Source organism: Polyodon spathula, chromosome 17 (assembly GCF_017654505.1).
Source record: "Polyodon spathula isolate WHYD16114869_AA chromosome 17, ASM1765450v1, whole genome shotgun sequence".
In the NCBI taxonomy this organism is placed as follows: Eukaryota; Metazoa; Chordata; class Actinopteri; order Acipenseriformes; family Polyodontidae; genus Polyodon; species Polyodon spathula.
In genome coordinates this window covers 22,528,194-22,658,382 of record NC_054550.1, presented here as the reverse complement: position 1 = coordinate 22,658,382, position 130,189 = coordinate 22,528,194, and the positions used below count along the sequence as shown (strand labels likewise).

General features: G+C 38.4%; 3 protein-coding genes across 9 annotated transcripts; 1 reads left to right on the top strand and 2 right to left on the bottom strand.

Annotated features, from left to right (window-relative positions):
- The first annotated feature begins 23,714 nt into the window (after positions 1 to 23,714).
- Positions 23,715 to 116,891, top strand: LOC121329952 (dnaJ homolog subfamily C member 17-like). 6 transcript variants are annotated; one of them, XM_041276071.1, is made up of 13 exons: positions 23,715 to 23,893; positions 40,005 to 40,074; positions 43,503 to 43,561; positions 45,166 to 45,253; positions 45,887 to 45,969; positions 46,440 to 46,554; positions 48,025 to 48,074; positions 53,965 to 54,042; positions 61,764 to 61,844; positions 62,617 to 62,736; positions 89,286 to 89,353; positions 90,768 to 90,824; positions 116,527 to 116,660. In XM_041276071.1, exons 1-13 carry the CDS (start codon positions 23,816 to 23,818, stop codon positions 116,564 to 116,566), a joined length of 987 nt encoding a protein of 328 aa, XP_041132005.1. In that variant the 5' UTR covers positions 23,715 to 23,815; the 3' UTR covers positions 116,567 to 116,660. The 6 variants fall into 6 exon arrangements, with proteins under 6 accessions (XP_041132005.1, XP_041132007.1, XP_041132009.1 ...); XM_041276073.1 differs by lacking the exon at positions 116,527 to 116,660 and adding an exon at positions 108,546 to 108,634; XM_041276075.1 differs by lacking the exon at positions 90,768 to 90,824.
- LOC121329955 (cdc42 effector protein 3-like) lies at positions 83,576 to 89,259 on the bottom strand. 2 transcript variants are annotated; one of them, XM_041276078.1, is made up of 2 exons: positions 89,003 to 89,259; positions 83,576 to 86,716 (listed from the first exon to the last, which is right to left on the bottom strand). In XM_041276078.1, the coding sequence occupies exon 2, from the start codon at positions 86,606 to 86,608 to the stop codon at positions 85,988 to 85,990; it is 621 nt and encodes a 206-aa protein (XP_041132012.1). In that variant the 5' UTR covers positions 86,609 to 86,716; positions 89,003 to 89,259; the 3' UTR covers positions 83,576 to 85,987. The 2 variants fall into 2 exon arrangements, with proteins under 2 accessions (XP_041132012.1, XP_041132013.1); XM_041276079.1 differs by having other exon boundaries at positions 89,094 to 89,259.
- Positions 116,892 to 124,860: 7,969 nt separating the features above from the next.
- On the bottom strand, positions 124,861 to 127,639 carry LOC121329628 (GTP cyclohydrolase 1 feedback regulatory protein-like). Its single transcript, XM_041275315.1, has 3 exons — positions 127,453 to 127,639; positions 126,436 to 126,530; positions 124,861 to 125,459 (listed from the first exon to the last, which is right to left on the bottom strand). The coding sequence occupies exons 1-3, from the start codon at positions 127,486 to 127,488 to the stop codon at positions 125,330 to 125,332; spliced, it is 261 nt and encodes an 86-aa protein (XP_041131249.1). The 5' UTR covers positions 127,489 to 127,639; the 3' UTR covers positions 124,861 to 125,329.
- Positions 127,640 to 130,189: the final 2,550 nt, after the last annotated feature.

The following is a 130,189-nucleotide window of genomic DNA, read 5'->3' as shown; positions in this document are numbered from 1 at the left end:
GGTTATTTCTTCCTTGGTCTTTTTAACTAATGATTTGTTTTGTTTTATTTCTTTCATCCAGCCGTGCTCGGTCCGGCAGCAGAGCTTTCGCCAGCTGGCTAGTTTCGTCTCTGAGGGGGAGACCCGAGGGAACCCCAGAGCATCATTTTATCATGCAGCAACCCTCCAAAGCCCACCCCTCAGCCACTCAGAGAGGGAGAAAACCCACACACCCTCTTTCCCACCAATGCCGTGATTGACAGGTGGATTGCACTTAAATAACAAGGGGACCAGTCTACTTGGAGAAAAAATCCTCGAGCAGGTTCAGAAGCATTTAAACTAGAAAGGAAGGGGGGAGAAATCAACAAAAAAACAGAAGGGAGACCGCATCAAAACAAGAACAACAACTCAGGTAAAACAACCATTAAATGTATTTATCTAAATGCTAGAAGTATCAGAAACAAAATTCTAGAACTTGAAGCAACTGCACTAACAAGTAACTATGATGTGACAGGTGTTACAGAAACTTGGTTGTCTGAGAGTGATGGGGACGAATATAATATTTGTGGGTATACACTGTATAGGAAAGACAGGCAGGACAGAAGAAGAGGAGGGGTAGCGCTATACATAAGAAACAGTCTTGAAGCCCAGGTGTTAAACCTGGACAAAGAAAATAAAGCCGAATCAATATGGGTCAGAATAACGGACAAAAATTCAAAGGGCATAATAATAGGAGCATGCTATAGACCGCCAGATTCAGACGGTGAGCAAAATAATCTGTTATACAATGACAGTAGAAATGCGTGTAGCAAAGGAGAAGCCATACTAATGGGGGATTTCAACTTCCCCCATATAAAATGGGAAAACCCGGTGGGTAGCACGAAGGATGAAATTGAAATGGTGGAAATGACAAATGACTGCTTCCTAACACAATTTGTCAAGGCACCGACTAGAGGGGAGGCATGCCTTGATTTAGTCTTTTCAAATAATGAAGACAGAATAACTAAAACAGAGGTCAGAGAACCACTGGCAAACTCAGACCACAACATGGTCTCATTTGAAGTGTTTTTTAAAACCCCAAAAGTAATGACTAAAGCTAAGGTTTACAATCTTAGAAAAGCAAACTATGAAGGTATGAAACAGAGACTAACAGAAGTAGACTGGAGTAAAACAGAGAAAACACCCACAGAAGAAGGATGGTTGTTCTTCAAAAATGTAGTACTAGAGGCGCAAGACAATTAGATCCCTAAAGTAGACAAATCTAAATGTAAAACTAAATTGCCAAAATGGTTTAATAGATCAATTAAAAAAAAATTCAGCGAAAAAAGGCACTTTATAGAGCATTAAAAAAGGACCAAAAAGAAAGTACGCAGAAAGAGTACACGGAACTGCAAACGCAAGTCAAAAAGGAAGTTAGAAAGGCCAAGAGAGAAATAGAAATGAACATTGCTAAGGGTGCTAAAACCAATTCCAAAATGTTTTTCCAATATTACAACAGCAAGAGAACATTCAAAGAGGAGATTCAATGTTTAAGAGATACAAATGGCAAAATCGTAGATGAAGAAAAAAAAATAGCAAATATATTAAATGATTACTTTTCACAAGTTTTTACAAAGGAAGATACTGACAACATGCCCCACATGTCATCCAGTTCCTATCCAGTTTTAAATAACTTTAGCATAACTGAGGCAGAAGTGTTAAAGGGACTAGGAGCTCTTAAAATAAACAAATCCCCTGGGCCAGATGAGATCCTCCCAGTAGTACTCAAAGAAATTAAAGAAGTAATTTACAAACCGCTAACCAAGATCATGAAGCAGTCTCTAGACACAGGGGTTGTACCGACAGACTGGAAAATTGCAAATGTAATACCGATCCACAAAAAGGGAAACAAAACTGAACCAGGTAACTACAGACCAGTAAGCCTGACTTCTATTATATGCAAACTTATGGAAACTATAATAAGATCCAAAATGGAAAATTACCTATATGGTAACAGGGTCCTGGGAGACAGTCAACATGGTTTTAGGAAAGGGAGATCGTGTCTAACTAACTTGCTTGATTTTTTTGAGGATGCAACATCGATAATGGATAATTGCAAAGCATATGACATGGTTTATTTAGATTTCCAGAAAGCTTTTGACAAAGTCCCGCACAAAAGATTAATTCTCAAACTGAACGCAGTTGGGATTCAAGGAAACACATGTACATGGATTAGGGAGTGGTTAACATGTAGAAAACAGAAAGTACTGATTACAGGAAAAACCTCAGAATGGAGTGTGGTAACCAGTGGTGTACCACAGGGATCAGTATTAGGTCCTCTGCTATTCCTAATCTACATTAATGATTTAGATTCTGGTACAGTAAGCAAACTTGTTAAATTTGCAGACGACACAAAAGTAGGAGGAGTGGCAAACACTGTTGTAGCAGCAAAGGTCATTCAAAATGATCTAGACAAGATTCAGAACTGGGCAGACACATGGCAAATGGCATTTAATAGAGAAAAGTGTAAGGTACTGCACGCAGGAAATAAAAATGTACATTATAAATATCATATGGGAGATACTGAAATTGGAGAAGGAATCTATGAAAAAGACCTAGGAGTTTTTGTTGACTCAGAAATCTCTTCATCTAGACAATGTGGGGAAGCTATAAAAAAGGCTAACAGGATGCTCGGATGCTCGGAAAAGTGTTGAATTTAAATCAAGGGAAGTAATGTTAAAACTGTACAATGCACTAGTAAGACCTCATCTTGAATACTGTGTGCAGTTCTGGTCATCTCGCTATAAAAAAGATATTGCTGCTCTAGAAAGAGTGCAAAGAAGAGCGACCAGAATTATTCCGGGCTTAAAAGGCATGTCATATGCAGACAGGCTAAAAGAATTGAATCTGTTCAGTCTTGAACAAAGAAGACTTCGTGGCGACCTAATTCAAGCATTCAAAATTCTAAAAGGTATTGACAGTGTCGACCCAAGGGACTTTTTCAGCCTGAAAAAAGAAACGAGGACCAGGGGTCACAAATGGAGATTAGACAAAGGGGCATTCAGAACAGAAAATAGGAGGCACTTTTTTACACAGAGAATTGTGAGGGTCTGGAATCAACTCCCCAGTAATGTTGTTGAAGCTGACACCATGGGATCCTTCAAGAAGCTGCTTGATGAGATTCTGGGATCAATAAGCTACTAACAGCCAAACGAGCAAGAGGAGCCGAATGGCCTCCTCTCGTTTGTAAACTTTCTTATGTTCTTATGTTCCCGCAGCACTATGAATGCGCCCAGAGAGTCAGCGCAGGTCTCCCGTTACACTGTGTTATCTACCTGTAACGCGCATCCTGTTCACTGGTGTAAAATGACCTTTCTGCTCTCCCACAAGCAGAATAATCCTAATTTAGCAGAAGTGCTGACTAAGTAGAAATTGTGATGCATTCTTGGCATTCTTCACATTTTTTACACAAATTTTTGAAAATGTAAACACAAGGGACTATAAGATGGGAATGTTGCCAGCAAGTGACAGCCAAAAATGGAGCATTTACTATTTGAAATTGTTTCGCCTTTAACAATAGTGCATATTTGCAGAAATTAACCTTCACCACGTTCTTATTTTTTCTTTGTGTAGGCCCACTTGTGCAATTTTGCTCTTTTCTATTTTTCTTGAAGATCCTTTGTTGGGCTATGTACATGAGGTTTGATGTTCATGTCGAAGCTGAATAGTGCATTTTAAAGATCTTGTTAGAAATGAGAACCAAAATCCAAATCAGAGACTCTGATAAGCTTTAATGACACTAACTTCTACCATGTAGTGCAAACAGAGGTTTTAACAAAAGCTCATAGAGGTGGACTTTGTGTGGGCACTGAAGATCAACTACGCCCCACTGAATGAAGCTACAGCAGATGCATATCAAATTGATTAGGTCCTGTGAGAGCTTCTCAAACTATATTGGATCTTGTTGTTTTAGTCTTGTTGTTTTTAGAAGTGAGTGGTGTGTGTGAATTGCTAAGATCCCTGGATGAATCACACAAAGCAATGATTAAAAAGAACCTCCTGAGATAGAGTATAATTTACAGCAACTAAACAAGCAGGAGAATACAGAGAGAGACATAAACAGGCTTATTAAAATGGTTCTGTTAGAGTTGCTGAGGGGAAATACACCAGTTTTATATGCGTACTCTATTTTTTTTAAAAACTGAAAGGAAGAATTGCAGTGTCAAAGGATTATGTCAATCTCTCTTTCCTACTTTTACCCGAAGAAGATACCTTTGAGATCTTGAAAGCTTGTGACTAATTATTGTTTAGTTGGTCCAATAAAAGGTATCACTTCTTCTCTTTGTTTAGTGTCTATAAAATAGCAAGTGATTTCATATGAAATACATGCAAAAAAAATCAGTAAAGCTAACAGGATGTCCTGCTATACAACAATTATTGATTGCAATATTGTCCATACAATCAAATACAATTGCAATGCACAGTATTTTACACTGTAGTTAAACAACACATTGTAACAGTTAAAAACATAAGAATGCTGTATATATTCCAGCGTTTTCGATCCTACCACTGAAATTCTCCTGGAAGGGTATTCCATGCTTCCTTAACTCTCTGTAAAAAAGTGCTTTCTAACTTCAGTTCTAAACTTTTATTCTGCTTCCATTGAGGCCCTCTTGTTCTATTTTCTGTGCTAAATTTGAATTAATGTCTTGGGTTTATCAATACTAGTTAGGATTATGTAACCTTCAATCGAGTCCCTTCTTCCAGGCTAAAGAGATTGAATTATTGTAACATTTCCTTACTGCTCAATAAGTCCTGGGATCAGCCTCGTCCCTCTTCATCTGAGAGATCCTTCTATAATCTGAATATATACTTTAGCATATATATATATATATATATATATATATATATATATATATATATATATATATATATATATATAGGATTAAACTGTGCCAAGGTGCTCTTGTAACACAGCTAGAGATTTTTAACACAAGGCACACTTGACTATGCAGTACAGATTAGAATGTGCTGTAACTAAGGGGCTGCTAAATATTTTCGTAATATACGTTCTTTTACATAAACTCAGTAGATGTTTGTTCTGTGCTTGAGTATTATGAAGCTGTTCTATGCAGGTTTTTTTTTTTCCCCCTAAAAGTAAAGGTTTCCAAAAAATTACCCAAAAATACATTTTAATTCCTGTGGTGGACTGGCTATGTTTATCATTTTCCACTGTTCTTCAGTCAGAGAGGCAGGTGCCTGAGCCAATGACAAAGCTGAATTCCACAGTAAGACCAATCAGTGCTAATCAGAGGAGGGCACAACAAATTGAATGGGTATTTCTTACTTAATTTACACTGTAAATTGCAATGTGTTTAATACCTTGGCTTTTGTTTCACTTGCTGTTTTGTTTTTTTTAGTATGTTGGACATGTAATGATGTCTTTTTTATTAACATTGAGATTAAAATGTTTCACAAGGGAGGCAAGAAGGACAAAGACAAACAAATGAAATGCCTACCAAGTTGCTGTTTACTTAATTATGTTACCAATTGAACCATGATATCGTGCCATACCCACAAAACAATCAGGTCTATCAACAAATAATATGAAGTTGCAAATATTTAATGTATAATATGGTAGCTGTATAATATAGTATTTTCTTTTTAAGTATCAAAAAGTTGACCACATAACTTACAGAGTAGACATATTAAAACGAGGAATGCCCTTTGAAAATAACAGAGAAAACAGAATGACAGCTTATATCTTTAAAATGCCATTTTAAACAACCACTATACTAAAGCACACAAGGACTTGGAATGACAGCTATTTCCCACAAAATTACAGCTATTTACCACAGAAGCCTGGAAAACCATAAAAACTGTTACTAATGGTGTAAAGGGTTTTAAAATGACTTTGGGCATTTTAAAGATATTAGCTGTCTTCTCCATTATTTTCAATGGGCATGCCTTATTTTGCCATTTGTTTTAGCATACCTCCTTATGGTGTCTTGCAAGCTCTATTTCCACATAAGAACATAAGAAAGTTTACAAACGAGAGGAGGCCATTCGGCCCATCTTGCTCGTTTGGTTGTTAGTAGCTTATTGATCCCAAAATCTCATCAAGCAGCTTCTTGAAGGATCCCAGGGTGTCAGCTTCAACAACATTACTGGGGAGTTGATTTCAGACCCTCACAATTCTCTGTGTAAAAAAGTGCCTCCTATTTTCTGTTCTGAATGCCCCTTTGTCTAAACTCCATTTGTGACCCCTGGTCCTTGTTTCTTTTTTCAGGCTGAAAAAGTCCCTTGGGTCGACACTGTCAATACCTTTTAGAATTTTGAATGCTTGAATTAGGTCGCCACGTAGTCTTCTTTGTTCCAGACTGAACAGATTCAATTCTTTTAGCCTGTCTGCATATGACATGCCTTTTAAGCCCGGAATAATTCTGGTCGCTCTTCTTTGCACTCTTTCTAGAGCAGCAATATCTTTTTTATAGCGAGGTGACCAGAACTGCACACAGTATTCAAGATGAGGTCTTACTAGTGCATTGTACAGTGAATTTCTGTAGCTTACAACAACCAGCAACTTACTTGTCCAAATCTATGCTTTCATTGATATGAAGTCAGGTGGAACTCAGCTGTATTGACTGATGAATTCTATATGAAGGCTTCCTGTGCAGCAAACTAAACTACTGTTTACACTTAAGACACGTGTGCCATAATCACAGAGAAGCATAATCTAGTGACCAACTAATGCAATAAAAAGTAAGCTCTAGATTGCTAAAACTGTCTTCCCTATTTAGTAAACATAACATAGTATACTTAAAAGCCACAAATTGACTCCTGCATCGACTCCTATTATATCCTAGCCAAGATGTTTCAATGTGCTATTAAGCAGAGGGTGATGTTAATAGTAATAAGCAGGTTTGATGTTATTGTACATGGCATTTCAGATGTAATAAACAATTGTATTTCTTCCTATAAAGTATGTTCCAAAAATGTTAGAAAAATTAACTGTGCCAAAATATCTGCATGTAGTCTGGAAACCATCCTGATATCCTGCCTCTAAACGGTGCAGAATTGAGAATGTGACAGGTGTGTGATAATACTGTGAATGCCTGGTGTGATTACACTGTGGATTTACAGTATTAAGAACATTACTTTTTGTTTATGAGCAAAAAAATCTCTATTTTTATGAATTTATAAGATCAGTGTTGAATGTTATTCATGTGTAACTTCAAACACTCAATCCTGTTTTTATTTACAGTGCCCAATTATTTTAGAATGTCCAGTTATGTTCCCTCACTGCAGCAATTCCTCACACCAGCTCAGGAGGCCTGAAGGTCAGTGGGCATTGCTGCAATCCCACGACCAAGCCAATCTCCTCTTTGCATCCAGTCAGCGAGCTACCGACCTCTGGAGGACCAGCCCTGTAGGCGTCGTCTTGAGCTCACCTGGAGCCTGGTCAATGAGGAGAAAAAGTCCCTGCTGGTTTTGCAAATGTTCAGGAGCGCTTGAGTCAATGCAATGCTCCCTTTCGAATCCCCAGTGAAGACTAGCGACTTTGCACAGCCGAGACATGAACCTGCACTCCCCTGACTATATGATTTGCCCATATTGCATGAATATCAGCTGTCTCCTACAGTGACTATCATTAGGAGTCTACTTAAATCGTAGTAAATTTCTGTATTTTTCGTGAGGTTATTGAATAAAATTAGGATTTCGCTGACATTTCGCGGACCTGTTTAAACATTAAATAAACCTAAGAAGACAGTATTTCAGAGCACTATAAAAGCCAAAAAATAATGGTACTTGCTTCCTTACTAAAACAGAGTGCTGTCATTTGTTAAAGGCAAGCAGGCAACATCCCCCTGCAGTTGCTGCCAACATTCTCTGTCTAGTGTAGACTTGCCTAGACATTGAGACGTTGCATGTTCCACTGAATTATTTGGAAGTGTAAGGCAAAGCTTTGCCAAGATGTGGAAATCAATTAGAAACATTCCCAAAACTCGGTTATTCAAGGGCATCTGACATACTTTAATAAAGGCAATGTATGCAGCATGTTCGTTGTCATGTAAGTAATGTTATTTGTCCCATCCAATAATTTATTTATTAGTACTGAGTCAAAACAAAGAAAACGTGTTTAGTCAGGTCTAAAATATAACTGCATTTAAAAAGTAAGCAGCAGGCTGTTTGAAGCGAGGTAGCTGTGCTAGATTGTACCTGTAGTACTGATTTAACTTGGCTACAACCAACAGCAATACTTTTTGTCTGCGCTGACTTCCAGTTTGTTATTTGAAAACTGTTTATTTTACATTCTGTTCAGCAGCTTCTGTAGTAGCCTTTCGTTTAATGTGTGATTCTGAAGTTAAATAGCGATCGATCATATTTTCTCCAAAGGCACGTTACAAGATGTGCAAAACAATTACCTCCATCTGCATATACAGTTTCTTTAGAAAATATCGAAATATACTTTGTTTTTTTTGCTTTGTCGTCCATTTCTGGTAAAAAAGCCTATCTACAGAAGGAAGACACGGTGTAAAATGTGACTGAATAAAAAAGGTTTTGTTTCCAGAATCGATGCACCACTCTTATATGACATGTTTGACATTTATAGCTAGAGAACCACTTATGTAATTGTGATGAAATTTGGCTTGTACATTCTTTAGCACATATTATTAAGTATCACAATCTGGGGATATAATGTGCCTGTCCATCAGTCCTCTGTCTGTCCACCACTCTCTTTTCCCTATATATACAGTGGATATACCGTAGATGGTGATCCACTTGTTTATCATACTGATAGCCCCCCTGAAGTCTTAACTAGAGACAGTACCTGATACTCTTGTTCAGACAATGCTATGTTTTATTCCTGGTTTCTCTCCATTCCCAGTACTGTGAATCATAATTAAATGTCATCTGTTTTCTGGAAAGCTCACAGGAAAACTATTCAAGCATTGCTGTATTTGGCAGTTTAATTAGGAGCAGAGGAAAGCAAGTTTAATAATGATTAAAACTGATGCTATAGCAATGTGGCAAAGTGCCCACCCCTTATATCTATTATTATTATTATTATTATTATTATTATTGTGTTTATGTGCGGGCGGTCGAGGACCGTCTGTCTTTTATTGTTTACTGTTTGAGACCGGCGAAAAAGCTGTTCTTCTCATATTTAGTTGGTAGGGATTGGGTTAAAACCCCTTCCCTAGAACTCTCGTGGGAATGTGACTGGAGCCTTAATAAGGTAATTTATTATTAGGTAATTAAGGCTCCAGCTACGAATATAAAAGGACCCACTCTCGGCTCAGAAGGCGGAAAGTGTCTGACAAGAGAAGACAAGAAGACAAGACAAGACATAGCGCTTCAGTTTCAGCCCATACTTGACTAATGCTTCCTGAACTTGATGTCACCACCCACACGCCACACAAAGCCATCCGTGACAAGCAACAACACCCTTTTCATGGGAAAATATAAACATAGATTTTTTTTTCTTGTTTTTTTTTTGTGGGTTTTTAAAATAAATCTAGCAAGAACAGCCATTTCACCTCCTGATTTTCTTCCCTATTTAGAATGTCCATTCCGTCACTACAGCAATTCCTCACAACAGCACAGGAGAATTGAAGGTCAGAGGGCGTCCTCTGATCCCACAACCACGACAATTGCCTCTTAAAGAAACCATTACAGTGGGTATATGGTTAAAACCCATATCCCTGAATAAAAAAAGACTCCCTGGTTCCTTTCCCATCATGTGAGAATGTTGGTGAAAAGGATGAAACCAGGGGGATTATTATTCAATGTAAATATTTTAGGACCACCTCTATAGTCAGGTGGATATAAAAGGGCTGCAGATAGCAGTTTGTGCAGTAAGCTGTTCTGGCCATGTGTGAAAATGATAAAGGAAGCTGAGATTTGTTTTGTTTAGTTTGTGTCAGCAAACGATACATGGATGAAAAAGAGCTAAACTGTATTGTTTGTATGATTGCTTGGCTGGCCATCAAATGTAAATTTTTCTCTTTAAAGACCCTTAACGTCATGCATCCTTTTAACTGTTTCTAGCTTAAATTAAGGTGCTTTTTCAAAACAGCTTGTGAAGTATTTCAGTAAGTTTCATCCCCTACATGGATATGCTTCCCTGTAGGGAACAATAAGAGGATGTGGAGAATTCAGCTAAATTCATGTAGAACATTCAAAACACCTTGAGAAGACAAAGGTTAATATGACCTTGAGCAAGGTGAAAAAACTCATAAAATGTTTGAATTGGTCCTTGTAACAGGGAGAGATCTGTGCTGACTCTGCTGGCGTGTTCACGGGCTGCAGGAAGAGGGCGGCAGTCGCCCAACAACCGCCTGTGAGTCATGGCAGTGACACGGGGAGGTGGGAAAGTGGGTGTGTGGACTTTCCCCCTCTCTGAATGGCTGAGAGGCGGGTCTTGGGTGATTGTTGGTCCTATAAAATAACGCTCTGTTGTTTCCTCAGGTCTGCCCACTTAGACGCGCCAAGAGTGCGGAAGCTGTGATTCAGGACCGGGAATCAGCCGGGAGAAAAATAAAGATTCACAGCGAGACAGAGAGAGAGAGCGGGGAATCCTTGGGCAGACCCCGGCGTATTGTAAAAGAGCAGGCTAGATAGCCGATAGAATAGGACGGTGATCCGGGTCGTGCAGGTAACGGCGACCGGGATAACGCTGCCGAGTGCAGCACCTTTTATTTGTAGTTTTATTACTGTTTTATTTTCCCTTGTTCTTTTCGCCTTCTGTTTTCATTATTATTTCTTTGAGCACCTGCGAGTGCACTTGCTGTTCGTGTACCAGCTGTGTTATTTCCGTGGTGCTGTCTATCATCGTTGATAGGCAGCCCACGGTCAACAGTGCCCTCTGCCGGGGAAAAATAAGAACTGGTCCAAAATAAAACTGGGCACCTGTGTGGTGTTTCCAAGTACACCTGTCTGTCTCCTGGTCAGTGAATTACCCACACCCCTTCCACAGTCGTATATTACAGTCAATAAATCTGGAGTAAAATGGAACTGGTACCACATCAAATTACCTTATAAACAACACTGATTAGCAACAGTATTGGATAATTCATAGTATGTAAAATCAGAAAATCCCCTAGCCTCCAAATTATAAAAAAGGATGTATGTACTCGACCTTTATTAACTTGTTTATATGTTTCTAAGTGCTCGTGGCTACCTCAAATCAAGCTGAGGGTGTACTTCTCGCATACTCTTTGCTGTGTCAGGCAGGCTGTCATACAGAGTGCAAGAGAAAGTACACTCTCAAATTGATTAGAGGTAGCCACTGATTACTTAAAAACATTTTATCCTTAATTCTAAATAAAAAAAAACATGATATCAATGTACTTCATCTGTTTATATAGAACCTGGTAAGACTGAATAAACCACATGGCTCTGCCCTCTTCTTGTTCTCAAACTTTTCTTATGTTCTTATGATGAATCAAGCTTGTGTGTGCAATGAATTGTCACAGATGTAATGCAGTGCCTCAAATCACAGGAAAGCTCAAAATTGGACACTCAGACTGTGTGCCAGGGGAATTCAGCTCTATGATTGTGTCTACACTGCCACCCAGGACACTCTCTCCCAGGACCATCCTAATGAAATATTCTTAAATAGACAAGCATTTCAAGCAATGAATATGCATACCAACTTCCATTACAATTAGATTAACGGCTCTGAAGATTTACAAAAATATATCTTCTTGTTGCATGTGCATGCCAAATTTCACCAAACAAAAATGGTTTCAAACACAGACTTCATTAGTCCCAACTCAAAAATAAGAGGTTACGATGTCTCTCAATAACGTAATCCAGTAAGCACCTTCAAAACGGTATCCTTCCAATGTGAGGATAATAATATAACTGAGAAGCATCTATGATCCAAAGCAATTGGGAGTTGGGGCTGTTGATAAAATCTATTTGATTGTATAATGGAATTCTTACTGTAAATTGTTTTACTTGACATTCCATTTCCTACAACTATACAATAGCCTACTGATAGTTTCAGAGATAGAGGGTTGGCTAGCAAATTTTCTATGGCAACAGAGCTGAAGAGTGTGACAGGTTACCAGGGAGCTGTTCGGATAGCAGTAGTGTTTGTGAAATTGAATACAGGTTTTGATAGATTGTATGTATGTTATAAACACAAAGATGTGCTGGACTGCTAGCTAGCAGACAATCCCGCTCATCATTTCACTGTAATCCACAAATTTCTGGGACTTGAAGGGTAGGACATGGAGGGAATTCATTGCATCCCTTCTAGGGGTTGAATGGCAACACATTAGCAAACATTGCATGGATTGTTTTAAAGTGCTACTTTACTAAACATTGTTGCTCTTTTTGTGTTAGCTTTATAGTTGTTTCCAGTTAAAAGCAAGCTGGGATTTATATTGTCTAGGCCTTAGGTAAATCAGTCTAGGTAAATCAGTCCTTGTGATGAAAATTAGCACATTCATTATTGATCTTTCTTATACACTCAAGGCCCTTTATTTTCATTCTCACAAAAGCTTTTCACCCGAAAAGGTTCTAGAAGATAGAATTGTTGCCTAGTGATGGCCAAAATTAATTATTTTTTTCCATGTGAATTGAATCCTCTGTAGGCCTACTTATACATTTTTTGATAATTTGAATGTAGTACTTAGTGTTACTTTAAGGGTGCGCCATATTTGAACAACTTCAGTCTTCAGTATGTTGTTTATGATATAATGTGAATAGATAATGTTGTTTAAAGATGGTGCTCACAAAAAATGGATACAAAGTAGGAAACCTTAATGAGAAGAACTGCACAAGTGAGACACATTCATTTGTGCAAATACGCACTCTGGTAATGCCATTAAATTTGAATAAAATTCCATAGTAAAGATTTTATTTTTGTCCATCAGTTGTAGGCTAAATTCCTTTTTCCTTTGGCCCTTGTAAATATTATGTAAATAAAAGATCCTTATTTTGTGCATTAACAGGCTGTGTGTGTAATGTACTGTGCACTGAATGAATGGCATTCACAAAAAATAGAAGCAAGTGAATTGCTTTTTCATCTGTTCTCCAATGTTATCCTGGGGAATTAATTGCACCTATTTCCATCCAGTTTTTATTTATTTATAAACACTGATAATTTCCTGGCCTGTTTTTATATAATATAAAAAAAAAACAATAACAAGGATCTTATTAGAGTAAAACATTGTTGTTATTATTGTTGTGTCCTTGGGGATAGCCTTTAATTTACTTACAGTACAGTTAGCCAGCTGTACAAACACTCAGTTTCAGGACAGGCATTATTCCAATCTAAACAAGGGGTCAATAAATATCTGTTTGCATATCTTGACCTTTGAAAGCTGTGTCATGGCTTGTGTCGACCTCAGTGAACAGTTGACTATTAGGAGTAAAACAAGAAAAGTTGATATCATGTAGTAACAGCAGTCAAACAGATCTACATCCATGCATTACAGCACTGGGGACCTATTTTATACTGTGCTGCTATGATGTCTAAGTTATTTAATTTAGAACGTTCCATTGTGCTACTGTATAAATACACTTAACATAATTGCAACTGTTTTGTGTTATTTATTTTGCTCTTCATTCATTTTCATGTTTCATGTAACTTTATGTTTAGCTTGATGACCCCACCCTAACCTTCCTCCTGGGGCTATCATACCCAACACCAAAGGCCAACAGAACCTCTGCCAAATGCAAAAGAGCATTTAGATTTCATTAAATCAGTATCCTCCATCAAAGAAAACATTAGACAGAGAATTAGCATGTTGACAAAAAGAAGAACGTCTCCCACCTTGACAGGGGAGAATGTACTTTTGAATGTATGTCCCCTGTGAATGTATAAAGTCTTCAGCTGCCACTACCATTGTAACTGAAACCAGTTTGTAATAGGGAGATACAACACAATCCACGTCAAGGATTCCATTTGCTGAGCAAATTAATAAGCTTGGGACAGCCCACTCATACAGAAGCACATTGGCGCCACAAAGCACAATATTTATTGCGTTATTGTGAGACCTGTATATAATGCAAATTAAAGCAACAGAGATTCCGGAATGAATGGTTTTGGTAATTCACACCGCTCGGGTCACTATTCCCATTCAGTCTCTTCATTTTGCTTTATGTGTTGTATGGTTGTATTTCATGATAAACTACAAAAAACGGCTTTTCTGGTCGGTATTGGGTAAAAAAGCGCACACACTGTTGATTATAGTTTCACTGTGCAGTGCAGAACAATGTAGACGGTCCCTTCGTACAGTATTTATACGTGAACCTTCTGCACTCATAATTATTTCATCTTCTCTTCACTGCAGAGATTCAAAAATTCCTACACCATTTCTCATATTCCTGACCAAATTCTAACTTTCCCCATCACAGCTGCTGTACAGCAGCGCTTCTGTTTTCAAGAAACGGTGCTTATCAAATGGACCACCGTCTTTTATTTATTTATTTATTTATGTATTTATGTATTTATTTGAGAACAAGTAAACAAAATCACGGTAAAGTGGGAGTGTTGCAACATCTCCGTGACAGAGACTACAATTAACAGCTATTGATTACGATTACGGGAATCGATCCTTCGATTAACACATTTCAATAAAAGGTAAAATACACTGTAATGAGAGTTTTCATTAAAAAAGAACACAAAAAAAGATTTTGAAATCAATGAAAAAGAAAATACCAACACTATGCACATCGAAATTATCAGCAGATAATTGAAAACAGGCCAGGTTTCCGTATCATCTACGGTACTGTATCAATTTCTCTTAAAACGTCTCTGGATAATATGCCATTATCTGTGACCAACGCAATATTAAACACTACAGAGCAATAGAACGTTTACAAAAAATGATGAATGCGCTTCAGCTTACCTTACTTTGTAGGTTTATACCATACAGTGCAGTATACCGATAAAAGCAGTTTCTTCTGAAGCGTCTATTAAGATCTACTCAGAGCGTTATTGGCTTGAAATGTAAATGTCCTGTATTTTACATTCACAAATGCCCTCCACATCTGTGCAGGAAACACTAAACAGAGAACACTACTGGAACTACTCGCATTTCTATAGGGGTGTGACTGCGACCGATCCCAAAGCAAACTTAACTCCTCACCAGACTCGGACGTGATAGATAAGCACTGCAGTTTTGTTGACTTTTCTACAGAGGTGCTTTTGTCTGACTGTTAAAAAACTGTCCTGTCGTCTCTATCCAATGTCCATCACATTTTAAAATCATACCCTGAATAAAGACTCAAAATCTTTCCAATGATTATGAATAATGTTAAAACCAGATTTCATGGCAATTGGTTCTAATTGTGACTTACAGTACTGACGTACATATCACTGCATCCACTATATACATCAGAGGATTTTACCAGCAGGGGATAATAAAACGAATGAGATGAGGACAGCTCTTTCTAGGCATGTGAAGGCTGAAGGCCGTGTTTCGTATGACACAGTATCGGTGTAGAATATCTTCATATAGTTTACAATACAAGTTACTTTCCATCTAGTTCCAAACAAACCGTGAAGTCTGATTACCTGTCTTATTCTATCGAATTAAATGGATCTAAGTTCTAAAATCACGAATAATCCTAGAGAAGCAAATTATCAGCATATCTTTTAGACAAAACTCTATGAGATCAAAGTTGTACCAAGGGAATATACATTATCCCTCGCTCTTGCTAAATATACCTGAGCTGAATGGATCTATTCTGAACAAATGGCTATTTAATACTGTTCAGTCATTTTATGCTGAATTATAGTCCACAGTGGTCCGAGGACTGCTGTATAACTATCAATACCCAAAGGTTAGAAAGCAAAGTATTTTCTTACCTGCTTGATATATTTTGCATGTGTCTGCGCTGTCATTCTCTATTGTCAGTGTTGCTTAGATCATTATGTATTTTAGCTTTATTTTGTTGCAATTAATAAACGTGTGCTTCCAAGCGTTTAACCTGAAGTTCTGTTTGAGGGCATTTTACTGATAGGAAGTATACCCTCACCAGCGCCCTCACTCAGTGCCGTTTTTTTCCAAACCAGCATTTTGTAAAATCAGTATACTGTATGCAAGGCGGCAGCCAGCTATAAGGCACCCGAGGCACGGGCCTCGATTAAAATCATACAAATAATTATTTATTTACGCTCTCTTACACGTTGCTTAGCGGCAGTGCATGGGCAAGTGCCTCTGTGATTTTTCCTGGATGGCTGCTGCTCTGGTATGGTATAATAGCAGTACAATATATGGTAATGCTTCATTTAAGAGGGCACTAATAAACTAATAAAAAGCTATGATTAAATGTCTACTTCATTACTACAGTAACATATTTTGGAACAAATGTAACCCGATGTCAATGATATGTGTAAAGTGGACTTGAGAATCTCTAAGATCTGATATTTAATCTTTAACTTATAGAAATACTAAATGTCAATGTCTTCATTGAGTTGAATCAATAAACAGTGGGTTTGTATTAGCTGAACTGCAGAACGAATGCTACTTTTGATAACTGAAAGCAGAAGATTTTCAATAAAATGAGGTTTAAAATAAGCGTTCTACTTGTTCCAGGCATTTTTATCAAGGGACACAGCTCCAGGGCTCATCGTTCTGTCAGTATACAGTTAGCATTGGTTCCAAGAAGAACAATATCATGAATATGAGGCTTGTAAATGGTGTCAAAACAGTGACCATTGGGTGTGACATATGTCAGTGATATCAACTGGAAGTATTAAGTATATATATATATATATATATATATATATATATATATATATATATATATATATATATATATAAATTCTAAACATATTAAAGTCTGTTATCTAGTTTAGGTACAATATTATCAAAGAAGAACAAAAAGAATTACATTGCACAGACCTTCCATATAAAATACTCTAGTTGCACACTATTGTGCTGATAGCAAAGTGCTTGCAATAGCTCTGCCATTACATTGTTCTACACCACCTTGTCATGGTGGCTGGTTGTTCTTGGAATTAAAGCAGCTATGTAGGAATACTGTTTCACTCAACAGTGAGCTTTGCTTCAACAGCATCTCTAGGCTCCAGGTTTCTACTCACCACAAAATCACCAGAACCTCAATACAAATAATAACCTTGTAATCATTTTCACTATTTTCATTATATTTGCATTTGTATTTGTGCAGTGCAATTCATGAGGAAGTGTTTTACACTCAGTGTTGGGATAAGTTACTTTTAAAAAGTAATCCGTTACAGTTACTTAAACACTATTGTTAGTTAGAAAAACTTGGTACAGTTACAAATAGCTACTTCTCAGGTACAGTTTACATTTTAAAGAGATTTTTGTATTCTTTGCAGATCTAGCTATCGAAATCCCTTGCTCCCTCCGCTGATGACATTTTCTAACAAGTTCATATAAAAAAGCATTTTTTAAATGATACGTTTTGGATTGAATATTTGAAATGTTGAAATGTTGGGTCCTGTTTGCTGAAATATTTCAGGTACTGGGGGGAGACATCTCTTGTGAATGGGATATAATGCTATATTATTCTCTACATACTGCTGAGATACTCTAATTCTGAATTCATGTCAGGGGATGCATGCTATCTAAAAGGTAAACCCTGTGCTCAGGGGAGTGTTTTCCGTATTGTTCAGTAAATTGATTGAGGTCATACATATTTATAAGCACTTTGTTAAACATTTTACACATTACCATTATAAAGTGAAGATCTTTTCTCCCACATTCACCCACTGATATCTGAGGCCCACGTCAGGATAATTCGCACTGCTGCCTGCTGTAAGATTCAGTAAAAGGACTTTGGCAGTGACACAGCGATGACACCAATGTGGATTCAACAGCACTCTGTGCATGAATGTAATAAAAACAGCACACTACTATTAACACCCACACAGACATAATATTCAATATGCAGAGGCTGGCCGTAGTGTGTAGGGCCAGCAAGGGCAACCAAGCCTGCCTGTTGTTATACTGTAATTGTTGTGGGGGATACTGTATGTAACCTCAATAATTGCAGGGGTGAAAATGTGCAGTGAAGTGTGTTCTCCCTGAAGATCCACTGTCAGCACTTCTGTGACGACTCCTTTTGTTACATCAGGAATTCGTCCAGTCATGCATGTGGAAGCACCTACCAACCAAGCGCCTGTCAGCCTGCTTTCAGATTGTATTTGTTTTTGTAATAGAACTAAATGAGTTAAAAATCTATTTCAAAGTATGTTCCATAACAATTAATATGATATACACAGTATCTCCAACTCTGCGTGGGTTGATTTATTGGAACTACCCCACAAGCAATGCATGTCTTTGTGAACTATACCCCATGCATACAGTATACTGTATACTGTATGCAGTATTAAATTATTTCTCATTTATATAGGGCAGGCACGAGTCAAGACTGAATTATAGAGCAAGCACTTAATTGACCAACCCAGTTGCTGAAGTACTCCTGTAAACCACACTACAGCTTCATTATTCATTTACTCTATTTGTTCTTCCAGAATTGACTTTTTCTTTTACTGATTTGTGCATTGGATTTTATGACAAATGCATTAAAGAGAACTGCATGTTCGAATCTGTGAAAGTATTTGCCTTAATGACTCATTTGCAACAGCGTAGGCGGTTTAAAACAAAAACTTATTCAGTCCATCTCACAGCCAGTTCCTTCTCTGAATTTGCTAGCAGTTTGGCTGTTACTCATATTATTGTGTTGTGGAGTATTAAAAATGGATGCATTACAAATGTTGACTCCTTTTAATACACAACACATGATTTAATTATTTAATTACCTATATCAGGTTTTGGAGGCTTGGAGGTATTCTAGGGGTGATAATCAGCCTACTTTGCTAAATCCTATTGGTTAATCTTATAAAGACCAAGCTCATAATTTCCAAATTGTTCTGGTCCACCTCCTCCACGCCTCCTTTCTAACACATGGGTCATACTTTTCAAAGAGTGTACTCCAGTCTTTAATTAACTCCTAATTGTTGAAATGAGAAAGAACACCTGTTGAGTAATATAATTGAAGACCACTTAAGCACTCTCAAGTGGTTTCTTTCTCAATTTTGCACATTCTTGTTGAATTTTCATTTTTCAAAAAATAGGAGTTAATTAAAGACTGAAAATATGGCTCCCTTTCATGGGGACAGTGGTCCTACATCACCCACCATTGAATGACCTCTTAGAGATGTAAGGACAGCTCCTTCTTCACCAGTGATAACTGTACTACTTTAAATGTACAGTGGAAATCCAGTTGATATTGGCAATATTTCCTATATCATGAGTTACTAGAGGACTGTCATTCATTTTCATTGGGATTGCAAATCCTGTTATCCTGCTTTAACAGGGCACGTTATAAAATCAAAAGGCACCTCAGAGCACAGCCTGTCAGACTCACAGGAGAAGCAGAGCACAACTGACTCTTCACTACAATACAGCACGAGGAAAGTAGAAAAAAATTCCAAAGCATTTTGCACAAAACAGAAAGCGCTTCAACATTACAAGTCAGACCTTACATGTAGTAATTTACTGTAACGGGTTACAGTTTTGTTCAAGTAACTTGTAACTGTTATAGATTACTTTTTAAAAGTAACTTCCCAAACACTGTCCACAGTGAGCTTACAGTACCAGTTGAGAAATACTGAATATGCTTTCTGTGTATTTCATTTCTATTGTTTTTTTTTTTTTAAATCACTAATATGTTATAATAAATAAATAAATAAATAATATTGTTTCATTGATCAAATGTAAAGTTTCCCTTTTGTTTTTCTGTGCTGGTTATAGATTTATTTAATACCTAAATACGATATATATATTTCTTATTAAAGGCAATTATGATGACAAGCATCAGCAAACCCCAATTGAAGTGGTGTGTATTGCTTATGCATGCTATTGTTGTGTATCTTATGCATGCTATTGTTGTGAATAAGCCAATGGAAGGCATTACTGTATCGGAAAAACAGATTATGTGTAATCAATTAAAAACAACAGTGCCAGTGACTTCCTTGCCTTAGCTAAGAAAGCTTGATACTCTGAATTGTTCCATAACAATGCTTGTTTTATCCATTTCATTGTTTCTCTCTATGCTTGTCTATTTTAAGTTGGCTATGTTTGTCAAATGCAATGAAAATCGGTGGGTCTATTGCCTTACAATGGGTCCATTGCTCTTTAGTCACCTCATTCATAACTTCAAAAACAGTCAACCATAAAGTCATTTCAACAAAGCTGCACATGTTGTATTGTTGTTTAGCTCTCTGTTTTTTGTCATAATGAGATATTTCATGGGCAGAAGGAACTTGCAGTTTCCTCTAACCCTTTAATCCATTTTAAAATGGCATTGTGTTCCTTGCAAATAGTTAAGAATCTTTCATGTGGGCCCACCTGGTAAAGGTCTGGCTGTGTGGTGTTCAGGGAGAGTCTTACAGTCAGGGGAGCGCATGCTCCCGTCCTGGCTGTGTAGTATTGAGGGGGAGTCTTACAGTTAGGGGAGCGCGTGCTCCCGTCCTGGCTGTGTGGTGTTGGGGGGGGGTCTTACAGTCAGGGGAGCGCGTTCTCCTGTCATGGCTGTGTGGTGTTGAGGGGGAGTCTTACAGTTAGGGGAGCGCATGCTCCCGTCCTGGCTGTGTGAAGTTGCTGGTCTTCACTGGAGCACCATGGATAAGGATGCAAAATCTTCTGGGGCTGTTCCTCCTCTTTGTGCTACAGCTCACCCTACTGGCTAGGCAACCTGTGAGCTCAAAGTGGACACAATACTGCATGTGAGAGGTATGGTAAGTATCCATAACTTCAACTGCACTCAGATTAAACCATCAGAGTAAAATTTATAAATTAAGTCAAGTAGATAAATGTCAGAACATGTGTTTACTTGAGTTTTACCTCATATTCTTTGTGCATCGGCATGCATCTTTATTAAACCCCAACTCAAAATGGATGAAAATCTCACCCACAAATTGTGAATACAATAATACAATATCTTAACAAACCTACCCTTTAAGATTATTATACCGTGTTAATCAAAATACAAGCTGCACCCACTTATAAGGCCATTTGACAGGCTTTATTATGAAAAGAGCTTTGAAATGATCGAGATAATTACAGGCTAGGATTATATGACTAAGGTCTGGAGAAATGTCATGAATTTTCAGACAAACATACAGTGAGATAAGATCACAAAAACATGTTGTAAATTGTGAAACATGGCGCTGACGCAATGCAAAATTATTTTAAAAAATATTGTTTCAAAGACAAATAGGCTACTAGACAAATAATTCTAAGAATCTGCACGCATTGCCTCTCTTTAGACAGGAAACGGGATGTGATAAAAAAAAAATGGGACCATCCTACATAGCAAACATCAGTGGTATGTGAAGTATAGGTGCTAAACAACAGGAAGTACCTGGCACACCCTCACTTTATTTTTGTAAGCCACATTGCAATGTGCCTCATAAAAGCAATCTGTAAAACTCATCTCATTCCAGTATAACTGGAGAGGTTGAAGCATTTTGATGTGTGTGTGGGTCTGATACAGTAGTCTGAGTTGCCATTGGATACAGCTACGGATGGAAATTGACAAAAAAGTTTTTAAACTATATTTAGGCATCTTATCGTTATCCTTGGTTTTACTTCAAAACCTTGGTTACTATATTCTGTTGCCAATCCTTCTAAAAATTAACTACATACGTGTTTGCATTTTTCCCATGTATTTCCCATGGTTAAACTATGCTAAGCTAGTTAAACTGTGCATTTGCCATAGTTTACCATGGTTTGCCAGTATTTTTAATACAATACAACTTAATTAATGCCCTTCATGCCCTGGCATCCAGGAGTGCTGTACAAAGTTAAAGACAAAACAAAATATCTCATGTGTACAACACACTCCAGTTACAACTATGGTATACAACTATGGAAACTGAGTGGTCACCTTGTTATGGCTTAAACAAACCACTTCAAGGGCAGCAACAGAGATACATCCTTGGAACTCTCTTCAACAGAAAGCCAGTGTTAGTGACTATTACCTGAACAAAAGGATCGAAAAATGTTGCAGAACACTTAAAGAAATGGTAGCAGACTAAATAATTTCCTATGCCACGCATGTATATTCATTATAGAGGTCTCAATTGTGTAGTTTTGAAAGAAATCTATGTTTTAGTAAACATTTATTTTGTGTAGGTACTAAACTCGGTTCAATAAATCTCTGTTTGCAGGCCTTGTTTTCAGTTAGTCTTGCACTTCAGGCAATTCTTTCCTGTCAGAAATCAACCAGCTGCTTCCCCATATGACTGACGTGCTTTGCAGCCAATAAAATGTGAAACCCCAAAGACACTGCTTAGGTGAAATATCCTGGGATAGTGCAAGTTTAACAGATTTTCCAGACGGCAAGGCAAGCAAACTGAGAAGTTTCTTTTACCTATTGTAGTGCCATGTTTTAAAATGAAAATACAAGAAACTGCAGCTTTGAGACCCACATAGTGAATGGAAGTGTGTACAATAGGAATTTATGAACATATTTTGTTTGCTGCAGACGTTATCAAGATCTACACGTCTATAACTGTAGTAGGTAGCTGTGTAGTATCATCATAAACGTTGTGCCAGGTCTATATAATGGCCTTTCTTGAGTATCATTCACTTTTGTTTTACTTCTTTAAACATACTGTGTAAGGCATGCCTTTCTGGGATTGGCAAACACTGAGTCAAAACGTTATGTCGAAACAGTCTATGAAGTGACAATGCATGAATGGTAGTTGTTTTGTATTGGGTAATGTATCCTTTGATCTGTTTTATGTATTTTAAGCACATTAGTGAACGTAGCCCTTAACCTTTTGGTAACAAAACAATCATACATCAATGCATCTTCATATATATATATATATATATATATATATATATATATATATATATATATATATATATATATATATATATATATACGATATATATATATATAGATATATATCGGTCAGTGGAAGTGCAAAATGGCAAAGATTTATGGAATTATATTAGCTACAATTACTCTGAACTCTTCTATCTCTGCCATGTAAAAGCATTTGTACTGACACCTGAATGGGCTCTTGGGCCCTGCACGGCAAATTACTGACCTATTATTTTTTCCTCCAGCATTTCAGGAGAGTGCTGCCACCTTGAGGTAATCCTCAAAAATATCAAGGAGCTTTTTCTTTTTTGTGTGTGCCAGGCAGCAGCAACCTAACTACGTGCATTGCACATAAGGTGGTTCAGATAGCACATTTGATCAGATAAGATCACTCGCACGATTAGATTGTATTTAATGGTTCCAGCGGCTGCGGTACAGATCCGACACTTTAGATGTAGAACTTTTTGTTAGGGAAGACGTGGAAAATATTCACGCTACGCCCAAAAGGCAATGATGGTCAGGGTTTTTATTTTATCCATTCACCTTTAAGCAAGATTTGTATAAACATGTTTGATATAAACGCTTTCATTATTACAAGATTAAACCAAAATACACTTATTTGGGTGTGTTTTTTATTTTTATTATTTATTTATTTTTTATTTTTAAGTTAACAGAAAACTATAAATGTTGCTGAATACATCTTCGCTGATTTATACTGTCATTTCAGACAAAACACTACAAATACCGGAATGCAGTGCTTAGTGCGTGCGCCTGTGCTGCCCGCAGTACATTCTGGGATTTGAAGTCCAACGTTGCCCAACCCGCAATCTGGCGTAAAGCATGATCTGTGTTATTAACAACTACAGCATCCAGCTTGCACTGCTTTTGGTATTTCCTGCGAGGTTGTAGTTGATGGTTGTGTGTGTTGAAGTTCCAACCCGGGAGAGCAAGGAACAGATGTTTATAATTCATTTTTAAAATAAAGACAGACCGGAGAGCGAATATGTCTGCTTCTCAAGAAGTGCTGCAGCTCGATCTGTATGCTCTGCTCGGGGTGGACGACGGAGCAGCTCCAAAAAAGGTACGGTAACATACATATAACTCACGTTTCTTTACATAATGGGTATTGAGCAACTTTACTGCCTCGCTGTAGTCAGCGGCAAGTGAATTAACGTCCTTTTAACCGTCACTATACATATACATGCATGTGGTGTAGAGTGGCCTTCCCAGCCCCTCTTTGCTACTCCCTAGTTCACAGATCTGCTGTTAATCTCAGAATTTACAGTACAGTGTCAACTTTAGTGCATGTGCATGCACATGTCGTCGACAGTGTTATGCAGGTATAGAACAAATACCTTCTGTCGTGTGATAGTTTAAACCACCCACATTCCTTCAAAAGGCTTTCCTGAATTCACTGTTGTCTGCTTTTTTTGTAAAAAAGGACCTCAACTAATAATATCCTGCTGCCATTGTAACTAAAAACCGCCGCAAACCTTGTTATGCTGCCTTTTGTGTTACCATGAATAATCTTTAGTGCTGTACTAGAGACAGCGAAGGAAATCTAAGCATGATGATGTTATTACATTTTTATCACGTCCATTAGAGCCAAATGAAACCTTGCAGTTCAAATGTGATGCTGAAGATGACTTTTCCATTAATAGCCTCAGTACTACATATTGACCAGCAGAGAGCACCAACACCCTAGCTTTATACTCCAAGAACAATTTACAAACGATATACTGTCTTATACCGGAAACCATTTTTGAAAATGTTTATCTTTATTAGAAATCAGGTTACAGGGCTTTGCGGACAACTCGGTATTGTGGTTTAGTACTATTTAGATTCCACCAGATGGCACTATTGCACTACAGATACAAGGCATACATACATGCATGCATGTTGCTGATGTACCTTTACAGTGATCTCTGGTATTCCTACACCAGGATTTATTTATTTATTTATTTGGCAGATGCCTTTATCCAGGGTGACTTACAGGTGTTTCAGGACAGTACAGGGTTACAATGCAAGAGTAATATTTAAATACAGTATAGCTTACAGCAAAGGCAAAACACTACTAAAATACAATATGAACTAGGATGCAACAAGTAAGGATTACAAGAAGTAAAATCTACAATGACATATTAGTGGTGCAATAACGCAAGGATAGTGCATTAGCTGAAGATCCAGGAATGTGATGCTTAGGTCAGGCAAGTCCAGTGCATAGTAGGGGTAGATCAAGAGATCTGCAAATGCAGTCGAAACAGGTGGATCTTAAGGAGGCGGTGGAAGACTGAGAGATGGAACAGTCCTGAAGTTTTCTGGTAGCTGGTTCCACCACAGAGGGGCTAGGAAGAGAACGGAAGGGAAGTGTAGTGGTAGTCCCAAGCATGTAAGGTGAGCTTGTATGTGTTTGCAAATGCACCGTTTACCAGTGTTGTAAAACTTAGCATTTTCAATGCCCAAATCGCTTTAACCTCTGGCAATAACAATGATACAAATCACATGCTTTTTCATAGGGTCTGTATACTTGGTTCACAGTTGCAGTCTCTCAATAAAGTTCAGTTACATGTGGTGTGCAGTGAAAAAGCGTTTTCACATTCTTTTGACCTTTAACTGTATTACTGATATTGAGCACTTCATTTCAAACAACTTTGTTACAAGCCGTTTTATAAAGTTCCACTACAGGTGGTATCCAGTAGAAATGAACCTTTTCGCTGACATACTGTTTTTTTTTTTTCTTTAGTCAATGGATTGTTTTTTAATATTTTTAAAATATAATTGTCATGAATCTAAAAAAGCAGATTGTCCCTGCATTACATTTGAATGTTGATTGTGATGTATCTTTTTTTCTTGTTAGACTTCCCGTTGTGGGATTGTGTTACACAGATTGCATCATGAGAGTTCGGATACAGCATGAGATGAAAATATACAGACGCCAGCTGAATTGGCATAAGTATACAGGTCATTCAATTGAGACAACAAGTATTTTTGTAAACAGATTCTACAAGAACAAACACTGCAAAACATTACAACATATTGTAATATAGAAATCCTGTGTGACACTTTTTACTTGCAGAATTTTAGGAGACCAGTGGTTATCTATCGGTCTGTTAACTTATAAAAGGTTCAAGCTTCAAACTTTAAAGTTCCAAGACCCGCGTGGCTCAAAAACAGCCCCAAATGTAGAAGGTTTTGGACACCTTTATCTCTATCGAACAGAAACAAACATTAAGAAATTCATCCTGGTAGTAACCCTAATACTGTACATTTCTGTTCATTTTCTTTTAGCGTTATAAACAGCAGCCGCACTGGTGACTAAACAGAACGTTCTGTCATTCCAGTTCAAAGTATGCAAGTCGAGCAGTAATGCTGTATTTCCATAAAGGGTATCCCATGTTGGGAACCACTCGCCCTCAATTAAATGGAACTTGCAAGTGGGAAATTTGTTACTGGAAGGTATTTCCCATTACTGGGGCCGATGCAGGATCTCCTGTCTTTCAGACTGACCACATGGAACCTCAGTGTGGTTTAAGGGTTGAATACTAAACAGGGGTGTGCTGCATATCTCCAGAGCTAACAGAATAGTCAGGCTGAAGCCAGGGTCTGCTTCAAATTGTGGTAAGGTTAAGGAAGGAGGGTAATTCCTTTTACTTTAAAGACATACGCTGTGTGGTCCATGGACAGGGAAAAGAACTAGAAATGTGCACAGTATGACCAGATCTGTGAAGTCATTGACGATCATCAAGGACAGGTGTTGGGCAGTAATTCAAATACTTACAGTAAGAACTTGTCTATTCAATAACAAGCAATACCCTGTTGAAGAGGAGCTTGGAATTACCAAACAGTCTTTTTTATGAATGTCCTTTGTTCTTGCTCCAAGGTAATTGCTGTTCTTATAAATTAAACATCCTGACATCTAAACATAAGCTTTGTCAAAATGCATACGGACAAGTTAGACTCATTTTATGGGGGTAAAGTCCCCTGCACGGGGATATGTGTGGAGGTTTTAAAATCTATTTGACCGCATTGATCACTTGTTCTTATGTTGAAGACAGTGGTTCTTTGCTTGGTTTATGTCACAAAGACGGCTGTAGTGGGTGATGTCAGACCAGAAACCAGGAAATAAACAACAGAGATGGAGTTTGGTGAAGCTGAGCGAATGGTCTCGCTCAGCATTTAATAATGCACAGACAGACAGAAAATAAAAGGTTGCAAGATAAACAAAACACAGGACACGGCAGTGGTAGCCAAAACAAAACAGACTAACACTAAACAAACATGGTGAGCTGATATTTGAACTACTATTATTACTATTATTATTATTATTATTACTATTACCTCTGTCTCCAATCCCGTTCTCCACTCACCGAACACACAACCCCGAGTGAGTGAAAACATGCTGCTTTTATGCAGCTGTACCGAAACTCGATTGCTAATCAATCATTCAGTTGGAGTCGCGGTACAACTGCACGTGAATTAATAAAGTGCAATTCCTTGTGCTCACATATTACTTTTTACGTGCACATGAAGTGCTGTGCAATCCTCGTGCCTAAATACAAATATACATTTTAAACACAGACCCATTTATATCCCGTGTACCAGTGACTATACGCCAACATTAACACACAACATACAACACAAAATACAGACAGGGGCGGGCACTTTACCACATATACTCCCCCTTGTGCAAAGCACACATGGTCTCAATGGCCACCTCCCCCCTTAAAATCTCCAAAGTCTTGCTCATAGTCCTGGGCCAAGAACAGGCACTTTAAGGGATTGATGGGCGGCAATGTTGCCAGTAACCAGGCTGTTACTGGCCATGCTGTCAGCAGTCATGCTGAAAGTGGGGCGAATCTCTCCTCCTGCTGTACCACTGGCAGCGGAAATGCTGACAGCTCCCAGACTGACACCTTCAGCCGGGGCAAGTCCAGCAGCGGAAACTGGCAGCGAAACTGCTGCGGGGGAAGGTGGTCTCCTGACCTCTCCCCCTTTTTTGCCGGCAGCTCCCTCTGGGGGGACTCCAGCCCCCAGAACTCCTGCTGCGAAATTGCTGTGGGGAAAGGTGGTCTCCTGAGAGCTGAGCTGAGCAGAGCTGACTGCGACTCCAGGTGATGCAAGGCAGCCATCATTGAGCGAAGCGAGACAGGGAGTCAGGACAAGCTGGGGTGCGGGTGTTGGCCCTCTTCTCGACCACTGCGGCCGGGTGGTTCTTCCCCATGCTTCCCTCAGCAGCCTAAGCAAGGGCTGCTGAGGACCGCCAGCATCTATTCCTGGTCCTTCTGGTAAAGGAAGAGGCAGCTCTTGCTTCTCTGCACGTGATGGTGGGGGAAGTGATACCAGCAGGCATTCATCCTCTGCTGGTGGGGGAAGTGATACCAGCAGGTATTCATCCTCTGCTGGTGGATGGGGACCCAGCAGGCATTCACCCTCTGCTGGTGGACGGGGACCCAGCAGGCATTCACCTTCTGCTGGTGGAGGTGGCAGAGGCAGAGCCAGCTCCTGCTGCTCTGCTCCTGCCGGTGGAGGAGGCAGTAGTCTCCTGGCGGTGGAGGTGGGAGCGGCTTGTAGTCTCCTGGCGGTGGAAGTGGGAGCGGCGTGTAGTCTACCCTTATTACAGGGGACTGGTGCGGCTCTCCCTCACTTGCAGGGGACTGGTGCGGCTCTCCCTCACTTGCAGGGGACTGGTGCGGCTCTCCCTCACTTGCAGGGGACTGGTGCGGCTCTCCCTCACTTGCAGGGGACTGGTGCGGTTCTCCCTCACTTGCAGGGGAAGGTGAGGGAGGAGTTGGAGACAGCAGGCATTCTTCCTCTGTTGGTGGAGATGGGGTCAGCAGGTATTCTTCCTCTGCTGGCGGAGGTGGCAACAGCAGTCCCTCGGGCTTTGGTTTCCCGCAGTCCACCCGTCTGGGCGTTGGACGCTAACGGTCCCCATGTCTGGGTGCTGGACGCATGGGCTCCTCCCACACCGGCATTACTTCTGCCTCTGTATATTGCGTGGGGCAGATGGCCAACGTGTGCCCATATGCCCCACAGCCGGGGCATAGCTCCGCTGCAAGGTTCTTTAAAAAAACCGTCATCCCCGACCTCCTCCTGCTGTTGCTGCGGCTGCTGCTGCAGATTTTTTCTGCCCCTCCTTCTCCTCACCTTCCTCTCCTGGGCCGGTTCCTCCTCCTCCTCTTGGAAAGGGCAGAAAGCCACCACGTGCTCATACACCCCGCAGGCAAGGCACCAGCCTTGGTCATCCAGACCACTGAGGAGCTCCTCCAGCTCCGTGCAGCCATCTCGACTGACTGAGCTCCTCCAGCTCCGTCGTCTGTCAGTCCTTCTACAGATTTGTGGTGGTGTGTTTTTTTTTTTTTTTTTTTTTTGAAAAAAAAAAAAAAAAAAACAAAACACTGCGGTTCCCGCTCTGGTCTGCGTCTAGGAGGCGCTGGTAATCCCACGATGACACCACGTGTCACAAAGACGACTGTAGTGGGTGACGTCAGACCAGAAATCAGGAAATAAACAACAGAGATGGAGTTTGGTGAAGCTGAGCGAATGGTCTCGCTTAGCATTTAATAGTGCACAGACAAACAGAAAATAAAAGGTTGCAAGACAGACAAAACTGACACTAAACAAACACGTTGAGCTGGTATTTTAACTACTATTTATTACGCACACAAACTATACATGCAGGGGTGGGCATTGTGCTACAGCTTAATACTTTTATACTTGAAAACTTTAAGTGGAGAGAGACTAAGCTGGTAGCAGACACTGTACACAGAGATTGGTAAGGGTATGGAATAGGTTACCTAGCCATGTTATTGATGTTGAATCACTGACCCAACTTGACAATGTTTTAAGATCAATCAGCTACTATGAACTGGAAGCGCATTGATGAGCCAAATGTGTTACTTTATATGTTTTGGTGATGTGCTGTATTGTGATGCATGATTTAAAACAGATACAGTACATATAGTCTGCAAAATGTTTTTTTAATGATGGACACATTTATTATTAGTGTACACAAATACATGTTTTACAGTAAGGTAGTTAGATGTTAAACATCCTGTAGTGCATTAATGTTTTGAGGTCTGGTAAAGTGATTTTTCCAACATAAACAAACATGTATACTTAGCAACAGATGTACAGTAAAGTTACCAAGGGAGGTCCCCGAGTGGCTTCCTTGTTAAAAGCACAGCCAATGGGGAGCACAGGTTTGCGTCCTGGCTGTGCAAAGCCAGTGGTCTTCGCTGGGGATTCCAGAGGGAGCGTTGCAATGGCTCTGATGCTCCTGCGGGTTTAAGGAGGCAAAACCTGCCGGCACTGTTTCTCATTGCACACCAACGGACTCTACTGGCCAGGCGCCTAGTGAACTTGGGTGGACACCTACAGGGCTGGCCTTTGTCCTGCAGAGGCCTGTGGCTCGTTGACATCGGCTCTTCAGTTACTGAGTATAAAATAGGAAACAGGCTTTGTCGTGGTATCAGCCCACTTGGCCTTCAGTTCTCCTGAGCTGTGTGGGGAATTGCTGCGATGAGGGGAAAAATAATTGGGCACTCTAAATTAAAAAAAAAAAAGAACAAACAACAAAACAAGTAAGTTACCAGAAGTGCTGCAGGCCTCTTTTGGGAATTAATGTAATACATTTGTTAGCTGTCAGTTAAAATAAAGCTCGCCGCCTTGAATTTGGCACATCAGTTGTCCATTGACAGGAATCTGCACAAGATTTGCTGAGCATGATTTTACGTCAGTCTTCATCAAGGTTTCAAGACTGGCTGTTTGAAACTGAAAACCTCAGTCATCTCGGAGAAAATGATCTCCTGCCTCACCGTGCGTTTGCAGTGTTCACAACTTGGCTGTCCCACTGCAGCTGTGTTAATGACTGCAGAATAATGTATTTCTCCATGTTAAACGCCAATGACAATCATTCATAATCCCCTGTGCTACCATCCCATATCACTGTCCTGATTGCAGAAGATGAGCTCCCTGAGGGCCACCCAGCCACCCGTGTGTGTAATTTTCACTAAGTAGTCAGCAGTAATAATGGAAGCAGACTGTTGTAATTAGAATAAGATGTAGAAAAGCAATAAAGTATGTCCTGTGGCCAAGAATTTCAGATTTTGTTAAGCAGAACAGCTACAGTAAGTTACTGATCTTTTGAAGGAAGAGTCAGTGAAATCAGATTTTAAAGCTGGGGGAATTGTGTGGAGATGGTTCATGATGGAGTGGTCATAAGTTGAAGCCGCTATTTCCCTAGACAAGGCCCCCTATACTTTACTTTTTAGACTGCTTAGGATGTTTTCGGCTGCTGTATTCCACACATCACCGAGGAACATCAGCTGCACCATATTGGGTTTTTACAGTGCTGCATTTTCAATATCGGTACAAACCGGTCACCTCTCAGGATTCCTTTCAACTGCAAAGTGAGCTTAAAATTGTGACATCACAATTGGCCACTTAACAGTATTCACTTAGGTATTGTTTAATAAAAATCACAATGGACGAAATAAAGGTTGGTCATGAACAGACCACCAATATAGCTGTATTTTTTAGTTGTATGTTAACAAATAAGCAGCAGGTGATAATTATTGGAATATGAGCACTGTTATATTGACACTCTCGCCACACAAACAGACCTCGACTTCTAGCCTCGCTCCATTCCTATAGTAACCCTATAGTATTTGATCTCCCAAAACTCGTTGGAAGTCTTCTGTTTTTGCATTGAATACCACTGGGAGAAGCTGGCTGTACCCATTGCTTCTTTGATTGAAACGATGAAAAATAAATGTGCTTAACTTTTTTAGTTCCTAAATATATTTGGTTGGGTAAAATGATGTGTTCTAAGGCAGTTTTGAAAGGGGCATTCGTCACAATGAGATAAACTGATGGTTATCAATCTGTATCAAACAATTAGCCTACTCTATCTCTATAGATTATGAAGAATGAATGTATGGAGACTGTAATTTACAGTATAGGTCTATAACTGCTTTTTAAATCTATTTCAACTTAATAATTAAAAAAAAAAAAAAAAAAAAAAAAAAAAACTTCCTGGCATTGGATACAAACTAGTGGAAACTCTCCAGGTCATGGAAGGGTTACATTTTTGGGAGTTAATAAGTTGAGTGTCTGAATGAATCTGGTGTGAACTTGCCGACAAAATGCTTTCAAAATGATGTTTGTAGTTGTCAAGAATATCTGTGTTCTTTTGTTAGCATAATGCTGTCGGAGAAAAGACACCTCTAGTGATTCTATTGTGAGTTGCTTCAGAACAGTAATGTACTGTAAAGACAGTTAATGAAGTACCACAATATGAACAAACTTCTTCGACTCTGTCGATTCATGCAATTTTGCGTCAGGACTTGGTCACTGTTATTATCCTGTTGCCTTTTACCTCATTGGAATTCCAGTCTGCAATGAGAGATGTGCGACTGCATACTAAAAATGAGCTCAAATTATGAGGCAGTGACTTCTGCCGTTTTTGCTGTCACATTCTTGGAATCAAGTCAGAAGTATTGATTCCTTTCTAACTTGAGAAAACACCACCTTCAACCTCACCGCACGATTGTTTTCAATCTTGTTATTTCCGTATTTTTATGTTTGCTGCTGTTGTCAACAAAGTTCCCATAGTATCTGGACAAAAGACTTAAACGTATTATTACATGATGTATGGTAGGTAAAACTGCCATTATATTTGACTAATTATTATAATTAGCTGAATTGTATATAAAACAAAGCTGAGAATAGTGGTGCTTATGAGATTCTGTGATAGCATTTCGTAACTGTTAGCTTAAGCACTGAGTCAGGTTCTAGAACAATAGTTTCATTATATACTATCATGCTAATCTGGGTCAACCTAAATCACTGTTTCTAGTTGGGGTTTAGGTAATGTCTTATTGCTGGAAGTAATAAGACATTATCTAAAGTTGCAGTGGCATTATCAGGGCAGAAGAGGCTAATGGAACAGGCACATTTAGTAAACACGCTGCTCGGCACGGCCGCTGAGGTAATTTACTGTAGCCCCTCGTTGGGATTGTGTCTGAGAATTCCCAGCAGGTTGTGTGCTTGGACAATTAGAGCAAGTAGCACAGCAAGACTCCGTACCACAAATAAATATTTGTGTGGGCTTGCCTGCAGTTTCATTCCTCCTTTATTGGTCACAGTCACTGGTACAGAACGATGGTTATCAACCTGGCTCAAGCCCAATTTTGCATCCGTGCCCAAAAAGACGTAATTACAAAGCAGCAACTTCCAGGTCAACTCCTGGTCAGAAAAATACATGACATCATGTAAAACATTTTGGCTGTAGTTTCAAAGCACCTCTGCATTAAAGGTGGCAGTCTGTAATTGTGACGCAGGTTAAATTTGAAGCTTTAGCAAAATTAAAAAAAAAAAAAAAAAAAAAGATTAACAACATATTGTATATGATCCTTTTGATTTTATTTTTTTTTCATTGTATGGTTCTCATAGTTTATGGGTCAAGTTAGTTACAAGTAAAAGAAAGAATAGCTTGACCTGTCTTGGTTTTGACAACAGGAGAAGCCTCCCACTTCCAGTTATCCAGTGGACCTTTCCAGCAAAGTTTAAAGTTTCCAGAGATTGATAATGATGAGTCCCAGCTTTCTTCTGTTGCACAAAGTAGTTCTTCAGAAAAAAACATGTACTCATTTCTCCCTTTTAAGATGTTTGTGTTGCTGTTGTCCAAAGAATTAAACCAGTATTTTTCCTTTCACCATGAATGCCTTCCTGCATCACATATAGGGCCTAACCCAAGTAAAACTAAGTGACAATTATGTGGATTTACAGACAGTACATTAAAGTTATTTAATTACCTTCATCCAACATTGGAAAGTAAGTCTAAAAACAACTTTATGTACTTAAGCTCTTGTATACATTTGAACAATTACAGAATGCTATTGAATATACGTTAAACTCTTGCTATGCTTCAACATGTTGAAGGTTGTTAGCCGAAGTCCAAATAAGTACTCGCTATGATGTTTTAAAATACGTTTTTGTATTTGTTTTTTATATCTACTACATGGCTAAATAATTTGGTAGCAAAACTACATCCAGGGGCAGGATTAGTTACTGAAAGAGATAGAGGAACTTGATACCCACTATCTGTCCAAAGATTATATTATAACTGACCCCGAAAACCATTATCTTTCAGGCCTTATTGGAAGGTGTATGGGGTTGCTTAGACAGTTTTAAAGTCCAGAGCAACAGGGTCTTGCTTGTTGGTTCCCTGGCCAGGCTCCAGCCCTCTGCGTGTCAGCTCAGCCTCTGGAGGAAGTGCCTGAGTGCTAGTCAGTGGTTCTGGAGAGCTTTAACAATGTTTTTATTTCAGAAAGCCCTGGAACTGAACTGTGTTGAAACTGATTAGAAGGATAAAGGCACACGTCGTTGTTAACCATTAGCATACCTCACCAAAATCAACCCTCCAGTCACTTTACAATCCACACAGCCTCTGCTGATTGCACGGCAGGGCTTGTTTATTGGGGTGGTGGGGGGGTGGGGTGGTATTTTGCTGTACCAGGGGATGAAATTATCCCGTCTATGGGGTGGAGTGTTGTACATTCCACAGATACAATAGCATAGAATAATACACACATACATGTTTTAGAAACCTACCACAGCTTCCAGGAATGTAGACATTTTGATTTGGAAATTACTTTACTTTAGAGGTGACTTTACACAGGCTTTATAGCAAAAACCAGGCCTACTGCATCTCCTTTAAGCAAAATAACAGGCCTTCCATAGCAGATATTAACCTTTTTTAAAAAATTGTTGTAGTAATTTTGCAGTTTTCCCATGCTTTAATTCATAGTTTTAAAGTGGTTTTCAATGTTTTGTTTTTAAATATGATTTACCATACCTCTCTGTGTTTTATAATGCTTACTTATACTTTATCATGCTTTCAAAATTCTTGCTTTCAGAAACATTTATAACAGAAGTGGCAGGCACTTCATCAGACCAGTAAGGTAAATATGGATTTACGTGAAGGGAGAACCTCCGGGATGCTCATTTCCAGGGATAAAATGTTCCATCAGATTAGGGGAATTAAATAATCCTTTGAAAGTTAGGGGAATCTAGCCAGGTCAAACTGACAGTTGCCTTGGTCTGCTTTGGAAGACCCCTCGGACAGCACTGTGATCTGTAATTGAATGTTAGGGCACTGGTTTGGTGAAGAGCCACCAATGCAACTTCATTGCAGGTTTTTTGTGTTTTGATGCAATAAAGATCTCTGTTGGCAATCCTTATATGTGAATTATCAACCAAATACCAGCAAGTTGTCCTCTTTGCACTTACATGGGTAGAGTCTGTGCATTGAATGCTTTATATTCTCAGGGTAAACTGAGTCAGTCTTTATTTCACTCTTTCATTTTAGCATATGTCTAAAGAATCACTTGTTCAAGTGTTATGAAAAGTTAACCTGTGGATCTGTGGAAGCAGCCTGTCTATCTCTGTCTGTATGGCTGTAAGTTATTACATACTGTACATGTACAAGTAAAATGGTCTGGACGTGCTTCAGCATCATTTTTTGAGAGCGTCTGGGGGTATGTAAAGATATCTTTCATTTTGAGTGTACAGCAGACGTGGAGGGTGAATTTCACCAGTATGCTTGTTCATAATGAAAACATTTTATTCTACTGTCAACAGTTTCTTAAACAACAGTCTAAAATCATTGCTGTAAAGAGTGTGACTATAGCCCAGTATCTCTTGCCTTAAGGAAAATGTATAAATTGGGCTGAAAAGACAAGGGGTTTACAAAGCTTTTACACAGGGGGAGACTATTCAGAAGTGATAATGAAAAGTTAGTTTATGAGTCAGTAACATAAGGTAGCTCCCTACAGTGAGCACAGTGTAGAAAGGTTTTATGGGCGCTAATGTGGAGTGTGCTTTCTTGTGTTTTTTTTGCTTTGTTTTTTGTACGCGGGTGTTAAAGCACAGGTGCCTTTAGGTACATTTTGAGAAACCCTAACCTAATCGTGATGAAATTTAGTTTGAGTATTTCTTATCAGAAATGTCGTGCTGTGGATGGAATGTACCTTAGCATGATTCTGACTGACCTCTGTTATGTAACAGTCAGTATTGTGTGATGTGCTGCCATTACAGATTCTGTTCCCTGTCGGTGAGGTGACATTTAAAGTTAAATAACCGTGAATGAAGCCTGGCTCTCTTCCATAGCCGTTAAGATGCTTGTTTGCACTGTGCATCGTTGCTGGTTCACCCCCGGCCTCCTCCGTGTTACACATGCACATTAGGGGTGCAAATCAGTTATGGTCTGTTTGAGCAGCAAAGGGAATGGGACATACCATTATTACACACAGGTGTGCAAATTTTATTTATTTTTTTATTACTGTGACAGAAGCTCAATACAGTGTGATTTCATCACTTATACCAATGTATTACACAATGTACAAAGATTAAAATAATGTATCGAGACATTACATTTTTTTTTTTTATTTATGATTTTTCTAGTATCCCCAATGTTGCGCGATTAGTTGTACGTGGCAAATGATGTCCGAGTAGAACTGCAGCTTGTGGTTTTTTAAATTGATGTTAGCTAATCAGCATGTTGACTCAAAGTGACTGAGATGTGTGGCAGCTTCTAATTTAAAGTGTCACCTAGATTTATGTCAGCAAAAAATGAAAGCTAGAACTCAGGCCTGCCGTCAGCATTCTAAAAAGAAAAAAGAACGGCTATACTGAATTATTATAAGAAGTATTAACAGTGGGATTTGAAGCTATGACCTTATGAACTGTAAAAGCTTAGGGTTTCTTGATTGATATTATCAGAGAGGTCAGCTTGTTACTGAGATTTCAGTGATTTATCAGCCGCAGTATGTATGTATGTATGTATGTTAACTTGTATACTATATAATATATAAAATTTAGTTTGAACCCCAACTCGAAATACGCCCCCATCTAGATTGGGTCGACCCCATCGGGTTGGGGTTAATTAACATTTTTAGATCCCCGAAAGCTTTTCGTATTCGGGGTGGGGTTTGTCTTGCGAATGACCCCATTGCGATGCGTACAATTCAGTTAACTTGAATCCCATCTAAGGAAGATCTGAAAACACTCAAGCAGCTAGCAGCAATGTCGCAGTGCGTGTATGTCTTCTAATTAAAGCTACCGTACCACATTAGCTGAACAGTACACAACAGAGTACCATCATTTTTGCTGTATTCAAAATCAAATAACACATCAAATAGGAACCTATTTATTTTACATTTGTATAGTGTGTGTGTGTGTGTGTGTGTGTGTGTGTGTGTGTGTGTGTGTATATATATATATATATATATATATATATATAATATATATATATATATATATATATATATATATATAGATATATATAAAAATACAGTATAAACAGATTAACCTATTTTGACTATTCAAAGACATATGTTTTGAAACTCAATGAATTTCTTAACACATCAGGATTAGGGAAGATACGAAAGTGTATTTCCATCTTGGTAAGATGATGATTCTTCAATGTGTCTTTTAAATCTGATGCATTTTGACCCATGGAATGATATTAATCACACCAAAATGGCACTGGTATACCCCCTCCACATTTGGAATGCTCCACATTTCCAAAAACTGTAGTTGGATGACGGTATGGTGAAAAAGAACATTCCATTCTGGGTGCCAAAAGTCATTGTAAACCTTTCAACTCTGCCAGCCCCAAATACTTTACTTTTGTAAATCGGAGAGTTCTGCAAATTTTTTTAGCTGCGATTATCAAAATTAGCCTTGTCCATTGCTGTCATTGTCAGGCTTCCATACACATAAGCAGGAATTAGACCCGGATAATTCACTACATTTTACAGCAAAATGTATCACGGCCCCAGACAGAAGGGGTATTTTCAGAAATCTGGGCTCACTTTTTAAGAAGTTTGTGGTCAAAAAAACAAACATTGGAGGTCCTGTTGCCAAAAGGCTGTACAAAAAATAAATTGTTGATATGGAATACCATTGAAAGCTACTGCCAGTAGCCTGGCGGCATGTTCTTTGGTTCAAGTGTGGTTGAAAACATGCCGGGAGGAGAATTCTAATCTGACTGATCGCGCTGTTTGAGAGCTCCGGTTTCCACAGACCAAAACCACAATTACAACCAGCCTTGCCTACAGCCATCATTTCATTCTGTGGTGGCAAAATTTCATTATTTGTTAATACCACGAGCTTCAGATGAATCCGTTTGAAACAGTCAGTAGTTTATAAAGGCTTTTTTTTTTTTTTTTTTTTTTTTTTTTTTTATTATTATTATTATTTTTGTTTCAAATTAGAAATGAAAGCCATTGGAAATAAAGTGTGTCACTTCACAGTTGAAATGCTGCCCGGTTATAAAGCTGAGTGTACTGTATGTTATTGTTATGAAGATTTAACAGAATATTTCTTGCTTAGATAAGGCACAGTATACCACAAACTGTCATTCAGTAGAGTCTATGAATGGCGTCAAATGAGTGAAATAACACAGGCACCATGTTTTTTTTTTATTGAATCTCCTTAATACAGTAGGCTGAAAGGTTTTTGTCGTTGGTTAAGAAGTCTTTGTTAGCGGTGTGTTTCTTAAATGATTCAAGCTAGATGGTGTGATTGGGACAGGAATACATTGCAGCTGAACAAGTTCACATATGAGTGACGTTGACTTATTGTAGTTTCAGGTAATCCTTATTAGCAGGATATCTTTGACCTGTTTCTCTAGGTCACAGGTCCACTGGCTTTATGGAAATAAAATACTCAAGGATTACATGACATCCAGCTTAAATAAATCCGTCTCATATACATCTTGTAAATCCCAGCTGAGGAGTTGGTCGTTTTAGAACTAAAGAACCCAAAGATCTCCAAATGTAAGAAAGAGTCCAGTGGTAATATTGCAATTTTTTTTAAATTGGTTTCAAAATGCAAGTTAGCACAGAATGCGAGAGGCTCCAATGGAGGAGGATTTTGTTGCTGTAAGGGAATGTAAACAATCTGGAAAGGCAACAAGGTGCTACTGTATATAGCACAAATGGTTAATTGTTTTGCATTTCCATTCAGTATATATGTCTGTCATGTGCAGTTTTGAAAGAAACACACATTGCAGCAAATATGTGTGTTTATTTTAAAACCTAATATCCGTTACTAGACTAGGTTAAAGAATGTTCTTAGGTTCCATAGCTCAGTCTCAGGAAATCTGTTACACCTGCACTTCCTAGTTCATTTCACCTCAGCAAGGTCTTCTGGGTCAAAGCATGTTACTGGCTAAAAGCATGTAAATCAGTAAGGAAAGCAGCTGGTTGGTTAATGACAGGAAAGAAGCTGTTGGAGGAATGGTGACAATTTAGGTGAAATGACCAAGGAAGTGTAACACTATCTGAAAGTGTGGCTTGCAAACCGAGATTTATTTAATTTATTTATTTTAGTGCCAGATATTGAGAAATCTTATTCACTGTAAAACATTGCATGACTGTGCGACACTGTTTCTTAAGATTAATTGAAAGGTAAATTCTAGCACACGCAACATTTTCTTGCGCGTCTTTACATTACATATGTAAAACCCTGACTGCTAGATCTGTACTCAAGCATCCAAAATCTCTATAATCACACTACTAGTCAGTAATAATACACCTTTATTCTTGTGCTGTAAAAATACTGAACAAAAAAAAAATTAAATGTTTTTATTGGAATTTTGCCCTCGACAACAAGTTTGTTTTGTCATTTTAACCCATTAAGCTAAAACTGCCATAAGAAGAATAATAAAAAAAGCTATTGAAAGTTGTGTTATGATTTTGCTTAAGGACGCCCAGTTACTGTGGTTACTTGAGATTTACCTTGCTTCTGTACTTTCCAGTACTGTCAAGTGTTCCTTTTCATGAGCAGTACATTTATAACCGTAAAACCAGAGAAGACAGAATCCAACCAACAACAGGGTTCAATACTTAGTTCAGTGGTAATCTTTAAACAACCTGCTGTCATTTTAAATCAGAATCGGGATAATCATGTCATGTATGCATAGTTCCATCTTGCCTTTGTTATGCAAGACTAAGTAGAATGTATTAATTTGATGACATTTTCCATTGGATGTTTTTGATGAAATCCTGTTCTCCAGTCTGCAATGATTCTCGCTCCTCCCTTGTTGTTGTCACACTTGTCGGAAGACATGTATCATCTGGACATATCTTAACCATGTATTGTTTTTCTTACTCCCCCTCAAGATTAAGAAAGCCTACAGACAGAAAGCGCTGACGTGCCACCCTGACAAGAACCCAGACAATCCCAAAGCAGGTGAGCATGTCTGAAACAGAAAGTAAAACGTCATGTTGTAAGAAAAGAGGAAACAATTGTACTTGCTATTTGCTACAGTATATTTGTTATATTTTGCTTTTTGTTAAAGGCAGTGGGCCTTGTTTATTAAGATTATTTTCAGAGAGGAATACAACGTTAACTGTATAAAACAAGCAAGAATCTACTGAGAACAATTGAAAATCCTATCCTTCACACTTTTCTATTGAGAATTCTGCCCTTCATACTTTTCTATTGATAAACCCCTCTCTGTCACATTCTTTTTGGTCCTTTTGTGTATTTCTGTTTAGTAGTTCCTGTATTTTAATCTATTTACCTAAAAATAATGCAAGTTTTGCGTTTTGAAAGTCAGATGCAGGAAGAAACACAGGCAAGTACTGCAGGGCAAAAGGCACAGCGTGCGCTGTTTACTAAAACAAAAATAAAATAAATATTTAAACACAAAAAAACTCTTGCTCACAGAGCGAAAGTCAAAGTTTAAACCAAAACAAAATCACAAATCACAATACAACAAACCCCAGGTCAGTCTGGGCAATCGCCTTCACTGATCCTATATGTTTTTGTTTTTCAGCTGCTGTCTCCTCTCGCTCTCCCGTACTCTCCTCTGGACACCCCACCCAGAGTGCAGAGAGCTGCAGGTTTATATGCAGGTGACCGTCTTCCGATTTAGCAACAAATTAATCACTTAATTAATTCGGGAGATGGCCACCTTCTGCACAAGATTTATTAATTACTCCTGGCAGAGGACGAGCTACCTGCCATGTCTCTGCTAGATTTTAAATAAAAACAAAACAATAACAAACCAACACTGCTAGGCCGTCATAAATACAATAAATAAATCATAATACAAACACAAATTATCACACAGGCAGAGGGGGAGATCCCGTTCTAAAAATAAATAAACAAATACATGTACAGGGCATCTCGCCCTGTTACACTGGTCATAAAACATATTCAAGTAATACTATTTTGATTTGATGGGGTTATTCATTTATATATATGGCAACCTTCAAACAAAATCAGGCAATTTTTGCCAAGCAACTGTTTAGATATTGTTTAGTTTAGTTATTGTGAGCAGTTGTTTTATCACATTTAAAAGCTGCATTGTGTGTAAACCCTGATAAAAGTGTAGAAGCATGGGTAAAGCATAGATACCATGAATACAACATGCTTTATCAGTTCTGAATCTAGTTACAAAGCATTAAAATGTCACTGAGGTTTTTGTGTGTGCTTTGTGTTTTTCTGTTGAACCAATCACAGCAAATCTCTGACATGGGCCTCTTCCCTCAGGAACCTCAAAACCAGAAACACTGGGAAGTAATAGTCTACATGGGCGCTCGGAGGTGAAATATGTTTTTCCGACTTTTAAATCCTTCAGAAGCGGAGAGCCAACAAATGTGTAGCCATAATTGAAATGCAAAAAATGCACCTTGACATTAAGAAGAATGTTATTCATTGAGGTTTGTGGTTCCTGGATGTCTGTTTTGATTATCAGATTGGGTCAGCTAATGGTGACACAGGGGCCTGAGGTACAATAAGATAAATGTAAAAGCAACCTTAAGAACTGCATCTGAATACAGTGCCACCCACGGTGCACACAATGGGGAACACAAGACATGAGGCTGGTCAGGGAGCGGGCTTGATTCAATACAGTCATGGCCTGAAATATTTTCTTCTTTTCCATTCTATGTTTTTCTAGAACGCAGCAGTAAATTCAGAGATTGTGGCTAGTCCTTTTGTGTCTGTGTCTTTCTGTTCCTGTCTGCATGTATGTGTGTGTGTCTGTATAATCCCTGTAGGTGTTCTGCAATGTATTTGTTATTGTGCACTAAACATTTGAATCTTGCTGGGCTCTTGTGTTGTTTCCCATAAAGATCCTGGGCTTGTTTTAAGAGTTTGACTCTTTCCAGGGGCTGCTGTTCCTGTAGCTCTTCTCCCAGCTCTGCGCACTAACACTTCCAGTGTTTAATCTGGATTTGCTTGAGCCAAGAGAGCCGAGAAACCTGAGAAAACTCTTGCGTGCTCCTGATCTCAGCAGCTTGTTAAAATAAAGCAAGTTTGATTGCGTCATTAAACCCAGGCGACGCTGTTGGGGGAGATCTGGTTCTGGGTTCGCTCTGACTGGTACAAATTGTCCCTGAGAGATCCCTGGTATTTGACAGAGAAAAATGGAGATTCATGTGAGAAAATATACAGTATATCAATCGAGGAAACTGTCGTCCATGAGATTCCGTGCCTGTTTTATGTAGGAGATGCCTCAATTATTTTGAGCACAGTTTTGTTAAGAGACGAACTGTGCCATTTTCTACCTTTTATTTTTGTTGTGGCTGTTTTTCCTTCTTTCTTCTCTGTGCATCTTCTGTGTTTTCTTTTTTTCTTATATTTCTTTCCTTTCTCCACGCACAACTTAAAACTGTCCCCCTCAGTGTGGTTGCGTGCCCCTGGCAATGCTTGGGGGAGTAGCTGATACGCCTTCAGTCACCCAGGAAGTCCAAAAGGATTAGGGCACCATACCGAACTGGGCAGAAACATGGCATATTAAATGTAAAGTTAACAACTATAAATTGCTACACGCTGCTCACAAAAATGTAGGATCCAGCTACCAAATGGGTGGTATAGAACTAGACCAGGCCCCCAAGAGATAGACGTTGACGTTTAGAGACTCATCGCAGTCAGCAACCAGACAGTGTGGGGAAGCAATTACAAAAGCAAGCAGAATGCTTGGGTATATAGTCTAAAGTGAGGCTGTATAATGCACTGGTGAGACCGCACTTAGAGTACTGGGTTCCATTCATGTCAGAACTTTACCAAAATGACATTGTGGACTTGGAGAGAGTCCAGCAATGGGCAACCAAACTAATTAAAGTGATGAGCTACAAAGATAGGTTGAAGGAACTGAATTTATTTAACTTAGATCAAAGAAGAATTCGTGACAGCAGTCATTTGCTTATGGAGCACCTAATAAATTTGAATGGTCTAGCAGAAAGGATAAGCAATGAGCACAACCAACATTTATTGAATTTATTTAAATAACGGACTGTGTTTTGTAATATCAAAGTGTGAGTGAGTGCTGCTTTTATACTGTGGGTGTAAATGTGTATGTAATCTTTAGTAGGCAAGGTGTAACTGTTGTACCCCAGGATAGTAGATGGTTCTAGATGCAGAGTAAAAGTTTTAAATAAAGAAAGAAAAACTAAAATACTGTGGTTGGTAGTTAATGAATTTGAAAGTCCTGATGAGAAAAGCACACACATTCCATAACCCTCTTGGAGTGACTACTAAAATAGAGGCATCTCCTTTAGGGTTTTTAAGGTTTTTTTTATGGACCCAGAATGAATAAGCACACTCCTCAGTGTTTTGAGAGCTGTGTGGTCCCTGACCCTCCACTCTGCCCTCTTGTCTTCCTCTAGCTGAACTCTTCCACCAGCTCTCCCAGGCTCTAGAGGTTCTGACTGACACAGCTGCCAGGGTAAGGTTACATCAAAGATCTGCTCTGCTTTTACGAATCAACAAACAGTGAGACTCCTCTGGCCAGGTAATCTGTCCCAGACACGCATTATATGGACACTACTAAGATATTATATTATTAGAAATGTAAACTTCAGTCAAGAAATATTATCTGCCACTGAAGATTTACTATTTCAAGATGCTAGTTTAACATGCCTAATGTGCATTTATTAGAAATTAATTGCATCTGCATTTAATTAAGTTACTGTATTGTTCTTGTATTTGCAAACAAACACAAGCATGCAATCCCTCGTATTAAGAAGCTATTTTTAAAGGTGATTGCTGCTGACCAAAAGAATTCCCCAAATTTGACTTGTTTTCCACTAATATTAGTGACACAGATCTCAATGTGCAGTTTTGAAGCGAAAAACAATTTTACTTAAAATACTTGTTCTACTTTTAGGTTAAGGAAAGTCCTCAGTTTCCATGCTTCACTCTGCAAAGGTTATGTTACTGGCTGAAAATGTCAGTCAGTGTGGGAAGCAGCTAATTGGCTAATGACAGGAAGGCAGCTGTTGAAGGGGTGGGGTCAAATTCACTCTCCAAGTGAAATGACCAAGAAAGTGCAACATTTTTTAAAAGCACGGCTTGCAAGCAGATAATTATTTAACCTAGTGTTGTATTAGATCTCATGTTTTCAAATACAAATAAAATTGAGAAGATGTATTTCTTTCAATGTACAGTTGATACCTACAAGAATGTGTAGTATTATTATTGGATTGGTATATTAACCCTTAGCCGTCCATTCATTCAGCACTTGTCAGGTGCGTCAGGTCCAATTTATTTTCACATGTGCAGTTTATTTTACACGCGCTGTTTAATTAATTTTTTTTCAGAGTAAAACCGGTTTCAAAGGCACTGCATGGCAAAAGGACATCAGTACAGCATTTCCAGCGAAGCCCCACCCCTTGTTCGCTGTATTTCACATACCTCTTTATAGACGTGCATACTGATAAATCCTCTCCTGATCACTCGTTTTATCACCAAACTCCTAAATAATGTGATCCAAGTCATTGTTTTATTACTATAACATCTCAAAAAGCTCTGCAAATGTCTGTGATATTCTCTGAGCACTGGATCAGCTATCTTGTTTGTGTCCGTGTTATCTCAATGGTGCAGGAGCTGTCTGTATTGCTCAGATATGTCCCTTTTTTCAGCTTCACTTGGCTCCTTACTCGGCCATTGAAAGGTTTTCTCTGCTGTTTCCGGAGAAACCTGTTCTTTACGTATTTTTGATGACGTCGGACAGGGTCTGACATCGGACTGGAAAAGGAAAATCGTAATGTCATACCTGGTCCGACATAGGACCGCAAGAGTTTAATAGTATTACTTATTTGCACCTTCGTACATTTTGGTGTGCAATATTTTAAGAATGTGTGAGGTATGTGTAAGGAGGTATTAATTCTAAAGTCTATTTTTTTTTTTGTTAAATGTTTAGTAAATCAGCATTAATCCCAGTACCACAGTGCTAAGTACATCTATTCAACTATTCAGTTCTTATTATTCTCTGGGCATGTTCTGAGCCTTCATCACTGTGATGTGACTGTGAGTTTCTCTTCTCTACAGGCAGCCTATGATCAAGTAAGAAAAGCCAAAAAGCTAGCAGAGGAGAGAACCAGGAAACTCGACGACAAGAGGAAAAAGATTAAGCTAGGTAATTTTTGTTAACAAGTTAATAATATAGTACAAATAAATCTAACTTTCATAATTAATACAAAAAATAAGAGTTTCCTTGGCTAACCACTGCAGCCTGGAGATACCAGAATATATGTTTAGCTAATGATTTTGGGCCTCTGCTAGTGTAAACAGATTGAACTGGTTACTGAAACATGGTGTTGCTGAGTCAATGGGATCCTTAAAAAGCAGACTGGACAGTTTTGGGTTCATCAGCTGCTAGAAACTAGACCAGCATTCATGGGCCAAGCAGCCTCTTCTTGTTCGTCACTTTTCTTCTGTTATCTAAATAGCACCGCTGTTTAGTTAATAAACATATAACTCATTTTGTACCAAGGATATAGATATCAAAAAGTATACAGTATTTTCTGAATGTCTTTCTATCTGTACTGCTGTCTGATTAAAGAGTTTAGGTGTGTACGATTCCATGCTGTTGCACTAGGAAACTATGGAACCAACCATTCAGGCAAGGAAATGGTCTTGCATTATGCTTCCTGCTGTCAGCATATAACATGTGATGCAGTTTTGTCCAACCTATTCTGTTGGGGACACGAGGGTGGTAACAAAACAGCCCCCTACTCTGAGCTGACTTGTTAACTTTGTGCTGTTACAGATTTAGAGGCCCGGGAAAGGCAGGCACAAGCCCAAAATCTCGAAGAGGAGGAAATAAAAGTAACACGGACCTTAGAAGAAGAGGTGAATGGCGTGTTATTGCTCATCAGCTTTATTGGCAGCAGTAATTTAATTTTCAATTCAAGTTATGCTATTGATAAACAAAATGTTGTTTTTCTTTCAGAATCGTTATTTAGATAAGTGTGCCCCTCTGTTGTTTTGTGAATAGGGTGATTTCAGCTGGTCATTTCTGCTGTGGAAAAAAGACAGGGAACATTATAGGGAAGATTCTTGATCTACCACCACTGCTTATAAAGAGCCGTGGAGTGTATCTGAAGCCTGAGACCCTATCCACACTACCTCAATAATGTGCAGTCAACACGCTTTGAAACCACATTACCGAATCTGGGCTAGAATGGCCCTTGTTGTGCACCACTGCTTGTACCAGGACCAGAGGACACAGTTTTTTGGGACAGAGGGTAGAAAACACATCTTTATACAGAGAGTGGTGAGGGTATGGAATGACATGTTGATGCTGAATCATTGTCTTGCAGATAATCCGTTTGCGAGAGGAAGGCTCCAAGCAGCTCCAAGAAGAACAGAGGCTGATAAAAGAACAGATCCAAAGAGAGAGGGAAATTGGGGCAGACAGAGGGCACAGACCACTAGGTACACAGGAACACGAACTTGCATTGCCTCTGTTATCCACCTCAACACAATTGGCGGTGAGGTCCATTCAGTTCATCTAAATAGCACCACTGGCATAATTAAAGTTTGTGGGCTAATGTTCTGAAAATCAAACATTTAACAGTGCATGCTTGTCTCAAAGCTGTGTCCATTATGAGTCTTTTAAAATATATTTCTGAGCGTAAAGATATGTAAAACAGCATTGTAAAAGGACAATGATCGGGTGCTATTAAACACTATACAAGGTTTGGGTTTGAAGCACACCTACATGGACACACCGTTATGGGGCAGCTTCATGTTTGGCCACCAGCTGTGAGAGAGTTACTTATTTACCTTTGCCACAGTATAACAATCTACTGCATGGATGAGAAGACAAGGTGACTTTAAATACCCTTTGAAGAGCGGTGCACTACAGTATTAAGACTGTACGTACTTCAGACATGATTTAAAAGGGCCAGCTGTCGATTGTAATATATCCTTGTAATATGCTGATATTTTTAATATCATCCCATCACTAGAAATGACCGAATTTATTTAATGTATAATAGTCTGTATACTTCAGACCATGTTCATTTAAAATAAAACTAATACAAATAATTGTAAACGTCACGGATTGTCTTAGACACAGTTAGATGCCCTCTACAAGCTAACATGTCTTCAGAGTCTTGAAACTCACTTTAAACCGCTGCATCATTTTCAGCCTAAGCAATCCTGTTCAAAATATAACCTAAATAAACACATTTATAAAATGTCTTCCTACAACTACAGTAATTGTCTCCACTGTCAGTTATCCAACAGGTAATGGTTGTCATAACGGGCACTAAAACTAAAAATATATCAGCTTTTATTGCATGAATAAATCATCTGAATTAATCATCTTGAATGATCCTTAAAACACACTAATTTTGAATGCGGTGATTTATTTTGAGTCTGATTTGTGGTTAGCCAATAACGCACTGTGCGACCCTGGCCAGGTCATTTGACCTCGTTGTTCCTCAGTCCTGTGCAGCTGTGAAACTAGGTTGGAAACAGCACAGCACCTGAATAGAAAAAAAGCTGCTTGTTGGTTTAATACAAAATGTGAATTTTGCGAAACCCCCTGTGCGGTCTTAAAGTCACGAGGACAGCTATTTAAATCTGCTCCATTCACACGCTAAAGAGGCATTGCAGTTCCCTGCTTTTTGGAAGGACGATCGCGGTCGGTTCCAGAGGTGCTGGCTAGGCCAGCTATCCTGCTCCTGGAGCCAGAACGAGAGTATTATAACTTTATTAGAACGTGGTTGACAGCAGTCCAGTGCTTGGTTCCCAGAGCTCTGGTGTGGTTACCCTCTCACTCACACTTGGCCGCTGACTGTGCACTGACATGTCCTTGTTATTGATGTTCCTATATTTAATTTTGGGAAAATAAAAATGTTCCCTCTCCTCCTGTTTCATTCTCCCTGTCTCCCACAGGCATGCAGCATGGAATGAAATCCGACAGCAACGTGACCCCCAAATTAAAAGTAAGACATTCAAATATTGCCTTTAGATGGTGTGTGTTTGGGAGAAGAGGGGATAGCGTGATTAAGTGCACAGATGGACATCTCCCTTGTTTTTATATTGCGCAGTACATTTATTTCCCACCGAGACGTTCGGACGAGGGAAACTGAGCAAAAGAAAACATCTTAGAAAAGCATTCAGGTATTTGAGTTGGCACTCGGAGGATTCAGAACGCAGCAGTTTATCTGTTTTCTTTTCTAATATGTCTAATTTTTGAAAAAAACTAAGCAAAGAATAAGTGTACTTCACATAACCCCAATTTATGTCTTTTGTCTATTAGCCGACATATTTGTAATTTAAATTTGAAAAAACGATTTCCTCACGTTTTCTATTGTAAATAGACGGGCCCTGTGTGACGCTGATATAATAAATATGTTTTATTATTTATAACACTGTCGACAGGGCTTTGCAGATAGCTGACATTTTTCTGCTGTTCGTGATTTTGGAAAAACAAGTACGTGAAACGACTGAAGGGTTAAAGTGAACGACTAAATCTCTGGTGTTTATTTTTGCAGGGGCACCATTGCACTTCAACAAGAGTTATTCACCGTCAGTTTTTTTTTCTGGTTGTTCAAAATTTGATACTTTATTTGCCATACTAATATAAGAGCTGTATATGCACTATAAGCATAGTTGTACTAATGGTTGTAATAATTTTCAAGAGAATTCTGTTAACTATTGTTTTCTTCACTGTATATTCAAACGATACAAATCTCTTTAAACAATACACACACCTTACGTAAGCAGCTGTAGCAAAACATGGGAACATGTAACACAATAAAATAAAAAGGTCTTTATGTACCCTTTAAGACTCCCATTGCAGATTCCAGGTCTTCTTTTGACACAGCTGAACTTGTAACCTGTATACTTTGGCTAATAAGGATCATAGTAAAACCTGAGACTGCAGTGCAATTTCCAGTCCTGAATTTACAACACCATTAACCAAGTTATTGTTAGGGTTGGACTTTTCAGTGTGTGTTTGAGGAGTTCACAGAATACTAATAAATCATTGACATTGTATTTGTTTTGAGTTGGCTTATCGTTGTGAAACCTGTTGTCAGTTTTGCATTAACAAGCAGATATATTCAAGTAAACAGTAGAATGTAACCCTTGCAAATTCCTTTAATTTAATTATATGTTATCTTTGGTGTAGAATTTTTTGAAAGCTCATAATTTCAGTGAAGTCCTCCCTTGTTATAATCCCGCTCGCATGATCCTAAAAATATCCCCTCTGAACCAATATAACCCAGTTCTGTTTGTCCTGTTATACCGCCACACTCGCTCTCCACCATCTCCCAGTGCATCAAGCCAAGCCAATGTAGACACATGTATTGGTCTTCCTCACTTTAACAACACCAGCAACATACTGTACAGCTAACCAATTAAAAATGCAGAAAATAACTGCTTAAACTTTGACAAGTTGACTTTTTATGTGTTTATAGTACAGAAAAAAATAAACCTTTGAATTCTCAACATACTTTTTGTCCCGTATACTCCACTGAGATAAGTCACAGATGGATTTTTAGGTCATTTAAAGTACTAAGGAATCCACCTGAATTGCACAGACCTCTTATTTATAGCGGTAATCCAAGGATAGTCACTGATAGGTGGTGAATGCAATCCATGGTGATTTGCCAGTGCAGTAAAATTCTATAACGAAAATCCAGCTGTGACTTATGCTGATGGCATACAGGTTGATTTATATCCACTCATTTGCAGCTTTTACCTTACCCACTATTACAATAAAGAGTCATCTGTTCCAATGTGAAACCTGTATTTGAAACATAATCTTTCTGGTGCGTGACCATGTCTTAATTAATTTTCCCAATGAGGTACAGTAAAACTCAGGGGTTCTCAAACGTTTTTTTGATGGGGGGCCCCCTGTATGAAATTATTGTTTTCTGGTTACTTTCCAAAATGCTTGGCTGTTTTTTTCTGTCACAATATTAGTAACTCTATAGACAGTACGCACATTTAGTTATATCTTTCATGTACTGTCTTCCACCACAAAACCCTTATGATCACAGGGACATTCTTCTGGTGTTTGTGTGTCCAGGCATTTTTTACATTTTGCCACAATTTGCAATTCTATTTGAAGTTATCTTTATTTTAATCTTTCATCTTGTTTTAATCTCGTGGGTTTAAAGTATTCAGAACGAATGAACGATACTGTATTTACGAGTCAGGAAGGAGGGACATTGTCCAGCTGCACTGGGAAAGGTGGTTTTGTTTCAGTTTTGTTGTACAGTAGCTGGTTTTTTTTCTTTTTTTTTTTTTTTTTTTTTTTAATGGGAAAGGGGTGAAGAAGTCCATGTGAATTGAGTAATCATTTCCAGTGTTTTTATTTTTGTAACAGGTGTTTTATTGGTTAAACTATCAGAAGCATTAATCTTAAGGATGTCAGTGACATCCAACACCTGCTTTGTCCTTATTGTTTTATATGGAGGTAAGCTGTTCTGTTATTAATGGAAGAGATGACCCAAATTATACACCTGTTCTAAAACTACTGCTCACTGTTGAAGCACTCAAGCCCTACTCTTAGAACTCTTTTTTTTTAGTGGACTATGAAATAAATCACTTTAAAACGGTGTAGTATAGTAGCTATACTAGCATTGCTGTTGCATGTTCTTCTTTAAAGAATAGAACTCCCTCACTCAAATATTTACCTGGGAGTTCCATTATTACCTCGTAACATGTCACAACAGTGCGATTATCTCTTAAATGAAACAGGTCGTAACAAAGAAAACATTGAAAACAGGACTTGAAGGAGCTGCCTGTTATCACACTCAATGTTGCAATATTAACAATATTCACAATGTTTGAATGAATAACCCAGTCTTCTCAAAATAAATCTTGTAAGAAGAATATGGTTAGACTGTGGAAAGCTGGCTTGTGCGGTGACATCAGACCCTGAAGAAACACAGCACTGAGTGAAATGAATGTGCTGCTTACATCTTAATAAATAAACAAATAAAACACTGCACACCGACGCAACATTGCACACCAAACACATCGGCACGTTGGTCAAGATTAATAGGCAAAACACGGCAAACATTAAACACGCAAGTATTGTGCTGATCTATGTCGGCACGAGTAGCCGTTGCTTTTTAGTTTTAATTTGCTGTCCTTCTCTCTCCTGTTCTTTCACCCTGAACACGCCAACCCTGAGTGAGTGATTCTTGCATCTATATGTGCTGGGATTCAATTACTAATTAATCATTCACTTGAACCCCAGCAGGTGAACTAATTTGTGCAATTCCGTGCTCACATACCAATACACATTTTATCTGCACACGAAGTGATTGTGCAATCCCTGTGCCTAATACAAATGAACATTTTAATCATTGATGCTACACAGCTGCCATTGTACCCCGTGCACCAATACATACAGACCCCAGGAGGTGCCAGCTTAAACAGAGCTTGTACTTTTTTTTTTTCGTAACCAGTTTGAATCAGATAATATGTAACATCTTGTTATTTTTCATCTGTACTTAATTTGTTTAGTCTCCTACTTGTTCTTAACAACAATGCTTGCCAGTCTTTCTGAATGACAGCTAGATTAGCTAGATTAAGTTTCCTTTTGGCTTTACTAGCTACAGTACGTATGTCCAGATGTGAAACATTACCCCTTGGCAACTTGAGAATTTGGTGTGAATGCTACATTTTGACAACCTGATTTGTACAAGACATACTAGATTTGTATTTGTACCGTAGCTTTTTCAGTTTTAGTTTATTCAGGACCACATTCCTAATCACATATTGGGAGGGAGGTAATTGACAACACCAAGCAAGAAACAATGTAGATTTTTCACAGCAGCCTTCAAATACACCCGTTTTATATATACGTGCATATTATTATACATAGCAGTATATTATATGAATTGATGCAAAAAGATTATGCTGTATTTTTCAGGATCTGCACATATTTCAAGTACAGTGCTATAGATAAACTACTGCATGTTTCACCCTATTCTGGGAATTGGAAAGAGTTTTAATTCAAATACATGTTGGGCAGGTAGTGATCGACAGCATGTGATTAGGTCACGGAAAGCAGCAATGTTTAATCTCTATTGGAACAAAGAACAGTAATGTTCTCTGCAATTAGACTAAAGCATAAGTGAGTACTTTGTTTTCCATCTTGAAATACAATTGCTGATGTGTATTTCACTAGATTTTTAAGTAATGTTTTACAGTACTTTAAACGTTTGTGTTATTGCAGATTTTTTTAATCGGTCATGCGGAGCGCAGGCAGTTGGATTAGGACTGACTGGACAGTGATGTCGGTCAATGTAATATAATGTGACTGAATGTAATCACTCATTTCAAAGGAGTCTGGGGACAGTTTATTGGAAGGAGCTGGAACCAGGCTGCAATATTAATAATGTGCATTACGTAAACGTCACACACTCATTTGTATTTATTGTATGTGTATCTTCAGGCGTTAGAATTGTCCAAGAATGGTTCTGGCATGCACCAATTAAGTTTCCATAAAAAATTATAGTAATCTTGATGAAATGCAAGATTTATTGTATAGGTTTGCAGCGGTATTATTCCAAACATTACATTTCTTTTTTAAAACATGTCTGACTGTTGTACAAATATCCAAACCCCTGATCTGTGAATGGGGACTGGATCTCGCTGGCTTTATCTTTAGTGAATCATCTTCAGCCTTTTGTATTATGTGGTGTAAACAGATCTAATGTACAGTATGTCACTTTTATACATTCAATTGTAATGTAGTGTATTAGCACCTGTTCTTGAGAGTATCATAATTAGATTTGCTTCTTTTTATCTATATTCTTCTGCAGCTTCCATAATATCATATTAAATCACACACCTTTTAGAGTAGCATTTGGGGCTGACTTGCTACTTTAATGTGACCATTTTCAATTTTTTCCTTGCTTCTGACCAGCAGCTGAGCAAAAGCAGCCAGGGTAGAGATATCCCAGCTAAAGAAGCAAATGAAACCGGTGTCTACCATATCTGACTTCCCTCAATCACAGTGTGATGTCAGCAAAGCTGGTCAGAAATTATTAAACTGAAAATGTATGCAAAACCTGATGTATAAATAACAGTTTTCATGGTGTTCCAATGAAGAACCCCAGTCCACTAGACGCTCTAAAAGATAAGTGATTTTTTTACGGTATGTTGTGAGCCCCAAAAAAATAAACATTGACCAGGTGCAAGCCTAATCATATTCTAAGTCATGGTTACCTAGTTTTGCCTTGATAGCTTGGGCAAGAGAAGGTTATATTATGTATACAGGTCATCTTGTTGTGCTACATTTATCCTTATTTTATTTTTTTGTAATATATTGAGAATCACTCATCAAATTAGTTTGAAACTTAATGGAGACTTTTCTTTACCACAAATTGTTGAGATTCACAGAGTACAGTTTCTGGTGACCTACTTCTGCAGGATTTCTAGAGTGTGATGGGTTCCATGAAGACTATATCTTGGGAACAGTTGGCCTGAATCTGATCAAAATGTGGTGTTTAATACTTTTAAACCTTTTGTCCATGTAAATTAAACCACAGTAGGACAGCCATTGGAGTTACTTCAATAAGCATGGTTGGGTGACAAAGTTTTCGGATTTCTGTCGTCTTTCTCTGGTATTAAGACAGGATCTAATGGTCTGCCCCTGAATGATTTGTCCTGAATAATTTCAAACAGTAAATACGATGGAATGGGGTCTCAGTCAACTGGGAACTGTACTAAGACCAACAAAACTCATGACTGACATTTAATCAAGAAAAGTGAAAAGCTTCATATCTTCCATGTCCCTTAAAGTAAGAAGCTTTCTGTGACCTGCTGGAGCATTCAGTAATCATCTTGCTTCTTCTTTCTTCTCAGTTAAAATGGAAGAGTAAGAAAGATGATGAGACAAACGGTGGATACTCCCATGATTTTCTCCTTGGGCTTCTCCATAAGGTGAGTTTACAGTTTACACACGACCTCATGAACTGCACTAGCAGTGGTTGTGTTTGTAGCAGCCTGAAGGTCATAGCTGTACCCCAGCAATGACACTGCAGAGAATATTACAGCAAACATTGCTGCACATGAATTTGAAGGCAAAAGTCTATGTCTGTGTCCTCCATAAAAGAATAAGCCTTTGTAAAAGAATAACGTTATTGGGCTTATGACAGTACTGTGGTTAAACCCCCTTTAGTCACATCCTAGCTGGTAGTGTTTTGGAATTATTTCACCTACTTCTTGATTTCAGTGGTGACTGGGGATTCAAAGAGCAGCCTTCACAGTTCACAGTAGCAGGCAGTGCTAATTGCACACAGGAACACTTACAGTTACAGCACTGCCCTCTCGTAAACCTGGGCAGTCCACTGTTTTTGCCCCTTTTGTTTTGTTTAGTTTTTTTTATAAGTGGATTGGGAACAAGTAGAAAATGTTCTCTTCTCATGCGGTCTTGATGAGCACTTCAACACTAAGTAAATTCAAGCTACATTAGCACAGTGAGAGTTTGTAGGAATTAAATAGTCCAAGATCGTCTGGCATTCTTATCAAAAAAGGCACAGTTACAATCCCCCCTCCATGTGCAGTTTTATAAAGATACTGACACGTGAAAAACTGGATAGAGGGTGTGGGAAAAGCACACTGGGTTTATTGTTTAGTATAAAGGGAGGGAAAATTAAAAAAGCCATGTTTTTAAAGCACAAGGGTTTAGCCAAGAAAAATGGCAGGTACGTAGAAATAAAAATAATGACTGCACTAGTGGGAAAGAGACATTGTGTACTTTGGACTTGCACGCAGACCCTGCAAAACAAAATAAAGCCGAATGCAGGAAAAATGCGGTCTTAGAATTTCTGAAATAGTGGTCCGTGGAGTCCTGTGTCACTTTTGGCAAGTTTTAGAATCCTTAGCGAACACTCTCATTCCAGCTCTGCCGTTTTCCCAAGGATTAGGTTTGAAAATCCTTGGCTTTAGAGATTGCTGGGCATCCTTGTTGGGTACTGAACTCCAAGAATGAACTTGCCAGCTGATAACTTCTAGAATATACTGTAGAGCAACATAGTCATAAAAACCTGTGCAGTGTTTACAAGAAACGCATGATTTTAACGCCTGCTCTGTTAACTGTACAGTATGTGGGCTTGGCAGAGTTGAAAGGTCGTATTGTCACATGATTTGAATGGAATGAAGAAGGTTGTTCAGTCTCAGCACTTAGGATTCTCCAGACAAGTTTAAAGTAGCTCAAGACCAGGTAAAGGCAGATTTAGAGAAAAACTGCTGAAATTTGGAGCAATCGAGTGGTTACATAAACCCTTAAAACAGTAAAGAAAATGTAAAAAGAGCAACGTATATTAAATTACTTGTGAAGTTTACTATCTTGGCAGCTGAAGAGGCTCAGCTTTTGTAGCCTCAACTGAATCTAAGTTACAGTGTGTATTTAAAATACCCCTGTGGCAGAGCAAAGCTCTGCCCTTTTTAAATTGGCAGGGATGGGGTTAACTTCCCCTACCTGCCTGGGTTTATTATGTTCAGGTGGCTGGGGTTGATTAGTTGATTAGGTTAATTAACGATCAATCAGCGCCCAGCCACCTGACATAAGGAGGCCTCTGCTTCTCATTTGGGAGAGGGAGCTGAGGAAGCAGGTTGGTTTTTTTTGGTTGTTTGGAAAGTTTGAATCCAGTGAAGGCATTGCCCAGCCTGGAAATTGTTATTTTTGTAAGTTTTGCTTTTTGTCTTTCTTTGTGTTTAAATTGCTTTGTTTTGGCCCTTGTGCCCTTTCATTTTTGTGTTTATTTATAATAAAAGTTATTTTTTTGAACTGCAGTCTGTCTCTGGGCCTCTATCCACTCGCCAGCCTGCCACAACCCCATTTACAGTTTGTATCGAAAGTGTTCTGGTGCTCTAAAATGCACTGCTTTTTTTTTTTTTACTTTCTTTGAGGTGATTATCATACAGGTTTTTAAAATGATCCAGGTCCATCGGCACATAATTGTTTTACCTTGCTCTACACCTGCCTAACTGTTAACTATGGGGGCAGTTCAAGTACACAGAGTTAACAAAATCATTCCAGTAAATCTGATCTGATATGTAGTGCTATCACTTCGTAGATCTCACATTTTCCTATATGAAAGAGGCAAAGAGTTTTTTTTTAAGACGGTGACTCTTCCTGAGCACATTTATTTAACATGTGTATATCTCCAGAAAAAAAAAAAAAAAACCTTAAAGAAATTGCATACCAATCACTGCTTTTCATATGACTGACTATGTATTGTTTTCAGTGGTGACTTCATGCAACTATAGAAAGTTGGCTGGAAGTATAGTACAGCATTAAACTTCAGCAAGGAGTGTTCAATAAATGTTCTTCTTCAACAGCTTCAATTAAATTACCATTAGTACAAATAAAACAGTAAATCAATTTTGCAGTTAGGCTTTGTGTTTTACATGCAGCCACATGTATATTGTACGTTTAAAACTGTTTTTCTTTGGTAAAGTGTGCGCAGTATATGTAAGGTACTCTGTACTATCAAAGTTTTAATGGGGCCCCATGATTGATTTTGTGGTAATTGTGTGAGCCAAAAAAAAAAAAAAAAATGCACTCAAATCATTTAGTTTCAATTTTGAGTAATTTTTTAAAATGTTTTCCACATTGTGCAGTAATGTGTACAGAGAATGCAGCAGCATGATTCATTTTGTGTTACAGGTAGCCTACAGGCTAAAGTAACAAAGTGCACTAGGTATTCATTAGATTTTCCTACTGTGTTATATACTGTGCAGATTTATATTTCTAGATAATGTAATGAGTACAGAGAACACAGTAATGTTATTTCAGCGCAATGATTTATACATTTAAAATAAACTGAGTACTATAAATGTGTGTGTGTGTGTAATTTGTATGCATTTTTCTAAACCGGACAGCTTGTTATTTTAGACAACCGGTCTGTCTCCAGTCTAGCGAGGGACTACTGTAATAATGAAGAAAACATACTCTTCCAGTCATGCATCCTACATGCACATCTTTCAGAACACACCCCAATTATGATAAACTCATCTGTAGTTGATGCTTGGTATGTTACAGCTGCAGCCAAACTTCAAGATTGCCTTTAAAAATGATCTTCATTACAATCAATTCTCATAATCCAAAGCACGTGTTGTGCTGCCTAATAGTCATGTCTCCCAGACCTCCGATATTCTGGTTTCATATTTTTATAATAATACTATACAAATAGTCCTATATTTCCTATATTTAATTGTTTATTTTATAGTTTTCTTAATATGATTATAAATATGCACTGTAAGGAACTGATTATTGAAGCATTTCCTCTGCAGGCTGTAGTCATCAATATAAAGAAGTATCCCCAGCATTCTCACTGATTCAGTTCTTTTAGTTCCTTTTTGGGTTATTTGCTCTTGTAATAATCCCTTTTAAGTATAATGGACACCTCTATATTGTACTTACACAAAATGGAATATGTGATTTCCTCAATACTTTTCCAGGATATGCATATTTTGATAGTATTCTGACTATTAAGCACCAGTACTTTGGGTAAAATATGTTACTGTGATTGTATGTAAGTTTAAACATTTATTTTTAAATGTTCGTAAAATAAATAAATAAACTTTAATGTTAATTGAGTTACCTTAAAGGGTAAGTAGCGTGATCCCTACATGTTCATCCAGTCCCACTGGGGATTCACAACTGTTTAAATAATGTACCTGTCATTTTTCTTTTCATTGTTAACATCCTGATCACGTTTTACACTTATAACATTAAAGTGTGTTTCAAAGCGCTTTTCAAAATGTCAGTTCTCGTGCACTGGGGTTTGAGATCTGTCCTCTGAATCATGCAGGAAGAGCTATTTAAAAAAACAAATAAATAAAAACATAACAAACACGCTAGCTTTTTCTGTTCAGTACCACATCAGGGATTGTTATTGCTGCGTTACAATGTGGGCAATAATCCATACAGTATTGGTGCACTAGAGTGGACATTTTTAAAACAGACTTTAAATTTATAAGTGTAAAAAGTTGTCAGGATATTTAATTAAAAAGTCTAATTGAGCACATTATTAGTTCAGTTAATGGTTTGATTAAGTAATTGAAAACTGAACTTGAAAACCAGCAGACGGCAACATGTGGGCACGTGTAATGCTATATGTTTTGGAACCCTGCTACTTATTCTTTTAATGAATACATAAATATTCATGACCATCTGTTAATAATAATAATAATCATGACCCTCGCTATGAGCTCATATCAATATCAAGGTCTCATTTGTGTGTGTGTGTGTAATATATATATATATATAAATTACCAGTCAAAAGTTTGAGTACACTTGCTGGAAACTAGTTTTTTTTTTCATAATTGACAATGTTTCTGTAAATACTTGAAAATGAAAACACATGTTACAATATACAAAACAAAACATAAGGAGTATCAAAGCACTGTTCAAGAAAATTGAAAATTGTCTCTAAATCTTGGATTCCTCAAAATAGCCACCCTTTGCCTTAATAACAGCCTCACAAACACGAGGCATTCGGTTAACAAGTTTCAGCAGGAAATCACCCGACTTGTCTTCCCAGCTCTTCTGCAGCAATTCCCAGAGATGTAGGGCACTTGTGGGTAGCTTTGCTTTGACTCTTCTGTCCAGTTCGTCCCATACAAGTTCTATGGGATTGAAGTCCGGAGACTGGGCAGGCCAGGTCATTAGATTGAGTTGTCCTTCACTTTCCTTCTTTGCCAGATAGTTCTTGCACAACTGTGAGGTGTGTTTCGGGTCATTATCTTGCTGAAGAATGAAGGACTGCCCAACTAGCCGTAATCCTGATGGAATGGCATGCCTCTGAAGTATGCTATGATAGCCATGCTGGTTGAGCTTGCCATGGACTTGGTAAAGATCACCAACTCTGTCACCAGCAAAGCAACCCCAGACCTTGACACTGCCTCCTCCATGCTTGACAGTACGAACCACACTTGCAGAACTCATGCGCGCAACCTCTCTGCGTCTTACAAATACTCTGCGGTTGGACCCAAATATTTCAAATTTTGACTCAAACGTCCAGTTTCTGTGTTTTTTGGCCCAGGCAAGTCTCTCCCTCTTATTCTGCACTCTTTACAATGGTTTCTTTGCAGCAATTCTTCGCTAGGCCAGCTTCACACAATCTCCTCTGAACAGTTGATGTTGAAACATTTGTACTTCTAGTAGCATTTAGCTGAGCTTGTATTTCAGGGGCAGTTAATCTCCGGTTTCGCAGACTTGTGACTCGAATGATCTTGTTCTCTGATTCTGAGGTCACCCTTGGCCTGCCTGACCTTGTTCGGTCCTCATGAGTTCCAGTTTCTTCAAATCATTTGATGGTCTTGGCCACAGCAGTTACAGACACTTGCAAAGTTCTTGCGATTTGTCTTAGATTGACCTTCATTTCTTAAAGTAATTACAGACTGTCTTTTTTCTTTGCTTAACTGAGCATATTTTGACATTTTCTGCTCCCTTACATTCAGGAATGATAACAATAATTGTTGACAAAAGATTAATTAGTTAATATGCTAGTTAACTCAGAGAACATCTAACAAAGACACTTTTATGCTTAGGCCAGTGTTCTAACACAGTGTTATACACATTTCAGACTTTTAACTGACTTGGGCTTCAGACTGAAATCCCCATGCTTTGGGTGACCATTTCATTGAAATTGACAAGATTTACTTTTCATTTAAAAATTTAAATTTTTGAATGCAATGCAGTTATGATTATCAGCTTATATAAGTACACGTATCATATAATGAAATATTAAGTGTTTATAGACAAGTTTATACAGCTAAGCATAGATAATCTTAGAGAGAGTCCCTCCCACCTCCTATTGAAGAGGTACGTCCTCACAGTAGCACATCACCATTTTCTTTCGAAAACATAGGTCAGCTGGGGGCACAACCTCAAAGGGTAATGGTTGTTATTCTCTTTCAGTGAACCAGGGTTATGGTAATAACCTAACGTTCCCTTTCAATTCGAATGACAACCATTACCGAATGGGAAAGATGTACCAAAGCTGTCGTGGCTTCAGATTACCGACAGTACAGCCCCACGGTGATAGTGTCGGCGCCAACATGATGCCTAAGGGCATGCTGCCTGCAAAACTCTGGAGCCCAGAGAGTGTCTTGTTTGGTTTGTAACATCAAGGTGGTAAAATCGCACAAATGTCTGACTACCTGTCCATGTAGCAGCATTGCATAACTCATCTAAGAAGGCGCCATGAAGGAAAACCCATGAAGTTGCCTGGCCCTGGTAGAATGGGCCGTAATGTCCCCCGGTAACAGGGAGTCCATCTGTTCATACGCCAAGTGTATGAAATCTGTCACCCAGTGCACTAGACGTTGATTCGATAGGGCCTGACCTCTAGAGCAGGACCCATAGCAGACAAACAGCTGGTTGGACTGTTTCCAGGATGCATTAATGTTACCCGCGAGTCACTTCCAGTTAAAGTCATACATGTGTCATCGATGGACAGCGCATGAAGCTCACTTACTCGTCTGGCAGACATAATGGCTTAAAAATGCCACTTTAAATGAAACAGGGCGCAGTTCTGCTGACACCATGGGGGACCCATAAGGGCCGCAGTACCAGTTCCAGATCCCACTTGGGGACCATTCTTTTCATTGGAGGACGAAGCCTCCGAGCCCCTTTAAGAAATTGCACTGCCAGGAAATGTGCCTCAGGGGACACCGAGTCAATTTTGTCATGGCACACTGATATTGCTGCCAGGTATACCTTCAAACTGGACGTTGATTTTCCTGCGTCAAACAAGTGTTGTAAGAAGGTTAATATTGTCTCAATCGGGCAAGTCACCCGTCTTGGAAAACTTTCCATTTATACGAGTACTGGGCTCTAGTGCTCGGCGCCCTAGCAGACTGTAGTGTCTCTACTACTGTATCTGCCAAACCTCATCTAAATAGACTGCTCCGTTCAACAGCCAGTCCCAGAGCTGGCATTGAAAATAGTGCAGTCGGTGTCGAATCTCCTGGTGCCGAGGTCAGTGCCGGGCTGTAGACTGCTATTCACTAAATCAAGCTCTGACTCGGCACCGACCGCGCTCTTTTCGATGCCGATCCCGGTACCGAGTCAGTCGGTGCCGAGGTTGGTGCCAGGCTGTAGACAGCTCAGAAAAGGTTCACTGGTGCCGAATCAGTCGGTGCCGGGAATGGTGCCGAGGTCAGCGCTGTCGATGCTGAACAGTCTGTGCCGAGTGGACCTGTTCCAAGGTCGGTGCCAATGGTGGGCACGGTCAGTACCGGGCTGTAAGTGGCACAGAAGATGTTTACATCGGTGCCGAGTCAATCTTGCGGTCGGTGGGAAAAACCGTGGTCGATGCCGGGGTGTGCAACCGATTCGGTCACTGTGGTCGCCAAGGGCAATATTTTATTTTTATATGTGTATATATATATATATATATATATATATATATATATATATATGTATGTATGTATGTATATATATATATATATATATATATATATATATATATATATATATATATATATATATATATGTATGTATGTGTGTGTGTGTATGTATGTATGTATGTATGTGTATATATGGTTGAATAAATTGTTTGCAGGTGGAAAGCACATGATCATAGAGATTATTTCTTGCACTGAATTTACCACTCATTACAAACCTCATGTATTTTTTTTTCATTCAGTATGGTGATGTGTTAAATGTCCTCGTATCTACTAAGAAGACTGGCAGTGCAGTTGTAGAGTTTGCTACAGTCAAAGCAGCAGTAAGTATTTTCTTCTTTTTAAAATGTATTTTTTCGTAATTGTTTTTTATTGTTTTGTTTTTTTAAGGATGTTTGTAATAATTCTGAATGATTCTTATTACATGTAGTGAAGTACTGTGTCTGTCTGTATTAAGGTGCTGATCTTCAGTCTAGTTTCCTGTCGTAAAGATATGTAACACTGGTTAGATCAGATGGACTGTCTTTATAGAAGTACAGGCTGGTGCCATCTACTGGATTTTTTTTATTTAGTTTTGTTTGGCGTATTCGGCAGCACACTTGATGGTGATTACAAATATAAAGGCACTTTATATGATCTAACCTACAATACATTTGTCTTGGACAGGAAAATTATCCAAAAGAATACAAATAACAAAGTATTTGAGTAATTTAAATGAAAGAAACACTCAGATTGAAATATGAAGATAGTGTGGGCAATGAGACAAATACACATGCCACTGTCACTAAAAAGAATGGGAACTGGTTGATGTGGCATGAAATGCCCCATTTTATACAATTTGGTCATATTTAAGTGAAAAAAGTGATAGTTATTGTGAAAAGATCTTCAAATTCTTCTACAGGGCAAAAATATAATAAAAATATCTCAAAACATTCACAGACACAATGTTATAGATAGGTAGATATTTTATTTGCTAAATTAGTATATCTTTTTGTGTGATTTTGTACAGTTAATAAGTCAGTCTGGCCTGCAGTAGACGTGTTTAATTTGAGAAGGAAGTAACACCCTAACATTCACTACATTTGTCTTTACCAGGAGCTAGCTTTTAAAAATGAGCGTGGATTAACAAGTAACCCTCTGAAGATCTCCTGGCTGGAAGGACAGCCTGCACCAGCACCTGTCACTCCCAGCCATCTCTCTGACACCAGCACACAGGTAAGAGACTGGGAATGGAAACTATGCCTCGCGAGGATAATGTGCTGTTGTAAAAGCACAGAGAAATGTGGCAAAGCATAACAGATCTCAGTTAATGGCAAAGGTAAAAATTCTGTGAGAACTTAGTGTTACAGAACACTGCAGTGTAGACACACCTTTGCCGTGTCCTATGACGCCTGTATTGCAGTATTATATTTTTAACTTATTGCGACTCTTTTGAAAATGTAAATCGCACATAACGTCATAATTTGGGTAATACAGGCCTCAACATTTACTTGGGAGCCTTCACTCCCTCCTGCAACAATGTTGGTTTTCTATTTTCATTCGTTGCAGTCACAGCACCAGTTGTTGCAGGAGGGAGCATGAACTGGATACGCTGCAATGCATCTTTTTATCATGGCGAACGTTTCTGAGTACTACGTTTGTATGAGGCAGAGTAAAATAGTGAAATGAATATCAGATTGCAAACCAAATAATATTGTTTGCACTTTCTCAAGAACAGAATCATGTACACGGCAAGTTTTATTGTTGTTTCTGTCCATAAGTATTGTCCACCAGACCCATGTGTATTATTTTGTTAAACTGGCTTGAATTTAGTTTGTGTGGGAGGGATCCATCCTTCCATTGTTTGGCTAAATCCCTATATGCCTGTGTGGAAGAGTAGTGGGTAATTCACTGACACAGGAGACAGACAGGTGAATTTGGCAACACCGCACAGGTGCCCAGTTTTATTTCAGGGTGCTCTTTTTTCTTTAATCCCGCAGATGGCGCTGTGGGTCCGTGGTCTGATTTACCAATGATGGTAAACAGAACCACGGGCATACCAAGCGATGGTACACAATACCGGCGCCCTTGCAGGTGCTTCGAAACAGTAATTCAAAACAGAAGGCACAAAGAAACAGGGAAAATAAAACAGTAACAAAACTACAAAGAAAAGATGCTGCACTTTGCAGCGATATCCCGGTGGCCGCTGCCCGTGCGACCCAGATCACCGTCCTATGCTGAAGGCTAACTAGCCTGCTCTGATATACTAATCAGGGGTCTGCCCAAGGGTTCCCCACCCTCAATGTCTCGCTCTGAACCTCTGTTTCTTTCTCTCCCACTGGTTCTCGGTCATGATCCAGCGCTTCCGCACTCTCGGCGCGTTTAACAGGGCAGACCTGAGGAAACAACAGAGCGTTGATTTATAGGGCTAACAATCTCCCAAGACTCACCTCTCAGCCATTCAGAGAGAGGGAAAGTCCACACACCCACTTTCCCACCTCCCCGTGTCACTGCCATGACTCACAGGCGGTTGTTAGACGACTGCCACCCTCTTCCTGCAGCCCTGTGAACACGCCAGCAGAGTCAGCACAGATTTTCAAGCACATTTTGTGTCACAGATAGCTCAGAGTGTTATACATATTGAACACAAAAACTAAAACTGATAAAATACTATTCTGCCAAAAATAAATAGTTGCACAGACTAAATAATAGTAAACATAGCAATCTACAATAGTATAAAAACAAAGCTCCACTTATAAAATTAAAATATAGGGATCTTAACAATGGCAAAGGCCAGACTATAAAAATACATCCAGGTTAATTTTGCAGGATTTAACCTAACTTTAGACTCCCTAATAAGTTTTGGAATTTGATTTCCACAGTTTAGGTGAATAGTTTGAAAAGACATGTGCTCTCTGGGGAGAGTCTGGGGCGCGATTAGGGACTTATGAAAAAGTGCAGCAGTATAGGAACAAGACCATGCTAATCCTTGTAGGTCAGTAATGAAACTTTCAAATCAATCTTGTATCATATCAGAAGCCAAGTGATTTCTGTCAGTCTGTTTTTACATACATCTGGAGAAGCCGTCATCCATTAATTTGAGAGCATATAGGGATATAAGGAGGTTCTATCAGTCTATTCATGTCAAAGTTACATTTCTAAAATGGGTGTGGAGTGGATGCAGGTCATAGTGTATGTGTAGTTTTATGTTGCTAATGGTTCATATTTTGAATTTACAACCAGGAATGTCACTGATATGCTTGTTTTTCTGCTAGTTGATGTATTTCTTAAGTGTTAAATCATGTTCATTACTATATTGCTGATGGAGTGGATCTTGACAACTGATCTTTTAAACTTGAAGGAACCCCGTGGAATATTAAAATTACTTTTCTGAAACACCTCGAACAGTATACAACAGCTGCAAATGAAATAAATACACGTATCTAAGCTCATTAATCCAAGAGAGCAATTGCGATATTAAATCAAAAATTGGAATAGAGGGAGCTTAAATAGCTCTGATTTTAATGTGGATTTAGCTCCCTGCCAGACTTTATCACAAATGATGGGACCTGGGGATAAACAGCTGCATTTAAGGCTACAGTTTGACAGGTATTTGATTTACGAAGCTCGAATTCTGTGTGGAGTACATGTTACAGGATAGCCCCTGATCATTCTAGTCCCTCTCTGGAGAGAGCTGTGGTCTAGCCTGGGATTTAAAGTGTATCCCAATTAGCAGCCAGGTGCGCTTCCAGATGAGCTGGATGTTCAGGTCCTTCCTATTCACGTCGGTTTTCTTAAACAGCTCAAACATGGCTGGGAGTATTATCTTTTGCATATCAACTCCTGAAGACGTGAAATTGTTTCCATCATAGTATGAAGATGGAATTTGAAAATGTGTCTCTCTGGTTATAAAGATAGTATTTGAGAATTTCTTTGAACCTCCTGCCAGTGCTTCTCCTTCAGTCCACATTAACAAATAGATATGTCCTATTTATTCTGTTCTTTGATTTCTGTATGCTGCTTGAACCACACATGTTTTTATTGTGTTTGTATTTTGTATTGTTTTCCAGGACTCCCTTGTAAATGAGACCTTGGTCTCAAAGAGTAAATCTCCTGGTTAAATAAACACATTTTTTTTTGTAAATATACAGCAAAACCTTACTATTCAGGCCAGTTGAGAGGCCAATAAAATGGCCTCCATAGGAGGTTGCCTTACTACTGAAGGTACATCGTTTCTTCAACGCAATCTGTTCTAATTTACAGTCATTATAGTTCTTTATTTTAATCTAAATCAAATATGCCGGTGCGTTACAACATGTCATGTTGTAAACTACCAAACCAAAAACTTAGATGCATTTGGTCTTTTTAGAGAGGTCATTTAACAGCGATTTGATACATTTGGGATGCTGGGGTGGCCTTAATATTGAAGGTGTTTTTTTTTAAATTTATTTTATTGCCGTCAATAGAAGCAAATCAGTTTTTTTTTTTTTTTTTTTTTTTTTAAAAGAGAGATTTAATTGTGACTTTAGTTGGCCTTTTGCTGTATAATGCATGCATGTATCCTGCAATAGCCTTCATTTAAGAAACAACAAAAAGTATCCAAAATCTGAAATACAAGAGCTGCCTTTAGACAAGGAATGGCTTTTGGATGTATCTGTGGACAGCATCCCACAGCAACAAATGCATAAGCTCACCAATGAACCATGTAAGGTACTGCCTATTGCCCAAAAGTGTGCATTGAATTTTCGCTGTTTTTCCAATAACTTTTAAAGGTAAACTGCTGGACGGAAAATATAAAAAAAAAAAAAAAGTTTAAAAAGCGGAATGCTATTCAATCATTATTATAGCGGTGGTTTAACTTGTGGGTTTGGCTTGGTCACCTGCAACCCATTTACCCATAAAATATTTGAGTTCTACTGTATGGGTTTGTGCAAGAAGTCTTCACAGCTGAAATTGATTTAAATTAAATGGATTTAAAGGCCAAAGTGTTAAAGTGAATACATCAGAATATTTGTTTAATAGAAAAGTACTTTTATTTAAGCAAATTGACCATAAAATGGTGCCTGGAACACCTTTTGAAAAAGTCTGCAGCCTTGCAGTGACTTCATCACCATACCCCTGTACTGTATACAACCAGGCTAAAGACACATGGCTTCTTTTCCTGAGGTTTTTAATCCTCAGCAACTCATTATTGTGGCTTTTAGTTTTGCCTTCATTAGGAGTACAATGGCTCATTTTCACAATGGTAACATGCTATTTAATTAAGATTTATTTTAATTTATGTTTTTGGTGCTGAAAATATCCAGATGCCTTACCACTTAGTTTAATGAAGAAACACATTTCAAAACCATTCTTTTATTTCAAATTGTAAGTTTCAGTGGAACATGCTAAAATTAGATTTCTTTCTTTTTCTTTCGTGTGGATTTACTTTAAGTACTATTCAGCATGTGGTTTTACTGCAGTATTGTACTTGCATTGTAAATATATTCGTTCAACTTGCTTGTTATCAAAAAATATCCATATGAATTTGTACCACAGATCTTATTATCCTGGGGGTGCATATTCAATTATAACATTGTCATCATCCATTCTCACTTGGCTGAAGTCAATTGAGCTGTCCCAAATTTACTGATTCTGTTGTTGGGAGCTCTGGTTCATGAAAACTCAATGCATGAACTACCAGTTGTGTGTGTTTGAGAGAGAGAGAGAGAGGGAGAGGGAGAGAGAGAGAGAGAGAGAGAGGGAGAGGGAGGAATGGTCCACCAGGACTCCTGAAACAGGAAATCTTAGGAGTCTTTAGAGTACTTGCATGTTCTGAAATTAGCAATTAAGTCTAGTAAGAACAAAAAACAGTATGCCTCATTATCTACTGTTAGCACAGAATACAGCCCGTGTTATTAAGACTGCTTGTATCTTGCAATTGCAGGACACATGCTTCCATGGTAAACCTGGAGAACAGTTCTGGAAGGGGTTACTTATTTCATCAATATGACCCTATGTAAAGGCCTCCAATTAGCAGTGTTGATTTTTGGCAAGCTCCATGTCAACTCCCAAACTTTGCTATATTGACAAAAAACAGTATTTGGGTGGGATGTGGAGTATATTTATCTGCCTACTTTGATTGAAATATTTATCTTCTACATTTTATTTAAAAAAAAAAAAACTATTCCTCAGACACACCAAATAGAGACCTTGCCATCCCAACAATTCCTGTCCATTTAAGCTGGAGAAAAAAACTAAAATGGATAAAAAGGCAAATTTCCCTTTATTTTGATATCATATCATTTATTACAAAACTCTGGAATTACTTTAGGAATGAAATGAACCATTATTCTGCAAAAAAAAAAAAAAAAAAAAACTGGTTCTTGGAGATGATGGAAATTTTTAATCCACCACTGGGGATGAAATGCCCTGCGACTCGAGTATAGTGGAGGCAGTTATAAGTATATGCTTCACATTTTTCCATATATCTAGAGAATCATGTATCCAGTTGTCATTAAACTTGATATTACCTTTAAGTCATTTGAGTCATTGAAAATATCAGAATCCGGGGATATAGTGGGTTCATCTAGCAACTTTGTAATCGTACCAATGGCTCTAATATTGAATTCATAGCCATGGTGGGAGATGTCTGTTACTGACATACTACTTCAGAGTGAAATCCTAGTTTGTACTGTTACATATCACATCTTCAGGCAGAGATAAAGAATGAATGACATTCGAATTAACAATTTGAAAGTGTAATGGCAAACTGCAGCGATGAAACATGCTCTAGAACTGGGGGAAGACATCTGTTTTGGGGTGTTGATTTTATCTTTTCGTTCAACATGGATTCTTTGGCAGAAGACAAAAAATGAATCCACACGGAGAGCAAATATTGTTTCAGGAGTTAGAACTGTGGGAATCAGGAATGCTCTCAGCAGGGCGAGAGAGGAATTGGAGCAAGTTCAGAGACACTTGCATGGGAGATTTAGTGACCTGCTATGTGACTGGTTTTGCATAAAGACATGTCCTTCTGGTATTTATTTGACGCCAATGTGTGTCTGTTATACTTGGATTTCAATTTAAAATTAAAAAAAAAAAAATCATAATGTATGAAATGCTTTAAAAATGTATGTACCATATTGAAGTTCCACTGCTATAGGCGAATTGAAGCAGAACAGTGAAGCTTCTTATCACCGCCTCAGGTGTATAGAGTACTGTTGGGTTTTGGAGGAGAAGGTGGATTACAGTACACTAACGTTGATGATTGAGTAAGAGCTGCAGTGCGTTGTTCTTTTCTCCAAAGACAGCAGAGATGCCAGTTACCTTTTTACTGCTAAAATTGTAACATATGGAAACGTATGTACAAGGGGACACCATTTGGCCCAGCTGTGCTTGTCTGGTTCCTAGTAACTGATTGATCTGAATTTAGGTTAATTTGGGGTATTAAAGTAACCCAGTGATTCAGCGTCATCAATGTGACTAGGTAACCCATTCCGTACCCTCACCACACTCTGTGTCTTCTTCCCGTTGTCATAAGGTCTATTTCCACATAATTTCCAACTGTGCCGTCTGGTTTTGTGCTTTACTTAATGTGTTGATTAGGATTAACCTTGCTAACTACTATTAAGATTTTAAAGACCAAGTCCCTCTAATTCTACTTTGTTCTAGGCTAAATCGAGTCCTTTCAACCTGTCTTCATGGTTAATTTCTTTAAGACCTGTGATTAGTCTAGTTGTTTTTCGTTGGACTCTGTCCCGGGCCACAATGTCCTGATATAAGAACATTTCCAAGGCATTGAATATCCCCCCCTGGAGCACAGTAAAGTCCATTATTAAGAAAGGGAGAGAATATGCCACAACTGTCTAGAATAGGCCAGCCTCAAAAACTGAGTATTTGGGTGACTAGGGCACTAGTCAGGGAGGCCACAGAGAGGCCTATGGCAACTCTAAAGGAGTTACAGTCTTCCACGGCTGAGCTGGGAGACACTGGGCATACGGCAACAATAGCCCGGGTGCTTCACAAAACTGGAGAGTGGCAAAAAGAAAGCCATTGTTGAAAAAAAACTCACATCAAATTTTGGCCAAATATTGCCAGAAGGCATATGGGAGACTCTGAGACCAAGTGGAAGAAGATTCTATGATCTGATGAGACCAAAATAGAGCTTTTTGGCCTCAACGCTAAGCGCTATGTTTGGCGCAAGCCTAATACCGCACATCATCCTGAGAACACCATCCCTACCATGAAGAATGGTGGTGGCAGCATCATGCTATGGGGATGCTTCTCTGCGTCAGGGCCTGGAAAGCTTGTGAAGATAGAGGGCAAAATGGATGCCGCAAGAAAAGAAATCCTGGAGGAAAACCTGCTGAAGTCTGCAAGAGACCTGGGACTTGAGAGAAGATTAATCTTCCAGCAGGACAATGACCCCAAACATACAGCCAAAGCCAGACTGGAGTGGCTTAAAAACAAAAAGGTCAATGTCCTGGAGTAGCCCAGTCAAAGCCCGGACCTCAATCCAATTGAGAATATGTGGAAAGAGTTGAAAATTGCTGTTCACCAAAGGTCCCCATCCAACTTAACTGTCCAAAAATTGCAGTGTCCAGATGTGCAAAGCTGGTAGAGACTTATCCAAATAGACTCATGGCTGTAATTGCTGCCAAAGGTGCCTCTACCAAATATTGACTCAAGGGGGTGAATACTTATGCAATCAATTATTTTCTGTGTTGTTTTTGTAATTAATTTAGAACAATTTGTAGATTTTATTTTTCACTTTGACATTATGGACTTTTTTGTGTTGATCAGTGGCAAAAACTCCTAATTAAATCCATTTAGATTTTATGTTGTAACACAATAAAATGTGGAAAAGTCCCAGGGGGGTGAAAACTTTTGAGATCCACTGTACCCCCAACCCATCCTCATTTTCCGTACCGTTTTAAATTCATATAATGCCATATTTGAAGAGAACCTGTTTTGATTTCTCTACAAAACAGAAGTGTTCCATATTTTCAGAAGCAGAATTGAAATATTTCACGTGTCAGACAAATTCTGCACAAAACATAACGTTCTCCCCCATTCAGAGAGTGGGGGCAGATGTTGAAAGCAGTTACAGATATGCAGACACATGTTGTAATTTAAAATGTCTGGCAAGACCCTTGTGTTCTGCGCTTGTTAATAATAACTTTACTAATACACTGAGCAGTGAATGACCGGTGTGTGATTAGGACTCCTACACTGAGAATAAGGAATCATTGTATGTCATGGTCTGTGCCTAATAGCTTCTTTTAGCATTAGTTGATTTGGAATCTTCATCACTGACTGGGGCTGAATTTCTCACCAAAAGAAAAAAAAAGAAAAATACTTTTGCAACTTTGTATTTTGAGGATAGGGTGAAAGTAGAGGGGGCAATTTAGTTAAAATGTGATTGTTAAAATATTTATTTATTTTAAAGAATTGCATTGATTTACTGAAGAAGACTTTAAAACTATATAACTAGGCAACAAAGAACACTCTGGTGTTCATTAGGTACAATGTGATGATTGCAAAAACAAGACCACAGACATTAAAACTAAAAAATTTACAAATAAACTGACAATTTATATTTACATACTGAGCATGAAAAAAGTTACTGAAACACATAACATCCAGTCCAGATTATGACTTCGCAATAAGGAGCCAAACTGATAAATGCAAAACAATTGCAATGCAAATTCCAAAGTGTAAACACCAAATCTTTGAATTACATCTTGCAATCTTTCCAGTGTTGCAATTTTAAAGACATTGTGCTAGGCAAAGAACACTGCTGAGGTAAAACAACCTACTGCAGTGAGTGCAACTGGAACACATTTCCTGGAAGGCAAGCTGACTGAGAGCTTTCTTTTACCTAGTCTAGTACCAGATCTCATGTTTTTTTTGTTTTTTTTTAGATTTGGAATTGCCAATAGTTTTTTCCCAATTTGGAAAGCCCAATTATTTTTTATTTCAACCCAGCCCACTGCTGCCACCCCCGCACTGACTGGAGAGACGAAAATGTTCACACGCATCCTCCGAAGTGTATGCCATCAGCTGTCTGCTTCTTTTCACCGTGCAGCCACCTCAGAGCTACAGCGTCAGAGGATCACACAATTCTGGGCAACTTGCAGGCAGGCCCACAGGCGCCTGGCCAGTCTACAGGGGTCACTGGTGCGTGGTGAGCCGAGGACACCCGGGAACTCCCATCCGTGATCGGCAGTGGAATAGCCTGGACTTGTGAGGGTATCTCCAGGCTATAGGGCACATCCTACACTCCACGCAGTGTGCCTTTACCTAATGTGCCACTCAGGAGCCCCCAGATGTCATGTTTTAAAAAGAAAATACATGTTTGTGTTCTCATACCTTTGATTCGAAAGTGCACCTACTGTATATAGTAACTTGGAAGTGCACAAGAGGTAAGATTTTTTAAACTGTTTTGTCTGCTACAGTCACTTTAAGCAGTCACAGGATAGAATCAAGCTTCAGTCTCTCCACACTTTGTGAGTCAGATAGTAGCTACCTAAAGATAGGCTTTGTGTCTTCTTGGTAAATGTACTGAGACACCCTCCCCTGGTGGTTTGCTGTGTTCTACCCTGCAGCTTTCCAGCCAGGACAGTAGTCCTGTGTTGGATAAACCTGATTTTCACTGTATTCTGCCAACTCATTACTGAAAACTTTTAATCAGTAACAACTCCAGACTAAACCCAATGAAAACCAACCGAAGACAGGCGAGAGGACGTGTCACATGTAATAACTTGCAGGCTTATTGAAATCTTTGGGGGTTCTCCTTCCCCCCAAGCCCTGCTGTGGTTTATTCAGGCTTGCAGTTCAGTTTGTACAGATGTGAGTTCTCCATTCAAATTATGTTGCAGAATACCTGTGACAGTGATAGATGCTCATTAGCAGTGTTTTGGAGAGGTTTTCATCCAGCTTTCTTTTGTTAGACTTACACATACAGTAACTGCCAGTTGTTTCATGAGTTTTTTTTTTTGTTTTTTTTATGAAATGGCTCTGGATTGAAAAAGGTTCTCTTGGTTGTTTAAAGCCAGATTCTGAACCAAGATGGTTAGGTGCACCTGCAGTTTAATGGCTTTACCACTGGTTGGGGTCATTTGGTTTCGGTTGATTTTTAACATTGGACATCAAATCAGAGACATCAAAATATGCACAAGAAGACAATCTTGTACTGTAAGAGTCAAGGCAAAGTTATCCAAGGGAAATCACTTTAAAGCATAGCTTCTTGATCCAATGGGTGTAACAGGCAGTGTTATAATACACCTATGACTGAGATGAGGTTAAAAGCTCTATAACCACAAATGCAGACAAGCTTGGTTCTTTTCCATAGTGTTTAAGATGCTCACGGATTGCGGGGTCGCCAGTTCGCTCCCAGTCTCCGTCCTGTTACATACACAAAAAAAGTGGAGAATCACAACATAAGAGATACGTTGACATTTTCCAAGTAAACATTAATTTTATTGGCCAGCTTGCAGACATGTCTAGAGTGTGAAATCCTTGTTTTGGCTGCAGAACGTGAGGGAGTCCATCCTTCTGTCATGAAGGGACTCTTTTGATGTGTGTAATATAAACTTGCTGTATGAGCAAACCCTTGCAATTACCTCTCTTACAGCTGAGTATCATTAAACGCATCACACAGATGCTGGGAAACACACATTTCTATTTGTATATCCCAGCGTTTGGTGTGGTATCCTCCCCCAATGATGAATGGTCCCCCTATGAAGAATGAGTGTATGCTGGTTATTGCAGGTATTAGACATTAACCCTGTGTAAGTGAATAAATAAATTCTTGCTAGTTACTTTTAGTCATTCAGGCAGGGAAGGGAAATGCAGCAGGGAAATGGCATTATTGAAAAGTGACAAAGTTAAACTTGGAAGTTGTACAGTCCGAGAATAGTAGAATCTAGTAAAGTTTGGAGGTAAGAGAGATTACGAGTCGGAATACGAAAGGAAAGAAGAGCAGTGTACTGTTGGAGAGATACTTGGGAAATGATGCCTGTTACAATGGTATTTCCTTTATACCAAGTGGGTTATCCTTTATTAGTAAGTGCTATACATTATTGTCTTTTTTGCAATGTTTTGGGTGCTTGCCTTGTGTACTTGTGATCATGTTGAATAAAGTGTATTGAGACAGGAGTAGGTCTGGAATCACAGTGCTCATAGTCATATATATGTCATGAGAATCCAGTGCTCACTGATTTGTTGGTCTGTTTGTTGTTTTCTCTTGTTTTTCCAGGCTTGTGGGGTTGTTTTGATATCCATGGTCTTCATTGGTTAAGTTGCTGGTTTTGAGTCGTGCTAGTCTTCATTTCTGTTTGTTGTATGTCTGTTATTTGTCTCTCAGTGGTATGTGTAGGTCTGCAAAACCAGTTTTTATAGTTGTGGATAGTGCGATCAGATAGGAACCGGCTCTGACTTGTTAGACTTATTTGAGCCAGCTATTTGAAAAAGCCAGGAGCTCTGCTTGAGCCTGAGCCTCCAGCTGAATGAGCATGTGGGGGGAATGATGCACCATTCAGGGGCGTCTGGTTTTTAAAGCTGGGTAAAATGAAAAAATTTGAGTAAAACAGTTTTGTTCTCATACCATGGAGGAAGATCCTGGCCTGGACTGTCACATTTGTGGACTGAAGGTCAAATAAGAAATGGTAGAGAATAGCAAGATAACACTGTCTCTCTCATAACGTCTACCAGCGGATACCCTTATTTCAGAGATGGATTATTTGACATGTACTGTACTGTTCTGTAATAAGTGCTACAGTTCAGAACTTCTCAATACAGGGTCCACCAAAGGGAGCCTTAATGCTTGAGATTGCCATCTAGCGAGGGCCAGTCCAATACCTTTACTGTAGGCACTAAAACTGTGTTTAAATGCTGCCCTGGCTCCTGTTTGAAATGCCTGTTCAAAGTACTTCAATTTACAGTTCAGCCAGACTCTTAATGTCTGACTATATCACAGTTTATTTACAGTCTGTTTGGTACACTCCATTTCTTTCAGTCTGCTATCCAGCTGCCTTTTCTTTAAGGAGCCAAACTGCGATACATGCAAAACAATTGCAATGCAAATTCCAAAGCGTAAACACCAAATCTCTTGAATTATGTCTGGCAGTCTTTCCAGTGTTGTGATTTTAAATAGGTTGTGCTAGGCGCTCGTGCTAATTGGTTAGTGCTGGCCTATCCATGAAATCTGGGAGGCACAAAGGGCTAGTAAATCGGGAGAAACTGGCTTCCACATTAATAAAACTGTTGTGGCTATGCTTGTGTTTTCTGTGATTTTTATAATGAAAAACATACTTTTTTTTATATGTTTACATTGATGCAATAAAACAAGCATTCATTATTTTTCTAATTGTAAATAACTCGCCATGGGAGCTCACATTTTGATGGAAACAGTATGGTGTATAATTGAATGTGGCATCATAAACTGTATGAAACCAATTGTTTTTTTTTTTTTTTTTTTTTTTACATCAATACACCTCATTTCATAATTACTGTAAGTAAGTTATTCCTATGCGGTTTAATTAAGTAAAATACTGGTTGTTGTCTACCAACAAATTACCATATATATATACACATACATACAGCTCTGGAAAAAATTGAGACCACTGCAAGTTTTTCTTAAATCAGCATCTCTACATGTATGGCAGCCATTCCATTCCAGTGTCTGTTGAATTCCAACACAGGCACACCTCATTCTACTGAATGAGATACTGATTAGGGGATCACCTGAACCAAATCTTATTTAACGAGGAAAAGTATAAAAACCACTCCTGTGGTCATCACTATCCTCTTGCAATAGGACCAGCTGGATGGCAAAACAGTGCTAGTAGTACCTCAAAAGTAATTGGAATCAGAAAATAACTATTGACCATGCCCAAAGAGTTGAAAAGGAAAGTTTTGAGTGAGGAAAAGAAGGGTTCAATTCTGGCTTTACTGGCAGAGGGATACAGTGAGCGTCGGGTTGCTTCCATCCTTAAAATTTCAAAGACGGCGGTTCATAAGAACAAGGTCAAGCAGCACACATTGGGGACAACAAAGCTACAGACCGGCAGAGGGCGAAAACGACTCCACTGACCGGGATGACCGCCAACTCATTCGAATGTCACTCAGCAACCGTAGGATGACATCAAGTGACCTACAAAAAGAATGGCAAACGGCAGCTGGGGTGAAGTGCATGGCGAGGACGGTTCAAAACAGGCTCCTAGGGGCAGGGCTGAAGTCGTGCAAAGCTAGAAAAAAGCCCTTCATCAATGAGGAGCAAAGAGCCAGGCTGAGGTTTGCAAAAGACCATAAGGATTGGACCGTAGAGGACTGGAGTAAGGTCATCTTCTCTGATGAGTCCAATTTTCAGCTTTGCCCAACACCTGGTCGTCTAATGGTTAGACGGAGACCTGGAGAGGCCTACAAGCCACAGTGTCTCGCACCCACTGTGAAATGTGGTGGACGATCGGTGATGATCTAGGGGTGCTTCAGCAAGGCTGGAATTGGGCAGATTTGTCTTTGCGAAGAACGCATGAATCAAGCCAAGTACAAGGTTGTCCTGGAAGAAAACTTGCTTCCTTCTGCTCTGACAATGTTCCCCAACTCTGAGGATTGGTTTTTCCAGCAGGACAATGCTCCATGCCACACAGCCAGGTCAATCAAGGTGTGGATGGAGGACCACCAGATTAAGACCCTGTCATGGCCAGCCCAATCTCCAGACCTGAACCCCATTGAAAACCTCTGGAATGTGATCAAGAGGAAGATGGATGGTCACAAGCCATCAAACAAAGCCGAGCTGCTTGAATTTTTGCGCCAGGAGTGGCATAAAGTCACCCAACACTGAAACTCAAAATCAATTATTGTAAGGTGACATTGGTTTTATGTCGGGAAATATTTTTAAGAAAAATAAAAAACTGAAATATCTTGCTTGCATAAGTATTCAACCCCTGTGCTATGGAAGCTCCCAGTTTGCACCGATGAAGGAAATTGCCCTAACGAGGACACAATTACCTTACCATTGGCCTCCACCTGTGAACCATTAAAGTTTCTGTCACATTTTCTGGATAAAAACCCCACTGTTGAAGGATCATTGGTAAGGCTGTGAATCTGAAGGAAAATGAAGACCAAAGAGCATTCTACAGAAGCTAGAGATAAAGTAATACAAATGCAGAGATTAGGGAAAGGGTACAAAAAAATATCCAAGTGTTTGGATATCCCAGTGAGCACAGTTGGATCAATAATCAGGAAGTGGAAGCTGCATCGCACCACCCAGGCACTGCCAAGAAAAGGCTGTCCCTCAAAACTCAGCACTCAAACAAGAAGGAGACTTGTGAGAGAAGCCACAGATAGGCCAACAATCACTTTGAAGGAGCTACAGAGTTCAGTGGCTGGGAGTGGAGTAATGGTGCACCAGTCAACCATATCAAGAGCTCTGCATAACACTGGCCTGTATGGGAGGGTGGCAAGAACAAAGCCGTTACTCAAAAAGTACCATCTGAAAGCACGTCTGGAGTTTGCCAGAAAGCATGAGAGTGACCCAGCTGCGATGTGGGAAAAGGTTTTGTGGTCAGATGAGACCAAGATAGAGCTTTTTGGCCAAAACTCAAAGCTCTATGTGTGGCGCAAACCTAACACTGCCCATGCCTCAAGACACACCATCCCTACAGTGAAGTATGGTGGTGGCAGCATCATGCTGTGGGGATGCTTCTCATCAGCAGGGACTGGGCATCTTGTTACAATTGAAGGAAGAATGGATGGAGCAAAATACAGGAAAATACTGCAAGAGAATCTGCTTCAGTCCACTAAAAAACTGAAGCTTGGGAGGAAATTCACCTTTCAGCAGGACAGTGATCCCAAGCACAAGGCCAAAGCAACATTGGAGTGGCTCAAGAACAAAAAGGTGAATGTCCTACAGTGGCCCAGTCAAAGTCCTGATCTCAATCCCATTGAGAATCTGTGGCACTATTTGAAAATTGCGGTCCACAAGCGTCGTCCAACCAACCTGAACAACCTGGAGCAAATCTGCCAAGAAGAATGGGCCAAAATCACTCCGACACTGTGTGCAAAGCTGGTACATACTTACCCCAAAAGACTTAAAGCTGTTATTGCAGCGAAAAGTGGCTCTACCAAATATTAATGTGTGGGGGTTGAATACTTATGCAAGCAAGATATTTCAGTTTTTTATTTTTCTTAAAAATATTTCCCAACATAAAACCAATGTCACCTTACAATAATTGATTTTGAGTTTCAGTGTTTTAAAATAAAATATCGAACAAAACGAAATTTCAATGTACCATTTGTAATTCAGTAATATGAGAGAGTTGGTCAGGGGTCAGAATACTTTTGCAAGCCACTGTGTGTGTGTGTGTGTGTGTGTATATATATATATATATATATATAAATCTGCTTCCCTAAGCCAGTAAGATGCTTGGACCATAAGAACACTGCTGAGGTAAAACTACCTACTGCATTGAGTGCAACTGGAACACGTTTCTTGGAAGTCAAGCTGACGAAGAGCTTTCTTTTACCTACTGTAGTACCAGATCTCATGGGTTGTTTTTTTTTTTTTAGATTTGGAATCGCCAATTCTTTTTTCACAATTTGGAAAGCCCAGTTATTTTTTATTTGAACCCGGCCCTCCGCTGCCACAACCTGAACTTGGGAGAGACGAAGACAGACACGCACATCCTTCGAAACTTGTGCCATCAGCTGTCTGCTTCTTTTCACTCTGCAGGCCCACCATGTAGGCACCTCAGAGCTACAGCGTCGGAGGACCACATAGCTGTGGGCAACTTGCAGGTAGGACTGCAGGCGCCTGGCCAGTCTACAGGGGTTGCTGGTGCGCGGTGAGCCGAGGACACCCTGGCTCACATTTGGCAGAACACCACCCCCTGGGAACTCCTGTCCACAGTCGGCAGGGGAATAGCCTGGACTCGAATCTCCAGGCTGTAAGGCGCATCCTGAACACGTGGGGGTGCCGTTAACGGATGTGCCACTCGGCAGTCCCTAGATCTCATATTTTAAAAAGAAAATACATGTTTGTGTTCTCATGTTTGATTCGAAAGTGCACACGTGATACCTACTGTATATAGTAACTGTTGGAAGTGCACAACAGGCAAGATTTATGAAACTCTTGTCTGCTACAATCGCTTTAAGCAGCCACAGGATAGAATCAACAGTCTTTCCACACTTTGTGATTCAGATAGTAGCTACCTAAAGATAGAATGCTTTGTATCTTGCTGGTAAATCTACTGAGACACCCTCCCCTGGTGGTTTGCTGTGTTCTGCCCTGGCTGGAAAGTTGCAGGGTAGTAGTCCTGTGTTGGAGAAACCTGATTTCCACTGTATTCTGCCAACTCATTACTGAAAACTATGTTGTGAGAATCCAGTGCTCACTGATTTGTTGGTCTATTTGTTATTTCCAGGCTTGTGGGGTGGTTTTGATATCCATGTTCGTCATTGGTTAATTTGCTGGTTTTGAGTCTTGCTAGTCTTCATTTCTGTTTGTTGTATGTCTCTTATTTGTCTCTCAGTGGTATGTGTTTTTCTGCAAAACCAGTTTTTATAGTTATGGAGAGGAACCGGCTCTGACTTGTTAGACTTTTGAGCCAGCTGTCTGAAAAAGCCAGGAGCTCTGCTTGAGCCTGAGCCTCCAGCTGAGTGAGCATGTGGGGGGAATGATGCACCATTCAGGGGTGTCTGGTTTTTAAAGCTGGGTAAAATTAAAAAATTTGAGTAAAACTGTTTTGTTCTCATACCCTGTAGGAAGATCCTGGCCTGGATTGTCACATTTGTGGGCTGAAAGTCAAATAAGAAACGGTAAAGAATAGCAAGATAAGACAACTTGGGTTTCAAAAACTTGTGTACTTGTATAGGAATTGGGTAGAGTAGAAGCGTCCTTCCCTGTAGGACTCCTTGGTAAGAGGATAGAACACTTGCCTTGTCTGGCAGTCCTCTGTTCTGTTAGGGTTTTGAAAAATGTTTTCTTTTGTAACTTGTGTAGCCAGAGTGCTACACCTACCACTAGTTATAACTTTGTTTGTGAAAGTATATAAATAAATCTGGACACCTGCGTAGTATTTAAAAAAAAAAAAAAAAAAGTCTCTCTCATAACTTCTACCCATAACATTTCAGAGATGGATTATTTGACATGTACTGTTCTGTAATAAGCGCTACAGTACTGAACTTCTTGGTACGGGGTCCACCAAAGGGAGCCTTAATGCTTGAGACTGCCATCTACCTTTACTGAAAGCACTAAACTTTTTAAAAAGGTGTCCTGGCTCCTGTTTGAAATGTCTATTCAAAGTGCTTCAATTTACAATACATCCAGACTCTTAATGTCTGACTACACCACAGTTTATTTATAGTCTGTTTGGTTCACTCCATTTTTTTTTTTTTTTTTTTTTTTATATTTAGTAGTCGGCAATTTTGTGTTTTTTGTTATTTTCTCCCCAATTTAGAATTGTCCAATTATTTTGTTTAGCTCAGCTCACCGCTGCCACCCCTGCACTTGACTCAGAAGGGGCGAAGATGAGGCGTGTGCCATTAGCTGCCTGCTTTTTTTACACATTGCAGATTCACCCTCCCTCCCCCCAGGTGGCACTTGGCCAATTGTGCGCTGCCCCCTGGGAGCTCCTGTCCTCAGTTGGCAAAAGAATAGCCTGGACACGAACTGGTGACGTCCAGACTATAGGGACATCCTGCTCTCTCTGTGAGTGCTTTTACTGGATACGCCACTTGGGACCCCGTGGTACACTCCATTTGTTTCAGTCTGCTATCCAGCTGCCTTTCCTTTAATCTGCACACAAAGCGCTTCACACATGGGGTAGTACACATATGGGATACGTTACCAAGGGAAGCCAGTGGAGCAAATGGTTTAAATGTGTTTTAAAGACCAATTAGGTCGTTGTTCTTAAACATTGAATTGGGTAGTAAATTGTACCTCGCTTATGCCTGGACAGTTCCCAACAATTAATGAACTACATGCTTGGATGAGACTTTGTCCCTGTCTGGGTACAGAGATAGAGTGTAGAAACTAGTTTAGAGGAAATGCAACTTACCCAATTGCAGGGGACTAGATCTGTCTGAAAACCTGGGGCGGGGGGGGGGATTTTAACCTACAATTTCCAATGCATGCTTTGTTTGTGGTTGTGGTCTCTTACATTAAGCTGATTATGATCACAAAAGTCAAACTGGGGGTGGAAGGGACCGGTATTAATAATCATGTCAGTAAATTGCAATACATTGGGCTCTCGAGTGGCACCTCCAATAAATGCACTCTGCGTGGATTGCAGGATGGGCCCTATAGCCTGGAGGTCGCCAGTCTGGGTCCAGGATATTCCACTGCCGGCCATGGACAGGAGTTCCCAGGGGGCGGCACACAATTGGCCGAGGGCCGCTAAGGGTGGGGAGGCCTTAGGCCGGCCAGGTTGTCCTCTGCATACTGCGCACCAGTGACTCGTATAGACTGGCTGGGTGCTTAATTTTTCCTTTTTATATAATAAAATAAATTGCAATACATTTGGTTGGATGATTTTCCACATTTGTTGTTTTTAAATGCCATCTACAATATGTTAAGGGTTTTTTAAGGACTTGTAAGTGTTTTAAAGTTTTATACAATGAAATAATAACATTGTTTTACTGTCAATTGATTTTAGATTACGCATCATAAAAGGTCTATATAAATTAAATATTTAAAAATCTTTTTTTTTTTTAGTGATTGCTTTTGAAGTTTTGGGATGCTTCCAAGCAGCAATATACAATGCTACCCACTGAGGGGCTCATGTAACGACAGAACCTTTCAAAAACAGCTATTTATATTTCTCTTTGTATTCCAGATATTGTTGTTTGCTCCAACAATCAACAGAATTAATACCTGCGAAGGGAGTTTCTTTGCTCTTGTCCAGATTGAAGGTCCTGGCTGATGAGAAGTTTGCTGATTTAGTTCAGCCTTGGTACCTTCTTTTTGTAGGTCTGATGTTTTTCTTTTGTCCAAACTGTCGGAATCTTCACTCTATGATTGCTCAGTCTTAGATTGCTTTGGCTGGTCTAGATGGAGCTTTTCATTTTGACGTCAAAGGCGATTAGCAGGTAGAAAGCAAGAGTTAAACCACTTTTATAAATAATTATAAAATCAAGTCATTGTTGTGGGTGTGTCTATGTGTGAAATTGGAAGGCACTTAACTTTCAACAGTGAAGATGTGCAGTAAAGAAAGACTGCTTTACACGCTGGAAACGGCAGGCAAACCAAACGCGTGTACACTAAATGTTCATAGCATATTCCCAGATTTTTCATTTTGAAACTAGTACACAAAAATAAAACAGACGGAATTCAACACAGAACTTATCAGTATGATTTGACTGGTATGATTTTCAACACACAAGTGCTTCATAAAATTTCATTAAATAAAAATAAAAATACAAATAAATAAAATAAACAAATAAACAAAATTTAACCACCGTGGATGTGGATGGTGAAAAGAATGACGTGACAGTCTTAAGTGTCATTAGTTTTTTCTTCAGATGAGACATGATGAACGCCTGCTTGCTTTGTCAACTGTTCAAGCTGTTCAAACACGTTTCTCAAACACAGTTCAACGTTGTTGCCGCGGGAGCGTGAGATTATTAGATCATGCAGTCAGAATATTGTTTGCTAGACGGCGTGAGGAGCTTTGCGAGTACAGTTTGTGTGATACAGTTTTTTCCACTTTACAAAATTAGCAGATCACTCTTTTTTACTTGTACAAGATGGGATGAAAAATTAAGAAATATTACATATATGATTACAATCAAATTAAGCTTGAAAACTGGGGGGTATGATTGCATGTCATCCACTTGACCAAAAAGTGGGGGATGTATAAACACCCCCACCCTCCCTGGGATCTACACTCATGCCCATTTGTGATTTAGTTGTCATTCATTTTTTAAATGATATTGAGAGTTAAACTGATTTCTCTCTCTTTGTTTTATCAGCTGTGTGATATTTATTTATAATCTCTTGTCTATTAGTTTGTATTATGTCATGTAGCACCTTAAGTATTTGTTCTAAAAGTGCAATAAAAGCAAAGTTTAAAAATAATTTGCAAAAGAAGATCAGCAGATGTCTCCTCGCAGTCACGCTGTACAGACCAACTGCATCATTCTGTAAACTGCCATAGCATGTTTATCCAAGCAACACAGTAAAAATCCATCAGGGTTCATAGTTCTGTTGTGTGAGAAAGCAGTGAGACAGTGATGAGAGTGACAGCCCTTTTACATTAAAATTGAAATGCACTTGTGACTGACAGGGTGAGGACCCTGGGCATTTCTGTGATTTGTTTGAAGTTTGAGGAGTTGAGGGAAGAACCCTGGGGGGAGGAGATGACAGAACCAGTACCAAAACTGCCAAAAGCTTTTCAGGGGATGAAGTCTGTTTGTATATACTGTATGTGTCTGTGTGGCAATTTATTATTTTTTCATTTTTTTGCAGGCATCTTGAGGAAACATGACATTTTTCCACTTCCATTTTGGCAGCTGCAACACCCTAGTTAATTCTAAGTAGCCAAGGCGTAGGTCCTTGGAAAAAAAAATATTATTTAAATTTTACAGGCAAATAATTTCATTTTGGTAGGACGCCACAACTCATCAATAAGTAGACGTGGCTAAATGGGAGACTGGACATGGTGATTGGCAATATCTGAAACGCCTGCTTTTTACAAATAACGAACAGTTCTTTAAATGAACTAATTGATAATCACATTTCAGTACCGCGTAATGAATTAGAAGTGTAACATACATCCATGTTCAGTGAAGTATCTAGGGTGGTGTTTTTATTAATTTTACTACAATTAACATGATATATTCAATTAAGCTGAAACCAGAACAACTATCATTACAGATTTGTGAATTCTTTCTCTATATAGAAGTAAATACTGCAGTGGGCAGCATTGAAAATACCTTTTTCTTAGGTTATTTATTCCTGAGGTTATTTTTTTGCATGTGTTGTTACAGACACTGACCAGCTGACCACTATTATGGGTGGGTTTTTTTTTTTTTTTTTTTTTTTTTTTTTTTATATAAAGTAAGCAGAGTTTTAGTACAAACAGGTAGTTTCTCTATACAGGCTGTAATGGCTCTCCTCCTAGCTGCTGATGAGGTAATAATTCTGATGTCAGCAGCATAAGACACAGAGAGCTTGCTCTTTCGTTGAATAGTAAGACATTCAGCTTTGAACCATATGGTGTGCAGCTCATGTCGACCCTTTTCCATTGAATTCAGTGGGCTGAGATTCCAATTCTTTACACCATTACTTTATCATGGTGTACTTGTTCTAGAATTATTTTTTTTTTAAATGCTGTAGAAAAATGTCTCATATCTTTGAATCCTAGCTGTAACAATGTGTTCTTTCATGACTGAGCCAAATTGGATGCAGTACTCTTACATGCGGTCTCACCAGTGCATTATACAACCTCATCATAACCTCTTGGATATGTACTCTGCACTTTTGGTTATATACCCAAGCATTCTGTTTGCTTTTTGATTGCCTGGTTGCTGTCAGTGATGTGATTCCTACCGTGTTCCCCATATAGTTTAACAGACAAACACAATCCCTGCATTTCGGTCCATGTTTTGAAAGAAGACTAAAAATAATACAAATCCAATCCCTAATCCATTAATGCCAGTATGTTTTGGCTGGTCTGTCCGGGAGCTATAAGCTTAGTGGGGAAACACAAGTATTTGTTCAGCAGGTAGCATTTAAACGCTCATCAGTGTTAACGAATAGCTACTGCAAAACAAAATGGCGAGAGCACATGTGGAAGTGTCGCGTTTCTTTTGTTATTTCTTATTTTGGATCAGAAACGGAGTTAAGAGCTAAAATTTACAGCTAAAACAACAGTGTTTTATTTTAAACAAACAAGCTCCATCAAGTTGCCCCCTTTTCTCCATTGGTTCTGGAAAGCAGAGCGATCTGTTTATTTATCCTGCCCTCTGGCAGAAGGACGTCAGCAGAGTGTTGCGTGGTAGAGGGGTCTGTGTGGTGTTCTGGTTGAGAGAAAATTGCTTCTTTCACCACTGGATAGTCAGGACCACAGACGCCATTGTGTAGAAACTTCAGATACCACAACACTTATGTAATCTATCTTTAGAATGTAATTTGCAAACTGAATTTTACCTTGAGGGTACTGAAATGAGTTTAAATATTTACCAGATTTGATCAGACGTTATGTTTTTTAAATTTATTACTCATTTCCAAGGTTTGAGTACAACTTTTCAACACAGGAATCTTACTGTCGTATTAACAGCCACACACAAAGCCAAATGTGTGGTAGTGTTGTAACGCGGTGAAGACAATTCAGTCAGACTTGTTCATAATAAAACAGGTGATTTTACCGTGGTTCATTCACAGTGGTCACCATGGTTGTTCTATGTAGGTAGCCTTTACTAGGAGAAGTGGTTCTCGTAAAGCGAATTTGGGGTGAGTGAACTTTTTCACAGATATGCCTAGCAAACAATACCCCGTACCAAAACCGGTTTTACAGGTTTCATAAAAATGTAAGACGTAACAATGTGCATTAAGTGTCCTGTAATGTGTCCTTTATTCTTAGCAAACATGTCAACTGAACTAATATAACACATTGTTATAACAGGGTGTCCTTCTCTGTCATTAGAAGTGGTTTAGATTTCTAGAAATGGAAAAGTATCACTAAAGGATCTAAATATCTGATCTTTTTTTCTTTCTTTTTTAAATATTTCTTTAGAAGTAGTGTTTTGTTTTTTTTGTGGGGGGGGGGCAGCTAATAGGCATATATAATCGTTTTGATGACGTTTTTGGATTCGATAAAACAGCTTTTTGTGTGTGTATTTGTACTATACCTTTCTGTGTCTGTGTGGGAAGTACACACTTTTAACACTTATAGTATTACTTTTGTTTGTTTTTTTTTAGTACCACACCTAGCTTGACACATACTTATACATTCTGAAGTTACTAAGCACTTCACTCAGAACTAAAAAGAGGACGTGAAAAGTGCTGATATTCTCTATTGATTAGTAGAATCTTGTGTGAGAGAACATGTTTACCCTGTGAGGCGGTGTATGTGCTACTCAACCCTCTGCTCTAAAACTTTCACTCAATGGTAAAACAAACATTCCTAAGATTGATTTATCGGAATGAATGTAGACAGAAAGAACACATCAAGACCTCCAGTTATGTGTCTAAGTTTAAAGAAGGCTTGCACATGTATTCCAGAAGTTTTCTTTATATGATGAAAGCTTTTATATTTTGTCAGATTTCTTCATTTCACAAAATAATCTTGAAGCACTTTTTAAACAAGTTATTCAATGGTTTCAGCATATTTTGTGCTAAATTATAAAAGGGTACAATAATTGAGACCACCACAACTTCAGCTGCACCACTTAGACACCACTTCCCTCCACTGTATCCACAGTCAATACCAGCACAGCTTCACTTAACCTTACTGTAAAAATCTACAGTAGGCTGACCCCAGATAGCAGAAACAGGAGGACTTTATTTCAAATTTCCCCCACAATCAGATGGAAGCAAATATTTACATTCATGTTTGTTCATAACTTGAAGAACGTCATCCAAGATGGAAGGTCCGAGATCCAGGAATGCTGGATAGGGATAGAGATCTGGCTCAGAGTTGTGAGGACTCTTGTTCTTGGTATCTTTCTCCAAGCTGGGGTCTTGCTTTGTTGCCCTGTCAGTGAGCGCCAGTCCTCTGCTCTCCTCCTGGTCCTCTATACCCTCCTGCCAGGACTCCTCAGAGTCCAGATTGTCCAGCATTGACATGGAGACAGAGTATTTCTTTGTGCTGAATGACAGCTCTGTCTGCTGGCCGCTGTGTGGGGACTGTGGCCTGTCGTTGTGGATCCGGGGTGGTTTAGGAGGGGGGTTGCAGGCTATGAGGAGGTTGTGCTCGCTCTGGGCGCTCTTCAGGAGTTTGTGACTCCCCTGCAGGAAGGAGAGGTCCCCAAACGGGTCTTCATCCCTCCCGATGTGGGACAGGTGCCTGAAATCCCCCAGTGGCATGCTGATCATGTCTGCATTTAGCACCTCCTTCATCTTCTGCTTTCTGCTCCTTTTGGCAACCAAGGATCTCATGAACAAGGAGGACTTTCTCGGCATCTTTTGTTTTGTATCTTACAGCTTTTGTGTGATTTTTGCAGCGTGAACAGATCAGTAAAAGTTTTGGTTAAAGATGCTAGTCCTGGAGATTCTCTTCTGGAGGCAGCCCTGTAATAATAATAACAGAAGTAACCTGTTATTTATTTTACAACTTTTATTTTGAAAAGGGTTATTCCAGTTGAGGACTATGTTCTATCCATGTTCTAACTGAACCAGTGAAGCCTTCATACAGGTCCTAAAGGAACCTATGCAGCGCCATTTATGCCAAAACTATCCAGTCATTGGTTTGCCAGTTTGTTTGTCAATTCATGAATTGGTCAATTTATCCAGCAGTTCGTCCATAAATTTGTCAATTCATACAGTAATTTATAAACTTATTTGTTAATTCATCTACTAATTAATTTGTAATTTTATTAATACGAAAGGTTGTACAGGCTTTAGTTTGAACCATTTGTTCGGCGCTTGACCTGCAAATTTGCAATCAACCAGACGAACTTCACTGCAAACTTCCCAACAAACAGACAAACTTCCAACTGTTAATCTCGCACTGTGCCGAAAACACTGCAACCTTACTAGCCAATGGGAGCACAGACTAATATTTTTAACCAATGAAAATCCAGCCTCATTCAAAACTGCTTCAGACAATAATATTGCAATTTAAAGGGCATTTCAAAGGATATACTATTTAACAAGATACTTCTGAACGAGACAGTGCTCAGAAAATAGCATTTTTCATAATTATGTATTGTCGTAATTTGCTTCAGTAATTGCAATTATAATTACAAATACATTTAAAAAGTAACAAAAACAACTACACACATTAACATGTTCACTCTGTTTATTATAAACACCAAACAAGTGTCACAGGTACAAATACAGAAACATACTATATAACCAATGTTTTCATCAAATTGGGTTAATGAAAATGGTTGAAAGAATAATGATTAAATGAGAAATGTGTAATTGAACTGTAATCCATCAATAATGTGATGTAATTTCAATTAGGCTGGTGTGCCAAGGTTCAATTACAATTACAAATTACACAATTACAATGGGACTTGACCTCCGGTCTGCTGTGCAGACTAGCATGTTACCAGTTTGGGGGTGTGGACATTTGGTGAATATCCTGGGACTGCCTATGATTTACAAATGAACCACATGTTGTGAATTTCAGTTAAAAAGGCTTTAGAGAACCGGCAAAAAGCAAAACAAAGAAACCATGGCTAACAATGTACTTTGGTGCATATAGTGTCCCATGGATCAAGTGTCAGCCCATGCATTAACAGCTGGTCACTTTTGCAAATTGTTAATCCTCCTTTATTTACTTTTTACATGCTATGAAATAAGTTATTTTAATAAACTAGACAATTGAATAGAACTAACAAAGTCTAAAAACTACTATATTCTAGTAGCTGGTTCTAAAAAAATTAACAATTAAAATCCTTCTTTTAGGCATAGCGACATCTTGTCTTAACCAAATAACAAACCCTTCAATGACAACTTTTTTTTTTTTTTTTTTTTTTTTTTTTTTAAATTAAGAAACTGCATTTAACCTTACAGCTGTGTAATGCATTAATAGAGTCCATCGTGCGGAAACAACTAAATGCAGAACAGATTGATTTTTCCAAAATTGCCTTTATGTATTCAATAAAGGTCCCTGTGAGCAATATGTATTCAAAAATGTATTTTAAAAAATCTGCCATATGTTTCTGTATATTCTATACATTTAGTAAACGTATTGTTTTGGAAAGAAGAAAAAAAAAAAAAGAAAGAAAAAGCTAATTTTATGAAAAAAGTGAATTATTAGTCTAGGGATGGACGGTCCAATCTTCAAGTGATATTCAGCTCCAGGTTTGGGTAGAATTATGTTTACCTGCTGGTTTATATGGTTCAGTTAAACAATAAAAAACATGATTGGAACAAAAACTGTACCATGGTCTGGAAAGGCCCATTACTTCATTACATGGTTAGTGTAACTACAACACGAGAGTAACTACACACAACAAGAGTAATTAACTACAATAGTAACACACAACAAGTGTGTGTGTGTGTGTGTGTGTGTGTGTGTGTCAGATATATATTATATATATAATATAATAATATATATAATATATATATATATCACGTTGCAGCAATATTTTTATATAATGTGCATTCTTTTCATGATTACATTCAAACGATTCTTAGACTCTTACTTCACAAAAGCTAGCTGGAATGCGTGCCTGTCTCTCCCTCACAACTAAATATATTACACATCCCTTTAAAAATAGAGAGATGTGAGCAGGCATGTTTTAATCACACAACAAGCCAGAAAGGAAAGCAACTGTCAGGGTTCTGCATCTGTGTACAAAGTGGTGATAATTCGAAACAAGTTATAAAAATAGATTAACGTACCTGAGCAGGATAAAACAACAAAAAAAGACTCAAAACCCCAAGCATTCCTGTGTGACATTCATGGTTCTGTAACCTCCCTCTCTCCCCTCACCTTTTCCTTATCGCTGTGTTTAAAGTTTGTTTTATTCAATAGCAGTTATTGTCCCAGTTAACTTGTATTTAGGTTGCCATCTGTATAGTTTCCTGTGAAAACCTCTTCTACCTCCTATGACTAACGTACCCCAAAGGTGTGCAGAAGTACAGAAGTGAAAAGCAGGTTTGTTTTTCTGTTTGCTTGTCATAGGACGGAAGGGGATTATGGACAAGTCACATGCCCCAGAGCCAGCTAACAAGGAGTGGAGGCATTCTTTTGTGAGTTTTTACAAGGAAGGACTATACGGCTCAGAGATTTTAATGCATCTCAAGGGCAGCTGCTTTCTATACCCACTTCTTTTTTACTTTTTTTAATGTACTGGGAATGGTGCATTTTGTGTGAATGGCTTCTACTAAAACTGTGGGATGATCATAAAATGTTATGTAAATGTTTTCTCTCATTGTTTTTGTATTCCTAGGTAACATGGACAAGCCCAGACACAGTACTTGCTTATTTGCGCGCGCACACACACACACACACACACACTGCTGTGCATTGTCACAAAGGAAGTAGACACAACTAGACAAAAGTAATCCTCAAATTAAAGGTACTCTAATTTTCCTTAGTTTTTGTAGACACCCCTGCATTTGTCATGCTTTTGTTTCCAGGGTAGAGGTAGGTGGGGGTAAGTATGTTATGTGTGTATTTAGGATTAATAAGACTTCTGTTCAAAGTGTTTGTCATTGAAGTTTCTTTTAGTAATTCTAAATTCAGCACTAGTGAGTTTTTAATAGTTATGGATACTATGCATGTACTTACTGCTAGCAAAAATTTACATCTTGCAAAATATATACAGTATGTTACAGAAAAGCCCAGTCCTAAGTTTCCTGCTGTGGGACACATTATCGAGTCTCATACAGGAAACCGGAGCGACAGGCCTACTTCTCTGCACTTTCCCTGGGCACGGGTTCTGCAGATGTTCAGTCCCACAAGCACAGAAATCCCCAAACCCAGCCATCAATCTCCCTGCACTCTCTTCTCCTCTGGTATTTGCCTGCCATCTTAATAGATTGTGCTCACGAGGGCTGAGGATAAGTTTTCAAAAGATTAAATAGCAGCAGCAGTGTTTCTGAGCCCAAGGCGATGGGAAGAACGGGAAGGCCTAGACCATTCCTGGATCAGGCCTATAGAAGCTTTTACCCTAGTGATGTAGCCCAGGGAAATCTCAGTGAGAAACCAAAACCTAGGTATTCAATTCAGTTTAATGCTATATTTGACTAATTACGAGCCAAAGTATAGGGACTAGCACAGCAAAACTACCAAACCCAGTTAGTACCCCCAGGCCTGCTGAAGTATAATGGTGTGGTTAAGCAATTACCATAATGCAGGTTGTCCACTTGACAGTTGGCTTTGTGTACCTGAAGACAGGTTTTGTACATTTGTCCCAAAAAGCAGTTTTAAAACATTGCTGCTTCTATGTCACAGTGTGTACAAATAGCTCCCTGCCACTACTGTATGTGCAGAATTAGTAGTATATTGTAACAGTATGTGCTAGACACATGTTAAATACATTTCTGTATTGCAGAGTAACATTCCCACAGAGAGTTGTAGGGGACACTGATGGCTGGGGGTGAAGGATTTAGATTTAGTTACGGTGTAGTTGACCCATTAAATGTTTCTCTATTCATTTAGGTGTCAGGCAGTTAAGAGACTGATTACAGCATCTGAAGATGAACAGATCATTTCTAGGTAATAATGCTATGTTATTTAATAGTGCTGTACTTTAAAAATGTATCTCAACTCATGATTGTGTACAGTTATACATCTCAGTTGTTACAAAATGCCACATTGAGTTTGTTATGTTGTTGACGACTTTGCTAGTCTTGAGCAGTGGTCTTGTACTTTTTATCCTTGTGCTGTGTTATGAGATGGCTCAGTATTGCGTATGTAAGGAAGTTGAATAAGCCTACAACAAAGAAAAGGTCATTGCCTGCAGGCTGTAAAGAAGTTTGTCATGTGCTATAAATAGTTTTTTCTCACCAATTTAACCCTTTGCTGTCCATTTATTCAGCACTTGTCAGGCATGTCGGGTCCAATTTATTTACTGAATCGTAAAAGGACACTCAGTACTGCATCTCCAGTCAAGCCCCTCCCCTTGTTTGCTGTATTTTTCACATACCTCTTTATAGACATAAATACTGATAAATCCTCTCCTGATTTTACTCGTTTCATCACCAAACTCCTCAATAATGTGATCCAAGTCATTATTTTATTACTATAACATCTCAAAAAGCTCTGCAAATGTCTGTGATATTCTTTGAGCTCTGGATGCAGAAGCAGCTATCTCCTTGTTTATGTCCGTGTTACCTCTATTGTGGATGGGGCTATCAGATACGCCCCTTTTTTTCGGCTTCATTGGAAGTTTTTCTCTGCCTTTTCTGGAGAAAAAACGACTAGAGACCTGTGCTTTACGTCTTTTTGATGATGTCGGACAGGAAAGGGAAAATTGTAATGTCGGACTTAGTCCGACATAGGACCGCAAAAGGTTAATGGAGGCGGATATTTTGAAGACCTTTGAAAGACTTCTAACTGACACGTTTGTCATTGAATGTATTCATTTTCTTATAGTACAGTCAGCGCTGCCCAATCGGGATCCTGATAATCACGATTTCTGCATAAATGGGATACAACTCGGGGAGACGGTTCTTCCAGTTTAATTGGGACATCACTTTGTTTAATTGAGTTGCAGCATTTTCACTGATGAACAGTGCAACAAGTACTTGATTGTGCTGTGACTTGCGTAAACCACATTGAACTCCTGAAGGAGCTGGAAAAGTTGGAAATGTTTATCCTGCCTGCCAATTTCAAGATCGTTATCTGTAAAGAATGCAACGTAAGACAGAATAGATACTGAAACAAACAAACAAACAAAAAAAAAACCTCATTAACCATTCTTGGTAGCTTTGAAATCATTTTGCAGAGTTTGAGGTTATCAAGCTGTCCTGACACAGTATAAACCCAAACACATCTTACATGAGCTCTCGATTAGATAGAAGTCTTCCAGATGTCAGTTACAGCTGAAAAAACAGACTGAAATATTTTACAACCCACAGTGTTTGTCAGTGTACCTTCTAAGAGCCTCAGCTTACTGAACACTTCCGTTATTTACAAATTCAAATAATAATCATGCAAGGAATGGCAGGTGGTCAAGTCTGTAGCAGATCTGATAGTTTGCTGATGCTGCAGTGAAGCAGTGCTATAGCATTGTAGACACTGCTGAGGGTTTGTAACCCTGTAATGGCTCTTCTTTTTGGTTTGTTATCTGTCCATAATACATCCTTACAATCTTTTAGGGTGGATTAGCCTAGCACAGTGCATTTAGTATGAGATGTTGTTTTAATAATATCTTGGTTGAACTGTGCGTACAATGTACAATGCAGTCCCTGGGCATAGTCAGGTATCTTGACTAAGCTATTCAACTTGCTGAAGGTTGAACACAATTAATAATCCATTCTAGGACCCTGAGTGGTTTATCTGCCATGTGGTGTGAGAGTGAGTCTACAGTCAGGGGAGAGTAGGATTGTGTCCTGGCTGTGCAAAGTTGACGGTGATGTTTCTGCGGGTTAGGCAAAACCGTCGGGGACTGTTTCTCTTCTTCATTTTGCTACCCTACTGGCCAGGCATCTGGTGTTCACAAGCTGCAGTCCTGGTCTTTGCTTGAGTAATAACAAGGTAATTAATGTCAATATGGCTATACTGGTAAAAAATATTTTTTAAAAATTAAATAAATGAGAGACTTGTTTCTGACAGATGTAATTATTCAAGCAAATGAAATAGCTTCCTAACATTTTCATAACATCGTACAAACAGTTCAGCGAGTTTTTTGAATGTATATATTTTTTAATGAGTTAGCAGTTAAAGACCATGGTTTTGTTACGCTATTCGATAGAACCTAAAACAATGTGATATTTTCTTTTGGGATACAAGGGATACCACTAAAGGCATTCTCTTTAGCCAGGACGCAAAAAAATTGGTTACTATCTAATTTTTTCAATATGTCACCCAGTTAGTAGATTTATGACTTGGCTTTGGTTCTCATAAAAGGGAGCATTTTTTCATCTGATCTCTACCAGTTTAAAGCAGTCCCTGGTTTGCGGTATGTTTTGATATTATTGTTCTGAAAACTGCATATTTTCTTTTGTTGTCATGAAATGGAGGTTTTTCCAAATATCATCAGCTGATCTACTGACGCACTCAGGGGAGAAGAAAAGCACAGAAGGTTTCACCACGAATTCGGCCCCTAAGTTAAATTAGAAAATAAACTGTACCCAGATGCTTTGGTAACATTTTGGGGCTTTTCTTGACGCAGCATAAACCGTATAAGAGACTTTTTCATATTGAAGCTTCACAAACTGAACAATGGTTATGTAGGCTACCTGTCTTGGCAGCTCCTGAAGGATCTGAGACTCAGATGCAGCACGGTGGCTTGGTAACCCATTCCATACACACACCACTGCTGGTCTCCTACCCTCTACTCTCTGCGTCCTCTAATCATGGTCTCTGTGCTACTGCTGGTCTCCTACCCTCTACTCTCTGCGTCCTCTAATCATGGTCTCTGTGCTACATTTCTAGTAATAACTGTGCTTAACTTTGTCGAAACTTTTAAGGATTTAAATAAAATTTAAAATCTCCTAGTTCCCGCAATATCCTTTTTGTAATGCAGGGACTAATACTGAATGCAGTATTCTAAGTGCAGTCTCAGCAGTGCTTAACCAACAGATATTCCCTTGATTTGTACAGTTTTGTATGTAGCCTTCTGTTTCTTTGTAATTACCACGCCACACTGCCTGGTTGGTCAACCTTTTATGACCCCATGTTGGCTGTCTGCTGTAATGTCACTTTACAATACTCTAGTTTACACCTTATTGGTAAGGCTGGTGGGTCTAATTTTCTGTCAGTACCACATTTGCAATCTGCTTGTTTCTTTGATAGATGCCTTCCTTAGTACTTCTGTTTGATTTATACTGAATGCATCTAGCATGACCTGTGGACTGCCTGTAACCAGGGGCTTGTTATTGGCATCATTACTAGTGAAAACCTGTATATAACATTCATTTATTATTTATCTGCCTCTACTCCTTCTGCCCCTTAGACATTTCAAATCTTTGTTTATTATTATTTTATAGCTGTGGTATTGGAAACAATGTTTTTCCGGTTTTGTTTGATGTCTGTGACACTCTGTAATTCTGTATCTCTTTTTGCATTTCCCATGTCATATCTAGAAGTTGTGCATGAGTTTTCCTATACCAGATGTACTCATTTTAGTGGCGGTCCAAAATTCTTGGTTACAGCAAGGTCAAGGTCCATAGCACATTGTCACTCCTATCCCCATACCGACAAACACAGTTACACAAAAATAGTTTTACACGTGTTGTTGGTTTGGGAATTCTTCACTAGGGTTAGGGAGTTTTTGGGGAATCAAAACTCTCATTTTTACCAGTCTGTCGTCGCCTTCTTTACTCATTTGTTACTGCAGGAGTTCTTTCCCTGTCATAACCATTGAATTGTATAAAGATTGTATTCTTATCTATCTGTGTTAGAAGAGCCAAGTATTGTGTTTCACCATTGCAAACACAACTGAAGCACAAGAAGAAAAAAACTGAACTGAAAAATCACTGAGCTTTCTCCTTCAGGTGAATTAAAAATGAAAACACCTTACAAATAAGAAAATACAGTAATTTTACATCCAGTACATTTATAAATTGGCTAATACTCACAGTAAGTGGGAGAAGTGGCAGGTCCTCAAGGGCCCTGAGTTACAGGTGAGCTGAGCAAGAGCAATACAGAGACGCGAATATTTGCATCAGTGAGAACAGAACTTTGATATTAATATTAATAATGTTCGTCTTGGAGAGTGACTATCCACACACATAATGAGATCTGCAGATACTTAAGACAGGAATGTGTTGTAAGCCTGACTTGGATCGCAGAATTTGACAACTTTAATCGGCTGTACAATCAGCATACTTGTTGCTAAGCAAGTCACACAGTCACACAGTATTAGCAGCTCAAATGAAAAAAATGTGCAGACATTTTGTTGGATGGTGGAATGATGAGATATCTGTCGTGGCCGGGTTCTGTCCGTTGTGCTACCATTGCTTGCAAAGTGAAGTTTCATACACACAAGTAGTACAGTACGGTACCATATTGTGCACTTTCCCTTGGGTCAGGAGTACCAACGGTAACACAAGCACACGTTGATTTGTACGTGTTTTTAAAAAGAGCATTATATTGTTTGTTTTACCAGTAATGTTTTTGAATCAGCTTGGAAAAGCTACTTAATAAAAATGTGCTTTGCAATAGCAGTACTTGTCACTGTTTTCTTGGTGTTTGTGAAGTGCGATTTTTCTGAACTCTTACCATAAGGTATGAAATAGTTTCTTTCTTGTGTACTTTCAAAAAAATTACTAATGACGGTTGTTTTATTAGTAAAGAGAAGGGATATTTTGATGCCACAGTAGCCAATGCACTGAGTTTCACTTCATTTGAGCTGCTAATACTGTGTGACTTGTGCATTTTGTTTCATTCATAGCTTGCACCTAGTATCTGCTACTTTACTATCACAGCAACACCTACTGTGCCCTCACGCACCACACTCTGTGTTGTCTGAAAAATTCACAGCATTTCCATTGTGAATGCAAGTAAAACATAGATTGGCATATGACTTGGCGATCCGGTCAGAATGTACTTTTGATTCGGACCGCGGTCCGTCTGTTGAGTACCCCTGTCCTATACTTTCAGTTTTGCTCTTTTTTGAAAACGCAACAAAGCTCATTTCTTTTCCTGATGCTTTTTATTTGAAACCACTGTTGTGATTCTTTATTTTAGACTTGTAGTTAAATTGATTCTGCCCTGCAAGTCTATTTTCTTTTGAGCTTCCATCCACTCTCTGCTGTCATTCCTTTGAAGTCAGCCTTTCAAAGTTGTAAACCACAGTTTTAGATGTCATTGGTTTGCTTTTACAATAACCTCCATGTTTCCTGCTGTGTTCTTGCAAATTCACAATGTATCCATTGCTTTCATGTTTTGTACCCTGTTCTTTAGGGAACATTTACCAATGTACACATGGAATGAATGGGATCAATTATCCTGCCAAATCTGCCCAGACAATAGATGAACAACCTCAAAAGACAGGTCTGCCTTGTCATGGAAATGCTTACATTTAGTGTACGAGTCTTAGCAGTAATAATTGATTCCTTCAAGTGTATTAATTACTTGAATTCATTCTCTGCTGTAATGCGCAAGAGAGCATTTCCAGGTGTGTGAATGAAAGAGGCACTTGGAGAAAGTGGGAGTCAATGGGGGGGGGGGGGGTCACCAGTAATCAACTGAAAATATTGTTTCTCGTGCATAGCCACATTTGTGGCTTTAGGGACTGTAGGGAATGCGGACAGAACCAGATTTGATGAAAATTAAATCTTGCTGGTGTTTGGTTAGCCTGATGAAAGTATCTTTTTTGGAAATCACTCACATATATGTAATGACATTTGATGTTCCTAAACAAAATTTCAAAGTGACTAACCTTCGGCGTACTGACACGTGCATGCATGAGCTGCTCAAAGCTACAACAGCTTTTTACCTGTTAATGTTATTAACCCTTTCAATTAAATTGTGCATGGCAGTTCTTATGAAACATTTATAAAATGTATTTATTTTCAGTGCTCCTGTCAATACTACAGTTTTTATAATTGTAGAATATTAAGCATTACAGATATTTTTTGTTCTGGTTATGAATGATAATTCTAGAAAGAAGATGTTGGCCCTTGGATATTTTTTAAATCTATTTGTAAACCTACGTATTTGCTTTTTACAGGTAAAAAAAAAAAAAGTTAATAGCATGTTATATAGGGTATTGTCTCATCACCACAGGGATCAGCATTATGTCCTCTGCTCTTCCTAATCTACTTAATGACTTGGATTCAGGAATAGTAAGCAAACGTATTAAATTTGCAGATGACACAAAAATAGGAGTGGCAAACACTGTTTCAGCAGAAAAGGTCATTGAAAATTAACTAGACAGCATTCAGAACTGGGCAGACACATGACGAATGACATTTAATAGCAAAAAGTGCAAGGTACCACAGACAGGCATTAAAAATGTTAATTATAAATATTGTATGGGAAATACTGAAATTGAAGAAGGAATCTATGAAAAAGACCAAGGAGTTTATGTTAACTCAGAAATGTCTTCATCTAGACAATGTGGGGAAACTATAAAAAAGGCCAATAAGGTGCTTGGATATATAGTGAAAAGTGTTGAATTTAAATCAAAGGAAGTAACGTTAAAACATTACAATGTTTTAGTAAGACCTCATGTGGAATATTGTGTTCAGTTGTGGTCACCTAGTTACAAAAATGATATTGCTGCTCTAGAAAGAGTGCAAAGAAGAGGGACCAGAATTATTCTGGGTTTAAAAGGCATGTCATATGCAGACAGGCTTAAAGAATTGGATCTATTCAGTCTTAAACAAAAGACTACACGGTGATCTGATTCAAGCATTCAAAATTCTAAAAGGTATTGACAGTGTTGACCCAGGGACTTTTCGACCTGAAAAAAGAAACAAGGACCAGAGGTCACAAATGGAGATTAGACAAAGGGGCATTCAGAACATAAAATAGGAGGCACTTTTTTACACAGAGAATGGTGAGGGTCTGGAACCAACTCCCCAGTAATGTTTTTGAAGGTGACACCCCGGAATCCTTCAAGAAGCTGCTTGATGAGATTCTGGGATCAATAAGTTACTAACAACCAAACGAGCAAGATGGGCCAAATGGCCTCCTCTCGTTGTAACCTTTCTTATGTTCTTAAGCGTTTTGATACTTTTTAAAAGAAGTGCCTCTATAATATGATGTTAAATAACAGCAGGGCGTTAAATTACCAAGCACATGGCGCTTGGCAATTAAGTATAATGTATGTTCCACACTAATTCATATTGAATCCACACGGCATGTTAATTCATCATGAGAGGCACTCATTTGACATTGTTACCAGCATTCCTCAGTAAGTATAGAATTTTGCTGTTTGGATTATTGTAAAAGCGTTTTTCAATGCTTACAACAATAGAAGCAATGTGTTAACACTTCACTAGCATGTGGAAATGTATAGTTGTGTGTGTGCGTGCAAGGATGGAGAAATAAAGTTCACACTCCAGGCAGTATTGCATCCAGTTGACCAGCAGCCACATGCCACCGCACCCCAGAATACCCAGCTCTCAAACAATAACTGCTAAAGTGGGTGCTTCGTATATGCCATACACATTTACATTACTGTGCCCCACTGCCACACCCAGTTATCATGACAGATGGCCCCTACCATCTAACTGCACATTTTTGGGGGATTTCTCACTAGTTCTATCCTTGAAGATACATTGCTGTCCCTAAATAGGACTTGAAGTTTGCGCTCGTCCTGCCCCCAGTCCTAGGTAACACAATTACTTTCAATTACGTATATTATTTAAATGATTGGAAGCCTTGAGTTTGTTAAATAAATTGGCCATGAAAAGCTCCTATTAGTAAACCCACAGGGAACTTATTCCTGCTGTGTTATCAGTTCAGAGCAGATTTACCTTGGGTCTGATTGTTCAAACGTATACTTCAAAGGTATACTTTTGAAATGACTCACTAAGGGAAGTTGTGCAACCCAGGACTGGATTCAGGGCTATGGTGAGGTTCGGTCTACTTCCTAATACAAGCAAACAAGAAAAACTCAAATCAACTAGTCAAATTATTTGACAAAAGCTTTCAATGCACTTTGTTTATTTTTTGTCTTTCTGCATACAAATGATAAATGCAGTAGTTGGTCCATTTGCGTGATATTTGCATTTTTGTTGCAAAATATTTGTAATCTCAGCCGGCTCCCCAGAGAAGAGGTAGAGAAACTCAAGTTAGCAATAAAACTCAAGCTGCTCTATAGAAGAGGATATTAAAACTCATGAGATGTGTATATCTGTAAGGAGGGAGGAAGCCCACGCTCACCAGTGAAATAGCAGAACATCCATCATCCAAAAGCCCTGGCTACATTAGTGGACCCTGCAGTGGCCAAAGTTCAAATGCCTGCTCCAGGTTTAACAGGCCAGCTGTGAGCCAACATCTGGACTTCCAATACCCAGATATCAAGATGTTCTGTAAACCTAATTCCAGTTTGTACAACACACACAAGCATTCGCCCCCCCCCCCCCCCCCCCCATGAATATCAGCGAACTGCTGAATGTAGTGTGGGGGTGCCGCTTTCAAAAGTAATCTGCTGTTCCTAAGAAAATGGACTGGGGATTTCATTCACATGCAATGCCATTCTTTATAATGGAACTACAGCAGAATGTAGGTGAAATTTAATTCAGTATTGAGGTCCAACACAGCAGTCATTTCCCGCTTGATAATTGACCACAGTACCAGTTAGGTTTCCCGAGCGGAAGGCAAGCGAAAGACCTGGTCTACAGGTAGTGACCGCTGAAGCAGATATTAATAATAGTAAAAACCGAACAAATGGTTTTTTTTTATTATTTAAAAGACCCCACTACTTGGAACCAGATGGACTGAGACGAACGGTAAGCTTTATAACAAAATAATGAGCTTATAATTTTAACACAAAGCAGTGAGCTGCATTAGTGGTTCTGTAACTAGTATCTCGCCAACAGGGGTCATAATCTGTAACGGCAGACTGTTACAATAGAGTTTATTACCTTAGAGTTACTTGTGTTTTTTAATTGCTAAGAAAGCTTCAGTTTTGCATGTGGAACAACCGTGTATATTTGTAAAAAGCTGACTGTTATTCTTTTAATGCTACCAATCTGTGGTGTGCATTTTTTTTCTCTTTGTGTGTTATTATGTGATGTCAGTGCCATAACAAAGAAGCCTCACTCCCCAGCATCAGTCCATAACCCTTGAACACTTGCATGTTCAGTTTTCAACATTTGCTCTTGACATTACAATGTTGTGTTCTGGCATGTGCTTTTTGATTGATATGTTTATTTTACTTCCCAAAAGTACTTGTACAGTGTGCACATATTGCTGTTGAAATGACTGTTTGGCACACAAGGGTCATTCCTCTACCTCCAGCACACACACAAGTTCTAGAACAGAGCGCAATTATCTGCATCTGACTGGGAGGAATTTGAACCAAGCACAACAAGCTAAACATAATCTGATACTATTAGAAAAACGATTTGCTTAAAGTCTAAAGCATTTCACACGAAACAGTGTATTGTGATGACTAGGGTCTTTTCTGGAAAACTGACCCTTTGTGTGACTGACTAATCATTGAGGAATTCTAGGAATTTTGTTGATACTTGCTGATTAACAGATCATTTTTTATCTTGTCAGGGATTATTATAATATTTTTGTATTATTGTGTTTGGTCTCAGTGGGGAAAATAACCAAAAACATTGAGGTTTTTCTTGGTAACAGAATCAGTATAAGTATCAACTCCAGCACGTTCACTTTAGGTTTACATAAACATACATGTTCATCATAACCACTTCCAGTGTACACGGTTTCTTAACCCAGGCTATCCTGTTGAAAACAATTATGACAGTAACCACCCCCCCATGGCTGTACATTGAACATGACAGCTATCGGTATGATGAAAAAGTAACCATGACTCTTACCAACAGTATGTACAGAATAGAATAATAATGACCATGTTTCATGACAGTAACTTAAACTTAGTAATGTTAATAGTAAGTTTCATGACAATGGATAAGCAGCTCTCCAGATATGGTCAAAGATGTAAGTGTGATGTACAGATGTGCGGACAGACAGACACCCCTATAACCTCAGACTCCGATATCAATAACTTATGCTAACTAATGTTAATAAAAGGTTCGTGGCCATTGGGTACGTGGTTTTCTATCTGTGAAGTGTAAAATGCACACGCCTCGTTGTTTTTATCAGAGATCATGTATTTAAGTGAGAAATTCAATCCTGAAAGTATGAGGCAATGCATTTAAATGTGTTTGTTTTTACCACAGAGATAGTATGGGATTCTTTACCCCAGCATTGCATGTCAATGTGGTTGCATAGGAATACCAAAGCTATAGTTTTAAGACTTGAACTTCAAGAACATAGTTGTCATGATAACTGATTTAATCATGTTGACAATGCTATGGCAGAAGACAGTAGTCTTCTATCTAAATAACTACCTCCTGTAGTGTGGTTGCAGTCAGGCACGTGACATGTTTACATGACATGTTTACAGCTGTTACCAGATGAGGCTACCACAGAACAGCCTCCAGTAATCCTCTTTACTAATAACCCTGTGATGAAGAGTGACTCCTTTTCATGCTCCACAGTCTGGAATGCACTGATGTTTACAGGGTACGGAGCACAGTTGTTATTTGCGTGTACCGTCCTTCACTGTGTAACTACTGACTCGTATGAGTTTAACAAAATAATAGGTCAGATGAGGTGCAGCCAACTAACAAAATAATTCCATAAATCTGTTTTGCACTTCTGTTAGCTTCGTTAGTCTAGGTTCAGTTATAGCAAACGTGTGTTTTCTGTTTAAAAAATGATACCTGGTACTGCTTTAGGTTAAAGAAAGAACTCATTTTCTATTCCTTTTTATTCAGTTCATGTTACACTTGCACTTCCTGGGTCATTAGGGTTGGGGAACAGTTTCACCCTTCAGGTGAATTGACCAAGCAAGTGCAACACTAGCTGACTTGCAAACCGAGATTTCTTTCAGTTTAGTAGAAACCCAGTTGATTTGTTCTGTTATTTAAGTGTCTACTTAAGCAATAGAGGAGGCTGTAACATCAGTAATGCATCCCCAGCCAAAGGCAAGTGCTAATGGACGTTAAGGCCATCTACCTGGCAAGAGGCTTTATCGAGAGGGCACTATCTATCACTATTAGAAAAAGATGTTTCCTTTTTTTGGTTTTACCTTTTTCCTCCATATTTCAGGTGCCTTTAACTTAAAAATGTAGGCAGTCCTGAAAGACGTGGTTTCTTTTAGGTAATATGGACAATATCCGTCAATTGAAACGAGCGGATCAAGCATAGAGCAGTATGGATTCAGAACTGCTTCTTGTTGATTGCAGAGCGTATTCTGAACTGAACCATTTCCGAAGCATGAAGACGTTCAAAATCTATGGTGAATAAACATTTTCATTTCAAGTGATTTTATAATTATTTTCAAGAGCGATCCCAGTTTATTCTTCACACCTGTGGTACAATGTTGTTTTTTAAATATTAAACATTAATTTCTTGTAGCTATATTTGCTGTCATTGTGGACCCTTGTGAAAATAAGGTTTATCCATAATTTCCAAATACTCCCTTCCTTCTTAAATGATGTAATTTTCTATTTTTTTTTTCTTTTTAAAGCTTGTCTTGGAAAGTGGTTCCTTCCTGTGTTTCTTTAAAGAGACGCTTCTACGTGACCCAACCACACGCTTTCTCTTGGTCCAGAACAGCCTGTAGTAACTTGCATAAACTTGAGTCCAGTGATCAAAAAGACATCCTTTTTTCAGTTACAAGTCGACCCTTCTGTAAATAAACAAGCCATAGTATTTTACTGAGAGGGTACAAAGCATTTTCTTCTGTTGTTTGTTCCACTAGAAAGGGAAAAGCTTAAGGACCGTAACTGCTTAATCTCCAAATTGGGCAACTTGTAAACTTTATTTTTTAAGAATGTTTTGCCATGATAGTATCTGTGCCATGGACTATGGAATGTAGTCTCATTGGACCCACTATGTAGTTTTATTGTTTTTTTTTTTTTTATTGTTTTTTTTTTTTTAACAAGGTATAATTACTTGCGTGAAATGGAATAAAAGAAAAATCCATTTTAGGGCGTTGCCATTACATTCCCAAAACCACAACACAAAATTTGAAGAGGCACGATTCTGCAGTATGGATGCCATTCACTGCATCTGCAACACATTAGATGCTTCTTATTGGTGGAGTAATGTGAGTATGTATAATTACGAAAATAAAAAACAATATGCAAAAAAAGGATAAATAACATGGTCATAAAGTAATTGTAGTTAACAAAATAATTCCACAAAACGTTTACAATACCCACCACTTACACCGTCCAGGGTTAATGCAGGCAGCCGTTATAGCATATAGCGATTGCCATTTCCATTGATTTCAATAACAAAGGCATCGTTTATACTGTGTTAAGTACGCTGTATATTTCGGGCAAACTCAGTGTTTGGATCTCGTTATGTGCCATTCACATAGATTTAAATAACAAACTTACTGCTTATTACTGTAGGAATCGCTCTTACTAATCCACCAATCAGCTGTTTTCACCTTGTTACCTTGCCATTCACATGGATTGCAGTACAAAAGGCAGCACTTACTGTAGAAAAAGCTAACAGATTGGTCAATCAGCTGTTTGCACCTTGTTATTGAGCGATTACCCCTGTACTGTACCTTGGCTATTTAATTCCTGTACGCAGTGTCAGGCTTACAGTTTGGAAAAACAGCTCTGACTGCAACAGTAAGCATTGCTGGAAAGCGAAAAGGGATGAGCATCAGCACGTAAATTTGGTGTAAATAACATTTCTCTTTTAGATGCTGTGTGCTTGCTAAAGCATGCTTGGAACTTTGTCAGTCACCAGACAATGCAATGTTGCTTCAAAAAAATGCTGGGTTTTCTGTAGTTGAAGAGGAGAGTGCTGACAAATACAACCGAAAATGAAACTCTGACAACACCAGAGGTGTCAGAGAGAGAATTCTCAGCTGTGACCAGGACGCTCTGCCTGAAACGGACGCTGATGACGTAAGCGTGCCTGCTGCGTTTTTAACACTGCAGCGTGCTACGGAGGAGCATCCACATAGAGCCGAATTGGGTTTTTTCAGAAAAAATATGTCGTCCATACTTTCAGAAAAAGATCGTCCAGATACGTACCACAGAGTTCTTTGCTGGAAGCAATTTGCAATGATATAGCCTACCTGTACTGTACATGTGAACACTTGCATTACTTTTTATTACATTCATAGTTTTTAATATTTTTTTATTGGTGTAATGAGTGTCTGTACTGGTGATTGGGGGACATTTTGAATGTCAGGTTATTGTGTGGGAGTTTATACCGTCCAGGGTTCTCACCAGGAATTTTTCAGAGTGGTGATGGGAGGATGGGGGGTGCGGCGGGGGCGGCGAAAGAAACAGAGATTCTCGCAACCCCCTGCAGGCGAGGCAAGAAAAGCCATGCACATACTTATGCTTTGTGGAAGTAGTTGTCAGCATATTATTCTGTATCTATGGTTGTCAGTAGGTAGATGCAGAGTCTGCTTCATAGGATGACGTACTCCTTAGCAACACATGGATGCCATTCCATGGAGGGGAAACTAGATTTTTGCCATAGTGTTATCGTTTCTGTCTGACTGAGAAACCTGTTTTTACCTATGAAAACATTAAAATGGCTTATGACTGTGGATATAATTAGTGATGTTTTTATTATTCTTTCAAAAATAGCATACATATTAGGTTTTCTAAACATTTTTCGTTTTTTTCCTTCAGTCGAAGCCTACTGCATAGTAGTGGTTTCTGCATGCGAGTTGTATTGTATTATTTGTAGTTAAAATAATAATAGGCTACTTATTACTGATTTACTAAAAAAAATATGTACTAATAACATGCATCATCTTTACTGTGATCATGTGATTGTAGAGTTTTGCTTTTGTTGTCGTTGTTCCAATATATATGGTTGTTGCATCATTAAAAAACTTACACTTGATCACACGTGGCCTTGCAAGAATAAGTGGGAAACCTGTTTGTCGCTGTTGTTCCATAATTAAGGAATATGCAACATTAATGTTTTTTTTCCACTTAATGCAAGTAAAGCTGGACATTGACATTTTATATGTTTAAAACCTACATACTATATGAAAATCTATCTATGGGAAGTCATACAAAAGGATTATTGTAAAATTGTGGAACTTGAAGTAACCTAAAATAAAAAAGATTGTATGTCTCTAAACTGTTTGGAATACAATTAGTGTTCTTCGTCTGAATGATTTATTTATTTAACCCAGCTTGTTATGCTCTGTTCCCGCTAGCCACTCGCCACATATCCACAAGCAAAACGTTTTCCCTTGTGGCTCAACAATTTTTCACAAAGTTCACCACGGTGGCGAAGGCTTTGAAAAATGTACTTGTGTAAGTCTGCCAGCACATTCAACGTGTGCTGGTAGATGAATCAATACAGACTGTTTAGGTTGGTTTCATTTTGTCCAATGAAAGCTCTAGCTTGATCGCGTAACATATGCATGCCACAAAGGTTGTGTTTGGCGGAAGGACAGAGGCTCTAATTAGAAGCAGTCAGCGGACAGCGCTGCTTGTAAAAAAACACATGGCATCCAAACTACAAACAGAAAAAAAATTATAAAACAAATTGTACAGACCAATTACCAGAATCATGTTCTGAAAGATGCAGCCCAAGGAATACCAGTCACCCATGTACCGCTATGTAGTCCTGGGGAGGTGAAGCAGTCATGGTTTCAAACATATCCTCTGGTCCCAAAAGAACATTTTCACAAACGGCAAGCCAGAAACACGCAGCTTCAAGATCACAGTTTGTTTGTTTTTTGTTTTTCCCCTTTTTTGCTATCTCTTTAAAATGTGTTGAAATATATTTTGGAAATAGTAACATAGTGGATTCGAAAGAGGAATAATTTAATAAAATAATAAACACATTATTTTAAAAAGGATTAGTCTCACTATGATTTAATGAGTTTTAATGTCAGATTTGGTGCAATATTACTGTCAGTGGTCACACGTGAAAGAACACAAAAAAAAAAAAAAAGTTTTTTTTTTTTTTAAACACAGTAGTGGCTGTACAACCCTACTAATATTATTAATCACATTAGTACAGTCTTGTGTAACTAGAGCAGTGGTTGGTCACGGAGGCATTAATATTAACATACACGAATAGCACTGTCTACTGGCACAATTTTGCTCTACCATTCTGTAGTAGAAAGAAAACCACGTCAGTCAAAATAATGTAAAGGAATGTGCAGTACATCTCTGCAAACTTATTCAGAATTTAGGAAATCTGTAATGACGGTTTTTCACGTGGGACTAAGTTTGGCATTTATTAAACGGGAATCAGAGTTTTATAGTGCAATTTAAATATGCGGAAACAGTATGTTTATAACCTGTTTATAGTATTGTTAAGTGGCTAAAGTTTTTCCAGTGTGGCTAAAAAATGTTAAGTTTCTTTAGCCACAGTGGCTAACTAAATGAAAGTCTTAGCGGGAACATAGTTATGGTAGAATAATAAAGTTCTGCAATGGTGTTGGTTATTACAGAGCTGTGTATCAGGGGCGCAGCGAGGATCTAGTCACATCTGTCAACGGGGAAATGTACTAATAAAGTTCAGTGAAGTTCAATCTCGTCTCTGTGTTGCATACGTTACACACTCCAAACTAAAGAACAAGCTGTAACAACCAACCCATTGAAGAGTATTGAGAGATGAAACAAGTATTTTAAGCAAACCAATTTCTCAAATACAGGAATAATCAACAATGTTTCACAGGATTGTTATTGTTTTTTGGCCGTTACGCGAACTGAAAACACAGCGTAGCGGCCTGAATATAGCGTCCTTTTTTCAGGTAACAACATAACGGCCCGTTTAGCTGCACAGCGCTGGTGAGAACCCTGCTGTGTATCGCTTACTGTGGGCGAGTCACGTCACAGAAACGCGTGACTGTACCAGCATTTATTTCTGAGATTTTGTTGTTTCAGACCTTTGTAAGTAGGTTACAACAGTCTGTATTCATTGACTTGAGTAATAAAGTAGCCAGATAAAGTGGTTGGAACTTGCACCCTACGGGAGATCTTGGTCGAATTGCAAATGTTTGTCCTTTTGAAATCTGTGATCCCAATCAGACTTTGATCCTATTGAAAATGGGGAAATGAACTTCAAATCTGCCACCACAACTTCTTATGCATTTTCTTAGCATCTGCTATTGTATGTTCTTGTTAATCCTTTCACATCAATACACATCATGTACCCACTAGACTAAACAACCTACAGTGTTGATGACTGAGATGGATGGCATTTACTCACTGACCTGCAGAGGTAGTTGGACTTGAAGTCTGGAGGTGTCTAATAATATTTATACGTTTTAAAAGAGTTGTTATCCTCAGCCTAGAGAGTGAGGCTGTCTCACTTGCTCTGCTGTTTATTGCTAGATATTAGTGGTTAAGCTAAAATTCAGTATTCATGGAAAATGGCCCTACAGGTATGATTCTGACCAGAGACACCAATGTGAGAGGAAGCCGTTTGGGTCATTTAGAGGTTACTTGTCTCAAATGGCCATAGGAAAAAATGTAATTTGACTGGGTGACAATATAATTTGCTGTTACAGGTTAACATTATTCTTTCACTGTATATAAACTGTCAAGATGGCAGTAGGATTGATCATGCCAGTGGACCATGCTGGCCGGAGGTGGTTTTGTAGGTAAAATGTGATGTAGAACTTAAAAATAGTAATGGTGGTGTATAGGCTCTCTCAGTAGACGTGGTGGTCGTGTGCCCAAGGAAGGAAACGTGTGATGACAGGATAAATGAACTTGGGAGTGTTCTGGCTACATTCCTGTCTGACCACTCAAATTAAAAAATAAGATGTCATCTTTGCCGAGGGGCAAACCAAGTTCCGATCTCAGTGATGTCAGACAGGCTGAGGAATATTTCTGAGCAGGGTCATGCTTCCCCTCACCCCAATAGAAAGGTCATATTAACCATATGAACAGAATCATTGAGACATGATCAGATGTCACAGAGCAGACAGCTTCCAGACTTGTAGTGATAGGGCCAAGCTGTCTGATAAACGGGTAGGGTTATGTGAATTTATTGGTCTCCCATGTCAAAACACAGCACTCTTTGCTTTGGTGATTGGTTATTAACAATAACCTGATAGAGTAATGGTGTGTATTAGTGTAATGCATTGTGTGGAATTTAGCAACTGCTGTTGCTTTACAGTAAAATATTTTTTAGCGCTTTGACGATGTCCATAGCTTAGTAATAATAACATATTCTAAATCGGGCATCATACATTAAAAGCAATGGGTTATACAACATAGCCAAAAATTTATTTTCAAAAAACTGGTGAGACTAGTTAAGGTTTGTTGTTAGTTCTATGTGCAGTTCAAATTGTCTCCAGCGGAGGTCAGGATATAGCAAAGATGTGACAAGGATAGAGAGAAGCTTTTGTTTCTGCATAAGATTGTCTTACTGTACTGCCTTTATTTTCCTACTTTAGCACAGCCTATACAGAATGTGCTGAAGTCCAGTACTAATGTAAAGCCGTAATAATGAAAGTTACTTTGGTTTCTGCAAAACTGGTGTTTTTACATGAATTATATTCTTTAAAAGACAATTCAAAACTGAACAGGCTTAGCTTCTGTCATTTTCTAGCTCTGATAATTTTATTTTAATGCACTTTTCTGAATATTCTTTCAGTTTTCTCTTCTATCCCTTTGACCTGACCTAATGCGGCTTTGATGTTGTGGACTTTTGGAAATTGAAGATATTGGCTTCGCTTTCAGTCACATTCCATGAGTATCAGTGGCGAGTGCTGTAATGATCTTTAGGTAATAAACAGTTGGTTCTAGTATATTACGATGGGTTTCATCCATAACCAGTGTTGGGGTCAATTCCAATTCCATTTCCAGTCCCAGTTCTTTTTCATACAATTCCAATTCCTATTCTGTTTTATGGCACAGTCTTTACTGAGGTTTATGCCGTTGGCTTTATTAGGTTACTTGACAAGGTCATTAAGTTGTATACAGTATTTGTTTGCTCAACAAAGCCTTTGTTGTAAAATGATTGGCATAGGAATTGGGATTAGAAATGGAATTGGAATTGAAAAAATGGAATTGAACCAAACTCTGTCCATAACTATAAAACAAACAATTGTGGTAAATCTGGAAATTCTGTGTTGCAACACAGCAAGCAACTGTAGCGCTTACAGGATCATACTTCAGCCTGTCACCAGTCTCAACTCAAGTCTGTTTCAGTTCTGAGAATGAGAATGTCCCTTTGAAATCTTAGATCATATTATTTTTTTAGGCTCTCCCAATCCTGTTCCAACACTCTTGCGGCTTGAACTCCACTCTTGCTGTAAATCTTCAATCTTTTCCAGATGCTGACCATCCCACACGCACACGCACGCGCACACCCACACTCACCCTGCTCTGTCATGTGACTCCTTGTGCGACGCCTGCATTTTTGTGCTTCTGCATTTGTGCTTCCGTTCTCCAGACCTTATTTAAGTAAAGCAATCCTGTATTCTAAGGCAGTCAAGACCACCCCTGTGGCCTCCAGATCAGCATAGGGCAGGGAGCCCTCTATAGCCATTACCATCAGGGTTCTCCCCAGGCTGTTTCAGCCGGGTGGGTCGCCCGGCTAAGTGTCTGTCGCTGCCTAGCTGAACAACCCTGATTCGCCCATCTTGAAGATGCTGCTGTGCCTTTAACGAAAGGATTGATTGTGCTGCTAGCAGAATAGATCACTAGCACACGCAGTTGAAAAAAACAACTTGGAACCACACGACAGCTGTGTTAAGTCTTAACACTACATTTAATTCAGAGAGTTCAAGGGGTGGGTTTTTCATTTTAAGCACTTCTAGAGGATGAAATGTTAAAATGACTGCTAAAAAAAAAAAAAAGATTATTTTCTAAGCAAAAATAATGAATGTGGAAATTACCAAACCAAAATGGATGAGGAAAATGTCAAAAATGAAAAAGCAACCTGATATAGTCAACAGAGAGCAACTTGTAGAAAGCAAATTGGAAGAACCACACGAGAGGCCAGCACATAAAAAAAAATATATATATGGATGGTATGATGTGCAAGCTCTGCCAGAAACGCAAAAAAAGGTCGCAAAGGATCAGGGGGTGGTTGGGTCATGGGATCGGAGGATGGTCATGTGACTTGGAAGTCAAGAGAACTCGTCGACACACCCCTAGCTATCGATACTGGGGGGGGGGGGGATTAACCTGTATCTAAAAGGGAGAAAACCTGGGGGGAAAATAATTGGGCACTCGAAATAAAAATATTAAAAGACTAACTCTCTATATTAAGTGGCATGCGTGCATAAGTAGTGAAACAAGTCAGCCTGTACCAGAAGCAGCGGCGGGCTTGTTGAGGATTGAACTTGAACTCTGAGCCGCAGCTCAGTCGTGTTTTGTTGATTCCTAAATCTCCAGCTGTTTACCCAGGGAGATTAACATGAGGCAAGACAGACCCTTCCATCAGTGTCCGCTGGAACACAAAGAGAGATAGCGGCTTTTGTTTTATCTTCGACAGCTCAGATGGGAAATTTAACAGAACTGCGATCCGTTACTTTGTTTTTTTGGAGAGCTTGGCTTTTTTTTTTTTTTGTCATATTTTTCAACGTGTTTTACTTATGTCCATTCCTGCACATGGTGATAGTTCCCAATTTCTGACTTGCCGTCTCCTCCTTGGGAGACCATACACATGCTTTTCATTGGAAAAGAAGTGGAGGGATTTGTATGCTTATGTCAAATTAGTTAGAATAGGGATTAAGTTGCTATCCGATGATCTGCAAAGCATGGAAAAAGCTTTTTAAAATCCACCTGTAGAGCTTTTTTTTAACATCTACAATATTTAGAATATCTAGCTGTGGCTGAGATGTCAGATCTATTTAATGATTTAAGCAGGGAGTGTATTTAGACAGTTTTGATCAGTTGGGTTAACTTCTAGTAAAACCTAATGAAAAAGCCCAGAAATGTGTTCTCATCTATGACTGGAATGGAACAGTTTATTCTATTTAATTTGACAATTAAAAATATATTATTATTATTATTATTATTATTATTATTATTAATAATAATATAATAATAATAATAATAATAATAATAATAATAATAATAATAATAATGGAACTCTAATGGAGTTTGATACAGTTTTAAAACTGCATATTTCTCTATTTGTAAGCTTATACTTCTCAGACTCCCTCGGATGTGGCTGTGAGTCAAGATCGTCTGCCAAAAACATCAGATGTGAACTTTATAATAAATATTGATAAAGAAGTTAAGCTTAAAAATAGTCAAATGAGTTTTAGCGCAATGGAGGATATGCAGACAGGAAATAGTTTAGCTTGAGCAGCAAGCCAGTAGGACCAAATAAATCAGAAAATAGAATATTCTTTTGTATATATTTTCCATAGTGCATGTTAAAAGAAGCAAAAGTAACACACAGATTATGATTATATCTTTAATACACAGGAGGAAATTATACTTTCTCTGAAAGAGCAAGTCGCTTTAGCATTCCTTAACTAGTGGTTCTTATTGCCATACATAGACAGAAACACAGGCTAGGTAAGTCAAAGTGTCTTTATGTTGTACACCTGCTGGCATTTAGTAACGTAGTTTGGTTGGTCTGGCTTGAGTTAAGTATGATTATGACTGGAAATGAAAACTGAATAGCTTTCAGGCCAAAGCAGAGAACAAAAAAGTGGAGTAATTTCAATAAAAAAAAAAAACCATTAAAACAAAAACCTGTAAAAACATAATTTGAAGCTATAATATATATATATATATATATATATATATATATAAAGAGTATTAATTGGAGCGATGAATATATATATATGTGGTTAACAGAATTGGGCGGCCCCACTAAAGCTAGTGTCTACGCATTGTGTCTTCTTTGCCTTTCACATACAGCAGCACATATATGTCCATGATAACAAACGACATTTGTTCAAATGTTTGTTGAATATTGTGTTGAGGTCTATGGTTTGATGACGTCTCTGTCTTAACTCATCCCAGTCAAGTTCAAAGCAGTTTAAAGTGGGTGAAAAGTCAGGCCAGGGAAGCATGTTGTGGTTTGTTTGCTTTTGGGAAATCCAGTTTTTGGAGAGACAGGTAAAACATGTTTTTATGATCCATGAAATAACTTTCTTAGCAGCCACAGAGGTTCAGTCCATAGTGGCTGCTTAATTCAGGTTTCATTGCATATACAGTGGCTTGCGAAAGTATTGACCCCCCCTTGGCATTTTTCCTATTTTGTTGCCTTACAACCTGGAATTAAAATTGATTTTTATTTGGATTTCATGTAATGGACATACACAAAATAGTCCAAATTGGTGAAGTGAAATGAAAAAAATAACTTGTTTAAAAAAATTCTAAAAAATAAATAACGGAAAAGTGGTGCGTGCATATATTCACCCTCTTTGCTATTAAGCCTCTAAATAAGATCTGGTGCAACCAATTACCTTCATAAGTCACATAATTAGTTAAATAAAGTCCACCTGTGTGCAATCTAAGTGTCACATGATCTGTCACATGATCTCAGTATATATACACCTGTTCTGAAAGGCCCCAGAGTCTGCAACACCACTAAGCAAGGGGCACCACCAAGCAAGCGGCACCATGAAGACCAAGGAGCTCTCCAAACAGGTCAGGGACAAAGTTGTGGAGAAGTACAGATCAGGGTTGGGTTATAAAAAAATATCCGAAACTTTGAACATCCCATGGAGCACCATTAAAGCCATTATTAAAAAATGGAAAGAATATGGCACCACAACAAACCTGGCAAGAGAGGGCTGCCGCCCACCAAAACTCACGGACCAGGCAAGGAGGGCATTAATCAGAAAGGCAACAAAGAGACCAAAGATAACCCTGAAGGAGCTGCAAAGCTCCACAGCGGAGATTGGAGTATCTGTCCATAGGACCACTTTAAGCCGTACACTCCACAGAGCTGGGCTTTACGGAAGAGTGGCCAGAAAAAAGCCATTGCTTAAAGAAAAAAATAAGCAAACATGTTTGGTGTTCGCCAAAAGGCATGTGGGAGACTCCCCAAACATATGGAAGAAGGTACTCTGGTCAGATGAGACTAAAATTGAGCTTTTTGGCCATCAAGGAAAACGCTATGTCTGGCGCAAACCCAACACCTCTCATCACCCCGAGAACACCATCCCCACAGTGAAGCATGGTGGTGGCAGCATCATGCTGTGGGGATGTTTTTCATTGGCAGGGACTGGGAAACTGGTCAGAATTGAAGGAATGATGGATGGCGCTAAATACAGGGAAATTCTTGAGGGAAACCTGTTTCAGTCTTCCAGAGATTTGAGACTGGGACGGAGGTTCACCTTCCAGCAGGACAATGACCCTAAGCATACTGCTAAAGCAACACTCGAGTAGTTTAAGGGGAAACATTTAAATGTCTTGGAATGGCCTAGTCAAAGCCCAGACCTCAATCCAATTGAGAATCTGTGGTATGACTTAAAGATTGCTGTACACCAGCGGAACCCATCCAACCTGAAGGAGCTGGAGCAGTTTTGCCTTGAAGAATGGGGGGGGGGGGGGGGTTGCATAGTTATGCACGCTCAAGTTTTTTGTTTTTTTGTCTTATTTCTTGTTTGTTTCACAATAAAAAATATTTTGCATCTTCAAAGTGGTAGGCATGTTGTGTAAATCAAATGATACAAACCCCCAAAAAATCCATTTTAATTCCAGGTTGTAAGGCAACAAAACAGGAAAAATGCCAAGGGGGGTCAATACTTTCGCAAGCTACTGTAAATATACTAGTAAATGGTGACTTCATACTGAAGACCCTTGTGTCAGGCTAAATGTAAGTGTGTAACATAATAAAAAAATAAAAAAAACAGTGTTTGTTTTAAAACTGCATTTTGGATACCTATATAGCGAATGGAAATCCATGAAATTGAATTATTTTGTTAACTACAACCACTTTAACAGAAGTGCTGTGAGGGAGCAGCATTCTTTATCCAGGAGGAAATGCTATTACTAGGGCAATGCCATCGTTGGGTAGTTAGATTCCATACCTTTTGAAAAGATGGGAATGAATTATTTTTTCATTTGGGGAAGAACTCTCTTTACCATAGAATATAATCATGTTGCACTAGTATTTGTTTGTTTAACCTCAAAGCCACATTTCTGCATCCAGTGCTGTACTGGACACCAGAACAGTGATTTAAAGGACTGTGAAATTTTTGTTTAAAGAGTAACTGTATAACAAGTAAACCCCTAGTTAGACAATGTGGCTTAATATGGGGAACGTAATCATTTTATCAGTTTAACGGAGAAACAAATTTGAGTTTCGGTGTAAACTATTGTCACGACACGACATGACCTGTGGTCTTGTCACTAAATTTCCTGACACCCCAGCCAGAACAAGTGCCTGGACAGTGTGTTACAGTATTCATATCTATCATATAGTTGTAAGTATATATATATATATATATATATATATATATATATATATATATATATATATATATATGTGTGTGTGTGTGTGTGTGTGTGTGTGTGTGTATATATATATATATATATATATATATATATATATATATATATATATACAGTGCTTTGCAAAAGTATTCAGAAGCCTGACCAGTTCTCTCATATTACTGAATTACAAATGGTACATTGAAATTTTTTTCTGTTCGATATTTTATTTTAAAACACTGAAACTCAAAATCAGTTATTGTAAGGTGACATTGGTTTTATGTTGGGAAATATTTTTAAGAAAAATGAAAAACTGAAATATCTTGCATGCATAAGTATTCAACCCCCACACATTAATATTTGGTAGAGCCACCTTTTGCTGCAATAACAGCTTTAAGTCTTTTGGGGTAAGTATGTACCAGCTTTGCACACAGTGTCGGAGTGATTTTGGCCCATTCTTCTTGGCAGATTTGCTCCAGGTTGTTCAGGTTGGTTGGACGACGCTTGTGGACCGCAATTTTCAAATAGTGCCACAGATTCTCAATGGGATTGAGATCAGGACTTTGACTGGACCACTGTAAGACATTCACCTTTTTGTTCTTGAAACACTCCAATGTTGCTTTGGCCTTGTGCTTGGGATCATTGTCCTGCTGAAAGGTGAATTTCCTTCCAAGCTTCAGTTTTTTAGTGGACTGAAGCAGATTCTCTTGCAGTATTTTCCTGTATTTTGCTCCATCCATTCTTCCTTCAATTGTAACAAGATGCCTAGTCTCTGCTGATGAGAAGCATCCCCAAAGCATGATGCTGCCACCACCATACTTCACTGTAGGGATGGTGTGTCTTGAGGCATGGGCAGTGTTAGGTTTGCGCCACACATAGAGCTTTGAGTTTTGGCCAAAAAGCTCTCTCTTGGTCTCATCTGACCACAAAACCTTTTCCCACATCGCAGCTGGGTCACTCTCATGCTTTCTGGCAAACTTCAGACGTGCTTTCAGATGGTACTTTTTGAGTAACGGCTTTGTTCTTGCCACCCTCCCATACAGGCCAGTGTTATGCAGAGCTCTTGATATGGTTGACTGGTGCACCATTACTCCACTCCCAGCCACTGAACTCTGTAGCTCCTTCAAAGTGATTGTTGGCCTCTCTGTGGCTTCTCTCACAAGTCTCCTTCTTGATTGAGTGCTGAGTTTTGAGGGACGGCCTTTTCTTGGCAGTGCCTGGGTGGTGCGATGCAGCTTCCACTTCCTGATTATTGATCCAACTGTGCTCACTGGGATATCCAAACACTTGGATATTTTTTTGTACCCTTTCCCTAATCTATGCATTTGTATTACTTTATCTCTAACTTCTGTAGAATGCTCTTTGGTCTTCATTTTCCTTCAGATTCACAGCCTTACCAATGATCCTTCAACAGTGGGGTTTTTATCCAGAAAATGTGACAGCAACTTTAATGGTTCACAGGTGGAGGCCAATGGTAAGGTAATTGTGTCCTCGTTAGGGCAATTTCTTTCATCGCTGCAAACTGGGAACTTCCACAGCACAGGGGTTGAATACTTATGCAAGCAAGATATTTCAGTTTTTTATTTTTCTTAAAAATATTTCCCAACATAAAACCAATGTCACCTTACAATAATTGATTCTGAGTTTCAGTGTTTAAAAATAAAATATCAAACAGAACGAAATTTCAATGTACCATTTGTAATTCAGTAATATGAGAGAATTGGTCAGGGGTCTGAATACTTTTGCAAGGCACTGTGTGTGTGTGTGTGTGTGTGTGTGTGTGTGTGTGTGTATATATATATATATATATATATATATATATATATATATATATATAATGTATGTATGTGTAAAAATATATACAGGTAATAACATCACACATATTTTACAAACAACAACACACATTTATTGTATTCTAATAATCTTTTCCCTTTCCTGTTCATTATAATTTGTATCTTTTTACTAAAATTGTAACTTCAGAATTCATAGTTAGAATTCCAAGGTACTGTACTTCAAACAACACAGATAGGGATGTGTTCTCAAATTCCCCACCCCCCTGATACTGTTAGTCACCATTGTGAGCTTCTGAAAAAAATACCAGACCCCCTGTTCTGAATCCCTGATTCTAATTTCCACACTGTCAATTAATTAAGTGAATGTATAAAGCGTGACCATGATAAACTCTGTGCTTTTCGCTCATACTTTGTCCTTGCTGCCACCTGCAGGGCCCTGTGTGCGTGGCCAGGGACTACGAGAGTGTGGTGATGATGAGGATGAGACAGGCGGCGGAGAGACAGCGACTCATTGAGGAGATGCAGAAAGAGGATGAAGAGGACGCACGGACATAACAAAGAGAGAACCCGGGCATTCACACTACTTTTAATTTTAATAAAACATTTTTTATTTATATATTTTACAAAAATGTTATTTTCTTTTTGTAGAAATTATTAAAAATCCAACAAAAGTTAAATATAGGGCTGGGGTTAAAAACCTGCTGAAATGCTAACAAAGTTTTTACTGCCAGTATCATTGTGAAACCCGTTTTAGTTAGTGGTATGAATTATGAATTTAATTTTCATAATGCATTATTTGTGATTTTTTGTTTTTTTTTGTTTTTTTTTGTCAACAGTGACCTTAAGTAAAATTAGAGATCTAATTAACATCGATAAAAAAAAAAAAAAACGTAAGTAAAAGTCCTTCGGAAGCCAGTCATTATATATTGTGTGTGTGTGTGTGTGTGTATATGTGTATATATATATATGATATATTATATATATAATAATAATATATATATATATATATATATATTATTAGTAAAATCATATATTCAGATATCTAATCTACGTAAGTTATAAGTCTATAGATTAGATGCATTCAATATTCATGTGTTAAAGCTAAATTTGCTTTTTTTTTTTTTTCCTTGCCATGCAGTTGACTTTATGCACTTGGAAATATAATTCAGTTTAGGTGATTTGAAAAATGTTATTGAATTGATCATATAAACCTGCTTGAGTTAAATTTAGTAGAGTCCAGACAAGTTAGCACCATTAAACCATTAAACGCCTTAAAGAACAGGAAATTCAATTTTGTTACTGACCCCTTATAACTGAGTGACTCTCATTACAGTGTATCACATGCCGTGTTTTGAGATGTGATATGTTCTATGTTAAGGCAATTTAGTTTGTTTCAGGAGCTGCTGTGTTCTAGTTACATGCAGTAGGCATATAGAACCCTGGGTAGATTAACCAAAGTGTCTGTGGACAGATCTGAAGAATCCAGTTTCTCTCTCTCTTTTTTTTTTTTTTTTTTTTTTTAAAACACAGCTGTTCACTAGATGGCAATGGTTTTTATTTCTAGAGACACAATTTGGCTGATCTAGCCTGGGCTGCTTATATCTATGGCAGGCAACTTGACCTAAAGATAAACTCCTGAAGTTGTCTTAACACACGTTAACACAGTGAGTACAAAAAAAGAAATATAAAAAAATATAAAATAATTTTGAATAAATGTAATAAGAATGTCTGAAACAAATCCTAAAAAGGTAAGGGGATGGTAAAAAACAAACAAAAAAAAAAACCTTCAAAGCTACTTACTCTTAATTAGTTTTAAAATTATGTGAATTTACTTAAAGGACTGTCTTTGTGTTAAATACATTGGGTTAGTTATCTAAATACTGCAGATGTTTAAATCCATTGAACAAGACTCTAAGTGGCTATATTCAGTGCCACTGGTTAGATCAGTTCAGTAAACTCTATACCTCCATTGACCACCTGGACAAGTGCTTCAGTATCACTTGGGGAAATCGTTCATTTCTTTGTAGCAGCTATTGTAGTTGTGAAAACCAATTACAACCCTCTCTGTATCAGCTCTGGGAGAATGGTATTGCTTTACACAGTCCCACTGTACTGCTATCATTCAATTAGAATCTGTCAGAAGAATTCTTGGGATTTTGAAATAAGTGAAATAGTTGTTTGGATTTACTCCAGTAGAGTCCTTGAATCCCAGTCAAGAAGTTCAGTTTTACTAGTGTGTGTTACATTTTTCATCTTTCAGCCAAGAAGAAATTATTTATTTATTCGCGTGTGCATTTTTTATGTTTTTAAAAGTTTCTTTCTTCCGTTCGTGTAAACCAGTGCAGTTAAAACTGCAGTGTCCTACAATCATAAATATTGTTCAGTTGTGCTCTAAATTGTAAATCGCTTCCATGTGTTAACTACATTCTTTCGTAGTGTAGCCTTCTGTATGCTTACTGAAAAGATGTTGTTGACCACCCTATTTGTTTTCATTCACCAGTTAGTAGTGACACAAACTTCATAGCGAAACACATGAAGAGCAGACCGAGGTATCGCAAAATGAAAATAAGTATAAGGAAGACTTATTTTATATGAAAGCCGTTTTTAAAGATATAGTTTGGAACACAAGTGTTCAAGATATCTTTTTCAGAATTCAGTTTTCCGAAATGTATAGCTTAATGGATGGAAAAACATTTTTTTCATTTAAAAAAGGAAGAGAGCAAAGAGCACGAGTAGTAGGTTACTACTCTAATAAGTGAGTAAGTGGCACAACTGGGTTGATCATTTGTCATTACCGTTATGTTGTGTTTTTCATGGCCTTTTTGTCAATTTTAAGCCATTTGTAAAATAAACATCAATCATACCGTATCTAAATTCTAAGCAACTACTGCGGGATAAACCAGTCAAACATTTAAAGATTGGAAGCAAAATACAGGTATTTAATGAACTCTGCAAATGAGTTAAGCATTTGATTTTGAAACGCGTGGTATGGCTTTCAAATGATGTTATACTTGGATCCAAAATCATGATTTTTATTCATTCTGTGCAAACAGCATATGGATTTAACTGTCTTTTTGTTGACCGTAACTGTAGCCCATTTCCAGTACTTACTGGATGTATTTCACACTCATAATTTGAACTGCTTATCCACGTGATATTTAGCTATTAAGCTTTTAGAGGGGATTCAGTATACTAAGCTACCTGTTAAAAAGAGGTCAACTTTTTTTAAAGAGAGCCATGTTAGAGGGACATAAAACATTTACGAGTGAAAGGAGGCCATTCAGCCCACCTAAGCTCGCCCGGTTCCTAGTGATTGATCTTTGCCAAGTTGGATCCAAATGATTCTGCCTCAGCAACGTGACAAAGTACCCCATTCCATACCTTCGCCACTCCCCGTGTGATGAAGTGTCTCCTTCATTCTGTCATAAGTATCTCACGCTTGTATGGTTCGTATGATGTTACCAAGGCGTTGGTAAAAGGGTTATTGCAGTTTACAGTAGTTTTGTTACACAACAATGTGTAAGATAAGTTTACTGTGATAAAAGCATAGCAAATAGCAGTCAATTAAGTCACTGTGCCACAACACATAGATGTACATTCATTAAACTACTGTGCTTGGGGTGTCCCCCGAGTAGCTCACCTGGTAAAAGCACGTCCACATGGTGTGCAGGGTGAGTCGGGAGCGGATGTTCACATTCTAGCTGTGTGCGAAATCGACAATCTTTGCTGGGGATTCCAGGATAGCATTGCATTGGCTCTGGCACAACTGGGTTAGGGAGGCAAAAGCAGCAGGCATGTTTCTCCTCATCACGTTACAGCAGAGCCTACTGGCCAGGCATCTGCAGTTGGCCTTTGTTTTCCAGAGGCCAGCAGCTGACATCCACTCTAGTTCTTGGGTGTAAAGAGGCAGTTGACTTAGTCATGGAATTGGAGGACGCCCACTGACTGAGTGTTGTGGGGAATTGCTGCGGTGATAGTAAAATAATTGGGCGCACTTGATTTAAAAAAAAAAAAAAAAAAAGGCATGCAATCTATTCTGTTCAACCAGACAAAACCAGCTGATTCGTGTGATTTCAGGGTCTAATGGCACAGAGTGAAAGCTAGGCACGGAATGAGTTGTGCTTGCATTCCTGGGCAGCGGTTTTGTGTTCTTGACAGTTGTGAACTTGATTCATTTGTTGTTTTTTTTTTTTCCTTCATAATGGTAACGGAATTGAAACCAGTGCTGTAAATGAAATTCTGTTCTTCATTATTTAATCAGAACTAGAAGCAACTGAGAATCTCATTGCCAAGAAATAAATAGAAACTGCCAAATACTCTTAATTGTACAATGGTCAGCTGTATTAATTTTTTAAAAAATATTTAACTTGGGTAATTTAACTAAGGAGGTCCGTTATGGGTGTTTTTAAAACAGAAGAGCATTTTGGAATGTTAAATGTTACAGTAATGTCGTTGGGTAAAACCTGTTATATGCAAGCTCTTTGGCTGACTGCCGGAGTGTGAATTAAGTGTTACAGAGCCCCCTGCAGTGTTTACAAGAAACACGTGACTTTAGTGTGTTCCATGTTGTCTATATTGCTGTTGCTTTTTATCGATATATTTATATATATTTTCTTATTCACACATCATTGATTAATAAACGTTCGCCAGGAGAAAGATACAGGTCATGAACCCTCCTGCAACAATTCTGCCACTGATTAAACCAAGGGACAGCAAAGGTAGCGTAATGTGTTTCTTGTTGACTTTAATTTGAGGCATTCTTGAGAAAGTAATTGGCCATCACAAACATTTCAGGGAGAAAATAACAAGCAAAGCAAAACAAAACTGTTTCAACATTTGTATTCTTTATTCTTAGAGATATTTGATCAACAAAAAGATCAATGTTTGCAGATAAATCATAAATCATTACTTTCAACAGTAGTCTTGTTTTTAGTGTGCTGTAGATATTGTGTTTTGGGGATATATATTAAGAAATACAATATATCTAATGGAAAACAGATGAATACTAAATACTCAGAGGAATAGTCAAAGCAAATCAAGCCTGCCATAATGTTGCATTTTTGTTATTTAATGGGTCTGGATTAGTTACATCATTTATAATACTACCGCATTAAAATAAAATTAGAAATTTCAGATTGTACCAGGGTACTAAAGGTCATCCCTATGTGTAAATCCTTTCAGAAATTTTCAAGATGGCAGTAGAATGTGCAGCAGATCAGATGACTCCAGCATTATATGAACAATGGTAGCACCTCAAACTTGTTTAAAATGGGTAAACAGATAGGTGTTATTGACTTTGACAGTGTTGAGACATGTCAATTAATATAATACATGCAGAGCTCAGGAAACTGTTCGGAATAGGCTGGACACCAGGATTGGCATTGTTCGTCTGAATTAAGTCTATTTGGCCTCAATAAAATAATTAGGATGGACTTGACTGAAGCCTTTAGAATCTTAAAAGGACAATGTTAACCCTAACCAATAATTAAGCACATAAACCAGGACCAGAGGACACAGTTGAAAATGAGTCGTAGATAGTGGGTAGGTGACACTGCTTCAAGCGTGGTATGGAATGGGTTATCTTATATTGTTGATGGTGAATCATAAAGTTCTGAGATTAATCAGCTGGTTGAAACTGGACGAGCATAGATGGGCCGAATGGCCTCATTTTGTTTGTAAATGTTCTTATATTCTCTCTATATCAAACCCTCATACATCAGAAAACATTTGAGGTAGTGGCTTCATATGTACAGGGTTATATAAAGCCTGCATGCTAAATGTGTTGCTGACCATTACCTGCCACAATGAGGTCATGTGAGTTAAGTTTCGGCTGTATAGAGAAGGTAAACTGTATTCTTTGATTTTCTTAGTTAAGTTTCTGTGCCACATTTTTTAGCCTCTGACCATGGTATTATGATACCGACCACGTGCTTTGACACACTGTAGTGTTTTCTTAGTTGGTACACAGCTGTACAGATTCTCAGTAACTACTATAGTAGTTTCCGTATATCACAAATGCACATCTGTCTTTCTGTTGTCATGTTTTGGTCAGGTGTATAACTACATAATGCATTTAAAGCCTGTTTATTCTTGCAGTTTGTGGCTCGTAAGCTTTTTTTTTTCTTTTTTAAATATGTTCTTAATGACGTAATAGGTGCAATTAGAGCCACAGTTTAGCCAAGTCACGGTACATCTTGAAACACAGTGCCTGGCCAAACCTGTTCATGTCAGATCCTGTTTGAATTACACACTGGCAATTAACCAGCTGAAGAGTGGTTTCCAATTGTACCACCCAAAGCAGATGGTTGGCATTGGCTTCACCAGTGCAGGATAGGGGCAGCTGTCACGCCAGCCAAACACATGGAATCCAAAGGAAACCACTCTAAGTAATCAGGTTGATGGCTTTTTACAGAATCTTCTGCATGATGTCATTGCCTTGTGCATCAGTAATGATGTCCCTAGTTATTAAAAAGAAGCAGTGCTTTTTCAAAGCCGGTGGACTATCTTCAAAAGTGCTCAAAACCAGCGCTGGTCATAAATATTTTGTTCCACATAAAGCTTTTAAAAAAGCGTGGTCTTTTTAAAAATCTTTTGCCTCTATCTGACCACATGGAGCCCTGTTTTTAATTTGTTGAGAAGTTTAAATCTTGTGAGATATCATAACCACCTGGGTTTAATGGAGCGATGACTTCAGTCGCCTATCTGAGGATTATTGAACCGTGATTGACTTAATAAATACCTTAAATCTCTGCCCAGTATATGGTAACCTGCCATCTCATTTGAAGTGCAGAGGTATTTCAATACAAGTACTGTTACACAGTGTGTGTGTGTGATTGTGTATATATATATATATATATATATATATATATATATATATATATATATATATATATAATATATATATATATATATAAAGGTTGTTCCAACACTGATTTATAGAAGTTCTGCCATAATCACGTTATATAATTACTAAATGCAGAGATGTGAGTGAGTAGCTAGTCATAAACATCTGAATATTAATGAGGGGGAATAAAATAAAAAGGGTGAAGGCAAATAAATAACTAAATCTTTATTTTGTTATTTGTTTTTACTTCTATATATTAATTTTTTTCACCTCTGCAAGCTTAATGTCCCATTTGTGGATAACTAGCACACACCCACTCCTCTTAATGTGTCAGAGGTCCATAATCAAAAATGCAACAAGTGAATCCGAAAGCATTCCACTGAAAAACTTTGTCAAAACGTTCGTCTTTTAATTTATTTTAGTATTTCTAAACTAGAATCTATTTCCAGGAAGTTTAACGACCACTTACAAAACCAGTGCGAAACATCTTATATATGAATTTCAAGTCTCTGAAATCCAACTAAATGTTTTTATACTAGTGACATAACTGTACTTGTGTGCTTCTTTTTTCCTTTTGCTAAAAATGGTGCTTCGATTTGACTAACAGGTGCCGTTGTTTCTGTGTGAAGAGATACAAGTTAACCAGTCTCCTTCATGCTAACAAGGGAAGTGTTACAACTCCTGGATATCTTGGGCAGTCAAAGCTATTCTTTGTTGTACAATTCCAGAGAACAGTATCTTCTTTGTAACCTTGCTCCTTTTCAAAGCTGTTTCATTAAACACAAACTTTAAATAAAGTCTGTTAACAGTCTGTTCCAGGAGTTTAATTGGGTTTATTCCTTATTGCAAAATACCAAATGTGAGAACAGCTATTGGAAGGAAAGCTTTTGCTGCCCCTCAGACTGAAAAAAAACCCACTACCCATAGAACTTAGGTCCATACTGTCACTTTGTCATTTTAACAAATTGTAATTTGATCATTTGAACCAGCCTTATGAATTGTGTGTGATGTAAAATTAATACAATAATACACGGATAGTAACACTGTGTGCTTACAATATGCTTGTATGTAACTGTAACTTGGCCCTGCTTTCCTCCTGGGACACCTTTGTAAATGAGCTGATTGTCCCTTGTATGGTTTTCCCCAGGAAATACAATTTTAAACAAATAAATAAATACATGACAAAATGTATTTACCACAAATAGAACATTTCTTTATTAGTTTTCACATTAAACACATTGAATAAAGTCTACATAACAGTATTCCCATGTTTCCTTACTATAAAAATCAGTAACTGGGTCCCGAAAAAGTAGCAAATAAATAAATAGTACAATACTATCCAATATTACCTGGCAGTGCTATACTCAGAAACCTGCCCATATAACAAAGTCATTATCTGTTTTATAGCTCACATATTACATATGTCCAGCACAAAGGAATAGGCTTCTACCAAGTCTAGCTCTTTTTACAGAATAACGAAGATAACCAATGAAACAGAAATAAAAATGGCCTGAGGCTTTCTAATATATTTCATTAGTTTACTGGGCTGCTGTTTTGAGTAAAGTGATCTTTCATACTTAATTGATGTGGCCTGCAGCTTTGAGTTATTTTTCCTAGATATACTGTGTGTGGGTGTGTGTATGTATATATATATATATATATATATATATATATATATATATATATATATATATATATATATTCCTTCAAATTTAAGACACAGCCCAAATTTCCTACCCGCAATTTGAGGAAAAAATAAAACATAAAATAAACATGCATCTACAAAGATACAACCTCAGTTACGCTTATGGAGGCAGTTTGCGGCCGTCTGCTCTCACACAGAGTATTGTAGTTATGTGCTGCTTCTCATTTCCAGTGATGATTACTCACACCTGTTTTTCTCCCAATTTGGGAACTGTGGTATTGCTTGGCATGTCAAAAAATACGGGGTCTGAACAGCATTTCCGATCTGTCCAAGCTGGTACTGTTTGTTAGAAAAACTGAACTTGTAAAAGCGTCTCAATGAATTTCTCAGTAAGCTAATGACGCTTCTTTGAAAATGGCTGCCCGTATGTCATGGATGATTCGAGATCAGGCAGTAACATTTTGGTTTGTCTTTTCTTGGCAGTCAGTCACATTGGTGGTTGGTTACTCAGGGAGTCACATCTTTTGTTGGCATTTTTAATATACCTACTGTACTTTAATTTAAGAATTGAAGTTAAAAAAGTGCATCTTAAGTTCAAAGGAATACGGGTATATGCTCTTCACTATTATGGGACACTTCACTTGGCTCTTCACTATTATGGGACATTGAGATGAAAGTATGTAAAAGGACAGCCTAGTTAAATCCGTGGTCCTTGCGCTTGTTGGCTAGCAGGCGCCCCATGTTGTTCATAGTGTGTCCTTGTGTAGACACCACACCAGTGTCTGGCCCACCCCCGTCATGCTCACCAGCCGATAGCCAGCCTGCTCAAGCTTGTCTAGAATCACTCGAGGTGGCTCGTCCACATGGTATTCAGAACTGCAATACAAACAAAACATCCTCAGTTAGACATCAAAGCGCAAGTCTAAGTCTACCCATCTCCTCTGTCAGCCTTTTGTGATACTTCTTAACTGAACGCTTTCTTTAGCAGAATAAGTAAGATAACAACATTTAAACACCAAGTGGCTTCAAATGTCATTTTAATTGATGTTTTAATATTTACATTAGGAATCTGGGTTTTATGCACTGAGGTTTAATATTTACATTAGGTATCTGGGTTTTATGCACTGAGGTTTAATATTTACATTAGGTATCTGGGTTTTATGCACTGAGGTTACACAAGTCCTGGGTGGATCAGCATCTACTGAGAAATGTGCTGAACCCGTATGAACTACCGGTATACTGGATTCTAAATAACAAGAACAAATGATCAGAATTGCTGACCCTATGGTTCTGTAGGAAAACTTGTAAATAGTATATGTATTTATATAATTGGCTTATAATAAATATATACGCAGTTTTTTACTTGTGTAACGCTATTTGTCTTGGTTTTTTTGTGGTTTTTTTTTTTTAATTACATTTCGTTGGTGGGAAAATGAGGCAAGCAGCACTTGCGGTGCTTCAACACAACCAACAAACTCCATGGAAAGCTGTAACAGCGGTCAGCAAAGCCAAATTGGAACTCACGCAAACATTTAAATATAACCTCCCTTACTTTAATATTAATTAGGTTATTTGCATTTAGAAAGCACCTTTCTCTGGCTAAAAGAAAACTACACGGAAACCCACACTACCTGAGAACTACTACCAACAATGTGTGAGAAAAAGGTGAGACTTTTTTTTCCATAGAAACCTGGCAAATGTCTCCATTTTTTATAATGCCTATATAACATGCAGCTTGGTGAGTCTCATTCCCAGTGGGTTTGACACTTCTACAGTAAGGGAGTCGAGAAAGCATTTTAAAAACAGTATGTCATGTCCATTATTTTCTTTAATGGCACAGGTTTGTACTCACAAGTTGTTCCCTAGCATTGTAGTCTTTCTGGCTCCTAAATAGTCCATTAGCGCTGAATCTGAATATTCATCCCCAACCATTGTGGGACCTGTCTCCTAGAAAGGAAAAAGAAATGCAAGTGTTACTGTAACATATTTAAACAATATGCAGTAAAACCAGAAGCTCGGTCATTTTTAATAGAATAATGCTATGTTCAGTGACTGGCACGATGATTAGTCTTGAGATCTCCACAAGCATCGCCACTTTGCTTGATCTCTTTGGACCGGTACTACTGACACTTGTGATGAGGAACGGTTCTGCGTACTGGTTCAGAAGGCTACGGCGGACAGGGATACAGGAAGTACCGGTGTTGAATTCAGTGGAATTAAGGGTGAGGGTTAGTCTATATTTGCCCGATTACGCGACAAAAAATTCTAGACAAAACGCGGTAAATTACTGGCAAGGGAAACTGATTTCCATGGAACAGGATTCTTCGTAATATATGTGCAAGACAACTAGTTTGATTGTGGTTGTGCAAATAACAATACAAGTAGTTTGCTTCAAACTGACCGTACTGCTTAGTGTAGTAACTTATTACAAGCACTTCCAGGTTTTAAAAAACCCACCCCGCGCCTAGGTCCTAAACAACAAAGACAAACACTCCAAACCTTAAATGGCGAATATCATATTTTAAGACGTTTACTTAATGTGAAAAGGTACAGAATATGTGTATGTTTTTATTAGAAGTATTGCACAGTACGTTTTAGAATTCTTTGCATTATCCAAACATTTACCGAAAACACTTCAAATGCGAAGAATCAGAGCTATAAACACTCGTGTATTCACAAATCAAAGCGGGTTATATGTTTTGATTATAATGCATTAAGGCATATAAAAAGTTGACCATTGGGAAACAGACATCATCCTGTTTAATAAATCGTATTAACATGGATTAGGATGTCTGACAATCGGTATGGCTGCCTTTGAACATAATAATAACACAGTACATTATTTATCAAAGCAATGTATGTTACAAACCAGTCGGATTTGTGTGCTGATGAGTACATAAGGCATCTTTGCACTTCACTTTCTACCCCTTTGCGTTGGTTCTTCTTGTCCCCTGAGGTTTTCGTTTGGAAATAATTCAGATCCACAGACATATATCCAAAATACAGGTTCCCGTTCTGAACCTGAGATTTTTCTTCACTGCCACTCACCGTGACATTGGCTTTCGGAAACACCCACTCCGAATAGCCAATCGGATTGCCCCAAATTAAAAACAGGCATCTCCCATTCACAATAAAAGACAAACGTCCAGGACCGCGTGATGAAAGGGGAAATATACGAGTTACACACACGGCAGTGCTGTATTTGGTAATTTGGCAATACTATAGCATACCATAGCATTTGTCATAATGGGAATGTATTAAATTAAACAGATAGTGTACAAACTACATTTTTTATATTACTGTATGTGTATTCTGTATGATTTCTGAATTGCTGCTTCATCTGAGGCCATGCCTGCTTATTATTTACTATTTGAAATTATACTTCTTAATATATATCTTATCAAGGTGTAAGATGTTCTGTTTTATTGCTACTACATTCAAGTGCCACACCACATCTGTGGTTGTTAAGATAATGAAATGTATAATTTTTATATATTTTACCTTTTTATATGGGACTACTGAAAAAAGATCATTTGTATAACAGGAGCACTGACATCAAAAAGAATAAAATGCACTGATATTGTATAACTACAGCACAGAGAAGACAAAGAAAAATATAATTTCCTTAAGTAACAACACAAATGAAATGAAGACACAGCAGGCGATGGTACAGCAGATAGGCACTGAAAGTGAATGACTCTTGAATAGATCCAATACACTGGGGAACATCTGAAAATGGAACCCTGCAGATAGAGATCATCTTCATATCCGTTCCAAGCACAGGGAGATAAATAACTTATTTAATATGCACAAGGTGCTTTTCACTTCACATGAAAACCATTTGTAAGAGGTGGTTGTGTCTGCAAACACATGTACCTAACTTCTGTGAACTGTTTACAGAATTATCTTGTTAGAAAATTAGAAATGTAGTTTAAAGGATTTTAAAGCTTTCATTTTAATTTAATTTTAGTGAAAGATTAATTTAAAAAATGATGCACATGAGAGCTTACCAGCGGGGTTATGGTGCAACAGTATACAAGTCATTAATTATTAATTATTAACCTATTGCATTAGGAGGCTGGATAGAAAAAAACAAAACAACAACAACAAATGTAATCCTTTCTTAATTAATTTTACTAGGAATAAACTATTTCAACAGTACATGTTATTGTCTAACATATATTGAAAAATAAATAGTGAGGTTTTTTTTTTTTTCACAATGAAACGCATTGCCAGTATGATGCATTAAAATGTATAACAGATAAGGAACAGTTGACTCATGTAGGTCAGACAATTCAGGAATTATTTGGAAAGACAAATATGGTAAGGATTACTGGGGCATGGTGTTACATTAATCATGACCGCTGTAGGAAATTGAACACAGAATAGTTTTGTACAGCTGCTTTTAATAAGTTAACCTATTCTAATGAAACCGCAAAAAACTATAAATAAATTAAATAATTCCATAAATCTCACGTAGTGTGCATTGCGATTCAATGGTATAATTCTCACATGTAAAGTTTTTAAAGAGGCATACGTTATAGAAAACATGTATTTAAATAATATCTGGTACCATACTAAAATAAGTTCAACATTTGGATGACTTCTAGGCAGCACTAGTAGATTTGAAATTCCTAGATTGGTTCACCACAGCTGTGATGCCACTGGCCTGAACATTTTAATATTATACAGTTTATGTTTATATGTTTTCTGTGTTTTCTCTTTTTTGGGCATTTCACTTGTTCAGTAAATTCTTATTACCCCTTTCATCACCGTTTGCCCCTACCATTAATCAACCAGCTGTTTCCCACTTTGTATCAAGTGGTATGCCTTCTCTGGAAAACACTGCTCAAGTGAATGATAGGCAGTGCAATTGTAACAGGTTACCAGAACGTAAGGCATGCAAACATAAAACTTCCTTTAGCTTAGAATGGCACCAATATACTTGTTTGATATAGTGGCACCTCTCACGTGTTGTTCTAAGACAGTTAACACATGTAGGACCTATAGTGAATGAAAGTACAGACAGGAAAGGCCGTTCTGAATAATGAATAATGCATTGAATTCTAGTTACACGTTACTAATTAATGGTTACGAACTTGTTTTTAAACATAATCGCAATCATCGAATTGTAATAATGACCAGGTTTTCGTCAGTCCTTGTTTTACAAAAAATCAATATAATGCTCGCTCTCTCTCTCTCTCTCTCTCTCTCTCTCTCTCTCTCTCTCTCTCTATATATATATATATATATATATATATATATATATATATATATATAAATAAAATCCTGCATCCTGGTACCTTTTTCTGATCTTCAACACAATAACAGAGTGCAATGTTCATGTTAAGTACTAAAAGGTGAGAAAAATGTATTTTAAAAAGCATATTGAATGTTGATTGACTGGAGTATTTACTATTTATTAACACTTGAGATTGTAAGAGTCATTTTGATTTGTGGAAATTGACATTTTGAATTTAAAGTGTAAATTGGACAATAAGTGGGAGGACTTTTGTAATGTTGTATAGGCCTATGTTTTTGGTAAAACTGATAATACTATGTAACACAATTTTTGTTCCTGGGTAGTAAGTGTTATTTCCTAATTG

Excerpts from the sequence above, each read along its gene's own strand:
- LOC121329955 (XM_041276078.1), bottom strand. The coding sequence starts at position 86,608 with ATGCCGAGAAAGTCCTCCTTGTTCATGAGATCCTTGGTTGCCAAAAGG.
- LOC121329952 (XM_041276071.1), top strand. The coding sequence starts at position 23,816 with ATGTCTGCTTCTCAAGAAGTGCTGCAGCTCGATCTGTATGCTCTGCTC. Across the intron at positions 40,075-43,502 it reads CCCAGACAATCCCAAAGCAG|CTGAACTCTTCCACCAGCTC; the intron begins GTGAGCATGTCT and ends GTCTTCCTCTAG. Across the intron at positions 43,562-45,165 it reads TGACTGACACAGCTGCCAGG|GCAGCCTATGATCAAGTAAG; the intron begins GTAAGGTTACAT and ends TCTTCTCTACAG.
- LOC121329628 (XM_041275315.1), bottom strand. The coding sequence starts at position 127,488 with ATGCCTTATGTACTCATCAGCACACAAATCCGACTG. Across the intron at positions 126,531-127,452 it reads TCAGCACACAAATCCGACTG|GAGACAGGTCCCACAATGGT; the intron begins GTTTGTAACATA and ends TTTCCTTTCTAG. Across the intron at positions 125,460-126,435 it reads ACAATGCTAGGGAACAACTT|TTCTGAATACCATGTGGACG; the intron begins GTGAGTACAAAC and ends TTTGTATTGCAG.